General features: G+C 37.7%; 2 long non-coding RNA genes across 2 annotated transcripts; both read right to left on the bottom strand.

Annotated features, from left to right (window-relative positions):
- Positions 1-53,133: 53,133 nt before the first annotated feature.
- LOC148128153 (uncharacterized) lies at positions 53,134-117,153 on the bottom strand. The gene is made up of 5 exons (XR_015740931.1): positions 116,989-117,153; positions 116,406-116,552; positions 57,820-57,894; positions 57,193-57,298; positions 53,134-54,104 (listed from the first exon to the last, which is right to left on the bottom strand). It is a non-coding gene; the product is annotated as an uncharacterized LOC148128153 (long non-coding RNA).
- On the bottom strand, positions 106,200-107,669 carry LOC148128154 (uncharacterized). The gene is made up of 3 exons (XR_015740932.1): positions 107,561-107,669; positions 107,367-107,405; positions 106,200-106,227 (listed from the first exon to the last, which is right to left on the bottom strand). It is a non-coding gene; the product is annotated as an uncharacterized LOC148128154 (long non-coding RNA).
- Positions 117,154-144,179: the final 27,026 nt, after the last annotated feature.

The following is a 144,179-nucleotide window of genomic DNA, read 5'->3' as shown; positions in this document are numbered from 1 at the left end:
CCTTATTTATGTAACAATTTCATAGACAGTAGCCTCTAATGAGTAGAATGGCACAGAAGACTGTTAGATGGAAAGGCAAAACTAAACTAAAAAGGGCACAAGGGGTTAATGGGCCTTTTTCCATTCTAGCACTAATGTATAATTATTTCTAATAAGGAATGAGTGTATTGATTAGATTCATGCGCAACTGTGTTGGTACATGCAACCTGGCATATTCACAAAATAGTAATTGTGCATGCTTTACATTTCTTCACTCAATGATCCTAAGATAAATACTTTTCTTTCTTTAGCCAGAAGTAAAGCTCTTATTTGTTACCACGGGCTCTACTTTTTATGTCTGAGTGAGCTTTGATTTCATTAGTGTTATAGTTACATTTGGTTAGCTTCATAAAAGCATGCATACTGTAGGTGAATGAAGAGGTTGTGTTAAAATATGAGCTAGCATTTCAGTCCTTTTAATATTCTTTTTTTTTTAAAAAATTGGAAGATATTAATGCAAGGTGGGGAAATTCCTGTTAAACCTGAAAGGTGTATTCCAGGTACATGGGAAGTGGGATTAACAGAAATCCTAGCTGGCAAAGTCAGCCAGTTTGTTGCCTGCTATTTATAGTTCTATATGCATATAGGTATGATCGGTGGGCATCTCAACTTCTGTTCTCATAGGACCAGCTCGAGAAGAGAAGAGAAGAGAAGAACAGGAAGGGACCTTGGAGGTCTTCTAGTCCAACCCCCTGCTTAGGCAGGAAACCCTACACCACTTCAGACAAATCTCTTTTTAAAAACTTCCAGTATTGGAGAATTTACAACTTTTGGAGGCAATTGTTCTCTGATTAATTGTTCTAACTGTCAGGAAATTTCTCCTTAGTTCTAAGTCGCTTCTCTCCTTGATTAGTTTCCACCCATTGCTTCTTGTCCTGCCCTCAGGTGCTTTGGAGAATAGCTGGGGTAGAATAAACCATTGTCTTAAGCCTGGAGATAGTAGTGGTGTTTTCCTCTCTCTGACTGAGCTTAAATACTATACAGGCTTCTCTTCATTTTTTAAGGTAGTGGATGGCTATCAATGTAGTGAAAGGCCCCCTAGTTCAGGTAAGAAAAATGGAGGAGGAACTCTACACAAAGAAACAATAAGAGTTGGCTAGCCTAGTCAGCTATAGTGGGGGAAATGAGATATCATCCCATTTTATTTTGGATCTGACTGCAAGGAGAAATAGAGAAGGCATATATTGCTGCAGATTATTGTGATTCAGCTAGTGGGATAGCAAAAATCTGGTTCTTGGGGCTTTAGATCCTGGGATAAAGAACATAGTTTTTTAAGTCAAACAGACATGGATCAGTTAAAGGGCTTTCTGATGTTACCTACAAGCTTTTATATGAAGATTATAGTGAACTCTTAAGTTTACTACTTAATTAATCAATAAATTTGTGTTTATTTGTGTATAAGTCACTTTGCAATTTTTTGCAATGACGATGCAATGATGATAAAGTAGAAACCAGTAATAACTTCTATGATATCAAGGATGCAGCAGGACCATGAGAACTGGTCATCAAGAAAGTACTGACAATTGATTGCTCAGTGGAAGTCATACAGCTAAGTGAAGTGCAATTATAACAAGTACACAAACTAAATCTTCAGCTTTATAGTACAGAAAAATAGAGAGGTTTCAACAGCTGGACTGGTGCTGCTTCTTCAGGTTTTGATTCAGTTGTTTGGTATTTATGGTAGAAGACTTACATAACTATAGACACATAAATGTATGAATGTTTTGGTCTCTGATACAAGTGCTAATATATAGAGCCAAACATGGATATTTCTATAACCAGAAATTCAAAATATAGAAACCTTCCAAACATACTGACTCCATAGGATACTTAGTATCAAGGTGATGGACCACATAAGAGATAAAATCATCCATCAGGAATGATGGAGCCAATGAACAATAGCTGATGAAATCCAAAACAGGCAACTGTAGATCCCATCCCATATATATTATGACCCTCTTGAATAGGAGGGAGAATCAGGAAGAATGGGGGAAGGGTCATTAATTACAGCAAGTAAATTGCTTGCTTTTTAGATATTCATCAGTTTTGAGCTTTGGTAGGCTTGAGTGAAATAGGGGAAGCAGAATGTGTACCAGTGTAAGTTTGCCATAAGATTAGGTAAACATCAAGCCTATTCAGTGAATTAGAAATATGATTGACTTGGTATTATATTGTTCATGCTGTTTTTTATTCCATCTCTCCATTTTAGAAACATCATCAGGATCATATCCATTTAATGTTTGGAACACAGAACATTTAAATTATACCATCATTGTTTTATGTTTTACATTTCTAATCATTTTATCACATTAATTCTGCTACTATACACATACTGCACATAGGAAAATTTACAATAAGTATACCATGGCTATTGTCCATGGCTATTGAGGTAAATCAAAATAGCAAATATATATCATCATAAATAAATAGCATCTATTCAAGTTTGATGAAATGGTGGTTTCTGTCATTGATATCTCATTAATGTAATTTTGTATCTTTACTAATGGCACAGTTGAACATGCCTTATTAACCCATAACTCAATTATTATTTTATCTGGAGTTTCCCAATGTTGCTCAATTATTATTTTGGTGGCTGAAATTAAATAAACAAGTTCCTTATTTTTAAGTTTATGATCTGGTAAAGAAACACAGTAAGCCTTGCTGTGGGGAGCATCCAACTCTTTGATTAGTGATGATACGTATCTCCCAAAAAAATCTTACATCAAAAAGGTATCTCTGTATAACATAACCACTACAAAGGGAAAAAAAAATGACTCTGTTTTGATAATCTCTAAATGAATGAATAAATGGATTCTTTATTGGCTAAGTGTGATTAGACACACAAGGAATTTGTCTTGGTGCATATGCTTTCAGTGTACATAAAAAGAAAATATATATTCATCAGGAATCATAAGGTACAACACTTAATTAGTCATAGGGTACAAATAAGCAATCAAATCAGTCAATAAAAATTGTTAGGATATACAAACAACAAAGTTACAGCAATGCAGTTACAAGTGGGAGGGGATGGGTGATAGGAGTGATGAGAAGATTAATAGTAATAGTAATGCAGACTTAGTAAATAGTTGGACAGTGTTGAGGTAATTATTTGTTTAGCAGAGTGATGGAGTTCAGGGAAAAACTGTTCTTGTGTCTAGTTGTTCTGGTGTGCAGTGCTCTATAGTGTCATTTTGAGGGTAGGAATTGAAACAGTTTATGTCCGGGATGTAAGGGGTCTGTAAATATTTTCACAGTCCTCTTTCACTCGTGCAGTATACAGGTCCTCAATGGAAAGCAGGTTGGTAGTAATTGTTTTTTCTGCAGTCCTAATTATCCTCTGAAGTCTGTGTCTGTCCTGTTGGGTTGTAGAACCAAACCAGACAGTTATAGAAGTGCAGATGACAGACTCAATAATTCCTCTGTAGAACTGTATCAGCATCTTTGGGCAGTAAACCATTTAAAGAAATAATTTTGATATATATCATCTTCCACTGCACTCAAACTGAAGTGTAATGGACTGGCTTTTATAACTTCTGCCAGTTTGTATGGGATTACCAAGATCAGTTTCTTAAGCTTCCTTTAAACCATATGGTAGATCCCCTATTGTTGATTGCAGAAATAACCTATAATTTTTTTGAAATTATTCCTTTTGGTTGTTTTAAATAAAGAAGAATTAAATTTTTGAAATTGGCCTATGGCAGTGTTGCCGAATCTCTGATATTACAAGTCCATGAAAGTAATTTGGTACTAGAAGATCTGTGGTAACATCACCTATTTATTGTACAATGTGATCTTTATCACTATAAAATCTTTTTGTCTATAAAGATTACCAGTATATTTATTCAAATATTTTAGTTTAACTAAACCATAGGAGTCATCCTGATCAATATATGTTATTAGAGGCATTAAAGGGGAAGAAAGTATCTAGACTTCCAAATTTGAAACATAATTTTGGTAAAACATTTTCAACTATCTATTTTATTCTAAAAAAATTTTTGGGTTGAAAGAAACATTGGTTTATAAACTTATCTAGCTCTAACATAATTTCAATGTGAATTTACAGTTTAGAAGCGTTTCCCCTAATAAATGGAATCATATGCTCTAACTGTACTGTTTGATCTATTAACAAATTAGGAATGCCCCAGCTCCCTATGTCTATATAAAATCTTTTTATTCATTCTGAGTATTTAAAATTGGTTACGTAATCATAATTCTTGCACTTTTATTGAGATGCTAGGATGATCAGTTTCTAAAAACAAAGCAAGGTAGCTAAGATATTTTTATAATACCTTGGGGTAAACATGTTCTAGCTTGCTTGTAGATGTGCTAGTAAATAAATTCTCCTCATCACAGAAATTCAAACCTATTTTTATTTTATAAGTTATAAGGCCACATCAGAGACAGTGTAAAGTATGTAAGTGTGCAGACTTATCCTTTCTTGTTCCACCTATGATGTCAGCCTAAACCTTTTTTTCCTTAGTGGGACAATCTTTCATTCAAGCCATAGAAGTCCCTGAGAAAGTTTGCTTCATTTCTTTCTTTCTTTTTTTCCCTCCTCCTTTCCAAAACTGTCGAGTGAGCTCCTAAAACGTTATTGAAAGGGCATTTACGCAGCCTGACACATTCCATTTATTTCAATACAGTGACAATAAGAGAAGATCTAGTTAAAGATATTGCTAAAGGCTTATGGGATACTTAAAAAGAATTTTTTTTTAAAAAAAATGTAACGCATTACAATAGAATACTTTGTTTTTGTAAGAAGGGTGTTCTGTATTCGCCAAAAAAGCTGCTGACTTAATCATTAGTTATGATGAGAAGAGATTTAGTGGTCTCTTTCTTTACACTGTCAGTGAGAACAATGTTGCTGAAAAAAAGCCTGTGCTTCCCATTATAAATCACTATAAGCTCCATGAAAAATTTTCAACTACCCTGGGGTTTAAGTGAACCAATACTTGGTGGTGTAGACTCCCCAATTGAAGTTTGCTATGCAAAGCTGTATAAGATTTTTTTTAAGGAGATGCTATGTTATATTGCAGGACTCCTGAGCAAAATTTCCATTGTGTGGAGCACATTATGAATAACTAGGGTTTCATGTAGAAAAAGCAGCGCTCCTTAGCCTTCCATTTTAGTTTGTGGGAATTGTGTGTGTGTGTGTGTGTGTGTGTGTGTGTGTGTGTGATCTCTAAGATATACAAACTGTTTCTATATAAAATGGAAATAGATCTCCAGGTTTAGCTGCTGTCCTTTGAATGTTAAATTTCAAATTGAAACATTCAAATTCCATCGAAGATGAGAAGCAGATGTAAAAAAAAAAAGGCTGATAAACTTTTAGAAAAAAAATAGTGCTCAGTCATAAAAATGAAAACCATAGATCGAGCAAGCAGTGTCCATTTATGATATTTATATCTGCATTTTCATTCATGAATGATTTCAGTGCAAGCTGGAAGTACTTAACCCCACGGGATTATCAAATATATTATTTTACTGCATAGCTATTTGGTTTTATTCATGAATAGGCTTGTTTGGTTTTCTTAGCATCTGTTTTGGAATGACAGAACCTCATTCATTAAACTGTCAGCCCAAGTATGTTATTCACTATATTGTATTATCTTAAAAATTACTTGTGGTCTGTTATTTGTATGAAATTTTAAACTCCTAGGACAATTTCTTCAACTAATACACAAGCTCTTGCTGCCCTGACCTTTAACTGAGTGAAACAGTGCATCAGAGGGCAAAATTTTTTGAACAAAGATATCCCAAAAGAGCTAAATTACAGAATACATTCAAAATTCAGGACCCATGAGTCCAGAGGGAATGAAATTTGGAAAAGTTATGCCTGGTTCAATGCTGATGGGCTGCTGCTATGATCACATCATCTTCATTTTCAACATTCCATGACAATTTTCCAGTCACTCTCGCAATCCCTCACTCCCTCTCCCATCCAACAGCAACAGTACTTAGCTGTCTGTTAGAAGGGACAGGACAGGATAGGATGGGGTGGAAGAGAAGGAAAGGAGAGGAGAGGAAGGAGCAAGAAAGGGAGGAAGGGAGGGAGGAAGGGAGGAAGATTTGCGATGCTCCCTACCAGATTCCCAGTGGGGAAGCTGGCAGAAAGTCTGAAGTTGCTCCTGGTCCCACAACATTTTTGCCTGCCCTTGGTCATCCTGGTTCCCAGGTTAGGTATGGAAATATGTCTGTAACAATGCCCCATAGGGGCACTGGCTGTCTAGTACCTATTAACATGTACTGTGTAACGTTCATCAATACTCATACTCTGGCATTGCTTTGCTTCCTTTTGGAGCTAACAATTATTTTTTCATGAGTTTTATCCCATTACACCACGATCTTATTAGCAAATCAAGTACATCCTGTTCCGTTCTATGTGATTCTCTTCCCGTTATATAGCTTCAAATTTGCTTTGGAGGGCTGAAGAAATCTCTAAGAGTCTTCTGAGTTGATAGAAAAAGAGTAACGGAATCTTTAATTCAAAAAAGATTTTTCAGATATTTTCAAATTTAATATTCCTTGGGTGTGGAGAAGCTTCAGCATTTGTATTGAATCAATGCCAAATAACTTTGTTTCTTTCTGATGCCAGATGTATCAGTATAAGCCTGTCTTAGTAAGTTTTGAATAAGATATGAATTTCTAGTTGTAAGACAACCTTTGTGTATTGCATGTAAGGTAAATAGGTGCATTTTTCTTGCTATTTTAAGGTACAGTCGGTTTATCTGTGTGAGTCTGAGTGTGTGTGTGAATGTGTGTATGTGTGTTCACTTTCAAGTCAGTGTTCCTGGCAACTGCCTAGACCAGGGGTGTCAAACTCAAGGCCCACAGGCCAGATCTGGCCCACGGGGTTGCCCTGGAAACAGTGAAAGACTGGCCTGTGGTGCCTCTGCCAGCAAAAATGGGCTCCTGATCTCCATTTTCATCTGAGACAGTCTCCTGCAACAGTCTCTGTCAGAAAAAATGGAGCTCAGGAGGGCTGTGTGTGTCCCCCCCGAGCTCCGTTTTCACAGGCAGAGGGTTGCAGGAGGCCATCCCAGCCAGAAATGGAGATTGGGATCCCGTTTTCACTGGTAGAGCACTTGGGCCACCACAGTTGTTCCTGACATGAGTGATGTCAAGCTTGCCATGCCTACCCTGGCCCTCCGAGGTCAAACACAACCCTTTGCGGCCCTCAATGAAATAGAGTTTGATACTCGCGGCCTATTCTGCAGTTTTCTTGGCAAAGTTTCCAGACGTGGTTGCCATTGTCTCCTTCCCAGGACTGAGAAAAAAGTGACTGGTCTAAAACTAATTGTTAATTAATTGTTGTACCAAACTGGCTCACGAGTGTCTCAAAGTCAGGTATAGTGTATTTTTAAAATATGGAAATGAAATAGTTGAAGAAGATAAATCTGATCTTGGTAGATGAAGAAATAAAATCCGTGATGCAGTCAAACCCCGACATGGAATGGAATTTTTTTAATTATTTGTTTGTTTATTTATTTATTTATATTTGATTTGTCAATTGCTTACAAGATAATAGGTATAAGTATAAACATGAGTAAGAATTAAGGAAATAGGTACGAATAAATGGGGACAATAGGACAGGGACAGTAGGCACTATGGTGCATTCAGGACATGTGTTCTAGAATGGCCATCTTTCTCCAAGGCCATGATTCAATTGATAATGTCAATCTTGGGAGGCCTCTTTCTGTACCCGTTGTATTGAATCAACTATCCCAAAGCTGAACTTGAATTTTCTCCTATTCAACCCTGTAGAGTTGCTTCAGGATGATTGGAATTAGGGCTGGAGATATTCTGAAGACCGAAGGGTAAAATTGGACACAAGCAGGGTGCAAAATAAAGCTTCTTTGAACCTCCTAGAAGCCATTTTATCTTGTTAATTAAAGTCTACAGATGTCATTAAACTATGCAAAAGAGCATAAAGCAAGCCCTCCTTAAAGTAGTCCACTTCTCTGTTCCTAGATTTCCATAACAAGGGAAAGACTGCTGTGTAATTCCATCAGCTGAACATCTTGGGGGGAAGGGAATCCTCCAGCTGTATTTGACTTAGTCATTAGTTCAAACATCCCATTTATGTAACATCATTCCCTAGATCAACTGTAAAAGAGACACTGTTGATTTTGGCCGCAGGCTTTGGGGTGGACAGAGACTGCCACTTGATCTAAGCAGCTGCCTCCTTGCGCTTTCCTCTGACTTCATTGTCATGGACAGAAGCATGAATTCATAATGGATCCGCAACATGTGCACCAGTACATCAAAACAGGCATATGACTCACCCGATAACATCACTGTTTTTAAAAGCTATTCAGGGAAGAGAGAAGGGTTTCCCAAGAGATTTGGTTTAATTTTTGCAGGAAATGGGCGGAGAGAGGATGCCTCTTATACTGTATCCTCAGCTGAAAATCTGTCTGGAGGGAGGAGGGAAAAAAAAGAAAAAAGACCAGCCCTGAACAATGGTTGATCTGGAATGCTTGGTGTGAGCAAAGCAAGGACTGCTGTAGAGGAAGACGAATAGTAATGCTGCAACCCTACTCCATAGAAGAGCAGCTGTGTAGCAAGGCATATGAAAATCATTAGCTCCAAATGCAAAGTCCATATGGAGGTGTGTCTGTACAGAGTGAACAAATCTCTCAGAAGAGAGGGCCAATCCAGCCAGGAAGCCCACAAGAAGAACAGACATCCATTCAGGTGTCCCTCAAAGTGGCCTGGAGCTCCCCAATAACCAACAGATCTAGCTGACATTTACAACACAACCCTCCATGCATTATCAAATGCCCTTTTAAAGCAATCCAAGCTAGGGAGACGATCTCCATATGTTGTGGCAAGAGATTTCATAAAGTAATTATCTGTTTGGCAGAGAGGAATTTCCTTTCATCTTGTTCTGAATTCTAAAGTTGAGAAAGGAGAAGAAAAAACAACAAATCTTTGTCATATTCCTACTCCCACCTCAAATTATAGCGAGAGTTTCCCAAGACCCTGATCATTTTCATTGTCTTTTTATTTGGGGAGGAAAATAAGGGGAAAAATTGTGCCTCTGCCTACCACCATCCATCAGTATTCATCTAGCTAGGATCCTGTCAGTGTGTGACAGAGTTGACAGCTGTTTGGAAACAGAAACAATATTTGCTGTGTGAGCAAAAAGGAGACAGCAAGGAGCTCCTGGGTGTGGCTTAGCTCAACTGTTCTGTACTAAAACTGGTTGCTGCTGTGAAACTAAAACTGAAACTCCTCTCCTCTGCTTGTGTTTTGCATTTGGAACAGATTTCTTTTCAGGTGGGGAAAGGGAGTAGAATTCCTTAGCATCAGAGCATGTTAATAATAATATAGGAAATACGAATGCTCTGAAGGTCATTTTGAAAAATCCTTTGTTAGCGAGCAAGAGGAGCCAAGAGGAACATATGTGCCAAATTTCAAGTTTGTAGGTTTTACAATTCTGGAGATTTTGCGATGATGCGTGTGTAGTATTTAGCTATATATAGATTCTGTGTGATACAGGACTAGAACTAAACATTTTCTGCAAAAACTGGACTTGAAGGAATGATGAAGAATCTGTGGGGTAAGAAAAGATCACCATGACTGGGTTCCTACTTGAGTGCCCATGGTCAGCAGACCAGAGTGACTAGGCAGATTATTTGCTTGTTTTTCAATAAAATAACAAACTGCAATTTGAATTGAATTGGTAGGATTAAAAAATCAATTGTGATAAATTGTCTGCTAAATTAATCAACACTGATTTAAAAAGAGCAAACAATTCCAAGAATTTGCTGGACTTAATATTAATCCAGACAGATTTAGATTTTAAGAAGTAGCCAATATACAGCCATTGGTCCAATTAAAGAAACACAACTTGAAATTATGATAGCTGTTTTCTTTATCGATATTTTTTAGAATAGCCAGAATAGTATTTTGTTAAAAATAATATTTTTTTTCTCATCCCTCTTTTCAGTTTATTAATTTTCTTTGCATATATTTTCTCTAATTACACCTAATTCTAAAAAATATAATAGGCAAAATTACGATGGAGGTTTATGCATGAAATATTACTTGGATGCCTTTGAATGAAAGTAATTCATATGACTTGGAACTGAGAAGTTCCAAATTAGCATTGCATTACATTGTACACTAACCTCTTCCTGGATAACAGTTTGCCCCCAATGTTTCTACATTTTTCCATGACTTGATAAACCAGGTATTACCTATGTTAGATAATCATATGAATAGATATGAACAGTTATAGAGGAGGAGGAGGAGGAGGAGGGGGAGGAGGAGGAGAAGAAGAAGAAGAAGGAGAAGAAGGAGAAGAAGAATTTATATGCCATTTGACTTTCCATGATGCCATCTGATTGTCAATGACTTTGGGCAATTACAGATACAAAATATTAAAAGGCGGGCGGGGGGGGGGATGCAACCATAGACAAAAACAAAGAGTTAAGATGGGAAGTGTTTCAACAAAAATGTAGAGAAACAAAAGAAATAAAGCCACATAATCCAAAGGGGAGTTCATTCAATTTTGCCAAAGGCTTGGGTAAACATACCAGGCCTCTTTAAGGCCAAGACGGAGGCTGTTCAGATCTCAGAGGAAACTTCTAGAGGGCAGGAACTGCCACAAAGAAGGGGGCCTGATAGATGGCATTGTTTAATTGAAGAAACCTGAAGCATGCCAACTCTGCCAGATCAAATAAGTTGGGCAGATATTACAGGAGATAGGCAACCCCTCAAGTAACCACCCTTATGCCAACTAAGGCTTTATAGTAAGGACCAGCCCTTTGAATCATATCCAGAGCAAACTGGCCACCAGTGTACCTTACTTAATGGGCATCTGAAGGCATGTCCAACACTGTATTAGTTAGTATATACTGGGCCAGCTGAACCTTCTGGGTGATCTCCAGGAAAGTACCACACACAGGGTATTGCAGCAGTCAAGCTTTGACATGACCAGGGCATGATGAGGATAAGAATCTATATTGGCTGAATATTACAGTTAAAGAGATTAGAGATCTTTGTAGGATGGCTTCATTTTGTTTAGAGATACGTCTCAGATACCTTTCTAAGTGTGAATACCTTCAGATTTTGGAAGTGGGTCGGTATTGGAATGTTGGGCTGGAAACCATTTGTGCTTCATTAGAAGCACATGATGAAGCATAAATGAAACAACCTGGACCTACAAGGCCAGGACCACATTCCTTTTTCACTTGCAATCCTATGAACTGGAATAGGATTTGAATCAACTGTTGGTATTTGAGGCAACTGTGGCAAGGCTTCAAATGAATATATAAATACATGCACATATGTAGATATGCCATATCCAGATCTTTAATCCTGATTCCTACAGCAAGCTGAGTTCCCCAGATGCCAAAAAAAAAAAAAAAAAAACCGATAGCAAGGGAGGAAGTTTATTTTGTTGAGGAAATCCCTTAATGCTGTTGAAAATATGCTTGGAATGGTTAATTAGCATGCAGAGGTTTTTAAGGAAATGATATCTTGAAACCGGGCCATCAACTTTTTGCCAGGTTTTCCTTCGATTTATCTCTTATCTTCAGGAAACTCTCACAGCTTCTGAATTTGCTTTTGGCTGGAGTGAGTGAAGAGACAATGACTCACTTTTGGGCAAAGGTACAAGTGGTCTTTGGCTTCTGACTTTCCACATTAGTGCCTAGTGTACATTCTATTTTATACTTCAGACCATCCCTAGGATATGCAATGGGCTCTTCCACTAATGCAAAATGACAGTTCTTCCTTCAAAATAACACACACCTGAACTGGCACAACAGATAATGCCCCAAATACACTGGGGGGTCATACCATACCCATTTGCTGGGTTTCTGATGACCCAGGTAGGAGGCATGTGTAATATTAATAAAAATAAGGTAAAGGTAAAGGTTCCCCTCGCACATATGTGCTAGTTGTTTCCAGCTCTAGGGGGTGGTGCTCATCTCCGTTACAAAGCCAAAGAACCAGCACTGTCCGAAGAAGTCTCCGTGGTCATGTAGCCAGCATGACTAAATGCCGAAGGCCCACAGAACGCTGTTACCTTCCCACTAAAGTGGTCTCTATTTTTCTATGTGTGTTTTTACATGCTTTTGAACTGCTATGTTGGCAGAAGCTGGGACAAGTAACGGGAGCTCACTCCATTACGTGGTGCTAGGGATTCAAACTGCCGAACTGCGGACCTTCTGATTGACAAGCTCAGCATCTTAGCCACTGAGCCACCATGTATAAATAAATAAAATACTGTATTGTAAATGGGTAAGAAACTTTTGAAAGGATACAGAAGCAACTGATACTTTCTAAAGCTGTTTTCTGACCAAAAACATTCAAGGCTGCTACGACTAGTTCTGAGAAACTATTTTTGTTTGTGGTTAGACGCTTGAGATTCTTTGCTCTGTAGCTGTCAACAGGGCTTGGAAAACGAACTTCTTATTAGTGGCAAAAGAGGATTGCAAGCTGCACAGGAGTGATGCATCAGCTACAGTAACACCTTTTTGTGGCAATGAACTCAAGCAAATTTTCAGCTTTGATGTAGGTTTGAAAAGAGACTCAGTAGTGCCATCTTACACAGATTTACTTGAAGATAAGTTTCAGTATGTTCAACAGAATTTTATACTATGCTAACATCTCTTGCTTGGAAAGTTTGCCTTCCTATTTTTATTTCAAAAGTAAGAGTCTTGCATTCAGATTTCTCCAATAAATCTCCTCTGTGCTATTTGCTCTTCTGTGTAGTACCTCTAGGAGTGCACTGCAAAAATTACAGCTAAAAAATAATAGTTATAGCTAAAAAATGAAATGGAGCAAGAATAGACTGATTTAGCCTCAGGGGAAGAATAAAAAGAGAGGAAATGGACTATTCTCCGCATCTTTTGAGACACAGAGAAAAAGGAGGAAACATTCACAAAATTGACAAAAGTTGCCTTCATTAATAATGCCATATATTTGGCAAAAAACACATTTAGTTAGAACCATTACTAGGTTTTGTTCTTTTTGTTCCGGACTAGCAGGCTCGAAGCCTGCAAACCTGATTGACCCGCTGATAGCTGATCGTGATTGGTCGCCATAGACTGATGCGATTGGCCAGTAAACGGGCTGCCGCAATTGGCCCTGCCAAGAGCGGCAAACTCAAATCGCCTTCATTGGCTGCCTAGCCGCAGCCAGCCCTATATAAGGGGCTGCTGCGGCTGGGATTAGTTGCTCAGATCTGAAGTCACTAATAAAGAGCTGTTGTTGCTATCTGAGTCTTGCCTCCGTTCTTGAACCATCCTCCCAGATCTAACACTTTTCTTTTGCAATGTATATATTTATTAAATTTAACACTTTTTGTACCATTACTGTCTAATATTGCAGGTAGATGCCAGGAAAATCATTTCCTTATAACCATACAAGGAATCTGTGGCAGACAGACAGTAGAAAAAACAAAAATAAAGAAGATTCAGCTGTAAAAGGAAGGAAGACGGACTAAGAAGTCTTTGAGTGGATACTGCTAAAAGGAGAATGATCAAGGCACTGCTAATAGCAGAGCAATTGCGTATCAGCAGGCTCCCCCAAGCTTTATCTGGTATTGCTGTGAGCTCCATAGTTCCTGTATTTTTGTTGTTCCAATCCAGACTTATGAAGCTGCTAGTGGGCTGTACATACTGAAAATGGGTTGTGGTCTTCTAGGCACAGGCCTGGGAAAACCTAAAATTCTCAAATTCATTAACACGAGTAACAGAATGACAGAATTTGAAGGACCTTGGAGTAGTCCAACTTCCTGTTCAAGCAGGAGACTGTTCTGACCCAGGCTTCGTCCAAATTGAGGAAACACAGAGTGTAAAATCAAACCTTTTTTAATGCGACGCTCAGAGACACAATTCTCTGAGATAAGCTCATGCCTTTCAGGGTGTAGAAGGCTGCCAAGAAACAGAAGTCCACTTAATTAGAATATATACCGACAGAAGTTCCAGGAAAGACAAACTAGAGTTCACAAGGCTTCAATGAGGAATCAGAATCTAATGAACTTCTTTGCTTCCTGCAAAGAGCACGTCACTGAGGGCTGACTTTTATCCCTGATGGGAGGGGCAATCACCTTCCATCCTTACTCCCAAGTTGCCCCTGCTGCTTCAGCTGCTCTCCCCTTCTAGCAGCCCTGGGCACATGCACACTCGGAACAGGCTCCCCAGAGTCCTCTGCTTCATCTGTCAGACTCCAAAGGCTCCAAAGGAAGCACCCCACTCTCAGATGGTCCTGGCCCCATCCCTGCATCGGATGCAGGACCCTTGTCCAAGTCCTCGCCAGACTCCCTGACTGGTTCTCTTTTGTCCTCACTGTCCCATACCTCTGCCGTCTGCACCAGCTGCTGGCGAACCATAACAGAGACCTTATACCATACCAAACAAATGGTTGTCTAATCTCTTCCTAAAAATCTCCAGTGATAGAGCACCCACAACTTCTGTAGGCAAGTTACTCCACTTAATTGTTCTAACTGTCAGGAAATTTCTCCTTAGTTGTAGATTGGTCCTCTCTTTAATTAGTTTCCACCCATTGCTTCTTGTCCTGCCTTCAAGTGCTTTGGAGAATAGTTGACCCTCTTTTCTCTGTGGCTGCCCCTCAAATATTGAAATACTGCTATCATGTCACCCCTAGCCCTTCTTTATACTACACTAAACATACCCAATTCCTGCATACTTTCCTTGTGTTTTTACAAAGACTTAAATTAGAATCATAAGTGCTGCAATAGTCACAGGCCAAGACTTAAAAACCAAATTCAAAACCTCAATTCAATTTTCATAATCCCAGAAAATGCAACTTAAGAATATCTCCTAGTTGCATTATTTCCCTAGGCTGCATCTACTAGCTTACTATATCTTGTTTTTCTTTTTGTTCTTTTAACTCTTCCCATATTCCTAACAAATGTATGGAACAGGAATAAAACCAATATGTGAATAATCAAGGAATCTATTTACTGCTTTAGCCGGTCTCCCACAGTCTGTGCTGCATAATCAAAAAGTCCCATCCATATTAACACAGCTTTATGCAAGAAATCTGAAGTGACAAACCAAACAGCTTTGAGTGGTTACGTTCCCTCTCCTAATATCCCAAAGTGCTGCATGTCATTTAAAAGCTACTCTGGAAAGACAGGGAAAAGAGAGAGACAAAGAAGGAGAGGCTTTGAGGAGGCAGCCTGGCTCGGCTCTGGGGGTTTAAGCAGACTATTACAAGGTTTTTCCCCATCCAAAGAATATTGCAAAGGCAGTTTAGTGCTGGAGTTGCCAAGCCAAAAATATTGTCCCACTTACTGAAGGGGAAGACAGTTGTTCTTAGAAGCAATGCTGCAAAAGAAAAAAGAAAACAAGTTGACTTCTGAGTCATCAAGTTTGACAGCCTGTGTGTCCATCTCTTTCGGTAAAACATTCCATGGCTGTTTTAAGCTCACCAAATCCATTCCGTCCCCCCACCCCACCCCGCCGGCCCGCCCGCACATGACCCAGGATCACACAAGTTGACAGAAAAGAATCTCATTGCTTTCAGTGGGGTTTGGATCTGACCCAGAGAATTCTTAAACCTAGTAGTTTTAATTACTAACAATTCCCTTCCCTCACAGAAAAACCACAGAAACCAAACGTCTTTGCTTACACGCTGACTCCAAAGCAAATTGGGTGCTTTGGAGAGAAATTTAAAAACAAACAAGTAAGCAATCAGGATGTACACATTCTTGAAAATCAGCAGCATGGAAATCAGGCATAGAGAGCTGCTTTTTAAGTTGCTGATGAAGCTGGTGGCTTCATGGAGCTCGCCCTCTATAGTTCGACTGAAGTACTGCAGATGGGATCTACATAAAGGAGAGAAGCATTACAACTCAAATTCATAGGATTTATTTATGGAAACAGCAAGAGCACATGTGATTTGTGGGTACTATAGATCAGACAAACATACAAATCACACAAATATGGTTTCATTAGCCTCAAGGCCACAACTTTGAAGCTCTTTCTTACATTGATGCAACAATCCCTACAAAGTCAGAAATGAAGGCATTTAAGCATGTTAAGCGTGCTAATAATATATACACATTAAATTAAAAAGAACTGACTGCAAAACAAATATGCCATTACAGCTTAGCTGTGAAACAGAGTTATTTCACTCTAATCACTTAATTGGCAGCATTTTTCATTAGGATAGTAATATTTGATTTTATTACTGGTAAGTATCTAATATTTTTCAAGATTATATCAGGATAGCATAAACTAGGAAAGCCATTCCACTAAAAGCTGCCTGAATCCTGATTTTTTTTCCCTTTCTCTCTTCTCTATAGATCTTTCTTTCCTTTTTTCTTCTTCCTTTTTTCTTTTCTCTCTCCTTTGTCTGGCAGAATCCTTCTTTTATCTCTTTGCACAGCAGAGAGAGCGAGAGAGCTCTTGTTTGCTCACTGTCTTTCTCAATCTTTGCACAGCATAGAAGCCCTTGTGATCTCCTGGCCAGGCCTAGATCTTCTTTCACACTTTGGACAGCCCTAGACTCCTGGGCCATTCTATTTTTTTTTCCTGGCTAAGCCTCATCTCCTTGTTGCTACTGTCGGGAGGTCTGATGACATCTCAGAAGCAATCTCCATTGGAATTTCCAAGTGGATGTTTCCCCAGGAGCAGAACTCCTGAGCATGAGAGTGTTGAAGGCAAGTCCTGGCTGATGCCAGGAGACCCAGCTACTCTGATCGAGGTGAACAGCCAGGCTGTTCCTCCTTGAATGCCTTCTGTGATTGGCATTCAGCACACTCTCCTTGCTGGGTAGTTCCTTAGTTCCTGCTAAATAATAAACACCTGTTTTGATAGTCCCCTATCCTGCAGCCCAGAGAAAATTCTGAAAACAGACAATCTTTTTACAAACCAGGTGGCTCCATATTTGTTTGACAACTGTTTCGATATTTGTCAACAGTAACAAAAGAAAGCTGAATGGGCTTATAGTGTGAGAGAAAAATTTATTTTTCTTTGTGCTGTTTCTTTTACTCCAGAGAAGTGTTTCTCAAGCTTGGCAACATTAAGAAGGACTTTAGCTCCCAGAATTGACTGGCTGGAGAATTCCGGGGCTGAAGGCCATACATCTTACATTTGCCAAGTTTTGAGAAACACTGCTATAGAACACGCAGCCAATTTTAATAAAATCAATATCTCTCTTTCCAGGGATTACAGTATGAACCATCTGATATTTTGTAGATACGTTAGGATGTTCATCTGCAACAGTCACTTATATAATTATATATTTACACCTATAAGTGCTGGGACCATTCATTATTAGATTAAAAAACCACTGGTATAAAAAGAAGGAATAGAAACTTCAATGCCTTTGCAAGTTCTGATTGCAAGTCCACAAGATCTTGATCAGTAGTGGGTTTCCAAAATTTTTTCCTACCAGTTCTATGTGTGGTTCTAGGAACGCACGTGTGGCTAACGTGCACTTTGTGCATGCGTGCGGGGCTCAAAGACCGACCTTTGTCAATACTGGTGAGCTGAGCTGATTTTTAGCTCAGCTGGGGCGCAGCAATCTGATCTGCTGCACTAATCAGCTGAGCTAAAAAAACAAGGGAATCTAGGAGAGGTAAGGGTGGGGCGGTTCAGTGGGGCCAGCCAGAGGTGGTATTTGCTGGTTCTATGAATTAGTCAAAATTTCCACTACCGGTATGCCAGACACTTGCTGGTTCTATGAATTAGTCAGAATTTCCACTACCAGTATGCCAGACATGGTCTGAACCGGCTGAATACTGCCTCTGATCTTGATGAATTTCCAAATAATTACTTAGACAAATTCATGGAGAACCAGGGGTGGGATTCAAATTTTTTAACAACCGGTTCTGTAGGCATGGCTTAGGTGGTGGGTGTGGCTTGGTGGTCATGTGACTGGGAGGATATGGCTTGGTGGCCATGTTATTGGCTGGGTATGGCCAACTAAATATCACTCACATCGAGGTACGCATCTCCTCTCCTAGCCTCTCATGACTGTGGGGATGCTGCAACAGTCGTAAGTGTGAAAAATGGTCATAAGTCACTTTTTTCAGTGCCATTGTAACTTTGAATGGTCACTCCACATAAGCAAAGTACCAGCAAAGGAGTGGGGGGAAACTCCAGAGACGTTCCTGAGACAGGAAGAGAAGTCCTGCTAAGAATGTAATAAGGGTTAATGGAGAGGCAGTTTCTGTAAACAACACCAGAATGTTTCCTTCCTGCCTTCCTTACAGGATTAGGCCAGTAATTTATTCTAACAACCGGTTCTCTGAACTGCTTAAAATTTTAACAACCGGTTCTAGCAAATAGGGGCAAACTGGTAGAATTCCACCCCTGTGGAGAACTATCATGACTGAAGATAAAGTTTCAAAGTATTATTACAGAATGAGTTGCCTCTGTGCTCTAAAGAGGTATGGGGAAGTGGACCAAATTTTTACAAAATCCCAAATCATGTCACAAATAAAATATTTGAGAAACCCACAAGGAGAACACGGTCCCAATAATAGCTTTCCACTGATAGGGAGTGGGATACAATCTCAAATACTGAAAATAGGACATAATTCTTTTTCTCTTTTAATTATAAGAATACAACACAGTGCATTCATTCTGGCATTACAATTGTAATACATGTATAAATTTTACTTCATCATTTACAATCCTCTTATTTGATACATTGTTTACTTATTATTCTAATCATCTTAGCTACTTATATTCCAACCTAGGCAACCACTGATAGAATTTATTCCACGTTTCATAGTACCCAGATTCCCCCTTGTTTTTTTTAATGCTAGGTTAACCTGTTCAATTCTGCACAGGCCATAATTTTCCTTATTATCTCTGTTTCTGGCAGTATGCTTTCCTTCTTCCAGTATGAAATAATAAGACATAACTCTTTTTTTAATCAACATAACTCTTGATAACCTTATTGTGCCCAATTGGCTTAATTTGTTTAAAGTCATCTTGCTTGTACCCTTGGGAGTTATTTGGCTGGCCATTGAATAAAATGTGAGGCTGGACTAGGTGATCAATAGAGCTCCTTCTAATCTCTTGGAAAGAATTATTCTGTATGAATTCAATAGTCTTAGCTTTTCAAGATAGGCAATGTGTTTCTTTCTACAGTTCTTTCCATGTGACTCCTATGAATGCAAACTTGTGCTTTGGATAAGCGAACTCCCAAATAAGCAGTCAGAAAATTCACTGTGAGCCAGGCTGATCATTTCTGCAAAACTTGGGTGGAAGTTATGTAACAGAAGACTGTTTTTATGAGATATCCTGTTCTTGCTCTTTCCAGTATATCCGGAAGTATCACAAGAATATTTGATCCCATCATCACAAGTGCTCTGCTGTCTCAGTTGAATTATATTATCTCTGCTGCTTTTGAATTCTGCCAGGAACTGGAAAGCAACTGACTGATATGGGAAAAGATCATCAAATACTTCTGTAAACTTTGTCACTTAGGTATTTTTTTTAAAAAAATGTTGCTACTTTACTAACAGAACACTAACACAACTACTGTGGTTTAAAGCTAAAGGAAGTCACAAGTTCCTATGAAGAAGTAACTTCTGTTTCCAAAAAAACATTTTGCTGGTGTTGCTCGTTAACAAAAGAGGGCTAATTCAATCTATCACTGAGGCTGTAATCCTACATACTGTACAAACAAATGGAAATATGGTCCATTTCATACAATGGGCTTCTGAGTAAATGTATCAGATGCTGTTAAGTTCTTTTAAGCCTCAGTAGTTTTAATGGGTGACTTAAGCATGCATTTAAAAGTCTTTCCCACTAAATGCAATTCAGTTTAGAAGGCTTAACTTTGGTGGGAACATGTATTTATTTAAAACATTTTTAGGTTCCCTTTAAAGGCAAACCCTCCCCGAGTAAAATACAAACACATGTCTGTATTGAAAATTGAGCATATGTTAACTTTACTTTCACAGTTATATTTATGCATCGTGGCTGTTCACAGAGAGAACAATTAGTGCTCAGCGACATTGAATTATTTTTCTTTTCAAACACTAGTCTTGAATGTCCAAATTTTCAATTTTTCCTCCTTAATTTGCTGTCCATTCATTAAAAAATATTAAAAGACAAAAATGTATTTTATGTTAATTCAGAAAGAAAGAGAGAGAGAGAGAGAAAGAAAGATTATAGTATTATAATATTGTTTTGGAGCAAGGTCCTCTAGTGTCACCTAACTATCAGTTAGGCAATATAAAACTTGCCATCATAGAAGGTTATAAACCACTAATAAGGAAATAAGCCTTAGTATAGCTCTTTATATTGGGAAAGGAACCACTCTGAAATCCTGAATTCAGAGTAAATGCTAACCTAAATGGACCAGTATTGTGGCTCAGTAAAAACATCTCCTAAAGACAATCCTAGTTCTATTTTTAATGTAATAATGCTCCATTCAAACTGAGCATTATACTAATATATGTAACCACCGGTAGCTCCATTCAAACTGAGCATTATACTAGTATATGTAACCACCGGTAGCAACAAAAAGTAAAAACAAATGAGAAATAGCACAAAACAGTTTATTTGATTAAATAAAGGGAGCAATAAGATATAGTGAAATTTTTCTTGTATCGAAGGGTATGCAGCTCTCCTCTTGAAAGACTAGCATAGGACTAGCACCAACAATGTTATCTAATTTGGTTAATGAAGCATCTGCAAGAAAACAGCCAAGCTCAAAGAGCACCAAGGACCCCATAGCTCTCCTCTTGGAAATTACAATATGCCAACCTGAGTCTGTTTTGCCCCAGCCAGATCTTCACAGCCTCAGAGTAAAATCAAAGCTTCTATAGCATATCATACTCAGCCTGAGATAAAGATGAAAAGCTGGGTATAATCTGCATAATGAAAGTATCTGATCCCAAACCTATGGGTGACCTTTCTCAGAGACACTTCATGTTAAATCATATCAGGGAGAGGGAGGAACTCTGGAACACCATACCCTACTTTGTACAAGAGTCCAATCTCTCCTCCCCCAACAATATTAATTAGAACTACCTACTCAAGAAGGTAGTTCTAAAGGACATTATGTTTAATGGTATCAACTGCCATTGCCAAGCCTAACAGGATAACATCATCCCTGTTCACCACCAGCCATCCACAATGGTCAATCCAAGTCCTACATCAAGGCCTGAGCTCTTCTTTGGAATGGATCAAGGTAATTTTCTGCAACTGAATGCCAAACAACGGAATTCTTAGAAACATTAGGCCAAAGACTGATGGATAATTGTTTAGGAGAGCCACATTAGGAAGGTGGTTGAGAAGGGGGTATATTAGCATCTTGTTCATGGCTGAGACAATCAATCCTTACTCCAATTCCAGTATTTGAGGGGCTGCCACAAAGAAGAGGGGGTTTAAATTATTCTCCAAGGCACCAGAGGGCAGGACAAGAAACAACGGTTGGAAACTAATCAAAGAGAGAAGCAATCTGGAAATAAGGAGAAACTTCCAAACAGTGAAGACAATTAACCAGTGGAACAGCTTGCCTTCAGAAGTTGTGGGCGCTCCAGTTGTGGAGTTTTTAAGAAGAGACTAGACAGTCTCTTATCTGAAATGGCACAGTATGGGCTCTCCTGTTTGAGCAGGGGGCTGGACTAGAAGACCTCCAAGGTACCTTCCAGCTCTATTCTATTCTAATATTCACCACTTCTTCTTGTGGTTGCATTATGCCTTTCCTGGATCCAGATTTAACCAAGGAGAGGCAAAGATCATACAAAAGATTTGTGCTTAAAATCTAAATGTTGAAATTAGGTTGGGGATGGTAGCTCCATTAATACCTAGCTGCATACCAATTCAGACCATTGGTTTATCTAGTTCAATATTTTTCATATCCGGGATGCACAAGAATTGTCCTTTCAGGAATTATTGAAAATCAAATCCTATCATCCCCTAACTTGACTTAATTTTAGCTAGCAGCTGCTCTTCAGGGTTTCAGAGAGAGATTTTTTTATGAGTTTTGCCCAAAGATGCCAGGAATTGAACAAAGATCTTCTACATGGAGCACATGTGCTCTAGCACTAAGTTATGCCCTTCCCCAGAGTCATCTGCAGCAAACTATTTTTTCCATTCTTTCATACCAACATTTCAAAATGCTGCTGTCACTGTTCATCACAAGATCCAAGTTAACACTTTAAGGAGCTAGTTATTAGCTGGGGAAAAATAAATATTCTATAAACCTCTATTCTTGTTCCCTGTTTGTAAAAGCAGGAAAATGCTATCATCAGAACAAATGCTTCTTTCACTAGCTTTCTGGAAACATAAAGTTCATTTAAAGCCTAGGAGATTAAATTGTGTTCGTCTGGGAGACGGCATGTAGACAAAATCTGCTTCAAGAGTCAGAAGGCCCCTGAGTCAGAGGAAAGTTCAATTAATTTGTCAGAGAACTGAAAACAGATGATTTCAATCAGCACAAGAAATGACTTCATGGCAAGAACATACTGGTAAAGACAGAATTTGATTTCCAATATACAAACAAGTGGCCTCCTAGAATTAAAGGCTGCTTGAGCACTATTCCAAAAATCTTTCAAGGAATGGAGCTTTTTGATGTCTTGAGTAAATGAAGTCAGAATGTAAAGTTCAGAGTTTTGCTAAGCTACAATGGAAACCTTGATGAAAAGTGATAACAGACAGCCCCCTCCCCCTTCCCTCCCTCCACTTCCTCTTCTTTAAACAAAACAGTGCCATGCTGGCTTTCTTGAATGGACAGGTATCCCAGGGTCCTCATTGGCTAAATGTTTCCTGAGGCTCACCAATCAGAGGCTTTGAACTCACATACAAGATCTGTGTGAGGCCTCTGTCTGTGCGGTGAATGATTTCCCCCCACCCCCCAGCCTCCCGCCTAATACCTTCCCAAGTCTCTCTCTGCCTTCCTCCCCCTTTCTTAAATAGGAAATGATGTGATTTTTTTTTTTAACAGACCATATGAGAGTTTGGAATAATTGTATCATTCTTGAACTAGTGCTGTGGTTTGTTCCAAGAGCCCACAGGCTATTCTCCTTGGTTCTGTGTTGACTTTAAGGATCTTATGACAGAAAGAGAGGCTTGAACAGCTATAAATTCATTTCTTTACATGTTGCTCTGGCTTAAATTTCATTCAGTAAAACAACTGTAACCATCAAATATCTCACAGTGCAGCTAAGAGACAAAGAAAGGAAGGAAGGAAGGAAGGTTTTTCTAGGCGCTCTTTGACAGAAGCTATAGAAATGCTCTCAGCATACCAAATGAAATCTGCTTTAGAGATGTGGCTTTTTAAAAAAAGCAGAACAAAAACTTAGTAATCAAATTGCTTGCACAGCCAAAATAATTTTAATCATCTTTATTAATGTTATGACTTTTTAGAGAGGCAGGTCAGTAAAATATACTTAAGGAATTGAGAGAATCTAACAGGCTGCAATGATGAAGAAAAATTTATGTAATGTCAGTTCAAAAACTCCTTATAAACCACACAGAGGATGAAATGGAGGGAGTGGAAATGTCTTTTCATAGTTAGAGTTAAATAAGAACCAAACACAGGCTTACTGCTAAAGCTACCTGTTTGATCTTAACAAAAGAATAGTAGCTTTTGTCTGCTTTTGGGGTGGAAGGAGAGTTGTGTTTTAAAATATTCTTGCATTCTTTCATGCTTTTCTCGCCACTGAAACATGAAGCCAGTGATTGGAAATACAGTCTGGAAATGTAAGTCATTCAGAATTTTCAACCACTGTTATTCGCCAATATATAAAACTCAAAGAAGGAAATATGTGTAGCTCAGGGTTGAACAGTGAGACCTTTTGGTGCTCTTTGAGCTTGGCTGTTTTCTTGCAGATGTTTCATAAATCAAATTAGGTGAATAAAGCTTAGTATTATTGCCAAGAGCATGGAGAGATATTATTGATCCCTTACCAAGGTCCCACATCTCACCCAAGGATCACTGCTTGGTCCTCTTTGTCTTTTTTACTTTCATTCCTTTCGTCTGAGCATTTGAATCCTTCAGTCACATCTTCTCCCTTTTATATTTCAGATGAGCTGACATTGTGCAATGATAAGTTCATTGTAGAGCAGGGGTGTCAAACTCAAGACCTGTGGGCTGGATCCGACCTTAGATCTGGCCTGCGGGGCTGCCCTGGAAATAGAGAAGGACCGGCCTGCGGTGCCTTTGCCAGAGAAAATGGAGCTCGGGAGGGGCGTGTGTTCTGTTTTCACTGGCAGAAGATTGCAGGAGGCCGTCCCAGCTGAAAACAGAACTCAGGAGCCCATTTTCTCAGGTGCCCCCGACAGGAGTGACGTTGACTTGGCCATGCCCACCTTGGGCTCCCCCCCGCCCCTTAGGTCAAACACAACCCTGACGCGGCTTTCAATGAAATTGAGTTTGACTCCCCTCCCCGTTGTAGAGATGGTGACAAAGGTACAAGATTGCATAGATAACAGCCAATCATCACTGTGCGGTGCTGCTTTATAAAGCAAACTGACAGGCTTATTTTTCATTTCTTTTGACTGTAAGAAAAGAGGAGCTCTGTGACAGCAATCTCTGTTGCTTATCTTTATTTACACATGCCCTTCCTTTGCCTTTCCTAATTCAAACTTGATATTGGTATTTTAATGGGTGATTTGTTTAACAAAATATGCATTATTGCTAGGGAATCTTCATGATCTTTATTTTTGGGGAGTTTAGTTGGAAAATACATCACACATTTTTGATAAACTTATTAAGATTAATCCTCCAGAAGGATCTAATTAAATTGAATTTCAATTGCACTGTTCTTCAATTTAAATAAGTCTAAAGGGATGTTCAGTGGAGCCACCCTCTCTAACTCTACTTTTTCCACCAAGAAAAGATCCTGAAAACTCAGTGAAGGCACCATTACAGTATGCAGCAACTCTGCAAAAGGCAGATTCCATTTGTGGATCATGACAAAAGGTATTGAAAATAAAATTGTCGGTGTTGCAATGCCATTATACAAATAGGGCCAGATGTGGAAGAGTCTATGCCGTTTTATTCCTCAGATTGGAAAAAGGATTTAATAGAGCTGAAAAAAAGTGCAGAGGAGGATAACCAAAATTATCAGGGATCTTGGACACTTTTCTAAGAAGAAATGGCTAAGAAGAACATTTGGACTCTTCTGCTTGGAAGAACAGGTGAGTTGATTTTGGTGCATAAACTCATACATGGCATAGAGAACCTAGGCAGGCTTTTCTCCATCTTTCAAACAAGAGTCATCTAATGAAGTTAACTGGAATAAAATTTAGAACAGACAAAAGAAAGCACTACACTGCATTGCACAGCATATAATTAACATATGGAATTATTTATCATAAGATGGTGTGATGATTGCTCAGTTGGATGGTTTTAAAAGGGATTGCATATATTGAAGAAGTCTATCAAGGGATATAAGTCGTGAGGACTATGTGAAGGACAGCAACAGTAGTTCATAATCTCTTGCTTGCAGACAAATTAGAGTTATTTAGGTGGCCAGTACCAGAAATAAAAGGCTGAACCGAAAATCCTTGGCCTAATTGGAAGGTCAGTGTTTTTAATTCATAAAATAAGAACCACCCTTAAATAAATTCAGAAGCAGTTGTGTGTTTTAAGTGGGATAGGAAAGCACTACAAGTCTGCAGAGCCTCTGGATTAGAAATATAGTAGAATAGAATTGAAATTTAATCAAATTGAATAGAATCAAATAGAATAGGTTGGAAGGGACTTGGGGGTCATCTAATCAAATCCATTGTTCAAGCCGGACACCTTATACCATTTCAGACAGATGGCTGTCCAATCTCTTCTTAAAAACCTCCAGTGATGGAGCACACAGAACTTCTGAAGGAAAGCTGTTCCACTGATTACCTTGCTCTCACTGTCAGAAATGTTCTCCTTATTTCTGGGTTGGATCTCTCCTTCATAAGTTTTCATCCATTGTTTCTTGTCCTGCTTTCAGGTGCTTTGGAGAATGGATTGATTCTCTCTTCTTTGCGGCAGCCCCTTAAATATTGGATGACTGTTATCATGTCAGCTGTAGTTCTTTTTCATTAAACTAGACATACCCAGTTTCTGCAATCATTCTTCATATGTTTTAGCCTTCAGTCCCCTAATCATTCTTGTGGCTCTTCTCTGCACTCTTTATAGAGTCTCAATATCTTTTTTACACTATGACAGCCAAAACTGGAAGAAGTATACCAAGTGTGGTATTATCAAGGCATTATAAAGAGGTATTATCACTTTATGTGATCTTGATTCTACCCCTCCGTTAATGTAACCTAGGACTTTATATAGTATCTAATATTGATATAAAATTTGCAGACATTGGTGAATAACACTAAGAAGACTTCAACCAAAACCTACCTAGATTATTATAATAAAATTTCTAAACACATAAAATACTGGAATATTTCTTCTACTGCATGTACTCCCAAACCTTGTCATATATTCATATATTCATATCCATAATTGCTATTCCTATTGGGGGAAAGAACATTTTGCAGGATATAGAAAAGGCATAAGAAAGAGTAATCTTAATATAGTAAAGGCAAAAAAGAACAAGAAAATGCAGTATAATTAAATCTAAATTACAATAACACATATTACGATCTTTTGAAGTTTAGACCACCTTATATATTGAATTTCTTACGTCTTTTCTTGAGACTTTCATAAACTGCCAGTCATGGCTTTCCCTGCCTTTCCCTTCTTCTCAACTCTTTTACTCTTCCGTCATATATTTGTTTTGTGATTTGATCTACATTCACTTTGTTAAGACCAGCCATCACAAATATTTTTTTTGTACTGGTCATTCACTTTTTCATTTAGCCTACCTTTGTTCAACATGTATTCATTCTTGGCTATATTCAGGTTTTATCAAACACAATTCTAAAGTAATCAGTTTCCACTACTTTCTACTACTGTAATACTCCTCCTGAGATATGCACTGCTCACTTTCATATACTGTAAAATACTGGGAAAAAGTATGCTTTCATATGCTGCCATTTTTTGTTTCTTTTCATGAACTTTTGTGTTTCACAACAGTTTACATATCACCTATTACTTTTCTAATAGTATTCATATTCTCCATTTTTTCCATCAACTGCAAACCTTCTGCTAAGAAACACAAATTCTACCACATGGTTTAGTTTTTTTCTCCTGTATTGTATCCTGCAATCATTTATTTTCCCTCTCAAATACATAAACCTGGCAACTGATACATTATTTTTCAGATTTATTCTTTTTTCCCCATACCTTCTATCTACACACATACACACACACACACACACACACACACACACACACACATATCATCTGGATTCTCAACCAACAATTTGGCATCATCTACTGTGCATACAAAAATATTAACATATTCACATTACCAACCAATGCATAACTAATATTGCCACAAGTATTCCTTGTAGATTTGTCTATAAATACATTAAACAAAAAATGTACTAATTATTCAATGTTATACCATTCACTAAAATTTTCAACATTTCTGGTTGATTACATTCAGCAAGCAACTTCAATTCCATATTCCCAGGAACATTCTTATCTAGATTTCTCTAGATCAACCCCGCCTCCCCCCCCCAAAAAAACCTCTCAGAAAAACCAGAAAGTCCAGTTGCCTCTTGAAAATGCATCTTTGGATATCCTGTTCTGTGTATCTGAAATAAGTTGGGAAAGGATGTGTCTTTCAACATGGGAAAAAAAACTGCAAAATCCCCAATATTCTGAGAAATTACACAAACTATAACTTCCAAAAGCTGCAATTATATTTAGTCTCCCTCCCATCCTTACATGTTTCATATAATTTCAGAGAAAGCTACAATGCAGGCACATGTTCCATGTTATACAAGTTGAATAGTGTAACATATAGAATATTATACTCCATATAACAGCATGAATATGTAGGTGCTTTATTCTATAGATTCCAGGCTTGCTTCTCTCAATCTCATGGAAAAGATTCACCCCTGGCAGGAATTCAGGCGTACATGCATCTTGTCTTTCAATTCCAGCTGAGATGGCCTCCAAGTTTGGCCACAATTCCCAGTTAAGTTTTCATGCCCTACCTGGGGAGGGGGTGGGTTTGTGTAACAGGGGCCAGAAGACCATCAAACCCATCCCTGTGGGAGCTCAGATTCCAAAGAATTAGAGCACCCAAGAAGCCCTTTCAAGAACTTTAAAAGCCAAATAAGCCAACTTGCCCATGGCTTAGCTATTAAGCTGTCTATCGGGTATAGTATTACATTACACAGATGAAGCTCTTTCCTGTTGCTGCCTTTGCAGTCAAGTCCCACTTCGTCCCCTTACACACAGGACCAGATTCAAAACTCAACTATTCCAATAAAACACTAGGACACTTCCTTGGGAAGCACTGAATTGATTTTGGAATTAGAAGGGTTGATCTTCTAAAACAAAAAATATGTTTATGGCATAAATAGAATAGAATAGAATAGAATAGAATAGAATATTGAATTGAATTGAATTGAATTGAATTGAACTGAATTGAATAGAATTCTTTATTGGCCAAGTGTGATTGGACACATAAGGAATTTGTCTTGGTGCAAATGCTCTCAGTGTGCATAAAAGAAAAGATACATATTAGGCATACATACAGCTCCTCTCCCCTCCCATATTTATAGCAGTGCACATCTATTTCAGTGCACAGAGTATGATAACATAGTAATAAAAATAAGGAAGAATGATAAAGTTGCTTTTCTTCCAAAGTTTAGTGTGCACATTCTTCTTTTCAAAAGCTTAAATAGGATAGGTTGCTTTGCCCTCCTTATTTACAACGATTTTTAAAAAAAATGTTCTGAGTCATTTTTATAAACTTTGTTAGGGGCTGTCCATAAAGATGGTTGGTGATTGAGTCAGTGAAGGAATCAAATGAAGAGTCATTTAAACTGAAAAATCCTTTACAATTCCATTTCCCTTACTTTTATATAAAAACCCTGCTAACAGGATGGAAGAAGACCTAGCAAAAGTTTCTTTCATGATAGAGAATGGGCATGAAAGTAATTTGTGTTTTCTATATGGTCATTAAAGCAGTGGTGCCCAACCTTTCTGGCTTGGCGGCCTGGCCAAGGGTGGGGGAAGGAGAAGAGGGGATGGTTCCGTGCAAATAGTAGACACACATGCAAGTGCATACAGCTCCATTTGCAGAAGCGGAGGAAACATATGCCCACCACTCCTACAAATGGAGCTTCGCAGGTGAGTGTGCGCATGCCTGCCGCTTGCATGGCCCAGTTCCGAAAGAAGTTGGGGACCTTTGCGCTAAAGGATGTAGTATTTTTAAATGGACTTCAAAACTCAAAAACAGCGAGCCTGAGAGCAGACTTCTTGAATTATAATTTTTTTTAAAAAAATGAAGACACATTCTACAGGGTTCATTCCATAATTGATGAAATAGAAGTCCATGGATCAGTGAAAATAAAGCAAAACAACATTAAAACCCGCATGTATTCTCCAAGTTATAAAATAAGGACCAGCAGAATCCTGGTCTTTAATGAAATGTCAGAATTGTTCATAGGATTCCCTCTTCCATTATTTAGAGGGTTTCAAGAAAAATACAGGTGGTCCTATGACCACAACTGACCCCAACATTTCTGTGGCTAAATGAGACACATATTGCCCCATTTTACAATTTTTCCTCCCATAGTTGCTAAGTGAATTCTTGCAGTTATTAAGTGAGTCACATGGATCTTAAGTGAACCTGGCTTCCCCATTGGCTTTTCTTGTCAGAAGGTCACAAAAGGTGATCCCTGGATAGTGCATAAATTGTCATAAATATGAACCAGTTGCCAAGCATCTGAATTTTGATCATGTGACCATGGGTGTGCTGGAACGGTCATAAATATGAAAAATGTTCATGTTTTTCAGTGCCTTTTTAACTGCGAACGGTCACAAAATGCACTGTTGTAAGTCAAGGAGTACCTGTACTCTTTCTAGGCTGTTCAGGGATGAAGCAATTTTCAGCTTAACTATAGATCTGCCATTTCAAATCTCCAGCAGAGGAAAAGCTGCATCAGCTTTGCAGATCATAATATCATGTATAACGACAGTTTTGTATTAAATGCTAGTTTTATACAAGCAGAGAGGAAACAACTGCTACAAAGAATGTATTCCATATGCTCTTTTTATGTTGGGCATTTTCCATTATGCAGTTAGATTGACAACACCAAGTTATGCCCTCTGTGTATTTAAAAAGAGGAAATTAGGAAGCAAAATTAAGGAAGGGGATTTGGCTTGGCTTGGCTCATTTCTTATGCATGCTGTTAAGCACAATATTTTTTTTTCCTTTCCCATTCCTAGCCTTTATATTCCACACTGCATTTAACATTTGGTATCAACACTCATCCCGCGCTTTCCGTCTGTCCCTCTTTGTCTCCCATTTGTATTACTTTCCCAGATACTTGAGAAGGGAGTTGATACTTTTTTACCAACAACAACCAGGCTGCCATTCCATTTGCTGCTTAGAATTTGGTTTACAATCTGGTTTTACAATGTCCTCCAGAAGAATGGGAAAGTATGCATTAATTCTATTCTCCTTATTTCAAAAGTGTTCAGTTTGCACTGGAAATATTTGGCAATTGGGTGGGTTCTAGGAGTTATGCGTGATTTTTAAAAAATGCCTTTTCTTGTTTAAGCTGGGTTTAGAACTTTAAATGCAAGGACAATATTTAATTGTTTTGACATCTGATTTCAAATATAATTTTTCTAGACTGAAGATGGCTAGATTCAAAGGCAAAATGTGTTCCTTTTTTCTCTATGCCATTTACTTTTCCTTCTTCCTTCCTGCCAATCCTTTACTGCCATGCCTTGCGAGGAAGATAAAACTTCCTTGCCCCAAATTGGCTGCATGAAACATATAATCTTATTCACAGTGGCCTGAGTGTGTTTTTCTTTCCCCCATTTTTAAATTAAAAATAGTCAAGGCAAACTTGATGAGAAGAAACCTTCTTGATCCCGGCTGAAAACATCTTGTTCAGCTTAACAGTAGTATACCTTACATTTCTATTCTTATTTCTTTATTGGAATTGTTTTCTCCAACAGTGAAGAGAGGGCACAAATTTTGCCACTGTAGTGGAGAAGTGCATTCTACCAACACTGTGGTTGAAGTTAATCTCAGTGTGGGGGGTGAGGGAGAACATGGATGCCGTCACATCTAAAAATCCAATGGTGAGTTCTTTGATTCATGAGTTGGATTTGGAAGTTTTTATACCTCCAAATATCTACAGTCTTAATAAAGTATAAAAGAGAAACAATCAATGGAATGGTTTAATTCCTTGCAAATAAAGGGAGTGGGGCGGGGTAAGAAATTGAGTTTGATTAGTCCTGAAGAATAAATAAAGGACTGAAATCAAAGCATGGACAAGTGAAAGAAGAAACAACTTGCAGACATATGTCTAGAGAGATGTTATTAGAGCATAAAAACAAATGGACTTCTCTTTTCCTCTCTTAAGAGGAAGGATATTCACTTTAAATGTGGTTCTTTATTGATAAGATGCCAGCCATAGTGTTACACTTAGATTGTGCCAATGAAATATCTGGTTTAATTATGCAATGTTTGCAGAGAAAAAAGAATCCATAAAGACAAAATGGGTAAAAAAGACAAAATGGGTAATGAAATAAATCTAAGCCACAAAAAATTACTGAATTTGTAATTAACTCCCATTAATATTGTGACTGAACATGGTAGTGAAGAAGTTAATATTAATGGAACACTTCTAGGGACAAAGTATATTTTCTATTAGGTATACTGGAGAAGGAGGGGAGGAGAGGGAAGGGGAGGGGGAGAAGGAGAAGGAGGAAAAGAAGACATAGATGCTTCCTATCCAAATGACCACATTAATTGCACCTCTTTTCAGCCAAATCCTGTCCCCTTTAATATAAAATTCTTGGAATTGCAAATAACAATTAAACAGATTTTCAATAAGAACCATTATGGAGCTTCAATCTATGTCAGACTATCTGTTTATATTTTCCCTTATATTGCTATTATAATCATGCCATTCTAAAAGTTTGTAACGTCTACTTTGTATCTGGGTCAAAATGTTCTTTAAGGTTAGGCTAACTCACCCACAGATTCAGTGATGTCTAGGCTGACCTTCAGTCCTCCTTAAGAAAGGAATGTCTTCTTACTCTATTTGAAGTGCTGATAGTGGAATGTTTTCTGTTTTAAAAAAAGTATTCAAATCAAGTCTACCTTAGAGATTTAGGACCATAAGAATGGAGAAAAGAAGTCTCACTGTTATCCATCATTACTGGATGGCAAATTGAGCAGACACACCAATCATTTTCATTCTCTGATGAGATACTTTATATTTATTCTTGCTAAACTAATTCTTTTCAAATGTTCAGCTCAACTTTAATTTATAACTACAGTATATTGTACAGACAAATTAGCATATGCACATGCCACAGAAATTATGGGGTTCTTGGGCTTCCCGAGGTTTTTTTGTGCAGACATTTCATTATCCAGCTAGATAATGTCATCAGATAAAATACCTTCAGAGAGCACCAGAATTCAACTGTTCAAATAGTCAACACTCCAGAAGATAGGTTCAAGATACAGAAGGATCTGACAGACTTGAACACTCAATGGTTCTACATTTAGGCAAGACAGATATAGAATAGTTAGTCCCTGGCTCACTAGTAGTAACTGCGAGAGGAATCTTGGAGTCCTAATGGACAACAGCCAGCAGTGTGCTGCAGCTGCCAAAAAAGTCAACACAATCCTAGGCTGCATTAACAGAGGGACAGAATGACATGAACTGTTAGTACCACTTTATGGTGCCTTTGTAAGACCACACTTGGAATATTGCATTGTTTTGGTTGCCACAATATAAAAATACAGTATATTGAGATTCTAGAAAGAGTGCAGAGAAGAGCAACAAAGATGATTACAGACTGGAGGCTAAAACTTATAAAGAAATATTGCAGTCATTTGATATGTCTAGTTTAATGAAAAGAAGGATTGGGGTGACACAATAGCAGTGTTCCAATATCTAAGGAACTGCTACAAAGAAGAAAGGATGAGTCTATTCTCCAAAGCACCCGAGGGCAGGACAAGAAGCAATGAATGGAGATTAATCAAGGAGAGTACCAACCTAGAACTAAGGAGAAATTTGCTGATAGTTAAAACAATTAACCAGTGAGATGATCGGGACTTGAGTGAATAGTGAAACCACGTCAAAACTTACAAGCAGATCTTTTTGTTTGTTCTTTGATCATTTCCAAGAGGTGGTATGAGTTTTGTACATGTGAAGCTGCTGCTTCAGCATGGGGCTGTAGCTGCTTTGCTAGGTATTTGGCTAGGTTTTGTAGTGGTGCTCCTCTGGAGCTGACTATGGGTCTGAGAGTTATGCCTTCTTTGTGTATTTTTGGGAGGTCATATAGTTTGGGGCATCTGGAAGATTTTTCCTTTGGGCTGATCATCTGTTGGATTTCTTTGCTCATGTGGCTGGTTATAATTTTTTTCTTGGTTATTTTTTCCAGATATATGGTTGGGTCCGTGTTTATGGGTTTGTATGTGGAGTCTTGGAGTAGGTCTGTCAATTTTGTTTCATAGTCTTTTCTATCCATTACTACTGTGGCATTACCTTTATCTGCTGGAAGTATGATTATGCTGCTTGTTGTCCCGATAAAAGAAACTCTCGAAATCATCAAAAATAAATACCAACTACCCAAACACCTCATGGAACTAACAGAACACTGCTTAATCAACACATATTTCATATACAAAGGACAAAGATACAAGCAAATTGAAGGAGCCCCTATGGGATCACCACTGTCACCCGTCATTGCAAACCTGTTCATGGAAGAATTTGAATCCAAAGCCCTAGCCAATGCTACCCACAAACCCAAACTATGGCTAAGATACATCAATGACACATTTGTTATTTGGCCCCATGGAAAAGAAAACCTAAACAATTTCCTAACACACTAAACAGCACACACCCCAAAATCAAATTCACCATGGAAATGGAAACAAACAAACAACCACCATTCCTAGATGTACTAATCTACAAAAAAACAGATGGCACACTAGACACACCATATACCAGAAGAAAACACACACCAACCACTACCTCAACGCCCAATCCCACCACCACCCAGCACAGATAAACTCCATGGCTAAAACACTAATCACCAGAAACAAACACCTGGCAGACAAGACACACATAAAGACTGAACTATGCACCCTGACTAAAGTACTGACAGCCAACGGCTTCCACAAAAGCAAATTCACTGGCTTGATCCACAAAAACATACTGAGACATAATGGAGACCTAGAAGATAAACAGACCTATGGAACAGCTGTCCTGCCCTACATAAGAGGTACTACAGACAAAATCAGTAAGATACTACACAGGCATCACATCAAGACTGCCTTCAAAACAGACAGAAAATTAGCAGCCATCCTAAGAAACCCCAAAGATAAAACTGACCTGGAAAACCAAGGCATATATGAAGTCCCCTGTGCATCATGCCCTGCCACATACATTGGACAGACCAATAGAAGAATAAGTACCCACCTAGATGAACACAAAAATGCATTAAAAAAGCTGGAACACACTTCCTCACTAGTCCAACACATGAATGCCACAGGTCATAGCATCGACTTCAATGGCACCAAAACCCTAGCCACTATAAAAAACCCCAGCTACAGAATTATCAGAGAAGCCATAGAGATTGAAAAAAGACCTGAAAGGATGAATAGAAGAGATGACTCCACCAGACTGTCAATTATCTGGAAGCCTGCACTCTCAAACAAAAAAAAAATCTCCACACCACTAGCCAGGCAAACACTTGGGCACAAACAGACTCCTCCTGATACCTCCAGCTCAAACACACCCCAACCAGGCACCCAGATGAAATCTAGCTTCCAAATAAATGATAGCCGTCCATTTACCTGGAGCCAAGCTGCACTAAAAGCCTCCAATACAGGAACACAATGTTGCCAGACAATCAAGACAAAAAAAGCCACAAAACAGACAGAAGATATTAGAAACACCAATCAAGCAGAACACAGTAAACTCCAAGACCAATAAACACAGACAAAGACTCCCAACTAATCAGGATGAAGAAAAAACCATTTTGGCACAGCTTAGGCTAGCACCAAATTTAAAACAGAAACGGCTGTGAAAGTCTGACTCACAGATGAACTCTATACAGAAGCCTGATGATGGCAGATGAGATTCTGCCGAAACGTTGCTACAACTTTAAACGCACAACTATAATGACATGGGAAAATACCCGAATAAAGCTGAATACCATACATATAAATACACGTGAAAACTTAAGAAAACATATACCTATATCTATACATATACATATACATATACATACACACACACACACACACACACACACACACACATATCTATCTATCTATCTATCTATCTATCTATCTATCTATCTATCTATCTATCTATATATATATCTATCTATATCTATATCTATATCTATCTATCTATCTATCTATCTATCTATCTATCTATCTATCTATCTATCTATCTATCTATCTATCTATATATCTATATATCTATCTATATATATATAGCACAAGTCAAAAAGAGGTCTGAAAATATTTACAGATCCCTCACCTCACATCCAGGACATCAACTGTTTCAACTGCTTCCCTCAAAATGACACTATGGAGCACTGCATACCAGAACAATTAGACACAAGAACAGTTTTTCTTTCAAAAGCCATCACTCTGCTAAACAAATAATTCCCTCAACACTGTTCAACTATTACAAGTAGTAATAGTTGAACACTATTATTACTGCGCTACTATTAGTGTTAATCTTCTCATCACTCCTTATCTCCCATCCCCTTCCACTTGTGAGTGTAGGACTGTAACTTTGTTGCTTGTATCCTTACAATTTATATTGACTGTTTCCTAGTATGATTTGATTGTTGACTGTACCCTATGACTTTCATTAAGTGTTGTACATTATGATTCTTGATTCTTAACGAATATATCTTTTCTTTATGTATACTGAGAGTATTTAGACAAATTCCTTGGGTGTCCAATCACACTTGGCCAATAAAGTATTCTATTCTATTCTATTCTATTCTATTCTATTCTATTCTATTCTATTCTATTCTATTCTATTCTATTCTATTCTAAAGATGCCTAAATAAAAGTAGAGAAGTAATAGAACTTATAAAATTAACAACATGTGGGAAGTTTATAGCATACTACTTGATGGTCTCCAAATGAAATAGCTAAAAATTATGAGATAGATTCACTTAGAAAATGTTAGAGTGGCTCTTGTTATGACCAAAATAAAAGCTTGTCTCACAACCAGGAATGAAACATATATTCTACTCATGACAAGGAAATAAATATCCATAGGTCTCAGTAGGGGTCAGTATTATGGATCAAATGCACAAAATTTCAATTTGGCGATATCAGTCTGTGTTGGTTGTTATCTTGTATTTTTGTAAAATACTCCAAATTTCATAATTTTCAAGGAAAGTTAACTTTGATTTTCATATCACGGAGAAAGAATATAATGAGAGTAACTGGCTCTTTTCTTTCCCTTTAAACAATTTCCATAACATTATCAATTTATACTTGATCTGATCTAAACTAAGTCTTGTGAAGATACTAAGAGATTTGTTTGTGTTTCCCATTTAATTATTTTTCCATCTTACTTTAGACTAAAAAGGGCTGTTTTCTACTTCCTGTATGACTAGAAACTGGAGTTTTTGGAAATGGATGGTGGTTCCCAAATCTTGCCTTAAGGAGAAGGGATACAAAGAATATAAAATAAGGGAACCTATAAGGGAGGATTATGATTGAGATGAGATTTAACTGCTTTAATCTGCTATGGCCAAGTAAGGGAGAAGGCTACTATTGTGCCAGATTATTCACAATAGAATAACTAAACACCCAAGTAAACATGATTTACTGTTTGACCTCTAAATGCTGTTCAGTATTTATCTGAAGCTGTTAAGGGATGTCATCAGGAGAGCTGGAATGAAGAGTTATCAATATGCTGATGCTCTCACTGTTCAGTTTGATTGTTTATGTCAGTGACGGACAAGAGGGATTCAGATCTACTGAAAAATCTGAACATAGTTAAACCTGTACCTATGGAAGGCAATTGCAAAGAATGGCACTAATGGACTCATTCTTACTCCTCCTGTATGAATTGACTGTTGGATTTCACAATGGTTTCGTGAGACTCATCTCTCATCCTAGCCTCCTTCCCAGGATTATTAGAAGGTATCAAGGAAAAGGAAGAGGAGGACAATTAGTACATTGAGTCTCTCACAAGAAAGACAGGACATATATGTGACAAATAAAACATATGCATTTAAGGTGCTATAATGCTTCATTAGAAGCACTTTCTGTACAAGATATGATCAGCCCACTGTCTCATTACAAAGAGTAAATCATGTATTGCTGGATGAAAAAGGCACTACAAATCATTCAATCTTTCATTTGCAGCTCTCATTTAACTGATCAAGAATGGAAATATGTGAAAAGCGCTTCCCTCCAGCCTTTTCTTTGTTTACCTTTCATGCTTCCCTTTGCCACTTCTGGGTGTTTTGTTTTTAAACTTCAAGAGCTTTCAAACTCTTTTAAATTCAGACGCAAAGCTCCATTCCTCTTCAACCCAGCTCCTTGCACTATTTCAGCAGTTAATTAACTATGAATGCTTTCCTTTGGAGACTGGGTGAAGGGAAGGATAAAAGATGAAGAAGGCTGAGGAGAGACATAACAAGGACGGGGAGGGGGCAGAGTGGGTGGCTTATCAAATTCCACAAATACCAGACACAGAGAGGTGTTGATTTGTTGCTGGGAAAACCCTGTTTGTTTGCAGAGCTTAATCACCTGGTGTCTATTTGTTGTTTGAGGAATATGGGGACAATGAGAAAATTTGCTGGCAGCTGTAGTGAAATAGAATACAGTCAAAATTGCAAGGGAGACACGTTACATCAATAAGACATGTAAATTGGAATATTGGTAGTAACTGGTGATTCTGATGGCCTGGTAAATCAAGTTTATAAAATGCCACATAACCTAAACAAACACATCAGCATTATTGATATTTATGAACACTACATCAGGGTTGATAAAATGTTTATGCAGTTCTTTATACTCATGAATAATTTAGAAGTGTAGATTTTAGATGTATTTGTTCCCTTTTTATCCTTTTTCTAGGGAAAATGGTTCATATCACACTTTGAAAGTGTTGATCTAATTTGCAAAGTACAAAAATGTCATATTTAGTGATTTACCATTCAACCCAACAATTAATTTTTCTGTAAGTACTTTAGAATTATTTTCAGTTTAACATGCTTTTTCTGCTTTTGTTCCTATGGTTATTTACTTATTATTATAGGTTTTGCTCTTATGGCTCTTTACTCATAATAACAAAGAAGAGATTAGTAGCACAAGTAGAAAGCTTTTGATCCAAAGTGGTTATATATTTTTGAATATAACCCATCTTCCACACTTCTAGATGCAATAAAAGAAACAAAAGGGAAATATCAAATATTTCGGTAAATATGGAATGCAGCTCTTCAGAAGACTTAGCCTGTTTATAAAAACTACATTCTTTAAATAAACTATTTCATGAAGTTATTATCCATATCCTTTCTAACATAAAAGAAGTGTAGCGGCTGAAAGGAGAATTCCTTTGCTGGGATGACTGAAGTCATGTTTTTGGAAACACGAGCTTAATGGTAAAATATATATTTTCCATAAAGGAAGTTCCACGTTTAGTTTTTAGCATCTTACAGGACCAAATTGAGTTTAAGTCAGAATAGTTCCCCAAAATGCTAAAAACAGTGTTGTCTGCAGAAAACTACTGGCCAGACTTTACTTGTCGCTTTTATACAGAACAAAAGATAGGAAATGTTGGTGGTTTGAATCTTCTCCAAAGGAGCTGAATATCACTTACAAAAACCAACCATGATTCTAGGAAAAGGTGCCTTGCTGTGGGAAAATAATTTTCACAGGATCAAAAAGTTTGAAATAACAGACAACTTCTGCTGAATCATTCTTGCAGGAAATGTAGAAACTTTTAGAGAATACCTTGTTTTGATATTTCCCCTCGCTTTCTAGAAATATTACAGCCAGGGAGAAACCAGCCCATCCATAATCAGAATGAGCCATAATCAGAATGAGCTAACCATTGCACAAGTTCACCTCTTCATTCTCTCAATCTCTTTTCTTCTGGTATTTTGCTTTTAAATTTATAAAAACTGAGGACAGAAGGATTATTTTCTTGTCTTTCTAAGCCATTGGATACCCTTTTCTATCTACAAAATAGGGTAAAGCTGCTTTAAATAAATTAAACAAAGAAATGAAGATGCTTCCTAACTACAGACATGTGACAGAATTTCCACATCATTCTCAAACTCTGTTTCTTATTTGATATATTTTGGAAGCACATTGGAATTCTTTTGAGCACTCCATTAGAACTGACACAAGCCATTTTGGAGACTGAGGAATCCAGCCACTGGCTCCCAGTAATCCTTGCTACATCTGGCAGAATGCTGGTTACAACTTTCCCATTGTATGTTACAAAAGAGATAACCTATCACTTTCCATTATTTTTTTCCTAGGGAATCAGATTAATGGGCTTAATGAAACTAGGAAGATTGGTATTCAAACCTTGCTTAAGCACAATGGTTATCACTGAGCTCTCAACTCCTAAAAGTTTGTTAGGATAATTAATAGGGAAGCAAGACACTATGAGCTTTATGGAGTAAAACAATTAATAGAATAAAATTAAATAAACAGCATTCCACAAAATATCTGACTTCTGTTTTTAACCTCTCCCTTAAGATAATTTGAAGCAAAAATTTAGACTAGTTATGATTCTGCATTATTGCTTTTTATTCTTTGGGGGCTTGGAAAATCTATACTGTATGTAAAAAATGTTTTAGCACATTTTCATTGATAGCTGCATTCAGAGTAATATCAGACTGTGACCAGGACTGAATTATCTATCTCATTCAATTTGAAACAAAATGGTGCTTTATTTTTCTGCCAGTATCATATTTGCGTTTGTACATTGTAGGCAGTTACTTTTACTGAAAAAGTAGAAAATGAAGTACTGGTGTTTATGTAACATAGCCACATAATATAATTCAAGACAGTTTAGCATTTTAATAATCATACAGAAGTTTTCTAACACTTGACATTATATAGTCACAATGTACCATTTGTATACTGTAAAAAATTATTAGCATACCTGGGGTTTCTTCAATACAGAAAGCATTAGATCTAATCTGATTTCTCCAATAATTCTGGGGAATACCAGTTTAGATCTTGGAAAACCACTGGACATGTTAGAGAATTGAGACTTAAATGGATCCAAGTTTGATTCTGAATAAAACAAATCCTAAATAGATGGCTATGTACATAGAATTGCAGAGTGAATCCCATATCTCTTTGTCCAGAATTATTTAAAGGAAAGCAAGTCTATTTAAGACATCAGCTCTAAGATTTATATAATGTTGCTATTTCATTTTATCTGGATTATGTATTTTAAAGCAACTTTTTGTTTATTTCTACATAAATGTAGAGATAAGTAATGTAAATCAATTAGGATAAGGAATCCTAAATACTACACATTATTTATTTATTTATTTATTTGTCAAAAGCTTACAATATAACAGAAACAAGAATAAACATAAGTTTAAATACAAGAAATAGGAACTAATAATTGGGGACAATAGGACATTATAATGAACAGGAAGCAGTAAGTGTATCATCTGAGGACTAAGGTATGTATGATTTAACTATATGTATGTAAGTATGCATGCATGTATGTATGTATGTATATAAAATTCAATCATAGAGGCTTTTGAACGAGTTCAGGATTGTAAACACAGATAAATGACCACCCCATCCCTTTCCATAGTTCTGCAACATGCTACATGCCAAAATGTCTTCCCAAATTTGTTTATCTTTAGACAGGCGGAAAGCTTCCACTGAAGTCAAATTTAAATAGTATAAAATAGATATAAATACTTAATATTTTTAACATCTCCTTCAGGGGAGACTGAGAATTAGAGTTGGGGTAAAGAGGGATGTGGTGGCTCAGTGGCTAAGATGCCGAGCTTGTTGATTAGCAGTTCGGTGGTTCAAATCCCTAGCGCCGTGTAACGGAATGAGCTTCCGTTACTTGTCCCAGCTTCTGCCAACCTAGCAGTTCGAAAACATGTAAAATGCAGATAGAAAAATAGGGACCACTTTGATGGGAAGGTAACAGTGTTCCATGCGCCTTTGGCATTTAGTCATGCCGGCCATAAGACCATGGAGATGTCTTCGGACAGTGCTGGCTCTTCAACTTTATAATGGAGATGAGCACCGCCCCCTAGAGCCAGAAACAACTAGCACATATGCCAGGGGAACCTTTACCTTTAAATACGGAGAAGTTTTACAAGGCTATTATTCAGAAATCAGAAAGAAAGAAAGAAAAGTTCTGTGAAATTCAGAATCTTCATCCTGTTTTGTTTTTCAACAGAAATTTTTGGTCCAGAAAAAAGAGCAATATACTTATGTAGCATTTTATCATCTCAGAAATCCCCTTAATCATAATTTTGTACACCAAATTAAATGAACATGGAAAACCTTCTCTAGATAACCCTGTAAGTGTGAATTCTTAAATTACTAAGATCTCTTGCATAGAGTTTGACTCTGATAGATAAACACCAAACAGAGAACGGGCACTACAGATATCACTGATTCAGATTTCAAGGCTGGAGGCATAGAACGGGGTTTCCTCTCTGAATGAACTGACACTACAGATAACCCCCAAGCATATCCATCTCCAACTGCCAACACAAGACAAATTACCTTCTCTTCAGGATACTCTCTTTCACTGATTACCTACTGCTCAAATTAAAAGCCATCTAACTTCTGAGAGGGCCTTTGTTTGTTAGATTCCTCTGGATTGTGCAAAAATAATAGAAGAAAGAGAAAAGTCTTTTGTATGTTTGTAGTTTGGAGAACACGATGGATTAAACTCACCTAGTGACTGGGCTGAAACTGACCAGTGCTTAGTTTAATTATATCATTCTCTCATCATTCTTAGCAAACCATAGTGCAGATTGCGTGCAGATTGGGGCAGGGGTGACAAAGCCCCATATTCTGAAGAATACTTTGCACAAAGTAACACTGCAAGACCTTTAAAAGATGCTAGTTATATGGCATCTGAACCAGAGCATTTTTTTTCTTAAAAACGGATACGTTAACAAAACAGTAAACATTTTGTACTACCAGAAATCCATGCACTTAGGTGACCATTAAAAAACATCAACGCAATTTTTCATTAAAAGAGCTAGACATGCTTGTATAGTTAAGCTATACTCACGATAAAAAAAACACAAAGCCTGAAAAACTCAATCTATATACTTAAGTTATATTTGTTCTGTTAAAGCAGAATGAACATGTGAAAAAATAGAGTAAGAAGGTGGAATAGAGCCCCATTCCTCCTATTATCCTTTTTACACACTACCTGTCGAGGACCAGCTTCTACATCAGGGAGTCTTTCTATCTATGGAGACTCCACAGAACTTACAACAAAGTTTACCAGATTCTAAAGTGCTCAGATTCAAGTAGTTTCCATTATGTGTATGTTCACAGCAAGTGAAGAGTGAAGAGTGATCTTCCCCTCCCCACAACTCTTGTTCACAGGCTTCTTCTGCTTTAAAAGAAGTGGAAATAAACCCTAAATAATGCTACCATGCTCCTTATTTCTCACGTAAATTTGTCTGCATTTCTTTAAATTATAGAGTAATCTTCTTTCAGATTATCAGGAAAGAAATATGGTATGCTAAATTGTTCTATTCATTCTTTTGTACTGGAATCAGCAAGTGTTGCCAGCTTATCCCATTGCTATTTTTGCAAATGGATCCCCACGTGTTTTGAATACGTTTTAGAAACTTCCAAAAGTTCTTGGTTTGGACTGGATTTCTTGGTTTGGACTGGATGCTCACATAGGCACCACAGTGAAATTTCCCACAGCACAGGAGGAGGAGGAGGAGGAGGAGGAGGAGGAGGGAAATGCACTAGATCTTTGATTTGCATGTAATCAGTGCTTTTGCCACAGTGTAGGCTACATGAAAATAAATCATGAGAGATCAGCTGACCCCCATATTGACTTAAAAGCAGGTGTTGGCCTTCAGTAACAACCTAAGTGGAAATTGGGGGGGGGGGAATTCATCTGAAAGGGACAAACAACTTTGTTCCTTCATGCCATAGCCTTAAAAAAATAAAAAGGAAGTGTTTGACATTCCAAAGCAGGTTGGGTTAATCAGTAATGTACCTGATTAATCTCTTAGGGCTGCACTCCACAACAAAGCTTCTGTTATTGTTCAGATCTCTAGAATGGGTTGGTAGAAAGATAGAAGAAAAGGCTTAGGGGCTTCACTAAAGGATGCTACAGTAGAGAGAAACTGATGGGGTGATAATACAGGAGTGGTGAAATATGGTGCAGAGACTTCTACTTATCACGATGACCCTTCATTTAATGCGGAAATGGCCTTTGCTCAGATTGGGATGCTCTGGATACAATAGCCACCTTGTTATTAAAGATTAAGAGCAAATGAACTATCACTCAGGCATGAAACAAGCGGTGGGGCATCTTTAACCGTAGTGACAAATTCCAGAAGAGCAGCAGTCTGTAGAAGAAGCGAGAAGACAAAAAGGGCAGTGGCACCTTCGCAGCTAAGTGCTTTATTGTGGCAAGCCTTTGCATTGTAGCGCCAGCTCTCCGCGGCAGTAAATCAGCCGGATTCTAAGAGCCAATTTGCATTTTATTTTAAATGGGCTGTTTCAGAAGTGCAAATCACTTGTACTTTTGAATCTCCACCATTAAAGAAATGTAAAGGGAGGGGAGATCTAGGGCTTTTGTATATGCTGCATGTGGCATGCACCTGTGGCCTTCCTTGTGATATTCAATGGCTTTTATATATAAGATAAACTGAAAATGGGTTACGACAAAAGTTTATAAAATTGGACAGCCACATACATCTTTGTGGGCATAGATTATTCACTGCTGGTGCTTTCAGTGTTTTCACACAATGTATTCAGGAGTAAAATTCCATATAACTTGGAATTTCATGTTGCCTGATTCAAATTAATCAGTTATTACTTTTGCAATGAATTTAGGTAATAGTAATAATCCATACATCTTTATTATCTGTATAGATGGGTATCACTGTCTTAGTTATAAACCCATGCAGTTTAACACATTTTATTTGGAATGTTTTCCCAATAATTTACAAAAGATTAGTTTCAGAAATGGAGGCGGTCCTGTGAATTAGAAATCAATGTTATTTGATTTTTCTTCATAAATACTTCCAGTTGTCTGTTTGAGGTAGATCCCTATAAATGTGGGTTTTAATAATTATATTCTCTAGGGAATCTCTGGTGATTGAAATTCTGTGCAGACAAAAAGTATGATTATCTTTCTAAAAGTTATCTTTTTCCCCTGACATAGCTTGACAGTTAACTATAAAATAAATGCATATTTGTAAGTGTAGATGTGCCATGAATTAACTATGGGATATGGATACCCAGAAATCAGAACCTGTGTTTAAGGATGGGAAGGGAAAAGTCCAAGTTCCCACAAACAGCTCTCAAAAATAATGAGACCATGGGCCTTTTATTTTTCTTGCTATCTTTATATACGCCTATGTATAAATGTAGATTTATGCAGGGACAGTCAAAAGTAACCAAAAATCAAATACAGAATTTGGAATCAGTGCATCATCTTGTAAGAAACTCTTTTAAAACCTGATGAATTAAACATTCCAGGCAATTTCCCTTGATCACAACAAAGAAGAAAGTTATAATTCTTCCCTGGGGGTTTGGGGACCCTTAGCTGTTTCTCCCTTTCTAGCTCCCTCCGCAGGCTTCTGATTACCCTGAAATCTGTCTGGGACTATGAATGGAACAACCCAAACATGCTGTGACTTCAGATTACTCAGGAGGAATAACTGATAGACCTGGGTGGTATTTCCGTTTCTCCTGAAGGTCAGAATGGCTTATATGTGCCTTGAGACAGAAAAAGAATTGGGTTTATTTCCCTATATTGCAAAAACGGCCCTTCTATGAATGCTCAGTGTTGATTCTAAACATAAGAAGAAGATGAAAGAGAACAGGAGGAATCCAGTAAAGCAATAAATAGACAAATGTACTAATTCTACTAATGTTGTTATTTTTAATGACCAATAAATATTTCTACAATATGAATTTAGCCAGAGCACTACTTAGCCATGGAACAAACATTTTCTGGTAACTGTTTTAACAGGCCATGGCTTAAAAATATTGCTTTTGACTCATCCTCAAGCCACATGGAGATGGGTAAATATCATCCTTAATTATCTCTTTTCCGCCCAAAGAGATATTTGCTATGGACTGCATCAATGATATGCAATCTGCCCAACTTCTATTTAGGCTGCTGTGAGCAGTCCCTCTCCTTTCAGGCACTGAGCAATGCCTTCAAGAGCCATTTTGACTTGAGTTCTAGATGGCATTTGGCACCTAGCTGAGAAAAAAAGCCTGGCCAAGGCTTTTGAAATAACACCAGACTCCCTGTATTTTAAATATAGGCTTAGTTGTGTCACCAAGCAGAAAATTATTGGTTGGCCACTATTTTTGCTAAACAGTTTTGCATGGCATTATTTTTCCCCTATTGTTCTTATTATAGAGTGTGTGTGACACATCATTTTGCTTACTCCATAGGCTACTTCAGGTGGACAGACAAGTACATTATGTCTTGCAATACTAGCTAAGGACACATCTTGCTCATTAATGATCTTCATCTCCCCCTACACACCTGTTAGGCCAAATTACAGGTTTTAACTTCAGAGGAGGGGTAGGGGGTAAAATGGGAAGAAGCATCAATGAATCAAAGCATCAAATGCCCTGACTTGTCAAGTGGACTATTTCTAAGAACGAGATGTTTTTTTTTCCTGCCATTAGGCGGAAAAGGAAATAAAGTCAAAGGAATTTACCAGCTGATTTCCTTAGCTTACCTCACATTACAAAAGGCCCATTCCCTGGCCTTGTTACTGAAGCTCAGTAGGCTTCAGTCACGGGGGAAGCAAGTTTCTACAGTATCAAACTGCATTAATACAGTTACTTATGCCTAATGTCAGGTCTCTGTTCATCTTTTACTATGGGGTGTTATTGCTATTATATATTATAATTAAGTTATCATAACTTAAGACTGTTTTGCACTTATTATTAATAAAATTATTTCCTAAAATATTTCAAAATATTGTAGCTTTACTTAAAACCAGCATATTAACTCAACAGCAATTGTGTCATGACAGCAATCTTTTCCCTATAAAAAACTTCTAAGTCAAGTCTTTTCTGCACATTTTCTATTTAGTTTAGGAGCTTTTCAGAAGTTGGTACTGAAATACCAATGTAGAAATACGTATATTGAACTATTAAAAATGTGTACTCCATTTCCCCTCCATGCTTACGGAATGTTAAAACGTAATACATAGATTATAATTACTCCTGACATACATACATACATACATACATACATACATACATACATACACCCGTACCCATGAAAATCTACAAAAACATCCATCATCTATCTATCTATCTATCTATCTATCTATCTATCTATCTATCTATCTATCTATCTAATGTTTTCGCAGGTATTTATATGTATGGTATTTAGGTTTCTTCGGGTATTTTCCCACATCTTAATATTTGTGCATTTATTATAGCAGAATCTCATCTGCCATCCTCAGGCTTGTGTATTGGGTTCTTTTTAATCTTGTGTGTCAGGCTTAGCAGCCTTTTGTGGGGGGGGGTGGGGGTTGAATTTGGTGCTGGCTTTCTGCTTTATTTGAATGGTTTTTTTCCTCATCTTGATTGGCTGGGAGTCTAGGTCTGATTTTATTGGTCTTCAAGTTGCTGTGTTCTTGATTGGTTGGCAACATTGTGCTTTGTGCATTGGGGCTTCTTAGTGCAGCTTGGTTTCTTGTGAATGGCCGATAATTATTTATTAGGAAGGTAGGTTTTATTTGGGTAGCTGGCTGGGGTGTGTTTGGGCTGGAGGTATGGGGGGGTTTGTTTGTGTCCAGGTGCTTGTCTGGATTGTGGTATAGAGATTTTTTTGTTTGTGAGTGCAGGCTTCCAGATGATTGATAGTCTGGTGGAGTCATCTCTTCTATTCATACTATTAGGTCTTTTATCAATTTCTATGGCTTCTCTGATAATTCTGTAGCTGGGGTTTTCTATAGTAGCTAGGGTTTTGGTACCATTCAAGTCAGTGCTATGACCTGTGGCTTTCATATGTTGGACTAGTGAGGAAGTGTGTTCCAGCTTTTTTATTGCATTCTTGTGTTCTTCAAGGCGGGTACTTATCCTTCTGTTGGCTTGTACTATATATGTGGCAGGGCATGGTACTTCATATGTAGCTACTATAGAAAACCCCAGTATTAACACGATACTTTTCATACTTGAACTATTGACCTATAAAGATGAAATATTTTTGTTTATTAACAGTAGCACTGTGAATTAATATCACTAATATGATAAATAATTGTCAAATATTATGTGTATCTATGGCATTTATGGTACTGCCAAGAAAGTGATGTTGAAAGATATTGACATAATTTCTTCTACAGAAACTTTTGCAAAACTTTTTAATATTTTGTATTTTGTAAATGTTTTTAATATCTCGAATTTAAATAAAAAAATTTTTTAAATAAAAAAAAGAAGTTGGTATTGAAACAGAATGATGTTTCTCTCCATGGTTTACACCTTATGTGAAACTGCTGTAGGTGTATGATTGAACCAGTATAACCACCATTTCGGTGAGTGTGCGGGCACAGGGGGTTTGCTACTGACCTTCTCCTGCAATCCTGCACTCTCCCGGTGTGTTCAACAGCTGATGTGCGGCAATCTGCTGTGCCACGTGAAGTAGCTGAGCTTGAAAACCAGGAAATAAAGCAGGGGTGGAATTCAAATTTTTAACAACTGGTTCTGTGGATGTGGCTTAATTGGTGGGTGTGGCTTGGTGGTCATGTGACTGGCTGGGTGTGGCCAACTCAATATCACTCACATCGAGGCACCCGTCTCCTTGCCTGGCCTCTCATGACTGTGGGGATGCTGCAACAGTCATAAGTGTGAAAAACAGTCATAAGATACTTTTTCAGTGCCATTGTAATTTTGAATGGTCACTCCACACAAGCAAAGTACCAGCAAAGGAGGGGAAAAAAACTCCAGAGATGTTCCTGAGACAGGAAGTCTAGTCCTGCCAAGAATGTAATAAGGGTCAACAGAGAGGCAGTTTCTGTAAGCAACACCAGAATGTTTCCTTCCTGCCTTCCTTACAGGATTAGGCCAGTCATTTCTTCTAACAACTAGTTCTCCGAACTGCTTAGAATGTTAATAACTGGTTCTAGCGAATAGGTGCAAACCTGTAGAATCCTACCCCTGAAATGAAGGTCAGAATAGGTGGGCAGGCGGACCCAGCAGCTGATCATCGGAGCAAACCGGTTCATTCACAGATGCTCCTTGGAGCTATCAGTTCAGCTGAACTGGGCTGAACAAGTAGAATACCACTACTGAACTGCTGGCATAATTGGAGATCAGATCCAACTAGCTGAACCAATTAATTATGATTATAAAAATGTGGTACTTCTGAATTCTGGTTTCCAGTTGTCTAGTAAGGATAGTTTTCATAAGTGTCCATTCAGGGATGTTTTCCATGGGGCATGCCACAAAGTGTACAAACACAACAAAGTTATTCAGAAAGCTGGAGGGAGAAGAAAGATACTTTCCATTTCTTTTTGTCAAGAACGTTTAGTTCTTGAACTCCCTAACCTTTTGCCTTTCAGAAGTATTTTGCAGCACCTTGTAACAATTAGGCTGGCAAAGCAAAAAGTTGAAAGAACAACAATCTAATCCTTTCTAGGGTGCATATCTGTCTCATGCAAGCCTGCTCCTGGAAGAGTGGAGCGATGCCTTCCATTGGAATCTGTTTCAAGGTAAAATGAGTGCGGCTGATTTTGAACATGCTGCTCCTGAGGCCTGACTTAGGCTCCAGACCTTGTGCAGCCTAGCACTGGAAGAGATTAAATATCAACCCAGGTCATGTTCTCATAGCCCAGGCGCAAGTGCCAACATTCTTCCAATTATTCAAGGCCAAAGAGAGAGCAACCTGCCTTGACAGAATTGTGACACAGCTTGATTAGATTGAGCTTAGATGCCTGCCGAAACGGATACCCTGGTATTTAACTCAGATGGGGGGACAGGAATGGTTAGCTTTGTTTAAAAGGAATGGAGGGGAGGGGGAAGTGGAGGAGAGGACAGGCAGATTTTGTTTTCAAGGAATGCAGGGGAAAAGGAATGCAGCTGTTCACACATGCAATTGTAGATGTGTGATTAAAAAAATAAGGAGGACAATTTTGTAACTGGTATAGTCCAGCTTTTAAAGTGACATTAAAGAGTGCAAGATATTATTGCATAAAGGTGTACATAAACACGGTCAGCATCATTCAATCAAAGGGACTTTAGAAATGCAAAATAGTTTGAAGTATTCACCAGCTGGAGCAAGTTTCTCACAATATCTTTACTAGATCTTATTCAGAGAGAGAGGGGGGGCGCGAAAATGTGTGAATCTGTTTAGCATGTGGGTTTGCTTCTTTGTTACCTTTCTATGTACCATCCTGCAATAACCACAGATTTTTGTCAGCTCGAAATGCTGTGGCTTTAACATATTATCACATTGTATTTTCTTGAGCAACCAAACATAGTTATTAAAAAAGAATGCAGGATGTTCAGGAACTGTAGCTTGAACCCATGGCAGTCCTGCCTCCAGTTCAATTCAATATTTATAAGACAATATTGGATGGGGTCATTATGAATTTTAGGATAAGTTGTCACCAATATATTGATGATACCCAGCTATGTTTCCTGTTACATTTGTATTAGGAGAGGTGCATTTGAATACAGAGATGATTGGATGAGAGACAATAATTGAACCTGAATCATGTAAGATGGTAACGTGCAAGTGAATTGCTTCTCAACCTGGGAATTAGAGTAACTGCTTCGTGTGGGAATTGGAATAGAGGGTTTATAGATTCTTGAAAGTTCACTCCTGATGCATGGGTGAACAAACTATGAATCTTGAAGATAGAATTTTTGAATCAATTTAGAAAGATGTGCTTCTGGAGGAAAGTTTGGATATGAATCCAATGAATAATAAATTCCATAAAAATAATTACACTAGTTTTGTAGTTTTGTATAAGTAAACTGCTCTATCATTCCAAAAACGAAGTCTGATGATAGGATGCAAGTAAGGTGAATTTCCAAATAAATAATTCATGTGCTAAATGGAACATTCTTTTTTTTAAAAAATATAATTCCAATTCTATTTTCTTTTTGTGCCTGATTTCATAGCACTGCAGACTGTTTTCAAATCGAGTTTTGTTTCTATATTTGAGAACGCTGTAACCTTTTGATAACATGATTATTTTTATAATTGTTTTCAATTTCAGCAGTAGCTTCTGTTTGGGGGGTTATGTGTGATCAAACAATTCATGTCATATATTCTAATGTTATGATATGCAAAGCTGAAAATGTCAATACAAATGCTGTATTCAGTACGAAATCCAATATAATAATGTTACATCGTCTACATTATGTATCATTCCCTTTGTCAAGGAAAGTCTTTTGTCTTCCCTCCCTCTCTGCTTCCCTCCCTCCCTCTCTTCTCCCACCCCTGCATCTAAATAGCATTTGAATGTATGTGCCTAGTTAAGTGGTGTAGGAAAAGGACAGGCAAATCTGGCCTCTTTATAATGAGACCCAACATGTCCTTTCCTGAATTCTTAATCTGCTTTATTCACTGAGCTGTAATTAGCATTCCTGGACAACAGCCCCTCCTCATCTTAATTTACAAGATGGGCTCTTCTATTTAGAGCTGTCAATACTATGTTATGTTCATTCATTATCCAGTATCTTTCTATGGCTAAAGAACCTTCCCTGTACTTGCTAAGCACAGCCCCTTTATTATTGCTCTTAGCATTTCCTATTAAGGCAGTCATTTCCTAATCCAGTGATTGATCCGTGAGATCATTTTAACATCCCAACATTTAGTTCAAAGCCATTGGTCCATTTGTCTTTCCGAACCACCCAGATCATCTTAGGAACCCCTGCATACCAAAATATCTATACATTGAAAAGCAGAAGACCTGTAACACTCAAGGCATTCTGCAAAAGTTCCAATGTTATCCCTTAAATGAAAACATGAAAGAAGTAGTAGTTGACAAACACAGGGGGATGGTGAAGTTGATGACATTTGAACCCGCATTCTCCAAACTCTGTGAAAATAGAGGGATTGCACAAAGCATATGGAAACATCACACTGCCTGTCATCATTACACTACTAGCAGATAAGAATCCATACCATGGTGTCAAAATAGAGCAGTCCAATCATTTCTGTGAACTGTAATGTCTTTTCACCAGTACTGCAATCTAAGTGAGCATCTTACTACATGGAAAACTTTTATTGACCTTGTGATCTATCTACACGATTTTTGTTTCTCACACATTCTAACTCTTGGTAAAGATTTAAGGTCTAATCAAGGGACTTCTTTACATTTACCATTTGGTATTCTGGTCAGCGGCATTAGTACTGAGTTGAAATTTGTAACAGAAAAGTATTTCCTTTAAACAACCGAGTTGCATGGCTAGGTTACCCCATTCATTGTGGGGAATTTGCATTTTTCAGCATTCAGAGTACGCAATCGCCTGCTGCGATTTCCAGCCTCCTTCCAATAGGACTGCGACATTCTTCAATGGAAGTAAACATAATTCACAGGAATTTTGAAGGGGCTATACGTATGTGATATCATAATGATGGCAACTACTTGGTTTCATCATCTGTTTACACCATTTTGGAATAATCCTTGTCCATTGGTGACAGTGCTGCCTGCAAGCTAGGTTACCCCCTTTTCTTTCAAATAGGTAGAAATAAGATGTATAGCATCATTATTGTTGCATGAGATGTATGTGGAGAATTCTCCTTCCCCCCATGCATTCACTTCATCTCAGAAAAAAAAAATAGTGAAAGCCAAGCACATGGAATATCTCATTCAGAAGCAGAGAATTTGGCAGCTTCAAAAGGGTTGTTCTGACCTTCAGCATCTTTAAACTTTTGAAACCGACATTGCCAGATTTCAAGAGGATTTTCAGTGAAATATGTCTTATCCTGAAAAAAATATCCCTCTCCCCAGTGTCAGGCTGTATGGAATGTGAAATGATCCAAGCTTGCAGCTGGAAGCAGCAAAGACCTGCACCTCAAATTCACTGCTGTCATGGAGGCAGTGCATCAATTTACCAGACAGAAGGTTCATTTTCATGGTCCACTATGCCCTGAAGCTGGCTGTGAAAAGAGCAGCCAGGATAACAATCCATTTTCTCGACTTCATTCAAGTGGAAGAGCCCATAAGTCTTGACATTCTGCCCCCCAGCAATCTAAGGTCTTCTCCCTGCCCTACCCTTGTTCCGCATCTACTAGGCTCACATTTAACAAAGCTCAGGGTTTTTTAATGAATGAGACAAAAAAAAGAGTATCCCTTCCTATATTCTTCACTGCAGCCTTAGATTCCTTTAGAGAAACATAAGAGTAAAATATGGAAATGTCTAATGCATCACTGCAATTTGTATGTGTCTTGATTTAAATATATGCCAATATTTGTTAAAATCAAAAGTGGGTTTTAAAAATAAGCAGGTAGCACACAATCTTAGTGAGTCACTCAAATGCTCCAAATAGCAAGGCTATTGTGGATCTGCGTTAATACGCTGTATCGACAAACATACCATTTTACATTGTGCTCATTTAACTCCATGAATATAACATTTAATTTACCATAAAGTGATTCTTTGTCAGGGCCCTTTATAATCAATGATTTGTAACCAAAGGCCAAACTGGCTAAGTTACAGTCCAAGATGAGAAGTCTGATTTGCACATAGAAGTCCAGAATTCTAGTCATGTATAAATGTACATTCCTGATATATTTTATATAAATGCCCGAGGGATCAGTTAGCTTTGCCTAAACAAAAGTGAGCTGATTTGAATGGCATGATGTGAACCAAATAGAAGAAAAGGCAGCATAGACATGATATGGCTGATTGAAAACCATTTCATTTTATGGCCCAAACATTTCCAGAATTCTATCAAGAAAATAAATCCAATTGAGATTTGATGTCACAGTTAATTACTGTTTATAGTCCAGTATTTTAAGGTTTCAATATAGATTTGGTTATCTGAAGCAACATAGCTTCCATATGTATCTGTCCCATATAATGCAAACTGTTTCCTAGGTAAGGAACCATAGTCCGTAGACATAGACTTTTAGAGTAGCCCCATATCTACATAGCTGGCAAATAAATTTAATAATAACAATCTGCTAGAAGCTACAGTGCTGTCACATGTATGATTTCATCAGGCAATGAAAAATTGTGAAATTCTGTACTCATTAAATATCAATTAAATTAATTTTAATTTAAGAAGTCTTTAGTCACTTTTCTCTATTCACTTGAGCAGAAATCAAACCAACAAATATGTAACAATCTAGAAAGGAGTTTGAAATAAAAAAAAAATGAATTGAGAAACAATCAAAACAAGGACAATAGTCAATATTCAATAAAAAATATCATGGAATAAATCATATCAATGCAATTTATATGTGTAGAAACCTAGATTATTTTTGGTGAACCAATCTTTGGAAAGTAACAGTCAAGCAACCAAGTAATAAAAACAGAAAGCAGTCAAGTAACGGAAGCAAATGCTTCTCAAACACTTTTCTATTAAATCGAAGAGTTTAGATGGACTAAAGACTCAATATAGCTCTTTAATCTTTTATGGACCCTGAAGTGTGAAACCCATCATGCACCAATTATGGACATAAAATTTATAAAATCAGTAGAAAAAAGGAATAGATTCAAAACTACAAGTTGGAGTCAAAATGTCTGCCTTTCTGGAAGACCACAACTTATACAAAACCCTGCTGAATTCTCACTGATTCCTTCTTGTTCTGCAGCCCTCTTGACCATTTTATTTCAGACATCTCCTTGAGAAGATTTTCAGCTCCATCTAGAATTACAAAGAGATGAAAAATCAGTAAAGATTGCCTCCCTTCTGAGTCCATTAGGGCTTCTGTGTATGAAAAAAGGTCCCAGTTCCAATACAGAACAATTAGCCAGGCTAAATAGCAGTAATTCTTCTCCTAAAATATATATTATCATCTCTGTAAGAATAATATATTTTAATATTAATTAGTTTACATTTTTATATGATAACATATTTGCCAAGAATGCCTCTTGGAAAATGAACAAAACACAAATATTTGAAGAAAGAAATATATAGATCATACTTGTCAAAATTCTTCTTGTTAGATAACTTCAAGAAGCCCAAGAATAGTAGTTGCCTTGTTAAAATTAAGTACCAGTCAGAATCAAAACAAATAACTGCACCCTGGGCATGTCACTCCATAGGCACAGCTCCTCTTTAATAAGCTGTCGATAATGCTATAAAAGACTATTAGCGGATGTAATGCCATGAGAAGGCTAGCCAAAATCTATGGGCCTTACATGTGATAAATGACTTTCTGTGTCCAATATCAAGAAAATCAAGAAAAAGTTTTAGCATCTGTTTAATTTGCACTAACATGTTCTGTATTTTTGTACAAATCCTAGCTTGCAGTGCATAACCTAAAGACATGGCATCTATGTGCCAATAATCAAGATTTAAATGATATGAGTCATGTTTCAGTGCCTTAAAACTAGGTGAAGGGATAAATGTATTTACAGAATAACAGAGTTAGAAGAGACCTTGGAGGTCTTGTAATCCAATCCCCTGATCAAGCATGAAAGCATTTCAGGTAAATGGTTGTCCAATATCTTCTTAAAAACCTCCACTCTTGGAGCATCCACAACTTCTGGAAACAAGTGATTCCAACTCACAGCATTATACTATTTTACCCAGTAAGATACATGATAAGCATTAGCTGTGCCCATGACTGAGAATGTAGTTATGATTAGGGTAGTGAAAATGAGTGAAACTCACAGTCACAGATTCAATGTACAACTGGTTCTTTACTCCTTGAAAAAAAATCTGTCTAGTAATATTACAGGAATGTGTTGCTACTGTACAGAATTAAACATCTACTCCTGATCCAACCCAAAAAGAAAGCTCTATGAGATCATGTTATCTTCATTAAAACCATGTGATGACTGCAGGAATGGGAACAATGTTACTAATTTCTAAATTTTATGCCCTGCATATGGTCATAATAATCTCAGGTAGCCATAAGACAGGAGCAAATATCCTGAGGGTAGCAGTTTTATTTGGAACTGGCATTCTTTTTTCTTTATTCTGGAGATCTCCAATTATGTGAGGTCCAGATGGTGAAGCAAGGGTCACCCTGACCATTCCTGAGACCAAGAATAACATTACAAGACAATCAAATACACTAGCCAACTCCAGTGACTGAAGACATCCTCTGGAGTCAGGAAGGGCTATGAATGGGGAGGAGAGTGTGACAAAGCTGGATTGCTGGTCTATGAAGGGAGCAAAAAGCCATGGAAATTGCGGGATCAGGAGCTGACAGATAGTCAGAGTTATTTGTGGGCAGACTATAGAATAACCTGCAGGAATATGACTCTTGAAGAATTTTTCTCAGCCTCTGTGACTTTAAGAGCCATGGATTTCAATTCCCTAGTCATCACTCTGTCTGAGGAAATCTGGGATTTGAAGTCCTTACATTTTATAGTTGTTGAGGTTGAGAAACACTACTCTAGAGATGGTGAATTTGTGAGGCTCACCTGACAGAAGGCCACACAGGTTGTTTTGCCAACAGAACACGGACATGCGGAAGCATACTACAGCAGCACCAAGGCCCGGGCAGAAACTATACAGAGGGAGAAAGCAGTTGCATGGACCTGGTACCTGGTTCATGAGGGGAATTGGGAGACCAATCTACTAGACTCCCTGCCTGTCATCTCACATTGCATTCTGAGTGGTCACCTATTCCCTCAAAATCAGCTGTCTGGCTGATTTGAGGCTCCCTTTTGCTCAGCATGTCCCCACCACCATTTAGGAGTTCCTGGCCATTCTATTGTAATGTATGCCTTATTCCATGGGTCTTCAGCCTTGACAACTTAAGATTTGTGGACTTCAACTCCCAGAATTCCTCAGTCAGCTTTGCTGACTGGGGAATTCTGGGAGTTGAAGTCCACAAGTCTTAAAGTTGCCAAGATTGGATACCCTTGCCTTATTCTACATATACATATTGCTTCCAACATATTCATAGGTGAGTCCTGTGAAAAGGCCAGAGAAAATTTTGGAAAGGGAGGGGAAATCCCACTCATTTTGGCATTAATTTCATCATTACATTTTTAACAACATTTAACAAAAAAATGTGCGGCTTGAAATCTGTAAAAGAGGGCAATAGAAAGATGCGTTCTAAATCATGTGTGGATCTGAAAAGTTCCATCAATGTCAACTGAATATACATGTCACTTGTCATCATTCATGAGAACCAGTTAGCTCGCTCATAATCATATTATAGAAGCAAATTTTTAAAAATCATATTCAAAAAATTTCCAGTTCGAATTTTACTTTCTGTTTTGTTATTTCCTCTATCCAAATTCTAATTTTTCTATAAGGTATGCTAGAACCAAATATGAAAAAGAAGTACCAATATTTGATTTTGCATATTATAACAGCAGCTAGAATAAGTTTTACTCAGAATTGGAAATTGGCTATAACCCCTTCAGAAAACATGATAATTAATAAGATTCATGAATGTGCCAAAATGGATAGATTAACTAAATTGCTAAAAGATAATCAAGACAGTGAATATTACAAAACAAGGGATATCTGGTACAATTGGATAAAGAAAAGGTGATATCTGATGATTTGATAACATTTTGAAAAGAAGGGTGACGTGTAAATAAATGTAAATAAACTATATGTATGAATATATAGACTTTAAAAGGACAAAGGAGTTACTATGACAATGTATAGTAACACGGTATTAGAAGAAAGTACAAGTGTATCTATTGCTCAAACAATGCTGTAAAATGTATATGTGTGTGTGTGTGTGAATCTATCTATCTATCTATCTATCTATCTATCTATCTATCTATCTATCTATTCTTAAGTTTTCGCGGGTACTTACATGTATGGTATTCAGCTTTGTGCGGGTATTTTCCCACGTCATTATAGTTGTGCTTTTAAAGTTGTAGCAACGTTTCAGCAGCATCTCATCTGCCATCATCAAGCTTCTGTATTGTGTGTATATATATATATATATATATATATATATATATATATATATATATATATATATATATATATATATAACATAAACATTATATAATGTTTTTAATTTTACAAATGTTGAATAAATATATTTTTTTAAAAATCACATTCAATTACTTCAGATTTAACAAAACCAACCCAAAAGGCAAGAATGTGAATCACAGAGAGGCAACAGCAGAATAAGCAGAGCATCAGAAGGAACAAAAATAATACCAAACACAAGAGAAGAGGGGGGAAATGAGTACACTGTAGTATTTACATTGACATTATAGAAAGCAAAACCACCATGAGTATTCTGTGAAATGATTCCTGAATGCCAGGAAGAAAGAAATATTTATAATTGTGATAAGATCTCTTTTTGGATAAATTACTGCTCATGTAAAAGTAAGCAAGCATTCTTACATAGTAGTGGTTTTGCAGCTAAATAAATCAGAACAATTTTAAATACATAAGGCCACTTTGGTTTCCACAATCTATGGCTTACCCTATCAGAATGTGAAACTCAGTGGGAAAAGACAGGAAACAAAAGTTCAGCAAGATCAGCAAATATCCCGGGACCCTAAGTATGAAAATCAAAAGAAAAATAAAATAAAACAAGTCATCTGATGGGTTAATGAATGTAAGAAACTAGCATAAATCATCGCTAGTGAAAATACAATGTCAAATATCTGCTGACTGTTTTTGGAGAGTTAGTCTAATTTTGTCACTGGTGACAAAGATGTTGTTGCTTTTCTTTTCAATTAGACATCTTTCAATTTTTCTGCATTCTCCCAGGCTTCCTGAACCACCAGGATGTCTTGCCTTGAGATTTACTTCAACTAGGGAAGCCAAGGAGTCTGGTGCTCATCAGCAACACAATAGGACAATGAATGAAGACGTTAGACTTTCACGCAGCCCTTGGCCTTCATAGAATTAATGAAAGTGCTAGAACACCACACAAGAATTCTAGTCATATATTTTTCTTCTTTTTGGAAGGAGGGAAAGAGTATTTTAATTAATTATTTTTCATTACACTTAATTTAACAGTAAAAGAAAAAAACTGTGTTTTTTTTTCAGAACAGAACTTTTACGAAGAAGACTCAAATGATGACTCTGCAGTAATTCATCCACTGTCATTTTTCCTTGCCAGCAGCAAAACAGAGTTGCATGGAGAAAATGTGATTTTAATGCAGGTGCAAGGACTGAAGAGGAGGACTAAGATGGAATGGGCTACTCCCCGTAGGAGTTGTAACAAAACACACAATATTGAACATTCCAGAATCCTCCCATTCTGCTTGAAAGTATGAAAACGAAGAGGAAGGGATGTATACAGGTTTTTTTTTTTTTAATTCTCAATTTGCAACTTTTTCCCAATTTTCTAATTCCTAATTGTAACCGAGGAGATAAAATGTCTTCTTCTCAGTACATATTTTCTCACATGCTGATAAAATGGAGAGTAACTTTTCTTCTTCAGTATGAGAGAAAGAGGGAGAGAATCGCCAGGAAAACTGGAGAGGCTTCTAGTATACTGTTCATGCATCTATTTTGAACTTTTATGAACAAGGATTTCCATTCTGATTCTGACCCTTGGGTAATTTTCAAACAGGAAACCCCTGGGAAAAAAAAATTAAGCTTTTAAAAATGTTTTCTCAAAAGGGGTCCATACAGTAACTTGTGAGGATTAGGTCCATCAGACTTTAATTTACTTTCTTTAAGTACATATTGAACAAGCTCTTTCTCTCTCTCTCTCTCTGCCCTCCCCCACAAAAAGCAATTATAACTTCAAAGTCAGGACCCTAAAGAAAAGGAAGTTGTAATACCTCCCGCTACTTAGAAAAATCTTAAGATTTTACTACATTTAAAAAGAAAATACGGCTTGCTGCTACAGTCAAATGTGAATTTCTATATTTTCAGCTTTTGGGGGCGGTGGGGGGGGGAAATAGACTTGACTCCTTGAGACAGGGGAAGGGCTCCTACACATTGTCCCTTCGTTACTCTTTTTGATCCTGTTCAAAAATGTTACCCAGTGCAGCTCCCTGCATCAAAGGAGCGCTTGTACTGGGATCTGTTTCAACCCTGAGGCAATGAGGCCAAAAGACCCTTCTCATAAATTCTCATTCAAAAGTTTTTAGTTATCAAGAGGAAGTTTCCAATTGCTCCCTCACATGTGGGAAAATATGTAAGCTACTGAGAGGACCTTTGTCTGGGACTTTAATGGGGGTAATTTGCAAAGGGGGAGTGCTAAAGTTCTCATGTGCAGTGCACACAGACAGTAAGCAGGCACCTCCTTGGTATTTAATGAAGTTCCGTGAATCATCAGCCATATAATACCCATCAGGTTCTATAAATCACCTGCAATATTTTAGGCCAGTAAGTTGAACAGCACAGTGGCAAAGAGAAACACCTACAGGAACTTGAAGGGAGGGAATGGAAAGATAAAAAGAAAAGAGCACCCCACATTCATCTTCAGCTGCCCTGGCAATCTGGAAATTAAATCCTGTTGTTTTAACCAGCTTGCTTTACAGAAAAGGTAGGCCATAAAACAAACATAGTGTTAGCTTGCTTCTCCCCCACCCTCCCCATCTCAAAAAGTGAGAGTGCTTTCTTGGAAATGTCTGATTCTGAAATAGAACTGCTTATACATGCACACAATCACATGCACAACACATACACACACACACACACACAAACACTAGGATTCCAAGGCCAGAACAAGTAGTTTCTTGCAGGATCCACTTAGACCAAAAAAGTAAACAATAGGACTTGAAAAACATTATATAAGTAATATAAATTTACTCTATACTCTTTAAAGTTGCATTTAGGGAAATGTAAACAAATAAATACCAAACTGGATTTACTAGTTTAATTTTAAATGACAATTTAAAAAAAAATCAGTCAAGGTTTACAATTATCCAATGAACATTGTGGACTAATAGATAGATAGATAAAGATAGATAGATAGATAGATAGATAGATAGATAGATAGATAGATAGATAGATAGATAGATAGATAGATAGATAGATAGATATAGAATAGAGCTGGAAGGGCTCTTGAAGGTCTTCAAGTCCAACCTCCTGCTTAAGCAGGAGACCCTATAACATTTCAGACAAGTGGTTGTCCAGTCTCTTCTTAAATGCCTTCTGTGGTGAAGCACCCACAATGTCTGAAGGCAAGCTGTTCCAATGGATAATTGCTTGAAGTTGAGTAACTCAGCTTTGACTTCAGATGAAATGAATTTAATGGATGGTTTTGACTAAGTCACTATCTCTTCTCAGTGAAGCAGTGTTACTAATAACATCCCATATTAATGTTAAAATTAAGGAGATAGATATTCTAACACATCCCATTGATGATGGGCACTGAAATGAAGGCAAAGAAATTGTTTTATCCAATGCCTTCTTAGGGTGAAAAAAGAAAAACAGTTTGTAGAGAGGGGTCTTTCTTCTAATTTCTTGCTTATTTCTCTGTGTTGAAATCAACTTTCAAGATGGAATATCTCTTATTTTAAGAATTAGAAGGTTGGGTTTTAGGCCTAGGAGGATTTATGCAACTTCCCTGAATCTTAAAGTACTGACAAGTGTTTAATTTTGCCAGATGTAGTAATAAACCATTTCACAATTTTCTAATTGCATAGTGAAGATACAGTTATCAGAAAGATTCATAATGAATAAAAAGACTTATGGTATAGCAATAGCACTTAGACTTATATACTGCTTCATGGTGCTTTACATCATTCTCTAAGCAGTTTACAATGTCAGCATATTGCCTCCAACAATCTGGATTCTCATTTTATCAATCTTGGAAGTATGGAAGGCTGAGTCAACCTTAAGCCAGTCATGATTGAACTGTTGGCAGTTGGCAGAATTAGCCTGCAATGCTGCATTCTAACCACTGTGCTACCCTGATATGGTGCATAGTAAGACAGAATTTGAAGTACAGTTGTGTACCAATGATAAATACGTAATTGCTAAAGTGTATACATTTTTACTGAAATGTGAAACAGAAGAAAAATAGGTTAAAGAATGTATGATAAAATGGGCTAAGGTCTTTGGTTATAACTTACACATGGATCAACAGGAAAATACATGGTTAAAAGGGTTGAGCTTTAAATAATATTATCATCTTAGATAATTTTTATAAAATGATGTATTGTCAGTACATGACACCAGAGAAATTATCTAGAATATATAAAGACGTTTCAGAGTATGTTGGAAATGTAAACCACATGAAGGGACATTTTATCATGCTTGGTGGACATGTAAAAAAGCTTTAAAAACTGATTCAAATACATAGATTAATGCAGAGGATTTAAAATGATTTAAAATTCAATTAGAGCCAGAACTTTTGTTTTTAAGATTGATGGATAAATAATTAGAAAATAGCCATAGAAGACTTCCGGTTTGAAGGGCTTCAGCAACAGACAGAAATCCGCGATCGTGCATGGTTTCTGTCTGGGCTCGCCGCTGGAATGCCCCGAGCTGGCTGGTTTCAGGGCTAAGCCACCCAGTAGAGGTGGTGAAGAGGGGGGAGACTGCCAGCAGGGTTGAGGAGAGCTGCATCTCTCCTCCTCAGCTGGCCATTACTCCCTTTCCCAAAGGCGGTTGCAGCGGTGGTCAGAAATGGCCACCCAAAGGAGAACTCGACCAGAAAAGAACGTGCAGGAGGAAGATAAGAAGAGAAAGTTTTGGCTGACTGGGTTAAATTGTAAAAGCAGCAACCAAGGTACCCTGGAATTTAAACTTACAAAAAATAACATCGCTCCCAAAGAAGAGTCGGAAGCAGCAAAGGAAAGTGAAAAGGGAAAGGTTTGGTTTTTTTTTTTCCTTCCCTCTCCTTCCCTATACTGACAACTAAGAGACTTAAATAAGAAATTGGAAAAATCTGCTTTGACATTAATAGGCAATTAAGCTGAAAATAAAACAAAATGCCAAAGGGATAATAAAGATTTCTGGACATTAACAACTTTCTTTTTCATAAGCAGGAAGGGAGAGAAAAAGAATAAGGACAGGATCTGGAAGAGGGAGAAGACTGCCTGGAATTAAAAAGAATTTAAAGTAAAACTTCAACAAGACTTCTAAAAGATACATTTTAACTGAAACTTTGCAACTAAATAGTAACCCCAGGAAGAGAAAGTGAAAAAAAAGAGCAAAAAAGAAACAGCTTGTGTGTATTTGGAACATTTGGTGATTTTTGGATTTTTGGTTATTATATTTGAATGACTAAAATCAATCGGGTGGTTGTTTAAAAATTTATACAATGGCACCACTTCTGGATGAATTGAAAATGGAACTTAAAAAGTACAAAGAAGATGCACAAGAAGGGAAGGGTTCTTTTTGCTTCGTTTTTCAATTCTTAGAAATGGAGATTTGGAACTATGAGAAACAACAAGAAAAGACTGCAAAACAAGAAGACTGGGACAAAAAAGAAGCCATCTTTAATGAACAAGTAATTCTATGTGGGGAAGAGAAAGGAAAGGGGGGAAAGAGAATGGAGAATTTAAGACTTAAAAAAACAACCAAAGAAAAGAAAAATAATTAAAAAAATAAGTATATTACTGGAAAGCAACAGAAAAGGGGAATACAGAAGAGAGAAATAGAGGTAAAAAGACAAGGGGGTAAAAAGGGGAGAGAGAAGAGAAGGAAGAAGGAAAGAAAAAGAAGTTACAAAGGACTGGAGCAAGATATCGAGAAACAGGACCTTTTTAGAGATGATGGGTGAAAATCTAACTGAAAAAGGGATTCTGTAAAGGTACATAAGATTGTATTGTTATATTAGTAATAGAAATAACTTTAGAAAATTGGAAACAACGTATGATTAAAATGAGGGATAAAATAGTTAGTGTATGTTAGTGAAATGTTTGTGAATAAAATAAGTGAAATAAAATAAATGAGAAAATTGAATTAGGAAGGAACGGGAACATTTTAATTAGTCAATATTTTATAAAATATAAGTGAAGGGGGGAATTAACTATGGAAAGTTTATAATTGTTTCCATAGAAGTATGATATTTAATTGAAAAGTAATGTTAAAGATCTTAAGACTTTAATGAATATTAATATTAATGATAGAATTGAATTGGAATGGAATGTTGTTTTAATTATATACATTTATAATTTTTTTCTTTTTTTTAAGAATACAGTGTGTATTTTAAGAATGTACCAAGCAGAATCCAAATGGAAGTTATGTATTATATTGAATGTTACAACTTTAGGGAAAAGATATAAAGGCGTCATACTCCAATCAGTAACTACAGGAGAAATTTTGTTTAATGAGAAGAGATAATAGATAATTGAAACAGGACAGAGAAAAAATATAAATACAATGATCTGAATTGAGATGAGATAATTAAAATAAAATTGAGAAAATTAAAAGAGGGGAGAAGCTATGCAGAAAATATAAAATAGTAATAAGATATGGAATAGAATATAAAAATGAGCATGAACCTGAATTTGTGTCTGTACGAAGAAATGTAACCCGGGATTATGCTGCTTTCAAAAAAGATATTTTATTTGTATTTTTTTTCTCTTTGTGAAAACTCAAATAAAATTTACAAAAAAAGAAAAAGAAAATAGCCATAGAAGATTATTTCAATATCAGATTATTGCAGCAAGATTATTATATGGAAAGATTTGGCATTATCCACCCTGGATGAATGGTTGGTGAAATTGATAGAATTTGCTGTGATGAACAAATTGACTTTTTGATTAAAGAAAGTTATCACTGACATTCATCAATTATTGGAAACCCCTTATGAACTTTTTACATGAGAAGGAAAATGACTTTGTGATTTATGGCTTTAATGGTTTGAAAGAATAGATTATAGAAAGAAGGGAATTGTAATGATATTAGAGAGTAGTTTATCATGGTAGAACTGTATGTACAGCTGGCAAGAGGAGTATCAGAAGCCATTTTTATATATTTCTCTTCTTAAAATTTTCTTTATCTTCTTTTCTTTCTTTTTTGCCAAACACACACACACACACACACACACACACACAGAGAGAGAGAGAGAGAGAGAGAGAGAGAGAGAGAGAGAGAGAGATGTTTGTATATGTGTTTCTTATAATCTATGTAAAATATCTTTGTGTCCCTGTGATATCATATTGAATTTGTTCCTAGCCTAAGTCAGGAGACTGGCTTAATTTAACCCTGGTAATAATTTTATCTCTTTTCCTGACACCATCCAAGGGCAGCTTAAAGATATATAAAATCTTCATATTTATCACCTGTTACATTGGAAGAGAGCCACAAGACTGCATTGACTTGAGTTAGAGACAAAAGAGTTAGGATAAACAGTGGAGACCATAACATTTATGTCTGGTATAGTTTTCTGCTGATTTAAGGAAGGAAGTGAGCTCCTCAATTCAGCAGTGAGAAAAGGCCATACATATATAAAATTCTTATTTCAAAGGCTTAGAATAGAATCTCCCATTCAGGATGTATATATATATACACACCGCGAGACACATATACTTATATATGCATCCTAGGAATGAATGAATGAATGAATGAATGAATATATATATACATACCTCAGAACCTCAGAAAACATATATATATCTATATATATATATCATTCAGCTTTGTTCGGGTATTTTCCCACGTCATTGTAGTTGTGCTTTTAAAGTTGTAGCGATGTTTCTGCAGAATCTCATCTGCCATCATCAGGCTTCTGTATCGTGTCCATCTGTGAGTCAGGCTTTTATAGTGGTTTCAGATTTAAATTTGGGGCAGCCTATTGCTGTGCCAGAATGGTTTTTTTCGTCATCCTGATTGGTTGGGAATCTTGGTCTGTGTTTATTGACCTTGGAGTTTGCTGTGTTCTGCTTGATTGGTGTTTCTAATATCTTCTGTCTGTTTTGAGGCTCTTTTTGTATCTTGATTGGCTGGCAACATTGTGTTCCTTTATTGGAGGCCTTTTGTGCAGCTTGGCTCCAGGTAAATGGACAGCTATCATTTGTTAGGAAGCTAGGTTTCATCTGGGTGCCTGGTTGGTGTGTGTTTGAGCCGGAGGTATCAGGGGGGATCTGTTTGTGCCCAGGTGTTTGCCTGGCTAGTGCTGTGGAGATTTGTTTGTTTGTGAGTGCAGGCTTCCAAATGATTGACAGTCTGGTGGAATCATCTCTTCTATTCATGCTTTCTGGTCTTTTTTCAATCTCTATGGCTTTTCTGATGATTCTGTAGCTGGGGTTTTCTATAGTGGCTAGGGCTTTGGTGCCATTGAAGTTGATGCTGTGACCTGTGGCTTCCATGTGTTGGACTAGTGAGGAAGTGTGTTCCAGCTTTTTGACTGCATTTTTGTGTTCATCCAGGCAGGTACTTATTCTTCTATTGGTCTGTCCAATGTATGTGGCCAGGCATGATACACAGGGGACTTCATATATGCCTTGGTTTTCCAGGTCAATTTTATCTTTGGGGTTTCTAAGGATGGATGCTATTTTTCTGTCTGTTTTGAAGGCAGTCTTGATGTGATGTCTGTGTAGTATCTTACTGATTTTGTCTGTAGTACCTCTTATGTAGGGCAGGACAGCTGTTCCATAGGTCTGTTCATCTTCTGGGTCTCCATTATGTCTCAGTGTGTTTTTGTGGATCAAGCCAGTGATTTTGCTGCCCCAAATTTAAAACTGAAACAACTGTGGGGGCCTGACTCACAGACGGACACAATACAGAAGCCTGATGATGGCAGATGAGATTCTGCCAAAACATTGCTACAACTTTAAAAGCACAACTACAATGATATGGGAAAATACCTGAACAAAGCTGAATACCATACATGTAAGTACCCGCAAAAACTTAAGAAAACAAATATATATTCTCATAAGAACTCAATCAAAAAAGAAGACCTGACCTCTTTCCTGGTCCAACACCTCAAAGCCACAGGGCATGAGATTGACTTTAAAAATACCAGAACTATCGCCAAAACTGAACACTTCAACAACAGAATAATCAGAGAAGCCATAGATATAGAAAAATGCCCACACAGCATGAATAAACGAGATGACACCTCCCGCCTACCAGCCATTTGGAAACCCGCCCTCATGAACAGACGAGTACCTAACATGAAGAATGACACCAGACTCACACCCACGAGGGCCACACAAGATGCTACCACCACACTTCCACGTAGAAAGCAGACTCACACCCACACAGAAGATGAGACATGACCACGGACCAGAAGCCGTACTGCAGCTGCATCACTACCCGCTTCAAACCCCTCCGAGCCACACATGAAGCGAACTGACACCCACCATGAAGATGCAGCATGACCACGAACAAGAAGCCAAACAGCAGGATCACAGCTCACCAGCTCAAATCCCGCAGCAACTAAGACTAACCTGAGCACAACCAAGCCCCCACCTGAACAGAACACACCTCCAGCCAATCAGAACACGGCCAATCCCACAACCAATCAGAACACAGCCAACCCCCGTACCAATGAGAACACACCCCTACCCAATCAGAACACAGCCAAGCCCCCACCCAATCAAGTCACACACCCACTAGCAGTTAAAAGGAAGAAGCAGCTGCAAGCTCACATTACTCTGAGAAGCACAGAGCCGAAGACACAAGCGTGAAGATGATGAATGAGACTTCATCGAAATGTTGCCTAGATACTTCCAATCTTACGCGGGAGAAAACCCAAACAACCAAAGATCCACATACAAATACCCACGAGAACCTTCAAAAGGATTCAACTTTGCTGTCGCTCCCAAACACATCCCCACAGAAACCATCATATGTGGAGTTGAAACCAGCCTGACCAAAACCAACCCTGATGATGCTAACAAAATCAGACTCAAAATCACCAACATCCTCTGCACTAGCAAACCACCCAAAAGCAACTTATCCAAAGAAGAACAAACTGCACTACTTAACCTGAAAGAAGACACCAGCATAATAATCCTACCAGCAGACAAGGGCAATGCGACAGTGGTTATGAACACATCTGACTACCAAACCAAGCTAACCAACCTACTCCAAGACCCCACATACAAACCCCTAAAGACAGACCCCACTACCTACCTAGAAAAAACTACCAAATCCAAAATAAAAGCCTCCCCATCAGTGAAGAAATCCAGCAACGAATCATACCCAGAGAAAAATCATCCAGATGCCCCAAGCTTTATGGTCTCCCCAAAATACACAAAGAAGGAACCCCACTCAGACCAATAGTCAGCTCCATAGGCTCACCTCTACAAAACCTAGCCAAATTTCTCGCCAAACAACTACAACCTTATGCAGAATCCATCAACTCACACGTAAGAAACTCATTCCAGTTCATCGAGATCATAAAGAAACAAAACTTACAACCCAGCGACCTACTAGTAAGCTTCGATGTCATATCCTCTTCACCCAAGTGCCAATAAAAGAAGCCTTGACAGCCATCCAAAACAAATACAACCCCCAAGCACATCCTAGATCTAACCAACCACTGCCTATCCAATACATACTTCACCTACAATGGACAAAAATACAAACAAATAGAAGGAGCACCCATGGGATCACCCCTCTCACCTGTCATCGCTAACCTCTACATGGAACACTTTGAAACACAAGCTCTAGAAAAATACGACCACAAACCCAAACTCTGGCTCAGATACGTAGATGACACCTTCATAATCTGGCCACATGGGAAAGAAAAACTGAACAACTTCCTCACACACCTCAACAGCCTACACCCCAAAATACAATTCACCATGGAAACAGAAGCCAACAACCAACTTCCTTCCTAGATGTCTTGGTATACAAAAGATCCAATGGCTCCCTAGGACACACCATCTACCAGAAGAAAACACACACTAACCGCTATCTACATGCACTCTCACACCACCACCCAGCACAGATCAATTCCGTAGCCAAGACACTCATCTCCAGAACAAAATGCTTAGCTGATGAACAACACCAAAAAACGAACTACACACTCTCACCAACGTACTTACAGCCAATGGATTCCAAAGAAAGAAGATTACCCACCTAATCCAAAAAGAAACCCCAACCAAAATCCAAGACAGAGAACAAGAAAGCAGCAAAGCCCTCCTCCCATATATAAAAGGCACTACAGACAAAATCAGCAAGATCCTCCAAAAACACAACATCAAAACAGCATTCTGCACAAACAGAAAAATATCCACCATCCTAAGAAACCCCAAAGACAAAATCGAATTAGAAAACCAAGGGTATACGAAATCCCCTGCACTGCCTGCCCTACCACATACATTGGACAAACTAACAGAAGAATAAATGCACGCATTGAAGAACATAAGAACTCAATCAAAAAGAAGAAACGACCTCTTCCTGGTCCAACACCTCAAAGCCACAGGACATGAAATTGATTTTAAAAACACCAGAACTATCGCAAAACCGAACACTTCAACAGCAGAATAATCAGAGAAGCCATAGAGATGAAAACGCCCACACAGCATGAACAAGCGAGATGACACTTCCGCCTTCCAGCCATTTGGAAACCCGCCCTCATGAACAGGCAGTACCTAACATGAAGAAGGACACCAGACCCACACCCATGAGAGCCACACAAGATGCCACCACCACACTTCCATGTAGAAAACAGACTCTCACCCACTCAGAAGATGAGACACGACCATGGACCAGAAGCTGCACTACAGCTGCATCACTACCCACTTCAAACCCCTCCGAGCCATACATGAAGCAAACCGACACCCACTATGAAGATGCAACAGGACCACGAACTAGAAGCCAAACAGCAAGATCACAACTCACCAGCTCAAATCCCCCAGCAACTAAGACTAACCGGAGCACAGCCAAGCCCCACCTGAACAGAACACGCCTCCAACCAATCAGAACACGGCTAACCCCCAACCAATCAGAACACAACCAAACCCCCTACCAATGAGAACACACCCCACCCAATCAGAACACAGCCAAGCCCCACCCAATCAAGTCCCACCCCACTGGCAGTTAAAAGGAGGAAGCAGCTGCAATCTCACATTACTCTGAAAAGCACAGAGCCGGAGACAGAAGCCTGAAGATGATGAATGAGACTTCATCGAAAGCGTTGCCTAGATACTTGAATCTTACGCGGGAGAAAACCGAACAACCAAAGATCCACAATATATATATATATATATATATATATATTTGTTTTCGTAGATTTTCATGGGTGCAGGTATGTAGGTCTAGGTCCAGCATACATTTCTCTGTTATTAACACATAAATTAAACAAGATAAGGCTGCCTATCCATCCAAACCAATAATACCAATCAAACCAAGAGCTGTGGTGGTGCAGTGGTTAGAATGCAGTACTGCAGGCTACTTTTGATTGCCAGCTGCCAGCAGTTCGATTCTCACCGCCTCAAGATTGACTCAGCTTTCATTAATTTTTTATTCGTTTTTAAAACGAACATAGACAAACAAAACAAAAACATCAAGCCATCTTCCCTATATATACATACAGTGTACCAGTTGGTTTACAAATTGTTTTGTGCTTCCATTTCATAGTCTTCAATTACAATTACATTGTATATATTCTCATATTTTCAATCAAGTATTAAATACATTAGCATCATTGTTAATCATTTGACTATACTTTTATTCATTCATATTTTATGAAATAATAATATTTAACTTAAATTGTTTCATGACAGTTCATATTATCATCTCAAATCTATCCTACAATCATTTTGTAGATATAATAAGAAAAGAATACCCCTTTATATATTTATTATGTTCTAAGAAATTACATATTTCATTACCATGTTTATTGTCTAGAAAAGAATAGAATAGATCCCAAATTTTATAAAATTGTTTATCATCTTGTTCTCTGATTTCAAATGTCAATCTACTCATTTCAGCACATTCCAATATTTTCCTAATGATTTCCTCCGGTGATGGTATTTAATTAAATTAAATTTAAAATTTAAATTTTTTTAAAAAAAATAAAAAAAAGATTGACTCAGCTTTCCATCCTTCCGAAGTTGAGAAAATGAAGATCCAGATTGTTGGGGGCAATATGCTGACTCTGTGTTGTTGCTATTGCTATATTTTAAAAAGAAATTTTTTTGGATATATAATATCAAATACTTCTCTAGAAAAAACCCAACCAACTAAGTGAGAGACTAGAAGATTAATCAGGCACCAAACTACAAGAATCTTTTATACCATTGTTAAGCACATTCCATTCCCAGGCAATTCTCCTGGAATGATTTTCCCCTCAAAAGCCTTTTTTTCCTTCTTCCTGTTTTCTGACAGTACCTTTGGTGATCATAATTTCCATGTACTAAAAATGAAAATAGTTTTTCTATTATATAATTTTTCCTGATATGAATTGTTTCAAAGTCTAGTTGCCGAGAAGTGTAAAGGGATAGAAATTGCAGGGGGGGGGAGGGGGGGGAATTGGAATAGGAGGCAGTCTAAAACTTTTATTTCAAATACTCAGGATCAAAAATATAATCCTGTATCCAAGTTGGTATCAGTGCAAAGGTTCTTTTTCCCCTCTCTTGAAGTTTTCAAGCTAGGATTTTTGTAGTTGAAGCTGGGCAGGATGCACAACATATCAGGGGTACTATAGTCAGAACTATGATCCGATTCATTGATTGGACATGGATATTGCTAACTTTAAATGAATAACTCATGATGAGGCTTTTGACCTTTGTAGACTTGTGAACCCTCTGCAACTTTCTCCTGTATTGGAGCCTTCAGCAAAGAGAGTTTTTATTGGACCCTAATTTTAATGTATTTTCAGGCATAGAATAAGCCTTAATTCTTGCCCTCTGAAAAATGTTTATCCTGGATTTCTGCAGCTGATTTTAGCTTCTATGCTCACAATTTTGCTAATGCCTCCTTGCGTCTTTACATATTTTAACTTTTTGCAGAGTGTACTGACAGTTGTAAAAAACAAATCATATATAAAAAAATAAATAAATAAAAGTTACCTAACTGGTTCTGGCAACAATCATGATTCTGTCATATACTGATTGAATCTGGTTGTTACACAGGGTTTATGCAACTTGGCAGTTTTTACCAAGAGGAATCCCCATTAGGAAAAGCTTCCTTGGTTTTCCATCATAAGAGCACATCCCAGGAACCGGATCTGCTATTTGAATGCCTTCTACTCAGTTATGGGAATCATGGTATCTTCTGCTATTTGTGATGCCACCACATAATTCAAGTGGGAAGGAAGTTGTGTCCAGAATCATATTTAAAAAGAGAAGTTATCAGAAAAAAAGGACCATATAATAGCAAGTTAATAGATCACCTTTCCTGAGAAGATTTTTAGCTGTTACTTGTAATAAATAAAAAATTGTCTTTGAGAATTTTTTTTTTCATGTCTGCCCATAGTTTTCCACAGAATCAGGCAATGGGTAGGATAAGATCTATACTTTTTTTCTATTTTAAATAGGTAAGTATAAATAATACCAAAACTGAGAAGAATGCAAGGTGCATTTCATATTACCTAGGCAGCAGGTGAATTCTTGTGGAATACAATCCAAAAGACGTGTTTTCCAGAGGAAATGAGCTAAGACAAATCAGACTAGTTTGAAGACAAGATTAGCAGGGATAATTTTTTTCCCTGGTGATCACAAAGGTGCTGAGGGGAAATAACTTTAATTCTCTTTCTGTATCCCAGGGAACAAGAAAACATTTTACATCCACTAGAACGGCCAGGAATTTAGAAAGGCCTTGTGGCATAATGAAAAGTGAGAGAAGCTAAAAGGACAGGGCTGGCAATTGTGCTGCTAATAAATGAAGTTTCACAAGTGAGGCCCAAGCTCAGGGGAAGGAAACTAAGGCAGGACTTGAGAAGGATATTTTAGCAGTTGTTCATTCCCATTTTAACATTATAAATGGAAGGCCACAGTTTAAATGACCTTGGGATATTCTTTTTTTTTTTAACCATTTGTATTAATCGGATCAGACATGCAAGAATTATTTGTAATCACAGTGCAATCTTCTCTTGTGGTTAGCATAACGTACCTGGATAGAGAAGAGAACTAAAAAGGAAATGGTAGCAGAAGCAGTTGCTTTCACAACAGCTGGAAACAACAGGCAGCTGATCTAATGGAACAATAGGCAGTTTTCATTGTTTATATAAAGCAGTTGTTTCTCAATTGAATTCTCTCCAGAAGTGTGGGAATGATCGTCCATATATCTGAAGGACCTTGGCTTGGGGAAAAAATGGTATAGGTTCAATGGAAAAAGAATAAGGCAAATGTACTATAAAAATATTAATAATGTGAAGTTGTATAAGAATACCCTGCCCATGTTCTCATACGACTTATGTTATTGACACCTTTATGGCACATTTACCTTATACCTCTTTGCCCATGAACCATTACCATCATTTTTTTCAGTGAAAACTATGAAATTCCCATACTTAAGTGGTTCTTTGCTTTGTTCTACCAATTTGGTTGACTGGTTCCTTTTTTCTCTCGGAGGCACCCAGAGATCAGAGTCTTCCATCGAGATGATGAAAGCAACGTTGCATTGTTGTGACACAACCTCTGTCCTATTCATACATTTGTGCCACATCAAGGTACATGTATAAAAGGGACAAGCTTGTGTCACAATAGCACAATGCAACTTTTGTCATTTGCCTACCCGCCACCCCCCCAACCAACCCTCCAGATGCTTCTGCCTCCTCTTTTCCTGCTAGACAAAAATTTTAGTCAATTGGAAAAAACTTTTGAGGCAATTAAAAGTGGAAAATTATAGGGTTATTTTAATCTAGAATGTAACATAACATAAAAAGTAATAAAACATGGAATCAGTCACAATATCATAGTCAAATAACAACAATGGCAGAAGAAAACAAACATTGAAAAAATTGAAATAGTTTTAAATAACTAAGAAGATGCATAATCAAAAAGTAGGGCGTTTTTTTTCTTTTTAATTGTTATAGAAGTCTAATTTTCACCTGCTTTATTCTTGCCTAGACACAGTTTCGTAATTCTGGGAGTTTAATTGTAGTTTCTAGATTGCCATAATTTGTTCATCCTTAGTACAGGCAAAGAAAATGTCATTTGCACTTGTAATGAATCATAGCATTCCCAAAATATGGAAGCGTCTCAGAAAATGGTTGCTGGGAACCCTGGAAAACCCTGGAAAAAAATGAAGTAAAAAGTATATAGTGGTCCTCTATAGTAATCAGGGAATGTCTAAGAAATTCTAACTTATTCTCAGTAATATGATATAGATACCGACCTCCTTTTGGTTAATTCTCTTTGATTTGGAGAAATCCACAAATTCAGTACTGGCATTACTTTTGATTAGCTGCAACAAATTTTACAAGATTTGACCAACAGGTATGAGAAAATAAGACTGAAGCATGAACTTGAATTTCCCTCAATGTTTTCTCTTACCATAATAAGGGTTGAAGTTGAGATCACATCCCTTGAATCTCTGGATTGTTGTATTATATTGTATTGTTCTTCCTAAGCCAAAAAAAATAGTTCTTTGTCTGCCAGGTCAACGAGTTTTGCTTAGGACCAGATAAGATGTTAAATGTATTTTTGATTGAAATATACAAACTGAGTATCTGGATATGTGGCAAGTGGACATGGATCAAAGGAAGCAGCTTTACAACTATAAAGAGGGAATATACTTTCATTGACTGAAATATATTCTTTCTTTGAAACTAGAGCTATCTTTCATAGGAAGGATTTGTCACAGGTCTGCTTGAAGTAAAGAAGAATTAAATATCCTTTTTGTATTTGAACTGAACCAATGCGATATTTAAAAATCCTGTACAATGTAACACTCTGTGCCAAGAACACCAGAACTTTCATTATCCCTGTATGTCATAGATCACCCATACTGAATTACCTCACAAATTTAAAAACAAATAAGTAAATAAATAAGCAGATATATAAATATTTTAAATCGCTAAAATTGGTCAAGAAAGCTACACTTCTGATATTAGATCTGCAACTTATTATTGTTTTTCATCTTTAAACATTAAAAAGAAAAGCCAGTCTGTTACATTAATTACAATTGGTACAAAAGGCAACAGTCTGTATGCTAAATAATGCCAGACATCGGGATGTACAGTATTACAGCTATGTGCAGGCCCTGTATTAACTGCCCATAAATTCCAGGTATTATTTAAAGTGGTGGCTTTAACTTATATAACTTATAAAGCCATATATGGTTTAGTGCCAAGAATCTCTTGGACTACTTACTTTAACCAATATGTGTGTCTGTCTGTCTGTCTGTGTATGTAATTTATTAACTATGCAACTTCAACAGATTTCGGTATGATTCATCCAGTACAAACAACTTGGAAAACTTTGTTGGTCATTCCCCAGTAATCATCAAATTGAGTAGTAGATGAAATTGGAGGCTAGTAGGAGATGCTTCTCTATTCTGACCCCTGTAGAAGAGTCTTCCATGGAAGACCAAGCTTACCTTGACTCTATTGATCTCCTAGAAGCTGTTCAAAATAGGAATTAGTATATTGTTTTAAATCAATGATAAATGTTATTTTATATTTCAGCTTATATTTTCTGTCATATTATCATAGCTTGAACATTTCATTTTTGATAAATGGCTGAGAGTCATAAAATTGTGGCAGTGTAAAGTTCTATTTACAGACCCCTCACATCCCGGACATAAACTGTTTCAACTCCTTCCCTCAAAACGACGCTATAGAGCACTGCACACCAGAACAACTAGACACAAGAACAGTTTTTTCCCAAAAGCCATCACTCTGCTAAACAAATAATTCCCTCAACACTGTTCAACTATTTACATAGTGTACACTACTATTACTGTTAATCTCACCACTCCTTATCACCCATCCCCTCCCACTTGACTGTTTCCTAATATAATTTGATTGTTGATTGTACCCTATGACTATCATTAAGTGTTGTACGTTATGATTCTTGATTCTTAATGAATGTACCTTTTCTTTATGTATACTGAGAGTATTTACACCAAGACAAATTCCTTGTGTGTGCAATCACACTTGGCCAATAAAGTATTCTATTCTTCTATTCTAATAAATATGTATGTGTATGTATATTTATGTTTGTGTTAATGTATTAAGCTTCATACAAAAAAGGTTACTCTCATTCAAAATATTTCCACATTTCTATTTTCGTGGCCATCCAACATGTTAAGCTCCTGAATTACTCATTAGAAGTAAAACTTTCCACAGGACATACTTTCAATCTATGCATATTCAAGTTTGCCAGTTAGAAATATAAATCATCCTAGATTACCCTATATCCTGCTTGGATTTAAGATTTGAGATAGAGTTATACATGCTTTCTTAAATGGGCCAATCAATGAGATTCTATTCTGTGTAATTATATCTCTGTACATAGTTCATAGTGAAACTCACACATTTCTCTTTCTTCTTATTTTCTCATCAAACATTTCCCAGACATCTGATTTTCTTACCTTTAACCCTGAGTAGAGTTAGAATTGTGGCACATGCAATTCACTGCAATTTATATAGTGAACTTAAATGGATGGAATATTTGTCTTCAATTTTCCCTGGCATGTTATCACTGCAACAATTGTTGACAAGATTTTGTCAGCTCTGAAAACCCTTGCTTCTGTGAATGGAGTTTGCCTCTAACAGGAGCTGCTAATTGTTTAGTCTGAGGCTCTTCTTAGACATTTGCTCTGTTCTATTAAGGGCAGGTTTCTGTAAAAATAAATGAAGTTTGTAGCCCTTTTCTTTGTGGGATAGCCTTTCCAATCCCTATACAAATTCAGGTTCTGTTGTCCTGTTAAGCTAGCCATGCAGAAAACTGTTTCCAGCCAAAGAATAGGAGTAGCCAACGTATGAACTCTATACCTCAATGAGGTGTTAACATCAAAGCTTCCTTGGTCCATTTAAATGCTAACATTATTAGGCAAGGAAGTCTAAGAAACAAGCACTCAGTGGGAGTCAAAGAACATGTTGTAAAAAGAGTTTTCTTTATGCTCATCACACTCCAATTCACTTAGGATGAGTTCTTGTTCTTTGCCTTCCAGTTTCCTAATTAAGTCTTCTTTCGCTTTCTACAGTGTTTAGGCTGGAGGGTGTCTTTTTCCATATTCCATTAGCTTTTTCTTTTCCCATCCTTTCTCCACCAACTTTTCTCTGCTATTAAGCATAGTGATGGAGCTGAGCTCCAACCCAATTGATGCAACCAGTACCTTTTCTACTATGAATGGCTAAAGAAGGCCATTCTGATATTTAAAGGCATTGAACCACTCCTCATGCTTACCAAGGAGGTATGCTGCCACTTTCAACTCCCTCCATCATTATTCAGACAAGCATTCACACAGGGTTTAACTAACGCCATAATGTTTTATGAGTTTTGAAGACCACAAAACGTACAATGCAGAGTGATTATGGTTAACATACATCCAAATTTAAACATCTGTTTAAATGTGTAAAACAGAGATTTTAGTAATATAAATAGAATTAGCACTATTTCCAAAAACAATTTATATAATATGCACATGCCTAATTCCATTTATGGTACCAATGCCATTCCAGTCACTCCTATCCATATGCTAGCCGTCATTCTCACAGAATTCAAAACATTTAGTAAAACAGACCTTACCTTTTACCTTTCTTAAGCTACATGCGACAATCCATTTTTCAATATTTCTTCTCAGTATATCTATTCCAAGCATGAAGCTAAAGTTCTTGAAGTCTCATTTTTTTTAAAAACAACAACAACAACAACAACAACAACAACAACAACAACAACATTACATTGTCTATTCTTCAGTTTTGGGGCAGTACTATATGAGGGTCAGTGGTGGGATTCAAAATTTTTTAGTACCGGTTCTGTGGGCGTGGCTTGGTGGGCGTGGCACGGCTCAGTGGGCATGGCTCAGTGGGCATGGTAGGGGAAGAATACTGTAAAATCTCCATTCCCTCCCCATTCCTGGGGGAAGGTTACTGCAAAATCCCCATTCCCTCTCACCCCACTAACCTGCTTTCCAGCTCCATTCTCCTGTGCAGGGCAACAAAAGAAGACCCAGCTGATCAGCTAGGACTCGGGAGGCAGAGAATAGATGGGGCGGGGCCAGTCAGAGGTGGCATTTACTGGTTCTCCAAACCACTCAAAATTTCCACTACTGGTTCTCCAGAACTGGTTAGAACTGGCTGAATACTACCTCTGATGAGGGTCCTGCAAAATTTGATGTTAACTGTTGAAGTCCAGATAGCAAAGCATGGAAACACTTCTCCAAAGCTGTACCCCTATCCTTTTTGTACTTCATTTGTTGAAGATGTCTATCTTTTTAGACAACAACATTACTTCCTGATTATTTGTATGTGGATCAGTATGACCAAAAAGAAATGCAAAATCTAACCAAGACCCGAAAGGAAGCCTGAACTAAGGAAAACCATAGAATTCACCCTAACTATTGGATGTCATATCTGTGTTATATTTCTGAAGGAAGAAAGTCCAACCACAGGTAACCTACATTCCTTAGGCATACACACCCAGCAATATATATTTGTATTTTCCACACATATCTCCTAACCAAAGCAACCAGTTTTTACTTGTTTAATTAACACTGAAGAGGAACTGTCAGTCCTTTCAGACATGCCAAAGCCTAGGGTGGGTTCTCTCTGATTCATAAGGTTCATGGTTCAAAAAAGCCAGAGAGGGTTCAATGTCAGGAATGTCATGCAAAGGCGGGGTTGGTAGGATTGGAGAGAAGAGAGGGACAGGGAGGTGAAGGGAAGAGAGGAAGAGGAAGATGATGATCCAGAAATCCAAGGAAAATCTGGTATCTTCACATTTGTTCAGACAAATATTCTTTTTTTATAAAACAAGTGAATTCCCCTTTTCTCCTTCTGCTCCTAAAGTAGCAAAGCTTCCCCCCAGCCCCATCCATCTTTATTGTGAAGTGAGACACATCTACTTGACTCAGTTGTCACAGTCTCACAATAGTTTTCCTAGGTCGGCAGTCCAACTGGTATTTTGTAGGGCTTAACAGATTTGGGTCTATGATTTGGTCACTGACAGTGGATCATGGGTGTCATTAAAACTAAGGGTGCCAGATTTTCAAAATCCCAATCTGCTGTGGTTGTTATAGATTTAATACAAATACAACTACATGATCCATTAGACAAGTCATCTGTTTGGAAAAGGTAATGCCTAATGTGAGAGCTATATGTGTGCACTGCAGTATATACTAAGCAACGCTTAGCAGTAATGAACTTTTTAACAATGAACAAACACAAGTAAAGGACTTTGCAGTCTCTATTCAGGAATAGTCATCAAGAGTTCATTTACCTACTTGTCACCCATTTGATGTTCTCTATTGCCATTTTTTTTTCTCTACAGAGAAAAGACTGGAGCATTTCTATATTACACATTATTTTATAAAAACGTATAGTTAGAAATTAGAAACAAATTAACCTTGTTAACCAGTCATTGTGTCCATTTGTTAAGTATTGACTCGTGGCCTCCAGTTAAAGTAATGCTCTGAATTTTAGGGAAGATTCTTTTTCTTGCCTCCTACCTCAACTTTTCCAACCAAAATTCCCAGGGATTGGATGTTATTCTTTCCCTCCCTGCGTATACTCAGATCAACCTCTCCCATCCTCCCACATGCACATGTATGGGAAATTCTTTATTGAAGAAATAAAATCAAGACCCAATCATGGATTTGCTGAATAATATGCCAATTGGTCTGTCATCTGCACTGAAAGGGCCTTTAGGATACAAAAGAGGTTGGTGAAAGAGAGCGTTACCTAAGTTAAAAGAAGGTGAGAAATGATGCTGGCTGATCTAGACCAGACTATCACAAACCAAAGATCTAACAGGGAAAGATTTCATGTTAAGGAGAGTTGTGCCATGTTATTTCACTCTATAATTTTTTTTAATGGAAATCCTTTTTGGGAAGGAAGTAGCGGTCAGTAACGGACCCATATTATATTGATAGAAAACATCACAGGTAAAACTTGCATCATTTCTAGTCAAATGTTCCCCCTTTCATCAACAATATTGTAGGCAATCTTTCTGCATGTCTGCTGTTACATGCTTTTGAATGTTGGTAATCTTGCAAACAAAAAACTATAATGTGTTAGGCAATGTTCCACTTTAGTAAAGCAACTCACACCGAACCTTCTTTAACTTCTTAAAGCATGGTTGTGTGGTGTCTAAGGAAGGACTTATTAGAATTAAAACTTCAATCAAAGATATGGTCCATTCTGTCTCCTGAATAGTTATTTTTGAATAGTCCAATGATATTTAGAAGGGGAAGATGCAGTGGGAGAATCCAACACGTTTTCTGCTCAGTGTACATTGTTTCTAAAGGCTCTGCAAAAAGCTTGAAACAATTTCCACTGCTAAATGTAAACAAGGCTTACAGATAGCTCTGTGATGTTGGTATGTAAAGACCAAATGAGATCCGTTTACACAAATAAAATGAATATTTAAATAAAAAGCAGCCACCATAAAAAAGGGAGTTTCATTTTAATTTTTCTGGCTGTTTTGGTTAATGCAACATCGTGTATTTCTGCCAACAAAGGCAGTTTCTGATCAAACCGCTCCATGATTTGCCTTGGAGATTCTGCAGGCAGGGTGGTCCTCCTTTAGGGATTGGATGAGGAGGGGCAAGTTCAGTTAACATTACACATCTTTCATATATGCAAGCTGGTAAATGGAGGGCTGTTCAGCTGTGCAGTTTGTCACCTAAAATTGAGCTGAAAGGATTTTATATACATAGAAAAAGACCTAGCTCTATACAGTTCCTTTTTGTTCTCTTCTTCTTCTACAATAAACCAAATAATATTTTATAGATGAAACAAAGCTCCTAGCCTCACAGAGATGATAAACAGCTGGCTGGAAGGAAAATTTTCTTTTTACATAGCAAATTATGTTCATACAATGCCAGAATTTAAACACGTGGTGATATATCTTGCACATCATCCACAATAATTACTTCATGCAAAATAAAGTAGCCACATTTTACTAATTACATATTATTTCATATGTTTGAGGGGAAATCTCTTTCTTATTAACCATGATGATGGGATTAAGGGACACAAATGATGATGGGATTAAGGGACACAATTGTCCAGATTTATCTAACAATAAACCTTCATATTAGACCCCCTTTTTTTAGATTGAGAAAAAAAGCATGGATATTCCCTCATCAAAGGAAATGAAAAATAGACCACAGGAGATCCTCAAAAAGGAAGAACATGAATCTGGTGCTTGGGAAAAATGGACAATTCCAAGAGTTTCTAATCATCTTTAACAGATATTACCCTCAAAATCACAGATACTTCAATTGGTTTTGTTTATCAGGGGCGGGTGGTTTGTGGTGCTGTTTTCCTGCTACATTTTAGCCCAATTTTAGATCTGGAAATTGCTTTCAGTAAGTGAAAATGACTACCTGCTATTCTTTTATTCTCGGTTATGTCTCTCAAGGATCTAGAAATCATCACTCTCATAGGAGTTTCCTGATGCATATGATGGTTATGTGTCCCTATTGTTCAGCAGGTAACCCATTTACAGATGATCTAACCCAGTGTTTTTCAAACCCCTGCAATTTTAAAATGTGTGAACTTTAATGCCTCAATTTCCCCAGCCAGCATGCAAAGCAAAGACCTAAGCATATTAGCCTGGAAATTCCAAGAGTTGGAAGTCCACACATCTTAAAACTGTTGAATTGAGAAATACTGGTCTAATACCAAATATCTTCTAATAGAAACTGCCTTCTGTTCGCAGAACTACCCATTTGGGTAGACAAAGAAACATATAAGCAGATGCACACACACAAAAAGATAGAAACAATTCAAAGAGTTATCTTATTCCAGCATTCTCTTCCTACAGTGATCCATCAGATAGAACAGTGGTTCTTAACCTTTTTGAAAGAATCGCACCCGTTAGCCATTGAGAAAGATATCATCGCCCCCCCCTCCACCAAAATAACCTCTCAATCATAACACAGGGAAATAATTCTTCAATTTATGCAAAGACATTTGTCATCAGGACATATCGATGCAAATAATTTATTTCCAGTCTTTTCCCCATATCTCAACTGTGTGAAAAATTCTGATGCCACCCATCACTTTACTCCCAAACTTCATGATACATGTATTTCATTATTATCTTATTTATTCAAGACACTTAAATGCAATGACCACTGAAAACAAAATTCAATTGCAAGAAAATGAAATGCCTGAAAAAAACAGTAACATTTAATGTAAATGTTAAGTGAATTTTAAGACGCAAAAAGAAATATAAAAAGGGCATAAGAACAAACTGCAATGCAGGAACTAAGAATTTCAAGACAAAAACTCTGAAACTAAATTAAGATTTGAAGAAAATATATATTCATGCACACTGTAAAAAGGGTTTAAAAGACACAAAGAAAATTTTTACAGAAGGAAAGCAACAAAAATCAGAGTGACAAATTTAATGCCTAAACTGAAGAAAAATATATATATCTACACAAAAAGTTTACACGAAGAGCCCCCCCAAAATTGAAACCATAAAACCGAGAAACCAAAATATAATATCGAACTGGAGTGCACGCTAAAAAGTACAATACAAAGAGACACACAAAATGTTTTACAGAGCACAACAAGAATTCGAAAACGAAGCCGAAAACTCAAACTGGAACATGAAATACAATGTAAGCAAATACAACAATAAGAGCTGAGACAATTATTAATGAAGAAAATGTATGTACACAAAAAGCAAAAAAAGAACATCAATGGCTGCCTTGTGCCTGGTGAGCTGATGCCAATTTCTTGATGTCTGGAAACATTTTTGTTAATCTCATTCTTAAATCGCCACGCTCAGTGATCTTCAACATGTTCAGAAAGGATCTGTTGGATGGTGATGAAGCCCCTCTCCACTAAGTAAGTGGAAGGAAAGGCTAAAAGAAGCAACTTAACTTCCTCCCACAATATTGGGTAAGTGTTCTTCATTTTCATCCAAAAAGCTTCGTAGTCATAACTCTGAAAATGTGATTGGGCTTTACAGTTGTATTTCAGATCTGTCAGAGGCTCTTGCAGTTTGGGATGAGGTTGTGCAAAGTCTGCCGTGAAAGGATTTAGCACCCAAGTGGTCACTTCTAGATTTATCAGATCATAGAATCTGATTTCCATATCTTCTTTTAGTTGCTTCAAGCGGCAGCAAAAAACGTCCAAATTTTCTGCTTGGAGTTGACGTTCATTACCAAGGCTTGGGAACTGATACAGCTCCTGGCGACTCATATTGCTTGCAAGGAGGTCCAATTTGGAAATAAATGAGCAGTTTACTCCTTTGGCCTTAAGAAAATTGATTTTATCTCCTTGCAGCTTTACATTCACTTCATTCAGCTTCATTCAGCTTGTCAAAAACATCAGCGAGATAAGCTACAAACAGATGCCAAAGTTTCCAACTGCTTAGACGTGGATCAATGGATTCAAGAAATTCGACAACTATGTCAAAAAATTCATGGAATCACCACAAACACTTTTCTTTTGAAAGCCACCTTACTTTGGTGTGCAAAAGGAGACGTTCAAACTCCTCGTCATTTTCTTCACAAAGCTTGTGAAAAAGTCGGTTGTTCAAGGCATTCAACTTATTTTTATTCACAGCATTAATGACATAACGTATAGACTCATGTAAATGGCCACTCAAATTTTTTGAGACAAGGTGCTCTCTATGCAATGGTCAGTCATAACTCCAGGTATAACTGATTTTAGATGAGGTTGAAATCCGTGATATCGTCCAACTCTGTCGGTTGCACATGCCACAACATTTGTCAAAGGGATGTTTTTCTCATTAAAAAACTCTTCAACCTTTTTAAATATCGAAGAACCTTTTGTGTCAGTGGCTAAATTTCGAGCAAATAACAGTTCTTCCCTGATCTCTTCATTTCCGTTGATGAAACGGACATAAGACAATAACAAGGCTTCATTTTCACAAATTGTTGACTGATCAATCTGCATCACGAATTCTGGACTTTTCACGGTGTCAATAAGCCTTTCTTCCACATCAGCAGCCATTTCATCAATGCTTTTTGATACAGTGTCATTGCTCAAAGGAATCAATTGTGTGACAGTGCTTGCACTGGGCCCCAACATGGTGGCAACAATCTGTTTCACTGCTGGTAAAATCAGAGTTTCTCCGATAGTATGAGGTTTGCCACATTTTGCTATCAACAAAGATACTTTATAGGAACAAATGAGCCCCTTGTTGGCATTGAGTGATGATTTTCCAAATAACTTCTCAACAGTGCTGTGACCCTCAAACTTGGCCTTTAAGGATTGGAAAAATGATACCAGTTTGTTGGCTTTATCCGAATGAATTCTTACCAAATGGTCTTTCAGTTGGGAAGGCTTCATTGCTTCATTTGAAAATGTTTTCTCACAAAGAAGACAAAACGGAAGCTGTACGTTGGAAGGAGATGGAATGAATCCCAATTTTAGGTATTCTGTCGAATATTGGCGATACTTCCTCTGCTCGGCCATGTTGAGAGGTCTTCAAAATGAAAGGCACTAACTGCAAATTAAATTTTTGACTGCACTGGAACACTGTAAAACACATGTGGATGTCGATGAACCTAGTTTCAACAGTTACGTTGACATAACAGGGGACAGCCACTCAGCATGCTATGTTTCAAAAGAAGTGCTCACTCCTGCATCACTGCCCATTCTGGCCAATGGCGCACCACTGTATGGGTAGAGTGATAGAGGCTGCTGTGCAACGCGCATGAAGATGAGCAATGCATATTCACATATGTATGGCCTTCTGTACGGAAGCTAGCTGGAGGAACATTTTAAAACACAGTTCAATCCACTAATAGCAAGCAATCTGATGTTTTTGTATGACAGATATATAGCGGTTCACTGTATCTCAAAAGTGTCCCCAAAACTTCTCTCTCCATCACTCCCATATCGCCCCTCTTCCGTTCCTTCGCCCCCGCATTGCCTGTTTTCGTTCCATCGCCCCCCTGAAAAATGAAATCACCCTCTGGGGGGCAATATTGCCCAGGTTAAGATGGAAATGGAACACATTCATTTGGATTCACTGGAGTAAATTTATTTAATAATTGCAAACTGTTTAATATGTGAAATGTAATATTATAGCTCAGTGTAATATTGAATTAGAACTAAATATACGCTTGTGGTTCTTGGGAAGGGAAAATGGATATTTTTACTATAGAGCCCTCAAACCTGTTCAGAAAACAGGAAATATATACACCTAAATCCATAAGAGAATGAGCATTCCTAATTTTTTAATGAAATGCTTCTGCTAAATTTAATGCCATAATCCTGCTTGTTTTCTGAGGGTCCCTCAAGTAAATAACATCCTGTTTATTTTTTCTTCTTCTGAAAGTTACAGAGTGTTTTTCAACAGTTCATTAATGTATCTCTCTTTAGAATTATAAATGTATAGCCTTTATTGTATTTCCAATAAAGAATGCTCATCAGGATTATCTATCAAAATGGGTCAAATGATTTGTGCATAGATGTCCATAGGAGAGCTAAACAAAAATCAAGATGGCAGCCATAGAGCTGTGCAGTTGAAGCCCCACTCCTTTTTTACTGGTGCTGCACCAGAGGTAGTATTCAGCAGGTTCTGACCAGTTCTGAAGAACCGGCAGCGGAAATTTTGAGTAGTTCGGAGAACGGGCAAATACCAGCTTTGACTGGCCCCACCCCATCTTTTCTCTGCCTCCCGAGTCCTAGCTGATCAGCTGGGTCTTCTTTTGTTGCCCTGCACAGGAGAACGGAGCTGGAAAGCAGGTTAGTGGGGTGGAAGGGAATGGGAATTTAGCAGTAACCTCCCCCCAGGAGTGGGGAGGGAATGGAGATTTAACAGTATCCTTCCCCTGCCACCAAGCCATGCCCACCAAGCCACACCACGCCCACCAAGCCACACCCACAGAACCAGTAATAAAATTTTTTGAATCCTACCACTGTGCTGCACAGATCACAGATAAAAAGGTAGCAAGGCTTTGACTACAGGGTTGGGATCACCAACTTGATCTTTTCTGACTGTCCTCCCATGTATGTTCCTGTACCCCTTTTCTCTTCCATTTTATATGGTATGTAGTTTTTAAAACCAAATGAGGAATCCATTCCTATGTATCAGTACATGACCTAATTTTCAGAATGTTTGATTCATAACATAGTTGTATGTTTGCTTAATTATGTTTGAATAAGACATAACTGGACGGTTTATACATCACACAGAGCTATAAGTTATGATTGCAAACCATAATAACTAAATTCACACACCACTATTAGTTCACACATCACCACCACCATCCCCATTTCTTTTATGACCTAGAGCAGTAAATTTGTATCCAGTATTTCTGGTACTGTATCTTACCTGCCTACTTTGAGAAAGTAGCGTTAATTCAGTGGGCTCTACTCACTGAAACCTTGCTCTTTCAACGTGTTTGCTCATATCCACCAACCAATGTATTCCCCCTTCCCTGATAAATGATCTTCCATCAGCATTAACCAACAGAATAAGGCTAGGCTGATTCTACAGATGAATGCATCCAGCCTTGTTTTCTTTTTTGGGGTGCCGAGGTTTAATTATGTATATCCATGCCTGAGTTTGACTGTCTTGGGCATGTTGCTATTGATCAGTTTGGCAATCTCATAAGCAAGCTGGATAAAAATCTCCAAGTCCTGTCATTTTACACAAGAATTGTCACAATTAAACTCTGCAGCAGATTGGCACCCAGTTATATAGAAAAGGAAATGTTTTTTAATTTACATGGCAGCTGTTCTTTTTTTTTTTTAACAGAGCTCAGGCTCTAAAATAATTGCACCAGTATAGTACTCACCTTGTAGCTTTGAGAAATTACTCAAATACCTCCTTTCAAACTATCAGGTGATTTAGAAACCTGACATGTTGGAAGCTGCAACTTTCCTTAAAAGGCAAAGCAAAAGAATTCCTAATGATAATGTTTGGAGAGCACTCATTCCAAAAGAATTACTTTATTTTTTTCATTACACCTAGTATTAATAACTGTTATTCTGAATAAATATTGCAGATCTAGAGGCCAATTATGACAGGGTGTGCTCTTATATCAATCACATCTGTTGCTTTGAAATACAAACATATTTCAATGTAACCATGCCTAACATATATAAGTACTGAAGGAAAATGCTGAACACCAACTCTCTGGAGTTTTGTGTATCCATAATATGGCAGGACATCACTAAGAGAAAACCCAAGGATCCTCATTATTTTTTTAAAATAGGTTTCATTTGGGTTTTACAAGTTTAGATGTAAATTCACTGCCTTTATTTCCTTTCCAGCTTTCTTCAAGGGCAGCTATTTAGAAAGGGAAAACTTCCTTCTTTTAAGACTGATAGGACTCTAATGAATAATGAATGACTTGGCGCCACCATTAGATTTCCTAGAATGTCCAGAGTCCTGCTTTAAATGGCTCCCCCTAGTGGGTGGTAATAGAGGTATCATTTATCATTTAATGGAGTCAGCATGGTTTTCCATTAATCAAAAACATGAGTCAAGGATCAGGGCAAATTTTAATAGTTTGCAATGATATTTAATAAATACCATCATAGAGAATTTAAGAATAGTACATCCAGATCAGGCCAAGGCCTATCATAATTCAGGGTTTAATTTCTTGCTATGAATTTTCAAGTTGGGAAAAGTTGAGGGTAGGTTTTTTTTGTGTGTCTTTGCTTGTTTTTATCTGCACTAAGTTTATTTTAAGACAATGCAACAGTTTCATGTTTTCTTGCCTCCAAATGGTGGAAATCTGCTGCTGATTTTCAGCAGCTGCAATCCAGCAACTTGGCAAAGTGACTGTAGGAAATCTGGGGAGGAGTCAGAAAAAGGGAATTGTTGAGGCTGATTAATGCTGGTGAAATCCAAAGTATTTTCAATGGTCATTTCCTGGTGGCAACATCTGCAGGAGTCAGGGTTTTATAGACCATTAAGATGATATCATTTAGAATCATAGAAGGGACCTTTGAGGTCTTCTAGTCTAACCCCTGCCCAAGGCAGGATTTCCTATACTATCCCAGACAAATGAATGTTCAATCTTTTCTTGAAAACCTCCAGTTATAGAGCACCCAAAACACCAGGAGACAAGCTCTTCCATTGGTTAATTGTTCTGTCAGGAAATTTCTACTTAGTCCCAGGCTTTTAATGAGCTTCCACCCATTGCTTCTTGTCCTGCTCTGTGGTGCTTTGGGGAATAGGTCAACCCTGTGACTGCCCCTCAAGTACTGGAAGACAGCTATCAAATCAATATGTCAAATATATATATATATATATATATATATATATATATATATATATATATATATATATATATATATATATATATATATATATATATTTGTTTTCTGAGGTTCTGGGTATTATATGTGGATCTTGTTTTGGTTTTCCCGTAGATTGAGTACGGCACGTTGATGAAGTTCATTCATCATCTTCAGCTCGCTCTGTGCTTTTCAGAGTAATGTGAGTGCAGCTGCTCCTCCTTTAACTGCCAGGGTGGACTTGATTGGTGGCTTGTGTTCTGATTGGGTGGGTGTTTCTCTGATATGGCCGATCTTAGGGGATTTGAGCTGGTGGTGTGATCTTGCTTTTGGTTCGTGGTCGTATTAGAGGGTGGTCTTCATATGGTCGGATGTAGTGCGCTTCTGGTCCATATCGTGTCCACTTCGGAGAGCTCCACAGAATGCATCATGGAACGCCTCTGAACAGGTCACTGCATATACCAACATCAGAGAAACGACTTCACATCAGAAGATGAGACACGACTGGGACCAGGCTGCAACGCACACTACCCCAACCCTCCAGCCATGAAGCAAACCCACACCCACTAAAGCAACAGACCATACTAGAAGCCAAACAGCAAGATCACAACTCACCAGCTCAAATCCCCAGCACTAAGATTAACCGGAGCACAGCCAAGCCCCACCTGAACAGAACACGCCCAACCAATCAGAACACGCTAACCCCAACCAATCAGAACACAACCAAACCCCTACCAATGAGAACACACCCACCCAATCAGAACACAGCCAAGCCCCCACCCATCAGTCCCACCCCACTGGCAGTTAAAGGAGGAAGCAGCTGCAATCTCACATTACTCTGAAAGCACAGAGCCGAGCCAGAAGCCTGAAGATGATGAATGAGACTTCATATGAAGATAATCAGCAAAGATCCAATATATATATATATATATATATATATAAACCGACTATGAAGATGCAGCAGGACCACGAACTAGAAGCCAAACAGCAAGATCACAACTCACCATCTCAAATCCCCCAGCAACTAAGACTAACCGGAGCACAACCAAGCCCCCCACCTGAACAAAACACACCTCCAACCAATCAGAACACGGCTAACCCCCAACCAATCAGAACACAACCAAACCCCCTACCAATGAGAACACACCCCCACCCAATCAGAACACAGCCAAGCCCCCACCCAATCAAGTCCCAACCCCACTGGCAGTTAAAAGGAGGAAGCAGCTGCAATCTCACATTACTCTGAGAAGCACAGAGCCGGAGACAGAAGCCTGAAGATGATGAATGAGACTTCATCGAAACGTTGCCTAGATACTTCCAATCTTACGCGGGAGAAAACCCGAACAACCAAAGATCCATATATATATATATATATATATATATATATATATATATATATATATATATATATATCTCCACGTATTTAAACCAGCTGAATCAATATTGATTCATATACAATTTCAGAAATTGGGCAACCATTTGTCTAAAATGGCATAAGGTTACCTGCCTGAGCAGTGGGTTGATCTAGATGATCTCCGAGGTCTCTTCTCTTATTCTGTTAATATGACACACTCTCTCTCTCACACACACACACTAATAAATGTGATTAAAAGTAAGCCTAAAAGTAAGAATAAATATACAAACGCATATCCACAGATTAGTTTACAGTCTCAGACACAGAAATGGGGATGATGTGATGAAAGCTTAAAAAAAAACATACTTAAATCAAGGGCTTGGGAAGTGGTCATTCCATGAGGTCAATTTCATATGAGACTCTGTGACAGCTGGAGAAAATTAACCAAAATATCTACATTCCAGAGACTTTTAAAAGGGGGGGAGGGAGAATCAGGGTCTCAAATGTCTTATGGAAACAACTTGAATGGTTGGGACAGAAGAAGGATTTTCAAGTATACTAAGCCAGTAGCTCTGGTTTCAGACCAAATCAAAGAATTTTTGGGCCCCCTCCCACAAAGCAGCTGGGTGCTAAATACTATGTCTCGTTCAAATATATGTATGTATGTATGTATGTATGTATGTACGTACGTACGTATGTATGTATGTATGTATGTATGTCTATATAAACGTTTAATTCAGATGTATTTAATTTTCTTATATCTACAACAGTGTTGAAGTTTTTTCATACAATTTATAGGACTGCAATGGAAAAACAAGTCCTATGGGCACTATTAGTTTTATACTTCAAGCATGTTTTCCTTAATAATCAAAGACCTCAAGAAAAGTATTAGCAAATAGTGTGCTTTTTGTACTGATCGATCAAAAAATGTGGGTATCAGGAGCAGGTTCCACAACATAAAATCATGGAACTGGGAAGATCGCCTAGTTTAGAGCTGTCAAACTCTCAGCCGGATGTGTCATGTGCTGGCCACGCCCACACCTGGTTTAGCGAAGGGGGAAAAAGTCCCGCTACGTCACGTGATGTCACTGTGACACCAGCATGAGTTTGATACCCCTGATCTAGTTCAACATATTCAGCCCAAGATAATTGACTTAACAATATAAGATCATAGATGTGATTAACCAATCCCTAACAATAACCTACCACACCTGTCATTGCTAAGATACAGACTGTAATATAGCTATAATAACTATAATTCATATTTTTACAATATTATATGAATGGTTTTTTTGTAAAACTTCATTTGAGGTCAACAAAAATGCACCTATAATAGTGACAATAATGTTAAAATCATCACAGATCCTGAGAGTTTCTATTCATTTGGCTATAGGGGGTACAGGCCTCCAATTAATTTTTGCAAAAAATCCCTGAATATTTCACCATGTTTCTTCCTTTTTGGATTTGGTCCTTGACATGCTTTGTGGAACTTGGCTGCTGCATTCTTCTGTAACATTATTTTATCTTTAAATCATTATCAGTATCATTTTAGCCATTGTCCCATCCACTGCAGAATGAAGGCCTCTTCCACATGTTTCCAACCAATACGGCCCTGAGCTTTCCTTTTGCCAATTGGGCCTGCAATACTCGCTGATGTTGATCCATCTTGTTTTAGGTCTTTTTCTTGGATGCTTTTTATCAAGTGAAATCCATTCTACGGCTTTTATCTTTAAATGTGCTGATACAATTCTTGTACATTGGGACAGCAGCATCATTTCCTTTTTAAGCCAACTCTCAGTGTTCTCCATCACATGAAGTGTAATAGGCAAACTCTTGGTGGACCTCTGATTGACAAGCATACTGAAAATAACAGTTGCTGCCACAGTTGGGTGGAAGAGTGTGATTGCAGTTATTATTTGTTATTATTTATTATTATTTAGTGCATGATGAGAACATGACAGAAGAGAAGTAAACATATACACACAAACCACATAATTTTGTACAAAATGTCTATGGGGGTATGGCAGTGACCTCATAACTGGATGTCCAATTCAGCTATCCAGGAGATTGCTTTTGGTGTTGCTTCATGAAGATCTTCTAAGGAACCAGAGAATGTATGTCATGGGCAATCTTGCACAATATGCTTAATAGCTTGCATATCAGCGCCATCACTGCAACAAGGAGAATTTTTTCATCCCCACTGATACAGATCAGAGATACTTCCTCCAGTATCACACCTAATTCTGTTAAATTTAGATCAGACAGAGTGAGGCAGGTCAAAACCAGGTGGTTTGGTAGGTGGAATCTCCCTTTGGTAGAGGCCACAAGAAGCTATCTTGGACCATTTCTCCCACCAGGCATTTTTGGGGTTAAATTGGCTAGATGTTAAATGAATAGCTGTTTTCCATGCTGGCCTATGGGATTTCAATCTGATTGTAGTGCAAAAAATTCCTAACAACTATAGATCTATTAGCTTAATATATATTGTAGCTAGATGAATATATGTCAGGTTTCTCCATAGAATTGAGAAAGTTGGATGATAGAGTTAGGTGATAGAAAATTGTGTTCTAGAAGAATGGCAATGTGATTGAAGACAACATCATTCAATTATCATCAGCTGTATTAGTTTTGTTCTGAATCAACTAATTCCTAAATATATTAACAATGGGAAACAATTATTCCCTGCTTTTATAGACCTCGATGCAGCACTAATATACTAGAGGAATTTTGAGGAAACTGACCACTCAAAAAGGTAGCCCAAATTACTTGCACTGATCAAAGCTTCTATAGAAACCCATGTCTGAGAGTGTAGTTTGGCACCAAAAGAGCTATGACAAGTAGGATTAATACAAATAAAGGCAGGGGTGCATATTTCCATGGATATTAATCAATCTATATATCAAAGATATACCAGGACTGATTAAAGATCTGTATGCTAAAGGTAGTTAACATGCATTTTAATACTTCGCTTTATGCTGATGACATAATTTTGTTAACATATTCTCAAGTTCGACTGTGTTGCTTGTTAAGTAGATTTGGCTTCTATTGTCGTGGTAATAGTCTGATTAATATGCTTAAGTCAAAGGTTCCAGTTTTTAGAAAAAGACATAACAAACACAGATAGTTTTCAGATGGTGAGCCAATAGAGCAAGGTATCACCTTTCCATACTTGGGGGGTACTGTTTTCTGAATCTGGGCAAGGCTCCCTCAAGAGTGATGGCACATATGAATTGGCTGTTTGTGAATCAATGCCACCTGGAGCCTCAACTCCAATTATCAAGCTGTACAAGTTATAGCAACACTGGATTTCTTATATGGGTCTGAAATATGGAGCTTGACGCATTTATTTACTATCCATCCCACTGAAGGCAACTCTGTGCAGCGCACAATAATAGATAAAAACAGAAAATACAAAAACAGCACTGCAAATAAAAAAAAGTCATAGTAACAAATATCATTAAAAATGCTCCCTGTCAACAATAAAGCCTTTAGACAAGTCTTGTTGTCTAGATCGGGGTTCCCCATCTTCGGTCCAGGGCCTGGTACCCAGCCATGGCCTGTTGTGCACCGGACCACACAAGCAGCAAGCAAGGGTGCAAATGCGCAAAGTTGCATTTGTGCAAGTGGTGCACACACATGCAAAAACCCCTCCATCCCACTTCCACTGCCACCATCACTGGTCTGCAAAGCTGGAAAGGTTAGGGACCATTGGGTTAGATTGTTGACAGTTCTTATGGTACGCCTATGTACTATGTATCACTTTAACACAATCCTGTAAATTGGAGAGTATGGGTATGGGTAAAAGAACTCTAGATGCTTTATTTAGTGCTGAGTTGGGAATAAGTATACTTCGTACTTATTCAAAATTAGGGCATATAATTATTGGTAGAAAATTACTTCTGTGGAAATTAACAGGTTCCCAAGGTTATACTTGATAGGACATGCTAAACTTCAACTGAGATTCTTCTTGCAACTTGCAAATTTGGAGTTGTGGGCAACCTGTCTTTTGTTTAGCAATACCTGGATAACAAATTAAGAAAATGGTTACCCAGAGATCTCAGTCAGAAACTCTAAGACAGTGGCCCCCAACCTTTTGAGCACTAGGGACCTGTTCCATGGAGAGAGGTTTTTCTATGGACCAGAAGGGGAGTGATTTCACATGGTGCCTGAATTCCGCAGATGGGGCTTAACTTGTTTTTTTTAATCAAGTTTTTTTTATTTCAATCTACATACACAATACATTAACAGTGTGGCATCGATATATCATACAATCATAGTCCTTCATTGTTTATTGTCAATATTTCAATACTATCTTAATGCCAGCCACCATATCAGTTAAACACACCTAGTAATTTCATTATTCAATTTCCTCTCCAATTCGTTTTTGTTGTTTTTTTTAATGAAAAAATTCTCATTTGTCAAGCAGTATGATTCCAGGTTTCACATCTCAATATAAACATGACCATAGTTACCTATTCATTTTATTTATTCAATTTCATATGAAATTATCCTTATTAGTATTAAATATTAAACTTATCCAATCCCAATGCATCTTATAACTTGTTTCATTTTTCTTAGGATATTCTCATAACTTATTTTACAATGTTATCTAAGAGTTCTATGTTCATTTCCCATATTACCTTTTTCTGTCACATTTGCAATTTTATCAATCCTTATTTTATTAATTCAAAATTGTCCCCTCTGGTTAATAATTTGAGCTAGCCACCTTCATTCTACCTTATTACCAATCTCCCTATTTACTATATATCACAAATATATATATGTGTGTGTGTGTGTGTGTTCTTAAGTTTTCGCGGGTACTTACATGTGTGGTATTAAGCTTTGTTTGGGTATTTTCCCATGTCATTATAGTAGTGCTTTTAAAGTTGTAGCAACGTTTCGGCAGAATCTCATCTGCCATCATCAGGCTTCTGTACTGTGTTCGTCACAGATGAGAGGAACAGCCTGAGATTAATCAGGAGGAAGGCATATCGGAACAGCCACTGACAGGGAGTAAAGGGGAAGAGTGTTGGCTCGATCCTAAGCAGCGTCGTAGGGAGAAACGTGAGCAGCAACGTAGTAGGCGTGGGAGGGTCAGAGAGTGAGCTGAGTCATTGAGCCACACCCCACAGGGGATAAAAGTGGGTGTGTTTTCTCCTGAAACTTTGTATGGGACAAAGGTTAACCTTACTTCAGATTTTCTTTGTGGACTGCCTTGTGATTTTCTGTGAGTAAAATTTTATTTGTTAACAGTTTGGACTTGGCAGGCAGGACGTGGTGGAATGCCAAGAATATTATCAGTTCCAAAGAATTAACTCTGTGAAGTCCAAGCCATCTTGCCTGCCTGTGTTTGTGTGCATGTATACTCTTTCATCTTTTCGGAAAGAGAAAAGGGGAGACAGAATATATATATATATATGGAGAAGAAAAAGAAGAAACGACCTCTTCCCTGGTCCAAGACCTCAAAGCCACAGGACATGAAATTGATTTTAAAAATACCAGAACTATCGCCAAAACCGAACACTTCAACAGCAGAATAATCAGAGAAGCCATAGAGATAGAAAAATGCCCACACAGCATGAACAAACGAGATGACACCTCCCGCCTTCCAGCCATTTGGAAACCCGCCCTCATGAACAGATGAGTACCTAACATGAAGAAGGACACCGGACCCACACCCATGAGAGCCACACAAGATGCCACCACCACACTTCCATGTAGAAAACAGATTCCCACCCATTCAGAAAATGAGAAAAGCGACCATGGACCAGAAGCTGCACTGCAGCTGCATCACTACCCACTTCAAACCCCTCTGAGCCATACATGAAGCAAACCGACACCCACTATGAAGATGCAGCAGGACCACGAACTAGAAGCCAAACAGCAAGATCACAACTCTCCAGCTCAAATCCCCAGCAACTAAGACTAACCTGAGCACAACCAAGCCCCCACCTGAACAGAACACGCTCCAACCAATCAGAACACGGCTAACCCCAACCAATCAGAACACAGCCAAACCCCTACCAATGAGAACACCCCCACCCAATCAGAACACAGCCAAGCCCCCACCCAATCAAGTCCCACCCCACTGGCAGTTAAAGGAGGAAGCAGCTGCAATCTCCATTACTCTGAGAAGCACAGAGCCGGAGACAGAAGCCTGAAGATGATGAATGAGACTTCATCGAACGTTGCCTAGATACTTGAATCTTACGCTGGAGAAAACCCGAACAACCAAAGACATATATATATATATATATATATATATATATATATATATATATATATATATATATATATATATATATATATATATATATAATTCCGCATTACATTTTCTCAATCACCTATAAGTCATCTATACATTACAAAAGTATTAATCCAATCAATTAATTATAGCAACTGATATTAATCTTTCAATAATGGTTCTCATTTCATTTCCCCCCCTTTTCTTATACATTGCTAATCATCAATTAATATATAATATTCCTATTATAAGTTCCCAATTCCATATTTATTTCATTAGGTTCCATGTCTAATGTAGTGATGATTATTTAATAAAAAAAGAGAAGAAAAGGACACTAAAAATCCCCCATATCAGTTACATACTTACCTATTTTCAGTACTTATTCTTATATATCACAACATATTACCTTGCAGAATCTCCTTCCCTGTCTTTATTTTCATCCATTATCTCTCGCTCTTTTAACAATGTAATTTGTTTTCATCCTTGTTTGCTTCCTGTTTCTCTTTATTTTCTGGTCCTTTCTCTTAATTCCCTTTTCCCCCATTCTTATTCCCCTCCATTCCTCATTCCAATTATTAAGTTTATCTCCCTCCCTCTTTCAATTATTCTTTTGTACTTCCCTTTTCTGATTTTAGCCTCTCCTTTTCTTCATTTTCCAAACCATTCTCTCTTTTGTTGTCACATCAGACCACACATTTTAAATTTTAACTCCTCCTCCACCCCTTAGATAATTGTTGCTCCCTTTGTTCTTCAAAGCTGGCTTCTTCTTTGTTAAACTCCTCCCCCTCTGGTTTACTTTGTTCTTCTACAAGCTGAGTCACCATTTCTAATTTCTGTAATATGTAATTGCACATTTCAAGTTTTAATTTTCATCATTTCTCTTATATCTTGCAAGTCCAATCTTATTTCAACAAATAAGTCCTCCATTATATCTTTTTCTTTTTTCCTTTTCTTTCCTCTTCTTTAATAGATGTATTCCTCTTCCTTAGTGGATAAGTTTATTTTCAACAATCAATGTCCTTAAGTCTTTGTTCCAGGTCTTCTAATTGGTCCTTTTCCAACTGTTTCCCACAGTCACTGGGTGGTTCTATGACAATATTTTCAAATATCTTCCCCTTTGTCATATTCTGATTTCCCTTTACAGGATTTTTATTTTACTATAATGGAGTTTCTTTTACTTTTTTTAAGTTCCAAAGTCCAATTTCTTAGAAAGACCAAGCACTTTTAAAGAGTCACTGAAATTTTTCCTGTACCATCAGGTGGCGCTCCTGAATCTTTTCCACAATCCAGTCTTTCCTTAAATTTAACTTTCTTTGTTAAATATAGTACTTTTATTAAGTTTGCTAATTTCAATCATTAGCTATTATTATTTCTTTTCTTTTCAACACACTCAGTTTCAGCATTTTGTTATGCCCTTTAAGTGCCAATAGTCCAATAGTTGTCCAGTTTAATTTCTAAACCTTTGTTGTGCTCAAATATTTTCCTTTAAATTTTCTCCTCCCATTTAATCCAATACAATAATTCAAACCAATTTTATAAAATCTAATTTCCATCTCACTTTCTCTGGTCACCGCTTCACTTTCGCACACACTTTCCTCCAAAATAGTCCTTTATTTTTTAATACCGGGGTACCTCAAAATCCATGTATTTTGCCTGGTTCACACTCTGCTTGCTGCTTCTCTGCTCCAGCACAGTCTTAGTTTCCCGGACTTTTTGTCGTCTTCATGATGGCCATTTTAGGACCACTGCTGCAGCTTGCCTTTGGGAGGGGTTTTTCCTGTCAGGGAGGGGAGTTGTGGCTCTCCTTAACCCTCTAGGAGATTTCCCCCTTCTTCACCATCCCTCCAGGGTAGTTCTGGTCCCAAATGAGACTTTCCAGCAAGTGAGCTCGGGGTGAAACCATGCACAATCGCAGATTATGCTCCACCTCCAACAATGAACAAACCAGAAGTCCCGGGGCTTAACTTGTTTGTGTGGCGTGGTTTCTGGCATGCTATGGACTGGGCTGGTCCATAGACCAGAGCTATACCTGCTCTAAGAAGTATAGCTACTCCCAGTAAGAGTGGTATTTTGACATGGATGAGCCATTACAAATGTACTTTTTAGATTAAAGTATTAACTACCCAAATGCCCATGTATCTTAAGAGGGTATAAAATGTGAAGAACTAGATACAATAATAAATTTTGGAAGGATTAATCAAATCTCTTATCATGAACATAGATATAGATCTCTTTTTCCCCCTTTTGTCATGACAACAAATTTAGCAGTATTTTTCTTCCTTTTTCTACTGCTTTTGGTACTAAAATCAGCTTCACTGAAATGAAAGCATCAGGGGGAATGTATAACCACTTTGCAAAAGGAAAAGGCCTTTGTCTCTTTAAAATCAATATCTAGCACATTTTTTCTAGCATGCCAAAAACCTGGAATGATCAAAACAGCGCATTTCCAGCATAGCTTCTTCAGAGTTCTTGAAAGTCCAAAAACTACCTCCCACTTCTGCAATGCTTTCTACCTTGCTTTCAGGCAGATTTCAGAAGGGGAGATGGAATCCTCTAGTGAACTATTGCTAGGAGTTAATCATTGCTAAAATCTTTGTGAATCAAAAGTCTGTTTGTCGTACCTGCAGAGCAGAAAAGACAAAAATCTCCAACACAATAAACTTATAAATAAAAGCAAGGACTATTGCATTGTGTTTTCATTGGGATCATCTCTCTGGGATAGAGTTTATTCCATTCAGAATTAGTAAACTCCTTTTAGCATACTTCTGCACTTCCTGTTTTGCTTTACAATTGGGCCTAAAAGCAGACAGGCCAAAATAACTTGAGAAGGCATGTTCTCATGAGAATTTTTAGCTCAATTTTTATTACTCATAACAAGTCAAGGAGATCAGATTAGCCCTGACAAGCTGAAGAATATCAGGTTGACCAGCAAACACATTGGTTCTGTTGAGATTCCTAATCATGAAAGGTCCAAACCTCTATGCCAGAACATGCCCTTTTGATGTAAAAGGTCCTAAGTTCAATCCTCATTATTTTCCAATTCAAAATGGAAAGATGAGACCCTGGAGGACTTCTGCCAGTCACGATAGATTGGGCAGGACAGACAAAATGCCAGAATTTATATTAATACAACTTTCTTCATGGAAAAAGCTTGTTTCAGGATTAAGAATGGGTGACAATCATGTTGATTGTAATGTTGACATTCTCCAGTAGATTTTAAATTTTCTATCAAAGAAAGTAGGGTATAAGATGTTCTACATTTGAGATCTGGAAGTTTAAAATGTATGCAGTGGACTACAGGAAGAGTTAATATATTCCTGATGTCAATATTATTATATTAAATTTCAAAACAATGCAAAGAAATAGATTGAATCCATGAAATAGTATTAAGTTTCCAAGCAGAATTTGCAATCCTTGTTCATTAATATCTATCTGGGAATATTTCAGCATTGAAGAAGTTTTCTTTGATATGGTAAAAAAAATGAGTTAGAAATCCTAGTAGATTTTCTATAAATAGTCTAGAGGTTTCTCAGTAGTATAGTGAACATTATTTTCCTTACTCACTGTTTTTTATAACGTAACACAACGGCTGATATATTGTGGCATTGTAATTACAAGAAATCATCTGAAAGCTCTTGCACAAGAATTCATAAAACCACACAAATGCATTTTCTCTCTGCTTATGTTCTTTGGATTAAATCCATAGTTATTTTTGCTACAATCAGAAAATCCTTAGCAAGTTCCAAGTTACATTCATAGAGCACTTTAAATATCCCTCTAAGTCATAGCATGTGATCAACTGGATATTTATATCAGTTGTTTCTTCACCATTCTCAGAACCAGTTCCCAAAATGACTTATTGTGGGGAAGGTTCTGATTGTGTAGTAATAATTTTCCTTTATATAAATTAAGAATCCAGTTGCATTGCAGTGTATTGCAGTTTTATATGCAATCCTATAAATGTTCAGTGAGATAAGCTTTTAAATATGCATCCAAGAACTGTTTTATCTAGCAATAATGTCAAAGTGTGCCTGCTCTTTGGCATAGCAGCTTCCACAGACAGATTAGATTCCTTCCTCTTTATGCTTTTCTGTACATTCACATAACATTTGCTTTGAAGAGTTGGAACAGAGGTGGTATTCAGCAGGTTCTGACCAGTTCTGGAGAACTAATAGGGGAAATGTTGAGTAGTTCAGAGAACCGGCAAAAACCACCTCTGACTGGCCCCGCTCCCATCTATTCTCTGCCTCCCGAGTCCTAGCTGATCAGCTGTGTTTTCTTTTGTTGTCCTGCAGCAAAGAATGGATCTGGAAAGCAGGTTAGTGGGGTAGGGTGGGGAGGGAATGGGATTTTGCAGTAACCTTTCCCCAAGAGTGTGGAGGGAATGGAGATTTTGCTGTATCCTTCCCCTGCCATGCCCACCACACCCACAGAACTTGTAGTAAAAAATTTTGAAGTTGGAAGATCCTCCAAAGCAGATGGGGAGGAATATGAGCACCAGAGAAAATGTCATGTTGGTGGAAGTTCTTAATATGCCATTTTCTATAGACCTCTGTTGAATTAAGTTATGCAGAGGTCAGTGACAAGCATGCAGCCCTTGACTCCACAAGTGTAAGATAAAAGGTAAGAATCAACAGAACCAAGAATTTGATTCTCATTTCATGTGACATATAATCCAATGGTCTAATACAGGTAGTCCTCAACTTATGACTGAAAGTTCCAGTGGACCTCTTTGGGGAGTACTTATGGTCCAGAGTCAAAGTTCTGATAGTCAGACAGCCAGGGGTTGGATTCTACCAGTTTGGACCGGTTCTATAGATTTGGTTGTTATGATTCTGCACAGTTCAGAGAAACAGAAAATCATGTCCTGGCTGGCCCCGCCCCTCTCCACCCACCCTTCCCCTCCCTGCCCAGTCAGTCCTTATTGCGCCTGAGCAATATTGTGTGCATGCCCAACATTGCATGCATGCCCAACATCGCTGACTGCGTTCTTCCCCGCCCAGTCACTCCTCAAGGTATTTCTTTTTTTCCCCTCTGACGATCAGCTGTTCCTATGATCAGCTGTGCTGGGATTCCCCTCACTTATTTACTGTTTCACCCAGGAGGCTTCGCTGAGGCCCAGGAAGGCAAAAAAATGGAGGGGGCGCAGCCCTCCCCCATTTTTTGCCTTCCTGGGCCTCAGGGGAGCCTTCTGGGAGCAAAAACAGTCCCCCAGGAGGTTTCCCTGAGGCCCAGAAGGCCCCAAAAGCCCCCAAAATGGGGAAGATGCTGCCCCACAGAAAGAAGAAACTTCGCCCCTCTAGCCCCCCCTCACCTAGCAATGCCAACCTAGCCACGCCCAAAGAACCGGTTGTTACAAAATTTGAATCCCACCCCTGCAGACAGCTCTCACAGTCAGGTGACCACACTTTGGGTCCTTGGTATTTCTTGCATGCAATTTTTTTTCCACTGGAAACTGTAATTTGGTACAAAACTTTTTTCTCTCTAGAATACACATTTTTTGCTAGATATTTTTCATAATGTTTGCATTTTCACCATATTTTCAGAGCTGTGAACCACATTCTGGAAACCGTCAGGTTTGGCTTTCTCAAATTCAGCAATATATTATGAAGGACTGAACCAATGTTATATTTCTTGTGTAAAAATGGTCATGTGACAAATTTACCAACCATCCTTAGAGATCTATCGGTGAGGATTCCATACATGAAAGCCATCATAAAAAAATTCTTTGCCATTCCCTCTTTATTACAGGTACTCCTCGACTTACAGTAGTTTGCTAAGTGACCATTTGAAGTTATAACAGCACTGAAAAAGTGACTTTTCGCCATTTGTCAAACTTATGACTGCTGCAGCATCCCCATGGTCACGTGATCAAAATTAACACGCTTGACAATTGATGCATATTTAAATTGGTTGCCATGTCCTGGGGTCATATGATCACCTTTTGTGACCTTCGAACAAGAAAAGTAACTGTGGAAACCAGATTCACTTAACAATCATGTTACTACCTTAACAACTGCAGTGATTCACTTAGCAATTATGGCCAGAAAGGTTGTAAAATGAGGCAAAACTCACTTAACAACTGTCTAACTTAGCAACAGAAATTTTGGGCTCAATTGTGGTCAAAAGATGAGGATTCCCTGTATTTGGTTTATGGAATGTATCGTTCTACTCACAACTATAATCATAACTGACTGAAAACAGGACAAAGAGTGAAATAATATTATCATGCCCTGACTTTTAAATAGCAAGGTAAAGGGGGAAAAACATATAATAATGTTTTCTACAATATTGGTGCTGTAGAGTGGTATTTGCTTTTTTGTTTGTTTTTATCTTTTGGGTTTTTTGTTTGTTTGTTTCACCATTAAATAAAAAAATAGCTGAGTTGCAATTACTCTATTAGCAGGTTCCTCTAAGCTTAGTACCTCAGTCTCCCCAACGGGGTTGGTGTCCTTGGGCTATAATTGATACTGAGAGAATAACTTCACTACATACAGTACATTGCAAGAATATCCAGCCTATATTTTTGTCCAAATTGCTGCTGAATTATCATTTCTAAATAAAAATAAAAAGAGATTATTTCACAGGGCAGCATGTTAAATACTTGAACTGGAAGGGATGGTAAAGGAGTAAACAAAGAAGAATATGTTGGTTTCGGGACCTCAGAAATTTAGGACTGATAAAAGGAAGTGTTTCTTTACACCGTGTGTAATTAAACTGCATAATTCACTTCCACCTGATATGGCGATAGCCTCCAATTTAGATAGTTTTCAAAGGAGGACAGGGCAAATGTTTGGGGGATTGGGTTGTCAATAGCTATAAGTCTTGATTGCTGTAAACTATCTCCAGAGTCAAAGGCAGCCTGTCCTAAATACCAGTTGCTAGGGAGCAATAGTCGAAAAAGCCCTCATATCCTACTTTCCCAGTTTCCCAGATGCCTCTATTGGCCACAGCATAATACAGAAGGCTGGGCCAGATGGGTTTTTGGCCTGACCCTTCAGGTTTTATGTTCTTAAATTCCATGGACCTATCTCAGCCGGAGAAGAAGGCAAAAGTTCAGCATCAGGAGAGAAACAATAAAGCAAAGAATTTGTGACACACACAGCAAATTCAACCAAATCACTTGATAAGCAGTTTTTTACATAGGATTTATGTAAAATTTATGTATTTCTCAGTTGAAAGCCTAACTGAGGATGATAGACTTTACAGTCTATCGTTGTCGAGGGGATCCGATCGGCTACCACAAAATTAAAAAAAAAAACGCATTGACCCAAAATTTAGTATTGCCATGCTCTTCTTTCTTAGTTACGGAAGAATCCTACTAGTTACAGAAAGCCTGCAGACCATGTTCCACAACTGTAACTGGACGGCAGGAGAACTCTCTTTTTAAAATCCATCTTCGTTTGCTTGTTACTGATGCATCCAGGGTGAATGTTTGTTTGTTTTAAATATAAACCAACAGATTCTACACTGCAATTGGCAATTTTTCTCTACAGTGAGAAATTTCGCTATGTACGCTTTTGGCTATGCCTCCTGGACAAGGGAAGATCTATTATAATTACTCAAAGCAGTTAGCTGGGGTTTGGATTAAATACTTCTTATAAAGCTGGAATTATTCTGTAAAGCAGAGGTCTCCAAACTTGGCAACTTTAAGACTCATGGACTTCAACTCCCAGAATTCTCCAGCCAGCTATGTTTTCTGGGAGTTGAAGTCCACAAGTCTTAAAGCTGCCAAGTTTGGGGACCTGTGCTGTAAAGGGATGGAAAGCAATATTTCTGTAACTACTATATTCTGAGTAGCATCCGACCCTTCAATATTTTATCGTGATTCCTTTGCTTTATTTTTATTTTTTTAGACTTTAGTTTTATTTGCCTCTCTTCCCGCCCCCACCAAAAAAATCAGCATCATAGGGTGACCTTTTTTTCAAAGGGCAGTTTTTTCACTCCATCTCTCCTCTAAAGATAGTGACATTAGTTTTGTAAATTAATAAACAGGCGGGCATCTGAGGACTGCATGAAGCCTCCATCACCCTTCATTGTGCTTTCTCTTCTGACCTCACTTTCCAGTGCAGGGCCCTCATCTTGACAACAATGCCCTGAAAGCCTGTGTGGCACTTTGGGATCACACTTGAAAAGGTCTTTGGCTGAGGCTGGCTTTCAAGCTGGGGGGACAATTGGCAAGAGGCCTGTGGCTATTCATGCAGAACCGGCAGTGAAAAATGCCTGAAGTCAGTTTCAGGGGTGGGCGATGCCCCCCAAAAAGAAAGCCCACATAACACGAATGGCTGCTGCTAGGCGACTCAACCCAAAGGCATGTCACTAGCAGGCTTCCATGCGCCAACATCAATGGGCTCATCCTTTCCCTATTAGGGGCCTAAACTGATGGAGAAACATGAGAAGGGACTAAGAGCAGGAAAAGGAAATAATGCAAGGGTACATTGTGGTCAAGGCAGATATTGTTGCATCAGACAGCCTGGTAGGCTGAAATAAAGTCACTGGCATCTGGGACTTTCTTGTCCTGTGCATGACTGGTGCCTATCGTTGAAGAACAAGAAGAAGAAGAGGAAGAAGAAGAAGAAGAACAGAGCAATAAAGATATTCAGAAAATTTCTGTGTGCATCTCTGGTAAGCACGAAAGGGGTGGGATTTACTATATCTAACACGTATCACAGTGGCTTGTGAGACTGAATTCATTTATTCTGAGCCAGTGTGATTCAAACTTGGGGAAACAAAGTTTTTGTTGTTGCTGCTGCTACTTCTTTAGTCACTGTTGCTTCCTTGACCCTCTTTGGCCCCACAGGTAGATGCCACATTCGGTTGAGTTCAAAGTGAAATATTTAAAGCCTGCCAGAGCTGCCAAGTTATTTTGTTGCTTCCCTAACCCAACAAATATTTTTGACACATACCACAGAAAATCTCACAAGCACCTTTTCCCCTCCTTGGCTCTAAAAATAAAGTTTATCAGAATAATAAATAATGATTTTGAACACATGTCGGTGTTTAAAATTTGCTGTTTAAGACAACTGCCTCATTTTTAACTCTTGATAGCTTTACTGCTGAAAATTAGTATATCTGTCCTTAGTCATTTGTATACAGTACAAAAATGTATAAAATTAGGCTAATTGGTAGGCATGAAGGCAACCTTTGATTATGGAACTCCCTCTTAATTCTTCCTCATTCTGTTTCTAGAGAGGAAAGGAGTCATTTTTGTTCAGCAAATGTTTTCATATCCAAGCAATTTATTAGCTGGTTTTACATTTTCATTTGAAGCATTTTTGGGTTGCTCCATTTTATCCCTTGTCACGACACAGACTTTTAAATACCTTATTTGTATATGTCCTCGATGGCTTTATGAATAAAAAATGACTGATATATATATTTTGTCAGTTAATTGATTCATTTATCTATGTAAATAGTAGCATGTAATCTAGACTGGGCAGGTGGTTCAAGGAATGTTGTGTTGGGGCGGGAGAGAGAGTGGGGATTTCTCCTCACACAAGAAATTAGACCACAATAAGAGCTGAGCACCACTGCCCATATCCAAGGTGAAAAGAAAAGCCTCAACTCTTATTGTGATGGCCTCCATTGAATAAGATTTCTGCCTTCTCTGACCGAGAAAAAAATGGGACAAGCAGCAGGAACAGTGGCAGGCATCAATCTGGTAGGAAAATGTTGTCGATTTTTGAATCTCTAGAATTGGCCTTTGCCTTGATGTGGATAAAATTATGCCGTTCAGATCTTAGTTTTATCAGGGTGGATTGGCATCATTTATACTGAAAAATGTATTTGACAAATACCATCAGTGAGTAGCATGCCACAAGAGTCATCAATTGGTAAATTGTCATCCATCCTCAGCATCATTCTCTCATGCAAAAAATGAGTTTGGGTGCAAAGATGGCTAGTTATGGAGACAGAAGGAAACCTTTTTTTCTTAATGAGGCAGGTTGCCTTAGTTGCAATGGATCAAAGTGGATTAAAATATCACCAGAAGAACAGTGAAGTCTAACACATCTGAAAGGCATCCGTTTTGGAAAATCTGACCTAACACCAAAATAACAATAGGACATTAACATTTCCTTCAGAAGAAAACTTATTACACTGACACTTTCTACAGACCAGGAAGACAGGATGTTCCTTGTACTTATAGGAAGCAGAAGTGCTTCAAGTGACAGAAATATATTCAAAATCAATAGTTAATGAACACTGTAACCATCCCTCATATATTTACCAGCTGTTTTAGAATTTAGTACCTGTTTCCATAGAGGCTTAAACAACGCACCATCCAAATCAATGCCCACGCATATTAAAACACCTACTTTGGCATGATTGTTGTTTTCAACAGAGATATTCTTTGGTTTAGAATGAACAAACTCTTTCTAAATTACTTTAAAGGTTATTATCCTTTAAAGTAATTTCACAAAGTGATTTGTTTTCAGTAGGATTGTTTATTATATGCAGGGTTGAGAACTATGAAAATTTATCCAACACTTCCTCCCAAACTGTCTGCTCCTTAATCTCTAAAACAGACCAGAGACAAGCATCATATTATTTTACTTCTCCCGTGCACTAGGTTCTTACAAAGCTTTGCTTAAATATACAAAAGCATGATTATAAGGGTGTTACTGTTTACTATCTCAGTTATGCCTGTGGTAGTGTGTGAGTTTGTGAGGGATATAAGATGGGCTTACGATCAAAGAGCAATTTTCTAGCCACAGAGGAAGCATTTTACTAATCATATCAGGAGCAAATGAATGAAAATCAGGTGAATAAGAATCATTTTATACAAGAATGCCTCTTCATTATATTTTTAGGTGTCTGTTTAAGTTTTGTGGTGCTTTTAAAAAAAATGCAAACCATATTGTTAGTTGAAACTATTATCTCTGAATCCAACAAGCTAATTTAGGAGACACAAGTTGTGCAGCACAGCCTGAAACCTCTGTGTCTAGCTGTTCCTGGCTTTTCTCAGAATCTTCCAACTGAAATATCCTTTGGCTGTTGGTAGAACTGGCTTGCCTTTGTGATATTGTGTCTACTAATTCAATGTACTTTTCCACATGGACTCACCTTGAAATGAGCTTTGCTCAGAATAAATAGTCATTGGGAAGCCATAAGCTATTCTCTGTAGAAAGGTAAGGGTTGTAGTCAGTTCTGGTTCTACCCCATTCCCTTATATATCACACAGGGATTAATATGCAGGTTTCATAACTGCACGATAGTTCTCACTTTATTTTGGTTTTTGGCCTGTCTTAACCTTCATGCAATTTTGTAAGAACTTATCCCTCCTATCTTTAGAATCTGCAGGCATTTTTTTTAAGAAAAGAAAAGAAATGATCCATTAAAAGTTACATTTTTCTCCCTTTTGCCATAATTTTTATAAATGTTACATTTGCTTCTTTATCCTGCCCCCTCCCTTTTAGGTTAATTAAAGCTGCAGCTCCATAGGATAAACAAATTTACAATTTCCCCATAGGATAAACAGTTTATTATTACATAACATTCCCATTTACTATCCTATGAAGGATTGGAAACATCTAATACTACTAATACTACTAGTAGCACCCACCCCACCCCACCCCACCCCAAAAAAGATAGAGAATGGGAAAGAAAGTTGTGATCAAATATTTTAAGAACCTATTTATCCAGATAAATATAGCATTGTTGCACAAGAGTAAATGTCACTCAAAGAAGGACTTCTCAGTAGGTGTACATTAGGATGATACTGTTACATCACATTAAAATAAATGGTTCACAGATGTTGTGTACAAAAATAGCCAACCCAGCTTAAAATTCATTCAGCAAGTCAAATATTCCAGAAGTAGGAATCAGGAACTGTACTCCTTCCTCCTTGCATATGCAACACTGACCAAATGACTTCCTTTCTTGCACAACAAAAATTTCATAAAGGAAGGAGGAGATTAAGTGACTAGGTATAATATACATACAATTCACAAGTAGGAACAGTATATGTTCCTAACTTACTTAAGAAAGTACAGGATGACTCAACTATTATTAAATATGTATATCTGAGCCTTATTCTTTAGTAATAATTTTGATCCTGCAAAGATATCATCACTAGCTTAAAGAATCTATCTTGTAGTTTATTTATTGATCCATTTTGTATGCCCCCCACATCTCAGACTTGGTGGCAAATGGAATTAAAATAGAATAAATACCAATAACAAACACTATAAAGATTAAAATAAAGGCAACCATGAAACAGAAACCCAAGTCATTCACACAGCCAAGAAGTACACACACCTGGGCTCTAGGCCTGGGCACAGGATCAGTTGCATTATCCTGGAAATAAATGGAAATTCCCAATTGATAAGCTTAAAATAAAATAAAAAGTCTGCAGTGCCAAGTCTCATGTAACTTGCTGTTTCTGGTCATTACAAACACATTTTTTTTTAAAAAAAGCAGCACATTGCAGTGGATGCCACTTGTTCTCTTACCTTACCACCCACCAGTTATCCTGTTCCCTAGAACTGAAGCAAGACCAGGACATTATAAGAGAAATGAAAATGTACACCACAAGATACGAAACCATTAGTCAGCACTTGTGTTCTGTTTAAAAATCCACAAGCAGGGACTAATTCTCATTTGGAAAACAAATATTGACACGGCCGTTGCACTCCAGTTCCCACATTTCAAAAGGCTTGCCTGAAATCTAAAGGGAAACTGTGTAATAGTTTGTGTTGTTCTGGCTAGTGATGGGGAAGAAGAAATGCCCACAAAAGCACTATTCAGCCTCATGCGTGGAGGCTTCCTCACTGCACACTATGCTGCCTGTGTGGACATCAGGGGGTGAGCTAAGCTGGTGTGCATGGCAGTGCGAAGCAACTTAAAACAGCTTCACTCCTGGCTCAGGCATTTATTCAGGCTTTGAATGCTTATGACTGAACTGTGCCAAAGTGTAATGATAGTCACATGGTAAGAGAAAGTGACAAGCTGGATTTTTCATTCATTAGTTCATCCCCTCACTTATTCACTCAATTTGTGATGCCAAATCGGCTTTGCAGACTTTGACTCTAGTAGTGGAACAACCTACTCTGAAGATATTCCTTGGCTGGAAAAAGCTCCACATTGGTGCCTCCAAATGAAAGATGGAGACGGTCTGATTTCTTCCATCCAGATGTTTCCTCGGAAGCTCCAGCAGAAGGTTCTTCAGCACACATAAACAAAAAAAGTCCCTAGAAATGCCTTGACATTACTCAACTACCATAAGCCCCTAGACCAGAGGTGATATTCAGCAGGTCCTGACCAGTTCTGGAGAACCGGTAGCGGAAATTTTGAGTAGTTTGGAGAACCAGCAAATACCACCTCTGACTGGAGATTTTACAGTCTCCTTCCCCTGCCACGCCGACCAAGCCACGCCCATAGAACCAGAAGTAAAGAAAATTGAATTCTACCACTGGCCTAGACAATTTTGGCTGTTTCTCTACAAACTATTCCTTTTAGGTATGTCATAGCCCTTTAAGGTAGTCCTCGACTTACAACAGTTCATTTGGGGAATGTTCGAAGTTACAATAGCACTGAAAAAGTGACTTATGACCCCTTTTCACACTTATGACCATTGCAGCATCCTCATGGTCATGAGATTTATATTTGGATGTGACTCATATTTACAACAGTTGCAGTGTCGTGTGGTGATGTGATCCCTTTTTGCAACCTTCTGACAAGCAAAGTCAATGAGGAAGCTAGATTCACTTAACAACCGTGTTACTAACTTAACAACAGCAATGATTCACTTAACAACTGTGGCAAGAAAGGTTGTAAAATGGGGCAAAACTCACTTAACAACTGTCTCATTTAGCAATGGAAATTTTGGGATCAGTTATGGTCGTAAATTAAGGACTACTGAATAGAACACTGTGAGTATGATTTTTTTTTGTCTGTTACAGAAATAATTGATCTGAGGACCAACTAAGAACTAACTAAAAACTAACTTATTTTATTTAGCTAGAAACATCATTTGATTTCCAAAACACTCAGGAAAAGATGTATAATTTTATTGAGCAACAAATATTACTCAAGTCACAAGTATATTTTCCTGCACTTTGCTTTGATATAAGAACTGAGTCCAGTGATTTTGTAAGATTTCTCACATCTACTTACAAGTAGTGTAGTAATCAAGCAGTACAAGATTACAAGCATGCTTACCCAACTGATCATAAAAATAACTGAATGCACTACAAAGTAGATCTCTAAAAACATATTATTAAAAACAAAATATGAAAAAGGAGTGAAGCCCATCATTTCATGTTTTGTCCCTGAAAAGCATCTGAGTCAGATATAATGCTAGTCTGGATGGACTTAGATCTGATCCAATAAAAGGTGTCTATTTTAGGGGTCTATATTTAGGTATGCTTAAAACAAGCTATTAACATCATTCGGTCCATAGAAAGTAACCACATTTATCCATAGGTCTACTAGTTCCTCCCCTAAGTAACACCTATGCTTTGCACGGTCCTCCTCAGTCCTCCATTTAAGCCAGCCAGTGAGGGAATAGTATAAGCTAGGACCAACTGATACTCTCATTCCTTGTTTTCTCTCCTCACAATTTCTTGATATGATGAAGAAAAAATATTGAACTCCCCCCCTCATTTTTTTTAAAGGAATCACTATACAGAGGGAGGGACAAATCTGTTGCTTGAAGAATGGTGGAGAATGGTGGGAAAGAAGAAGGAGGCAGCCACAGGATCTGGGAGGTGAGACTAAGTGGGAATTCTTGCCAATGGACAATTGGCCACCTCACAGTTCCAAAGGAAGCTTTGCAAAACTGCCTTCACAGCATCTCTTATGGAGCAGGAGCCAAGCTATAATTAATTGGCTTAGCTTCCCAAGGCTGACACAAACTCCAAGATGATAGGAATGGGGATACCAGAGGAAGAGAAGTCCTGACCTTAGGTTGGTGTTGGACTTGTATAAGGAAGAGGTCCAAATGTGAATTCAACCCTTGGCCTTTGTATTGAACTATACTGCTCCATTGTACTAAATGTTCTCAGTAGTATTTAGCGCAAAGATTTTTTTTTCACTTTATAGACACTGAAGCACTAATGCACTCTTTTTTACACTTGAAACAACTTTCCTATAGTCGTTGATTTAAACTTGCTCCCACTCACAACCAAGTGTGGTCTTAGCACACACTATGGAATGACTTTAATCAAAGCTACTCTAGGAATTCTGGAATATTGTTGATAATATTTTGCCAAAATTTTACTCCCTCAACTTCCTTTGGTTGGATACCAGACAAGAGTGGGAGGGTGAGTTAATTTTTAAGCAAAAATAAAAAACCCTTCAAATTGCTTCAAAAGAAAATGATTTCTGCAATATTAAGGATTTGTATCCAGAAAATGCAATGTTGGCATAAAATAGAATTCAGTCAAATAAACTGAGAAAAAACAGAAGAATCTTGCCACTATTATCTACATTTTATAAATCAGTATTTGTAGGATAAGTTAAATGCATCCGAATCATGCTGATAGGCAGTTTCTCTAATTTCTTAACAATAAAAATGTTCTTATAATGGTCCATCTTGTTCATTTGGCTGTAAAATAATTTACAACAAACTAATTCTTTCAGAGACATTAGTTTATTTGTTTATTAAATGCATACTGCCACCCATCTCACTATTCACTACTCTGGGTAGTTTACTAAGATAAAAACCCAGAAAGCAATACAAAATCAACCAAAATAATCATAAAAATGATTAAATACATTGAAAACAATAAAACTATTAAAATCATTAAAATCATAATCCATGGCAGAATCCCATTTTATTAAAAGTACAATCACTTAGCAGGATTTCCATTCATGTCGTCAGATCCGCAGACCAGATGAAAAAGCCAGGTCTTCAAATCTTTTGGAAGGAAAATAAGATTTTGGCCAATCTCACCTCGGAGGGATAATGTTCCAAAGGGTGGGCACTACAGCAGAAATGTCTCTCTTTCTGGGTTCCATCAGATGGTACTTTTTGTAAACAGTACCTGCAACATGCCGTTTCTGTCAGATTTGATTTATTTTACTTATTTAGTACATGGCAATATTACATTAGCCAGGAAACCACAATGCTAATATATAAATTTCTGACCATCTACATGAGGCTCTGGCTTGTCTTCTTCCAAAGTGGCACCTATTTATCTACTTGCATATAACATGCTTTCAAATTAGGCAGAAGCTGAGGTAAGTGTAGGGAGCTCACCCTGTGACACGGTGTTAGGATTCGAACTTCTGGAGCAAAAATCATCTCCAGCATCATTAAGCCACTGAGCCACCACACCTCTTATCAAATCTCATGGGATGGGTAAATATGACTGAGGTGAGGCAGTCCCTTCAGTCCAATGCCATGTTTGACTTTATAGATCATCATAGGTAATTGTGTAATCCAACTGAATTACAACCTCACTGTCCAGGTTAGAAAGACTTAGATCATATAATGTACCAACCTAAAGTAGCAACCTAAAAAATAAACATTTTAATGCTCATTTATGCTTATTTTTAGATATTTGTAAAATAAAATTGAAGGGAGCTTGGTAATACAAATGTCTTAAGACTATTTAGCAAGACTATTGATAAAATATTGTTTAATTCATTGAAAAGGCTTTCATGAGAGGCTTTTGCTGTTGTATTTGAAACAACAGTTCTTTCTATTATAAATAATGGAGTATACAGTAGTATTCAAATGTTGTTAAGTAGGGCTATATATTTTAATATTGTACTTGATCAATGCTTTAATGAAAATTTAAGTCAAGTTGCTCGTCACAAGTGCTTCATGAAACAACATGGTGCCCTTGCTTCTATGAGCAAAACAATCACATCAATTTGCTTCACTTTCCTATATAAAAGTTAAGGTTGGAATGTGTGTATCTTCTACTATACCAGGAAGAGTTGGAAAGCAATGCCCCCTTTTCTTTCTTTTTCTCTTCCCCCTTGTATCTCACACCCATTTTTCCTCTCTCAATTTCCTACTTTCTTTTCTTCTTTGTATTTTATGTAATAAAATAAATAAATATGAATCTGCTTCACTTTCCTTCTCAGCCCTCTCCAGCCTCATCTTCGGTCTTCTCCTGCATGGAAATGCTGGAAGAAGTCCCTGTTCATCACATAAGCTTCTTTCAACATTTTAATTCAGCTCCTAAAAGTCCTTTTCAGTTTTTGCAAGCGCCAGAAGAAGGTAAGGGGAAGATGCAATGCAATGCAAAACACTTCGTGGAGGTATATCAAAGCTATCTGATGATCAATGCCTTTGATTGGTGAGCTCTCCTGAATCTAAGAAATCAATGCACTGGTCTCACTTGAAACCAAATTGATATGTGTGGCCATGTCTATTGCAACATATTCAGGACAGAGAGGTTTCCCATCAATAATGAAATCTCTAATCCTTGAAACTCTATCTTGCAGTCTTTGAATTGATTCTACTGAACCATGACTCTAAAGCCTTTGTTACCAAGGGGAGGAATCAAGGACCAGACATTGTTGCCATGAATTCCAAAACTTCTAAAGAAAGTTTTCAGATATAGATAATTAAGTAATTAACTAATTTCTTAATAATAGGTATTATCTTAACAGCCTGAAGGTCCAGTACTGTTTCTACTTGTATCCATGTAGTGTCCATGTGCTCTATCCATGATCTATGTAGTAGTGTTTATAAATGAAGATATCGTTTTCTGTATAGAAACTAAATAACAGACAGAAGGATTGAAGTGCTTAAAACAAGAATAGAATTTGAGGAAGAATAGTCATTTTGTGTATTTATATATGGCATGATTTTTCTACTGCCTCGTTCAAAACACCTCTAGGAGACTTATACCATAACTTCAAAAAATCATAATGACAATACAACAACAGCAGCAGCAGCAGCAGCAACAACAACAACAACAACAACAACAACAACAATAATAATAATAATACCTCTGTGGCACAGTGGTTAGAGTGCAGTACTGCAAGCTACTTCTGCAGCCAGCTGCCTAGTTTGGCAGTTCAAATCCCTCCAGGCTCAAGGTTGACTCAGCCTTCCATCCTTCCAAGATGGGTAAAATGAGGACCCAGATTGTTGGGGGCAAAATGCTGACTCTGAAAACCACTTAGAGAGGGCTGTAAAGCATTATAAGTCTAAGTGCTATTGCTGTAAAAGTACAAAAATATAATGTAAAACAATATCACCCTCCTTATTAATGGCAACTGGAGCAGATTGATAAGGTCCAAAGGCCCTGCGGAATTGAATAATTAATTCCTTTTTTAAATGGGTGAAGGTTATTTCACTGGATAGGAGCAGCTACTGGGAAGGCTTGGGATCCATTAAAATCTGCAAGGTGATTAGTCAATCCTCTTGGGTTGAAGGCAAAGGATAAATGATTCCACTTAAGGGCAAAACCAAGTTGTTGGAGCCAAGTCATAGAGAACTATGTAGAGTAAAACTAACAATGCAGACAATGCGGTGCTCACAGGACTAGTGCCTTGTTAATATGATGGCGGTTTCCTGCCAACACATGGGCAGTTTTCTATATCAACTGCTGGGGTACCCGAGTGATTTTCAAACACAGCCCAATATAGAGCATGTTGTAGCTCTATATCAATATCAAAATAATGAGAGCAGGAGTCACCATGGCCAATGATTCCTGTTCTAAATAGGGCCACAATTGATTCACAAATTGAAGCTGGGCAAAAGACTACCTGGACATTTATCTTCTTAAAGATAAATAACAGTCAGTCCAGAGAACCTTCAAATTGCATGATTTCATACACAAAACCAAAGGATAACTTTTCTCATTAGTTTCATACCTAAACTCTGTGATACTCCACCAATACCTGGCCAATAGTTTAAATTCTCATATTCCAGTGTATCCAACAGGAAAGTATGTGTAGACTGGTATCATCCACCCCAAATCATGCAGACTGCCTAGAAGGATACCGTACCTGATGGTATCAATTGTCACCAGAGTCATCCTCAGAAGTCTCTTACAGTATACCATAAAAACATTCAATTCTATCAGATAACACTCCCAATAAAAACTTTATTAGAATAGAACGCAAAGCTCAGCCAATAATCATTACTTAATCGTTAAATGTATATGCCAAAATAATAGGAGACCATCACACTCAATTGTCTAATTATTTCAAAAGGTCTATAGGCAAAGATCTATAGAATAGCATGCATTGGATAAATCTTCTATAAGGCTCATTCTAGAAGGAGTCATCACTTTTTCAAATAAAGTATAATGCTCAGAATTTTTGCATTCTTATGAAGCGGGCATGGAAGAAAGGAGATCATAAAGCAAGGTGAAGCTTCTTTCCTTTCTTCAGTCTCCTGGACTTCAGATGATATTCTGTTGAGATGGAAACCTTCTGGATGAGTCCTGCTAAGCATGAGCATGGACAGTTTAATTGTTTCTCTCTTCCTCAGGATCCTTTTGCTGAGAACCCAGGTTTCTTTTTTTTTTTAAACAAATTTTATTCAGTTTTTCACATTAAAAACAAAAATCTCTTTTTAGTGGACAACATATTTCCGGGTCATCACCTTTACATACAAATATGACAACAATTATACATTCATATATGCATTCTTAATTCTATTATTACCTTTTCCATTCCAAATTTTCAGTAAGGAGAGAAACAAACACATTAATTCTACCCTCTTTCATTAATCTCAACAAAACATCTTTTTGTTTCATTTCAATTATTTCAAATATGATCCTTTAATATTTATTTTAAAAATAAAGATAAACAATATGTGTTTGCCTAATAATAATAATGATAACAATAAAAAAGGTTACCAATATCTCTCCTTGCTTTTAATAGTCTATATTAACTTATTAATTTAGTTGGTTCTTTAGTCTGTCATATTCCCTTTCCATTACACATTCTTTTTATAAATTCTAGATTAATACAAATTTTAACACTAAAGAAACAAAAAAACAAGTATAGGTTTCCCCCCTTTTACTGCTTTGAGTGTGACACCTCAATGATTAAAATATACCTTTATTCCCTCATCTTGATTCCCAATAAACCATTATTTTTAAGAAGTTACAATAATAATCATTACATCTTTTCATTTGGATTCTGCAGCATATTTTCCCTCCTTGATTTTTAATAAAAGTTATCAGTGAAATATTCTTATTACCCCTTGTCACCCTGCTGAATCCTCTTTTTAATTCATCAACCATTATCTCTGAAAAAAAATATTATTTTTAACATTTTACTATTTCCGTATTTGTTTATTTCATGCATCTGTTTCTTACTGCTTCTCCTCCCACTCTTTTCTCCATAACTTTCTCATTCCAGTTTATATCCCTCTCTTTCTTAATATCTTCCTTTCCCCTTTTCTGCTGGGTCTTTCTGCCTTTCCTGACTTCACAGGTATTCCCCCTTTCGATTGCCTTCTTAAATCTCAACTTTTTAACCTTCCTTCTTTCCCCACTTCTTTGTAGTGTTCTTTGTGTTAATTGTCTATTTAAAATGTCTTCTCCTTGAGTCAACTCCTCCTCCTCTGAAGCTCTTTCTTCTTGTTCTTCAATCGCCATTTCCATTTTGTCTAACACAGAGCAAAGTGATTCACCTCTTTCCTGTAGTAATTCTCTCATATTTTTAAGTTCCATTTTTAATTTCCAAAGAGATATCATCATTACACACTCTTGTATTTTATGATCGTTAAAGTCCACACACCAAAAAACTTTTACTTTCCTTCTTTCTTCTTTCAATTTTCTAAAGTTCTCAGTTATTCCAGCTGATGGTCTATACCAAAAACATCAATCAATCCCACAGTCAGTCTTTCCTTGCTTTTTTTATTTATTCTGGTTCTGCTTTCACTTTCTAAGATTCTTACTTTGTTTCAATATTTCTTTAATATCCACACAATATCCACACAAGTTCATTCAGAAACAGGATGCTTTCCCTTTTGTTTGAGCTCAAGTTTTTTGTCAAAAGGTGGCACTCTCCATTATATAAAATCTTCACCTTTTTCCCGTATTTTTTTGTTTAGGGTTTTTCGAACCTCAATATTCCAGCACAGTCCAGTCTCCAATTTGTAAACTTTATTATTATTATTATTATTATTATTATTATTATTATTATTATTATTATTATTATTATTATTATTATTTTGACAATCTTAAGTACAGCTTTATTTTATGCCTGTTTATTGCCAAAATATTTTAGTCCAATTTAGTTAAATCTTTAGTTCCGGCTTCTTCCTTTCCCAGTTCAAAGCCCCGCTTAGCTGTCAAAAATATTTTCTTATTTTTATCCTGTCCCTTTGTATTTTCGCCACTCACTTTTCTTTTCTTAAAAATTCCATGTTACCTTAATCCCGAGGTACTTTTGTATAGTTGTATTGCCCAGTGGTCCCAGTTCAGATGTTATCCACCTCTTTCTTCCCTCCTGCACAAAGCTTAATCCAGCTGAGTCCTCCTCTTCGGGATGGCCATTTTAAATCACCGCTGCAGTTGTCTTCGGGGGGAAAAAGACCAAGCTCAGGAGGGGAGATGCAGCTCCCCTCAACCTGGCTTGTGACTTCCCCTTACTCTGCCGCCCTTCCAAGGTAGCTTCAGCCCCTAATCGTAATGATCGGGGCTCTCCAACGAAAGAGCACAGACCATAGCCGCAGAGAGTCGCGATCTACGGTCCGTCAGCGAGGAGGCTCCCGAATCTCTCAGAATCCAGGTTTCTAGGGCAAATCCCTTTTCCCCATATCGGGTACAGTTGCCATGTATGGCTTGTTCAGTCTTCTGTGACCAGGTACCCATCACATGTTTAGGTTACTATCTCAAAGTTCTCAGATGGCATGCCTCAATAGATCTCAAAGACACGATAATTAAGACTGTCTGAGAAAGGTAGAAGAATTAGGCGAAGGGTCAGCTGTATATAGGAATGCTCTCATACTTACCACAAGGCATCTCAGTCACTCTTCAAGGCAATGAGCAAGCCACATACTACCACATTCCCAGGCTTTGGAAAGCAAAACAAACAAGGCCTCAAAGCTCTGGAAGAAGCTCAGACCCATAAAGTCCAGACTCAATCAAACAGAGCACAGAGCAAACACAGTCCAAAGGCAGTGGAAAGCAAATGCAGGCAAATAAACTCCAGACCTTATGAAACAGAGCACAGATAGACACACTTCCAAGCACAAGTAGAAAAGCAAACAGACACAAATAGAGTCTAAACTTAATGAAGCAGATAACTGAAACAGTAGCCGTCTCATTCTCTCTCCAAGTTAAATCAAAGCAACTGACCTCCAATTCCTCGAAGCTGTATAGAAAGAAGGAAAATTTGAATGTTTTGGCTTGGGGAAGATCTTGTGTCATGTATCTGCTCTGCTTCATGAGCAGAGAAGTAATTTTAATACTTTTCCACGATCCTCAAAGTCATGTATGTTTTCAAGTAACATTTTCTAATGATGTCCATGGAAGATGGAGAGAAAAGTAGGAACAAAATAATCTTTATATTAATATTCCCATCCTTAATATGTAAATGCATATCTACATATTAGGAAGATATCTACATATCTTCCAAGGTGACTGGAAGATCTGCAAAAACATGAGAGGCTATTAACTTTATTTCAGATAGTCATAAAAATCTTTGCTTCCTATGGGATATTACTGATGATGGAAATGTGGGTTATGGGCCCAATAACAGAAATAAATCAATATTATTTTATCTGTGTGTTCTTTATATTTAAAACAAACACAAATCCAATTTTCATTTAATTTCAAAGGAGACATATTGTACTTTTTTCCCAAATATTTTCAACTATAACATTAAAGAATATCTTGCTATGAATATGTTGGCATTTAGCACCTGGTTTCAGTGCTGGAAAATCTATGAGCATTATATCTAGTGAAATGTGTGCAATTATATTGAAGTGCAAATTGAGGGTTGGAACATTTTTGGGGGGCTCTGTGGTAAGCACTTGATCTTAAACTTATTTCAAAAAGATATTGTATGATAAAGTGGCCATTTAAATAAAATATATTTAGAAATGCATGCTTTGTGAAAATGTATCATTTTTCCACACAGATTTTTTTAAAAAAATCTAATGTATTGGGAAGGACGTACTGCTGAACAGTCTGACTACTGGAACAGTCATCTCAACTATTGTAATATCCACACCAGCTCTTCCACAATCTAATCTGCAAATTCCTGTGAAAATATTCCCTTGTCCACAACAACTTTTAAAAAGTGAAATTATAGGCAGAGAGTGGTGGTTCCTGGGCATTTAATTACTTCATGCTTGTACATTCTGTATACCCTTGATTTGCAGTGTGTTCCCAAGTTATTTTTTGTTCTCAGATGTAGATTTTTATTTTTGCCTTCCAGCCTACACACTGCATAAAGTTTGGTAAGAGCTAGAGCCAGAAAAAATACTGGTGGTTTTTATTTATGCCAGCTTTACCCAGCTTTACCCTGCTAGTTTAATATTAGTTCTGAGGTTTTCTCTCATAACCATTTTTTTCAGTTTTTTACTAAATTCATAATTGCTTAGTTGCTCTGTAAATAGATGTTCTAACTTAATGAGGAATCTTCTTGGCTAGTTCTCTGTTAAATAGAAAGATTATGGAAGTTTGGGACTTCTAAAAGCAGAACGTGTTCTCCTGCATGTTTTCTCTATATACCTTATTTTTAAAAATGCTAATAAGAATCCCTAATCACTCATTTGATTAGGTAAGTCTTGACTTCTTGCAAAAATAAAATGTTTCCAAATAAAAGCGACAAACATTGAGTATGGTTGAAAAAGAAGCCTCTTTCACCAGCAAAGGAAACTTACAAAATATTTTAGATAAGATTTTGGTCCAGCATATATATGTTCAATGTGATCATCTGATGAAGCTTGGAGAAATATTTTCAGTTGTGGGAAGTCAGAAAATGTCTAACTCCTTTCAGAATTCCACCCTGCTTGAAATACTTTTAGAGGGATGCCAATGAGCAATTAACCTGAGATCACCTTTATATTCTTTTTGTTAACAAGTGAAGACTGATGTACCCACACACGCATTGAAATTATTGTATGGTTCAATATTTCAGATGCAATAGTTTTGTGTCAGTTATTTAATTTACGGTACACAGAAAGATGGAGGCAGAGGGAGAGGGAGGGAGAGAGAGAGTCATCCATCCTTCACAAGGGCACTGAGTGTTAGCCCTTTGAGGTAGACCAGGTAAGAAGCATAACAATGAATACTAGCTGTGTTTTTTATTGTAAGGTTACATTAACAGAATCTTGCAAGTTAGAAAGTTCCTCTTCTATTCCTTATTTTAAGTCTCCCCCAAAGTAGGAAGTGTCTCTTCTGAGATGTTTCCCCCACTCCTCCTCCCTTGGACTGAAATTTCATTTATCAGACTGTTGCCTAGCTTTTCTTTCTGTCTCCTGAGGTCATTCCCACATATCATTACATTCAGGCTCTGCTGCTTGTCAGCTAGCATCCTATAAACAATGATCCTGCTGTAGATTTTTTTGATGGCAAAAGGAGCTGACCCTGCTTTTCAGAATATCTGAGAATTTTTCACATATTATGCCAAATTCATAGTTGTTTAAATATGGTTTATTAAGAAATAGTTCCAATAGTTCATTGGATTCATGTATTGCATTATGTCATAATTCCCAGTGGCTGGAGTTTAGAAAGTACACTGACCAAACACCAAATAATTAATTAATCTATACCTCTCCCCTTCCCACATACATTATAAGTATGTGAAGTCATGATGACTATGGTATAAGAATATGAATCTGTAACAATGTGTGTATGCTTACATGTATGTGGGATGTCAGATCCATTAGCCTGACAAACTATGCAATCTTCAGCACTAGCTGGAAGCAACTTTTAGACTGTTGGGATTGTATACATAACCTTTTATGTATTAACCAACCACAACGTATAACTTTCCCCCTAGCTAAAAACAGGCACACAACTTCTCTCTTTAAGGGGTAACCCTGTCCCTAATTCATTTTGTCTAGAAAAACAGCCACATCATTGAGGGACCAATACAATTATGCTTGATAGTTAAGATAGGATTCACCTCTATAGTCCGATGATTTAGAGACTGAGCCTGGAGCAAAGATTTCCCAATTCATATTCTTTCAATGTGTCACCTTTGTCTTGTTTTGCTTACCTTTTAAAGATCGCTATGATTAGAAAGATAAGAGTTAGCCCAGGAGCAGCTTCGAAGATCTACCTGGATACAATTCCTAGTGCCCTCTAGCTCTGCCTTCTATGATCCTTCCTGTATTTTGCCTGTTTCCACACTGCTGATTCCACCCACCCACACTCCTTCTCCAGTGATTCCGGAAAGGCTGCTTTGAACTTCTTACCATTGAGAGGAAAGGGAGCAATGGCCTTGAACAAATGATGAACAGCTCGAACAAACAATGACCCGTTGCATTTGCGTAAGTGCCTTCTCTGCAAAGGTCTCAAGCACTTCACAGACTTTTAAAGCCTCACAACATGCTTGTGAAGAAAATCAGGCTTAAGCGGGCCTCTAGCATTCTTTGGATAAAAGCGTTTATTCAAATTAAATGAATAATAATCGTGTGCCCATGACCTTCAATGACACCTGCATTCCTCAGACACAACAAAACTGTCAACCTGGTGGTGGCAAGTGGGTGGCTGGGGGGAGAACCCAGAAGCTCATGAAAGCTGGTGGGATGATGTTTTTTTTTTAACAGCTACAGGCTGGCTATCAGTTTCTGCAAGATCTGGAACCTGCAAACTCCGAAATGTAAAACGTACTATCTATATCTGGAATCTCTTCTCCTCATTCTTGCTTTGAAAAATCACTGGTCAATTCAATTAAATTTGTGGGTTTTAGCTTATGAAATGGGTTTTTTTTCCCCTCAACCACCCAAAGGTTTTGAAAATGGGTGGCATTCAGATAAAAGTATACAAGCAAGCAAATAAATGTGTTTATTTTCAAGGAATCTGGAAAGCTTTATGGTATGGAATTCCTAGGCACAAAAGTAGCATAGGTATTGGCAAACAATACTGCAGATTAATCTTCATCCTTTGTTACATGCAGTAATTAACTGCAACGACCTAAAATTCCATACATATCTAAGTATTTAGAGAAGATGTCAAGCTATTAATTATGGAGCAGCGGTATTTTGAAAAAAACCTCATTATAACATGTTTTATGTGATTCCTGGTTTTATCCCAGAAGACCACATGTTTCATAAATATATCTCACTATCATAAATATATCTCCTGCACTTTCTATACATGACAGCAGCATTCTGGAACTATCCATTTTGTTTGTTACTTTTCCCAAGCTTTCCAAGGTTTTTTTGAATCAGTATAGGACTTTCAGTGAAATTAAAAAGGAGCTACCCTGATATTTGTAATTTCTTGTCAGGATAAAGTGGATTCACAATGACTATTTCCCACAGTAATCACAACAATTGAAACCTGGAGTGAGTTGACTAAGACGTCTCCCCCCCGCTCCTCAGTCTTTTGATGGTACCAGTCTCATCCATGCTATTAAATTGCTGACCATTTATCACTCTTCTGTGTACTCCCAAGTCTTCTACTCAGAAGTCCTACTTGCCTCTTCATAGAACACATTACTTGGTTCTCTACCCTGCTTTCCATAGCAAGTAACCTGACACAAACATATTTCTTTATCTTAAACCACCATTCCTCATTCACAATTCTGCTGGCTCTCAGTTCTTTCAACTTCTTCATATATATATATATATTCTCCCTGCAGACATTCCACCATCTCCTTATGTTCCCCCTATGCATCTAGTAAGTTGCCATAGTCTCCGTAATGTCTAATCCTCTAACACTGGGAAAGCATTGTATGGCAGCACTAATGCAAGGATGAATTCTGGAATGCGGAGCCTGAAGAGAGGCTTATAGAATAAGAAAGAAAAGGGGAAGGGGGAAGGAAGAGGAAAAAAGGAATCGAGAAGAGAAAGAAGTCAAAACCACACATGGGACATAAGGGGAAAAAGGGATTAGGTGACAATATCCAACTGCACTGAAGGGTCAGGAGAATTAAGCTTCAGAGCAGCTTGTTCAATGTGGGCTGGGATAAAAAGATTCAGATATGAATGGAGGTGGTTCAAGTGCAGGACTATGGAATGCAAGAGGACTCTGCTACACAACGTTTAAGGGAACTGTGCATTACTTTCATGTGACAAATAAAGTGTATTGTTTGCCTGGCAAAGACTCGGGCGTCATCTGTTACTTTTATAAGACTGTCACGGTAGAACGAAAATGAAAGAAATGGAGAAAATTGGGATGTGTTCCAATGGACCTCACAATTACAAACGATTTTTTCCAAAGGAAAAAAAATCTCATAAACAATCACTACAATCAGTAACATTTAGTCACTAGCAGGGTACCCATGCTTCGCTACAAAATTATGTGATCGGGCAAGTTTTGGGGAGGAAAATAAGGGGAAAAATTGTGCCTCTGCCTACCAGCATCCATCTGGTAGTTTTCATCTGGATAGTATCCTGTCAGGGTGTGACAGAGTTCAGGGCTGTTTGGAAACTTAAACAGTATTTGCTGTGTGAGCAAGAAGGAGACAGCAAGAAGCCTGGGCGTGGCTTAGCTGAACTGAAGTTGGAAGACAGTTTTTTTCAGGTGGGGAGGGGGAGTAGAACTCCAGCATCAGAGACAGAGGTGGTATTCAGCAGGTTCTGACCAGTTCTGGAGAACCAGAGCAGAAATTTTGAGTAGTTTGGAGAACCGGCAAATACCACCTCTGACTGGAGATTTTACAGTATGAGGGAATGGGATTTTGAAGTAACTTTCCCCCAGGAGTGGGGAGGGAATGAGGATTTTGCAGTATCCTTCCTCTGCCATGCCCACCAAGCCACACCCACAGAATCGTAGTAAAAAAATTGAATCCCACTACTGATCAGAGCCAGTGGTGGGATTCAAATTTTTTTACTACCAGTTCTCTGGGCATGACTTGGTGGACATGGCAGGGGAAGGATACTGCAAAATCCTCATTCCCTCCCCACTCCTGGGGGAAAGTTACTGCAAAATCCTCATTCCCTCCCCACCCCACTCACCTGCTTTCCAGCTCCCTTCTCCTGTGCAGGGCAATAAAAGAAGACCCAGCCGATCAGATGGGACTTGGGAGGCAGAGAATAGATATGGGCGGGGCCAGTCAGAGGTGGCATACCAAACTACTCAAAATTTCTGCTACCAGTTCTCCAGAACTGGTCAGAACCTGCTGAATACCACCTCTGATCAGAGCATGTTAATAATAATAGAGGAAATACTAATGCTCTGATTATCATTTAGAAAAATCATTTCATAATGAGCACCTAGAAGCCAAGAGGAACATAAGTGCCAAATTTCAAGTTTGTAGGCTTAACAGTTCTGGAGATTTCATGATGTTGTGTGAGTGATATTTCACACACACACACACACACACATAAGAGAGATTAGAGCTTTCTGGGATGTCTGTTGAAATTAATATACATTTAAAGAGATGATGTTACTGATAATGTTACCTGGATTGGGTAAGAAAACCCCTGTAAGAAAACAACCAAGCTCAGAGAGCACCAAAGACCCCACATATAAAGAGGCTGGCCATATGAGTAGACTTCACTCCAAACAACTTGATTTCAATAGACTTAGATTGCTCACTAGTAGTTGAGAACACGGACATACCAGAGGTCAGGATTTGAAGCAGATCATTCAGAATCATTATGTTTTTTTTCCCACCATGAAACTCTATTGTCTCCATCAACCAAGGTAGTCCTCGGCATAGGACCAGAGTTCAGCCCAGGATTTATGTCGCTAAGTGAGAAATTTGTTAAGTGCACTTGGCCCCATTTTATGACTTTACTTGCCACGTCTGCTAAGTCAGGGGTCTCCAACCTTGGCAACTTTAAGACTTGTGGACTTCAACTCCCAGAACTCTGGGAGTTGAAGTCCACAAGTCTTAAAGTTGCCAAGGTTGGAGACCCCTGTGTTAAGTGATTCACTGCGGTTTGTAAAATTAGTAACAGGGTTTTGGGGTGAACCTGGCTTCCCCATTGACTTTGCTTGGTCAGAAGGTCCCAAAAGATGACACTCCATGACACTGCAACGGTCATCAATACGAACTCGTTGCCAAGCATGAGAATTCTGATCACCTGGCCGGGAGGATGCTGCAATGGTGGTTGTAAGTGTGAAAAAAGTGATCTTTTTTTTTAGTGCCATTGTAACTTCAAACGGTCGCTAAATGAACTGTTGTAAGTCAAGGACTACCTGTATCGGCACATGTAGTGATCCAGTCCAAACTGTGAAAACTGGACTCCGTTTCTAAACTCTCAAGGCCTCTAACCTGTTTTTAATAAAAAGCGTACAATCAAATATGACATCTGGAGAGGGCTGTCTGCATAGTCTCACGGCAATACTTTGAAAGTCACTTGAAAATTTGTTCCCAACACAAAATGTAAGGCTCCTTTAAACTATGACCTTGGGAAGGGTTAGGATTTGACTGGACTTAAGTTGGCAGCGAGCTAGGCTTTTTGTTTTCTAAAGCATTGTTATTGTTAGAGATGTCAAATTGATGGCAATTTGACCTTTGTCTATGTTTAATTTAATTTGATTTAAGTAGTTAATGTGATGCTTTATTGTTTTTCAGGGTTAGAATGAAGAATCACGGGAATTGTTTTATGCTTTCTCACTTGAGGCTAATCAAATTTCAAAATATAACATCCTGAAAGTCTTCCATGTGCTTTGCATCAGCATGCACAAACATACATATATGTATATATATCTTTTCTCTTTCTCTCTGTGTCTCTCTCTTTCTCTCTGTGTCTCTATCTCTCTTTCTCTCTCTTTCTCTCTGCCTCTCTGCCTCTCCATTTTGGTTTCTCTGAGACACATTATGTGGGAAAGAAAAACAGAGAAAAGGTGGAATATATTTCCTATTCTTCTCCAGTGGTGACAGTTATGGTTTGACCCAAGAGCTGACCTGGAAGCTGGGGCAGAACTCAAAAAGACAACAGTGTCTTTAGAAATATGTATCTTGTCACAATGGTTCTGGGGGACAGCCCTATCCTTCCTTTGATATGCAACAATGCAGTTTTCAACAGTTGCATTCCTTTAGACGCTGGAGTCTAAACACTTTGGAAAAGTTTGATAAAATTATATTCAAAGCAACAGTCCTTCCTGTTTAATCTATATCCTAAGAAACTGATGGATCTTTCTGGTTTTCCTGTATGTGCTTTTGAATTAGCTTCTTTGCTGTGAGCTGAATTTCTAAAAATAAAAATCCAGCTCAGAAATAATTAGTAAAAAAATAAAATAAATAGAAACCAGCAATTGTAATGAAATGAAAGAAATGAAATTAAAGAAAAAGAAAGAGAGCAAGACAGAGGGAGAGAGGGAGAGAAAAAGAGAGAGAGAGAGAAAGGGAGAGAAAGGAGAAAGAAAGAGGGAGGGAGGGAGAGAGGAAGAAAGAAAGAGAGAGAGAGAGAAAGAGAAAGAGAAAGAGAGAGGGGGGATACAGGGAGGGAGAAAAAAATCCTAAACAATATGTTATAATGAACCCATTGAACAAATGCATACTATTTCTTTCCAGCTTCACCAACTTTGCTTTCTGTGAGGATATCACAATGGATCGTAATATAATATAATGCTATAATTCTATGCTGAAATTTTCATAAAACCAACCAATTATAAGAACATGATATTATTACTAATTTCAGTAGAAAAAAAACTGCTTTTAATCCAGATGAATGGCCAGAATGAATGGAAGAAGGAAGAATAGACAGTCTAGATCAAGTCATCTTGAAAATTCATCTTTAGATGGGCTGAATTCATATTAATTCATGACTTTTGGAATGTTCTCCCAGTATTATATCCAAATCACTATTCTTTTTCCCACCCTCATTGCATAATTAGTTTATCAAAGTCTTTATCTGTGTTATTCCTTTTTGTGTTGTTTTTTAAAATAATTGGATATATTCCCTTGAAGAAAGATTTATCTAGGGGTATGAGAGATGATAACGACACCACTAGTTTGAAAAGTGATTTATCTCCATACCAGTTACTGGAGGACAAAGAGGGTAGAGGGCTTGTTGTGTTGATTTCTTTTGGTCTGACAACACAAGAATTGTGATTGTGTATCCACAACTATCCTAATCTATTCACAATTAAGCTATAAATTAGTGTAGTGTATTGTGGGAGGAAGACATTTCCCTTATCTTATGATGAGCTTTTACTCATCCCTCTTTATAGGAGAAATGTATGGCGTGAAGAAAGGGAAGCATTAACATTTTTAACCAAAGTGTTTTTAACCAAAGTGTTTTAAAAAATGGCACTTTTTGAACATGCAACCTGTCTCAGCTTTTTTCAAAATGAAGCATCTTTGCAGCAATCCCTAAGAAATACTCTGTTGATTAAAAAAAAAAAAAGGTTTGACCTCTTTTTGTACACTGCTTTTACCTTTCCTTAAAAACTGTACACAGTTAGACCATTAAAAAAACTGCACATGACTCACTCTCCCAATGTGGCATCTTCATCATCAGATGTCTTGGGGTGAGGGGGGGAAAGAAAAAACAAAGGTATAAGTACAGATTTGAAGAAACATGGCTCAAAAGCAGTAACTGTGAGAGGGACCTTTTACGTAAATATGAGCCAGCAGTGTGCGGCAGCAGCCAAAAAAGCTAATGCAATCCTTGGTTGTATAAACAGAGGATAGAATCAAAATCACGTGATGTATTATTACTGCATTATAAATCCTTAGTAAAACCACACCTGGAATACTGCATCCAGTTTTGGTCACCACATTACAAAAATAGATGTTGAGATTTTGGAAAAAGTGCAAAGAAGAGCAACTAAGATATTATTAAAGGCCTAGAGACAAAGCATATGAAGAACGGTTGCAGAAATTGGCTATGGCCAATCTTAGAGAAAAGAAGGAGTAGTAATGACATGACAGCAGTATTCCAGTATTTGAAGGGCTGCCACAAAGAAGAATGAGTCAACTTATTTTTGAAAGCACCAGAAGGCAAGACAAGAAACAATGGATGGAAACTAATCAAGGAGAGAAGCCACCTGGATTTAAGGAGAAACTTTCTAACAGTGAGAACAATAAACCAGCTTGCCTTCAGAAGTTGTAGGTGCTTCATCACTGGAGATTTTTAAGAAATGATTGGACAGTCACCTATTTAAAATAGTATAGGGTCTCCTGCTTGAGCAGGGGGGTGGACTAGAAGACCTCCAAGGTCCCTTCCAGCTATATCCTGACTGAGGCTAATGTACTGAGAGGCATATAATTTAAATCGCAAAGATAACATGTGAATGCGATTCATTTTTCATTTATTTATTTGGGGAGAGAAGAGGAGGGAGGAGAGGAGAGAGGAGAGGAGAGTTTTGGTATCTTGTGAGTTCTAGGTTAAAGCAAGTGCATTTTCATCAATGTGGGCAAAAGGCTTAGAACTGACCATCCCTTAGAGAATTAAGTAATTATTTTGATAATATTTTCAGAATGTAATGTCATTTCAGTTAAAATCATGATGTTTTTTTTTAAAATACCAACTGCAGAGTCCAGTATGTCCTGAAAATATATTTTGAAAATTTCCTCTATCCTGCTGAAGTCTAGTAATTTAGATTTTACATAAATAAGTGATTTCTGCCCCCTTCCCCCTGAATGTTATTTAACTGGGCCTAGTCCAGGCAACCTGCAGTGATCTTGGAATCCCCAATCCCCCCTTTCCTGTTTTCCTCAAACTGTACTCTGGCACTCCTATTTTTAAGGATAAGAAAGAAAATCAGATATGTATACTTTAATTTAGGCTTAGCATTCAACCATCTGTTGAAAACATGAAAATAATCCCTGAAATTTCAGTCCAACTCACTTCAATGATGTCATCATCTGACCATCCTGTGACTGTCCATCACACCCACCATTTTTAAACGAATTACCTCATGACTGAGCACTTTAGTGTCTTAATAAAAAAACATAACTCCATTTCTACCTAAGCTACTCACCCCTCTCTAAATCTAGGAAAATGGATTAAAAGAAAAAAAAAGAAAACTAAAGAAGTTTTTCCAGAGCAAATGTCTCCTTCTGTTGCGCTATCAACAATTCAACTCTGCATTTTTACAAGGAAGCTATTTTTAATTCAGTCTTGTTCATTGTATTCATTACAGAAGATCACAGTATGATGTTTTTGTCACAAATATGTCGGTATGTCATAGTTTTATGCTTATCCTTTGTAACTGATAGGATCTCTTCCTTGTGAAGACGCCCAACAAAAAACTTTTCACCATTTCCTCTCCAGCTTGCAAAAAGGCAAGAATAACTTTCATTTTCAGCAAAACAGTTCAGACTGAAAATGCCAGTTGCAGATTTAGAATGGATTGGCATCAGCAAAGTATCCTAGAAGTTTTCTCCAAGAATTCGGGCTTCAGCATACATGCTACAGAGTGCAATTAACCCCCCCCCCCACACACACACACATACAAAGGAGACATCTGACAAGGATGTTATTAGTTATTAGATGACCTCTGTGGATCAAGTTCCTCTGGACTGAATAAATTCTCAAATTTGTATGATCTCAGTGGTCTGGATGATTTCTGAAGGTTTGCCAGGTTTACAAAACAGGGAAAAATGATTTTTCTAGTTGAAAAATAATTTCAACTAGAAAAATTAGTTGGGTAAGAACTGCAGAAGCCAAAAGCCAATTACTAATTCAAATGTGTCATTTCATAAATAGACTAGACCAATGGTTCTTATTTATATATTTATTTAAGAATCTTAAATAAAGTATCTTTCTATTTGCAATACTATACATAAAATATAGTATATGTAAAATTACAAAACATGTTTAACCCAAGTACTCTGAATTTATTTAACACATTTACAGCTTTCATTCAAGTTTCCCAGAATTTATCTTCATTTTTTTATATGTATAATCAAAAGTAGTATAGAAAAAAGATTCCATTCTTTGCAACATACAACATTCTAAAGATGAGACCACTGATTTATTAATTCTATGTATCTTAAGAATTATTCCTCCCCCACCCCCAAATTCTTACAGTACATTTAAAATTAAGATAATTCCCATCAGAAGGAACATTCCAATAGAAGAGAATATATGTAGTTCAGGATTGAACTGTGGAGTTCTTGGTGATCTTTGAGCTTGGTTGTTTGCTTGCAGATGTTTCATTACCCAAGTGGGTAACATCATCAGTGATAGTAAATGAAGAGTTTGCTTTGCTCACTATTTATATACAGTAGCTTGCCTTGCTAGTTATTCTGGGGAAATAGTTTTCACTTGGTAGTTTCTTGATTAGGATATTGTTTTCTGCTTCATTGTTTGTCTTGTGTTAATCCCTGATTATCTGGTTGTTAGTTTCTGGAGAATATGTGTTCTGGCATTTTTGTTTCCTTCCATCTTTAATGCCTCTTTTGAATGATGTGTAAATGTGAATTATTTCTATGTGTCTTTTTTGAAAAGTGTGTAAATGAGGCTTATTTCTATGTAGTTTATTTCCATTCTATTGATGGCTAATTTGTCTGAATGTCAACTTTCCTAACATTTTAGGATTCAAGATTTTATTGCAGTTTCCAGTTGAAACTATGGTTGAGTCTCGCTATATGTTGTGATATGAAGTTTTCATAGTGTTTTCTGACTGCTGTTTGGTCTCAAATCAGGTCTTCTGCCTACAGTCCTTATCTTATATGTTATATATGACCCTGTTTTTTCTTCTTCCTGGGCCATTGAATCTTTTACTTTATTTAAGATGTTTTGGAAGATCTGAGTTGTTTTGTGTGCTATTGTAATACCATGTGATTGAAAATAGTCTGTTGGTTGTCTCTGTGATGTTTCTGATGTATGATAGTGTTATTCTTTTTATTGTTTGCTTGTTCCATAGTGGGTTAAGTGGTCAAGTATTTTTTGGTTACATTGAGTAGGTATCTATTATGTTGGAAGATGGATAGGCTGCCTGTTTCCTTCTTTTGGTGTTCTGAGTTGCTACAGTGTATTTGTACTCATCTGAATAATATTCTTACACAGTTCCTCTTGTGGGAGGTTGTTACTTTGGTAATAAAACACTTCATTTGTGTAGGTTGTTTTTCAGCAGTTTTGCATTTCTAAACTACCATTGTTTCCTCTGATGGTGATGATATCCAGGAAGCATAATGTGTTGTTGCTGTCTTCTTTTCTTGTGAATGATTTTCTTTTGAAGATATTGTTGATTGGAATGTATTCTAAAACAGCTTTTTAGAAGCACATGGTACTTAAGTAACATTTTATTCATAAAAATAAATTGCCTAGCATATCCAAAAGATCCTTCATAGTTTTGTTGCTATAATATAACACCCTACTGGTCAGAAAGTGGGATGTATCAAGAGAACGGGTTGAGAATGGCCAAGTATTTGAAAGCTTGTTATCTTGGAACTTATCATATAAAGACGCACAAAATAATGTATAACTACTCTTCATATATACAGAGAAATGAATTCCAAATGCCAGACATGCTATTATGTTGGTAAAATTTTCCATGGAAATTCCATCTACTCTGCTAGGTACCTGGGCAAAACATTTTGGCTTTCTGGCTGAGCATTCCAAGAGCTTATCTCCAAAGAAATACCTGGGATCGGATCAAGCATTGTTTCCACTCCCTTTTTGCATCACTGATGGTGCATAAAGAAAACTCCCTTATTTCACATCCCATTCTTCAATGACCCACACAACAGAATTGACAGGTTTGGAGAAGGGAAGTTTAATAAAAGATAGAAACAAAGGTAAATTAATTTTGTAGAAATGCATTGTTGTTGTTGTTGTTGTTGTTGAAAAAAAGCTCTCACTTTGTTCCGAGACAAGAAGAGCTGAAACAGCCTATGTTGTTTTAAGGTTATAATAGCTGCAATTTAAAGTGGGAACCAAATACATTGAGCCTATATAAGTCAGAGCTTGAGTTTGCTTTGAAGAGATGTTTTGTGTCATAGAGGCTATATGATTCTTGTCCTGGAAAAGGCATAATGTAACTGATTTCCTGTCCAAAATATTATGTGTCTCAGTGTTATATGAATGACAGATAAGCCTACAAGCAGTAAGGTAGATTTTCAACAAGACAATAAAGAGGTACACAACTCACCTCAGGGAAGTACAGTAATTCAGGTGATCATGGATTGCTACATGCCTATAGTAGGGTCCCATCAACTTTGTCTGTAGCACTAGCTGAAGTACTTCCAGGATGGACTGGAAGCATTTCAGCCCAGACAAAGAGCTTCCAGGCTGAAAGATAGGTTTCAATGCATACCCCAGGCTGGTAGAGAGGCTCCAAGACATGCTGAGGTCATTTCAGCTTGGTAATTCTGATTCCTATGGTAAGGAAGTTTTCTATCCTGTATAGCCATTTTCACTGCGGGACAATGCAAGTTGTACAGTAGAACACTGGTTGGAGGTTCAAAGCAGAATGATGAAAAGCAACATGGTCACTTTGGTTTGCTGTTAAAAGCAAGTGTTCCCATGTCATCCATGGGGGTGACAAGGAAGGGACCAAGTGTTGCAAACAGCATCATGGCATTGTGATGCAAAGACTGCCCCTTTTCTATGTGCAATTTTGTATGCACAACCAAAATGGGAAGAGGCTTTGGTGCAATGCTGCAACTTCACTTTTATTATTTGTCAAACAGTAAGAGTTTGCAAATGCCACTGACAGCTTATCAGTCTAGTATTGGAAACTTACGGTCCTAACATGTTTGAAGAAGATCAACCAAAGACCAGTGTAGCTTGCTGAAGCCAGTAGCAAGCTCACATTGATATTATGCAGAAGAACTTGTCAGATTTTCATTTGAAAGAATGAGATCTGAGTCTATGGAAAGACATTTATTACTGCAACCCTTGTTCCTGGCTTTATTTTAGTATTCTGAAAAAATCTCCATACTTGCCAAACTCTGGCTTAATTTAGCCACAGAATGTTAAAGGGCCAGATGGAATGTACAGTAAATATGTATCAAAAATACCTAAAATTTGTTCAGAAACCTACAGCCCATTATAATGATGCAGAAGACAAGCAGCTTTGTTTTATTACTCATAAAGAGATTTCTGAGAGAATGAAAAGTGGTGGAGAACAGTTAAGATGGAAATTGAACTTGCTCAGAATTTTATCCATAGAAGAAATAATGAGCTGCTAACAGTTTCAGGTGAAGCAAAAAGGTGATAGCTTGGTTAGAGCAGCCTTCCTCAAAATGCAGGAATTATAAGTATTGTGGTCCAGCATCTGGTGGACTTCCCAGAATGGGGAAGGTGAGCATATATTATAAACCCTGGAGAAATTGTCCTAATTCCCCAGTAAGTTAATGAAGATGACAGCATTGGAAGAACCAAATTGTTCTGACTGGTCTCTTCTCTCTGCCCCAGTCCAAACTCATCAAGATCAACTTTAAAATCCCAGGGACAAATTTGGCAACATGCTCCTCAGCATAGCCCAGTGTCAGAGATGGGCTAACTGTCTGGGGTTATATCAGATCTTCTTGGGTCCTACTTGTGAGAATGAAACAAGCTCTAGATCTTGATTCTAACAAGAGAGGGAATGGGAGAGAAATCTAGCTCACGAAACTGCTTCGTTGGATTTGAGCCATTGCCAAAACAATCTTCTTCATTTTTTTGCTTTTCCTCATTTAGAAAAGAGGGTAAACAAATGTGTCAAATGATAATTACTGGGGTACAGGAGGTGATAATTACTGGGGGACAGTTATCAGATTCTGAAGCATGCTGAGCTTCTTAATTTGCCCATCCCTATTTTCATTCAACCAAACCTTTATTCTTGAGCAAGACTGTAACGATTCAATGACTTCGGCAAGCAACCTTATTTGACAATTAAGAGTACAAAGACACAGGAGGTGTATTTCACAGTCTAAGTGCCAAATGTAGATTATTTTCAGGACAATGCTTTCCTTCCCTCTGTGAATGAGATGATCAAATTCTGGCAGAACCTATGAAATTGGTTCTGAGAGTTGCCTTGAATGAAAAGATAAGTGGCATATAAATTTGAAAAATAATCACCTTGAGACAAGATAGGTGGCAAATAAATAATGTATATGTATGTGTGTGTGTGTGTGTGTGTGTGTGTGTGTGTGTGTATGTATGGTATTCAGCTTTGTTTGGGTATTTTACCACGTCATTATAGTTGTGCTTTTAAAGTTGTAGCAACATTTCGGCAGAATCTCATCTGTCATCATCAGGCTTCTGTATAGTGTTCATCTGTGAGTCAGGCTTTCACAGCCGTTTCTGTTCTAAATTTGGGGCTAGCCTACTGCTGTATTAGAATGGTTTTTTCTTCATCCTGATTGGTTGGGAGTCTTGGTCTGTGTTTATTAGTCTTGGAGTTGACTGTGTTCTGCTTCATTGGTGTTTCTAATATCTTCTGTCTGTTTTGTAGTGTTTTTTTATCTTGATTGGCTGGCAACATTGTGTTTCTGTATTGGAGGCTTTTAGTGTGGCTTGGCTTCAAGTAAACGGACAGCTATCATTTATTAGGAAGCTAGGTTTCATTTGGGTGCCTGGTTGGGGTATGTTTGAGCTGGAGGTATCAGAGAGTGGTCTGTTTGTGCCCAGGTGTTTGCTTGGCTTGTGGTGTGGAGATTTTTCTTGTTTGTGAGTGCAGGCTTTCAGATAATTGACAGTCTGGTGGAGTCATCTCTTCTATTCATGCTTTAAAGTCTTTTTTCAACCTCTATGGCTTCTCTGATAATTGGGGTTTTCTAACATGGCTAGGGTTTTGGTGCCATTAAAGTTGATGCTATGATCTGTGGCTTTCATGTGTTGGACTAGTGAGGAAATGTGTTCCAGCTTTTTGACTGCATTTTTGTGTTCATCCAAGTGGGTACTTATTCTTCTATTGGTCTGTCTGATGTATGTGGCAGGCATGATGCGCAGGGGACTTCATATATGCCTTGCTTTTCCAGGTCAATATCTTTGGGGTTTCTTAGGATGGCTGCTATATTTCTGTCTGTTTAAAATACTACACAGGCATCACATTAAGACTGCTTTCAAAACAGACAGAAAAATAGCAGCCATCCTAAGAAACCCCAAAGATAAAATTGACCTGGAAAATGTTGCCAGCCAATCAAGACAAAAAAAAGCTACAAAACAGACAGAAGATATTAGAAACACCAATGAAGCAGAACACAGCAAACTCCAAGACCAATAAACACAGACCAAGACTCCCAACCAATCAGGATGAAGAAAAAACCATTCTAACACAGCAGTAGGCTAGTACCAAATTTAAAACAGAAATGGCTGTGAAAGCCTGACTCACAGACGAACACAATACAGAAGCCTGATGATGGCAGATGAGATTATGTGTGTGTGTGTGTGTGTGTGTGTGTGTGTGTGTGTGTGTGTTTTCTTATATTTTCGTAGGTATTTGTATGTATGGTATTTAGGTTTCTTTGGGTATTTTCCCATGTCTTAATATTTGTGCGACGTTTCAGCAGAATCTCATCTGCCATCCTCAGGCTTGTGTATTGGGTTCTTTTAAATGTTGCTATAATAAAAGCACAAATATAAGATTTGGAGGATCTTGCTGATTTTCAAAAACACAACATTAAAACAGCATTCTGCACAAACAGAAAAATATCCACCATCCTAAGAAACCCCAAAGACAAAATCGAATTGGAAAACCAAGGAGTATACGAAATCCCCTGCACTGCCTGTCCTACCACATACATTGGACAAACTAACAGAAGAATAAGTGCACGCATTGAAGAACATAAAAACTCAATCAAAAAAGAAGAAACGACCTCTTCCCTGGTCCAACACCTCAAAGCCACAGGACATGAAATTGACTTTAAAAATACCAGAACTATCGCCAAAACCGAACACTTCAACAGCAGAATAATCAGAGAAGCCATAGAGATAGAAAAACGCCCACACAGCATGAACAAACGAGATGACACCTCCCGCCTTCCAGCCATTTGAAACCCGCCTCGTGAACAGACGAGTACCTAACATGAAGAATGACACCAGACCCACACCCATGAGAGCCACACAAGATGCCACCACCACACTTCCATGTAGAAAACAGACTCACGCCCACTCAGAAGATGAGACACGACCATGGACCAGAAGTTGCACTGCAGCTGCATCACTACCCACTTCAAACCCCTCCGAGCCATACATGAAGCAAACCGACACCCACTATGAAGATGTAGCACAACCACGAACTCGAAGCCAAACAGCAAGATCACAGCTCACCAACTCAAATCCCCCAGCAACTAAGACTAACCTGAGCATAACCAAGCCCCACCTAAACAGAACACGCTCCAACCAATCAGAACACGGCCAACCCCCAACCAATCAGAACACAGCCAAACCCCTACCAATGAGAACACACCCCACCCAATCAGAACAGAGCCAAGCCCCCACCCAATCAAGTCCCACCCCCACTAGCAGTTAAAAGGAAGAAGCAGTTGCAATCTCACATCACTCTGAGAAGCAAGAGCCGAAGACAGAAGCCTGAAGATGATGAATGAGACTTCATCGAAACGTTGCCTAGATACTTCGAATCTTACGCGGGAGAAAACCCGAACAACCAAAGATCCACATACAAATACCCGCGAGAACCTCAGAAAACAAATATATATATATATATATATATATATGTGTGTGTGTGTGTGTGTGTGTGTGTGTGTATTTGTTTTCTTAACTTTTCGCTGGTACTTACATGTATGGTATTCAGCTTTGTTTGGGTATTTTCCCACGTCATTATAGTTCTGCTTTTAAAGTTGTAGCAAAGTTAAAGTTTTAGTTGCTGTGCCAGAATGGTTTTTTCTTCATCCTGATTGGTTGGGAGTCCCCTGTGTCCCCTGTACATCATGCCCTGCCACATACATTGGATAGACCAATAGAAGAATAAGTACCCGCCTGGATGAACACAAAAATGCAGTAAAAAAGCTGGAACACACTTGCTCACTAGTCCAACACATGAAAGCCACAGGTCAGGCATCAACTTCAATGGCACCAAAACCCTAGACATGTTAGAAAACCGCAGCCACAGAATTATCAGAGAAGCCATAGAGATTGAAAAAAACCCTGAAAGCATGAATAGAAGAGATGATTCCACAAGACTGTCAATTATTTGGAAGCCTGCACTCACAAACAAAAAAGCCTCCACGCCACAAGCCAGGCAAACACCTGGGCACAAACAGGCCACCCCCCTGATACCTCCAGCTCAAACACACCCCAACCAGGCACCCAGATGAAACCTAGCTTCCTAATAAATGATAGCCATCCATTTACTTGAAGCCAAGCTGCACTAAAAGCCTCCAATACAGGAACACAATGTTGCCAGCCAATCAAGACAAAAAAAACTACAAAACAGACAGAAGATATTACAAACACCAATGAAGCAGAACACAGCAAACTCCAAGACCAATAAACACAGACCAAGACTCCCAACCAATCAGGATGAAGAAAAAAACATTCTGTCACAGCAGTAGGCTAGCCCCAAATTTAAAACAGAATCGGCTGTGAAAGTCTGACTCGCAGATGAACACAATACAGAAGCCTGATGATGGCAGATGGGATTCTGCCGAAACATTGCTACAACTTTAAAAGCACAACTATAATGATGTGGGAAAATACTCAAACAAAGCTGAATACCATACATACATACATACATACATACATACATACATACATACATACATACATTGTGTGTGTGTATGTGCGTGTGCCTGTGTATACTTTTCTTTTGCCTCTGTGAAAGACTGTAAATCAATATTCAGTCAGGTCCATATTCTACTGAAAGACATGGATCTCTGGGTTCTATCCCAGAAGAGCAACCAATGAGTTGTGAGCATTCAGGAATCATGGACGCCAGGGTATTTTGTTCATAGCTCCCCTTGCATTTAGCATTCAAGAAGCAAAACAAAACAGTTCAGGGTCAGTTGTGTCAGGCTGCCCTTAAGAACAGTGGTTCTTTTGAACACTTTTCCTTCTGCTTGCGGCAAAGGTTAAAGAGTAGGAAATGCCTGTTTTGTTTGACCTTGTGGTCACAGAAACTGACAGGAATCACATTTAAGGCTCAAATGTGCAGTTATTTTTAGTTTTTGTTACTATTCTGAAAGCTGCAAAATTAGCAGAATCTAGGTAAGTAGGGACATCTCTTCCTTCCTCCTCCTCCTCCTCCTCCTCCTCCTCCTCCTCCTGCTGTTATATCAGCATCATGACCATACTTTATACTTTCCCTCCAAAAAGCTGCATAACCTCCAGCCCACTTACATAAGTGATTAACAAATTTTTATTTTCCTGAATAACTCTCTGGCGAGGATGCATACAACTTTTCTGACTCTTGGCTTCCTATTTCCTAAGGTTGCATCCTGTCTGGAAAATAACATAGAAAAGGAAAACAGTTTATATCTTGCTTGCTTTTTCATCATAATAGATCATTTAAAAGTGTTTTTTTTCCCCTTCTTTTTCCATGCCATCTAACTGAAGCACGTGTGTTATTATTGACTGTAATTCATTTCCACAGGAATGGCGGGATATGTTACATCAAAGTAAACTTAGCAGTAGTAATTAAACTTAAAATATATTGCAAAATTTCAGGATTACACCACTAAACTTCTTTGTCTTATACCTCTGGTGAAAAGATTCATAATAAAGGTGCCAAAACATGATTATAGTTTTTGTATCAGGACAGATACTTTGGAACCCTATAATAACAAGAAACATTACATTATATAAGGGAATGTATTTCACCTTAGCTATAACCTTCTGGAAAATTAAGCAGAGATTGAGAAAGGAAAAGACAACCATAAGGAAAAATACAATTTTGGGTTTTTTTAGGTGATTTATTTTTCAAGAAAACATAATGTCAAATATAGCACATTTTATTCAGCTCAAATATCCAAAGCAACCAGCAATCTGAGAATAAATGGGACTTAGGTCTATCTTTTAATTTTTACTTGAAGCAACAACATGCCTCTTAGTTGTCTTCATTATGTGCAATTTTATTTTTATTTTGTCCAATAGATGGCAGTCATATACATTCAGGCATAATTTTTAAAGTAAAAAGTTTGGAGCATTAGCTAGAAGCAACAAGAGAGTCTAAAACAGAAAAGAAAAAAACCAACATCTGACCCAACAGGGATGGTCCTACAAAGAATCAAAGATGGATGACATATAAACAAAGACAAAAACACTCTTCTTTGAAGCCTTTTGAGGTGGTCCTTTTTTTCTGCATGGGGTGCCTAGAGAATAATTTTTGTATGCCAGTTTAGCATTATGCCACCATATTCATAGATCTGCTGTAACCATAGATCTGCTTTTATTTATATTAGTTAGAAAAAGACTTTCCTCGGCACCATCTTTTCTTCAGTAGCCTCTCAGAAGGGATTTTATTTCTAAATTATTATCAAGTACTTTTCTTAAATTCTGCTTGTAATGGCATTTAAGGGCTTCATTTTTTCCATTCAATCTGACCATTCTAAGAAGAGGGCAATACCTGAATGCAATGGGAGAAGAACTTGGGAACAGGCAGAACACTTAATAAATGATGGGCCAATGTCAGGGCAGAAAACAGACATTCCCTTTCTTGAGATAAGAAGTAGCCCAAATCTATTCTAATTACATTTTACTCTCCATAAGAGAACTGTGAACTAACCTTGGGAACACATCTTAAGACAAGCAGGTGATCTCAAGATGCACCACAAAGTAGCATTTCATATCATTTTACAGCAACCATCGAACCCTGAACAACCAAAAAACAAACTAGACATTATGGAAAGTTTACATGGACATTAGAGGATAAGATTAAAAGCAGTATTGGGTGTTTCAAATCCATATAAATTTATTCTCTAGATCTAGAAAAAAATAATAATCTCAGAACCTACCCCCCAAAAATCTTAGAACATATAAAAAGAACAGAAAATAAATGTATCAACATTATTGATTTATTTTTTAAATGTTTTGATAAGGGACCTTTGATGTAATCCCACTTTTTTTAGAAGGAGAGTTTACAGTTAAGTTTTTGCTAATACATATTCCTATGAAAGCAGCCTGTATTAAGAGCTGTGGTGGCACAGTAGTTCCTGGAGTTCAATCCTGACTGACTCAAGGTTGACTCAGCCTTCCATCCTTCTGAGGCTGATAAAATGAAGACCCAGATTGTTGGGGACAATATGCTGAATTATAAACCACTCAGAGGGTGCTGAAAAGTACTATGGAGCAGTGTATCAGTCAAAGTATTAGTGCTAGTGCTATTGTTATGTTGAGGGCTCTATGAATGAAGCCACCTGTCAAAACATCAAATCCTAGGCATGATTAGGGTTGAACAATTGAAGCAATTTATGTGTGCAGCATTCTCTTTGAATTTATTTTTCTGAGCTAGTTAACAATCTCAAACTCATGGATTTCTTCACTATCAATTTTTCTACAATCCTGGTGATTTCCCCTTTATTATAAGTATTTGTCACTATTTTCACTTTTTCAGGATGAATAGCATTCTGCATCTTTTTTCACAGAAGAGAAAATATCCACTATTAGTCATAGATATGCTGAACACATAATGTAATGGAAGGAGGGTATGGTCCATTGATATGGACCTATAGCTCTAGGAATCTTGGCAAGGACAAGCTTGTTATCATATAGATTGTGCTAAAATTAGCTGGTATTAAGCCAAAGATATGTGAACAAAGTTGTAAAAACAAGTAGTGCTAAAAATGGCAACATGTAGATCGAAAGGCAGAACATTTGGGTGTGAATGTAAATGTTAGTTTTTGAATATCTGTATCTGTTAATGTATAATGTGCAAACTAAGTTATCTAGGTATAACTTTGAAAATGTTATGGGTGTGGAATGGAGTATTTTGATTCTTTTTAAATGGATCTAATTAATACATACTGCTATGTTAAGGAATAAATGGCATGACTGAAATAGCTAAAAAGAAACATAGTTCAAAATAATACAGGATCACATAATCATTAGGATTTAAAATAAAGTAGTAACAAAGGTCAAGTATATGTTTACTGGAGTCATATATTCTTTTTTATCTTTTCATAGGTTTCTAGGGTCATGTACAAGATATCACAGGAAGTTGGTGTTTAAAGAAAGGCTACAAAATTCTACAAAAATCACACTGAATAAATCTAGTCGAAAGGAAATATATCACATGTGAGATAGGCAGCTATATAAATTTAATAAACAAATAAATGATATAATGTGACTTGGGTTGCAAATCATGCATTCTTAAAACTAATCTGGTTATCTATTCCAGTACAAAAAATCCATTCTTATTGCAAAGTTCTCAAAATACAATGTGAAAAATGAATGAGGCAGCAAAACATAGGGAGCCAGTGAAAGTGATATTTATTAGCTATAGCAAATAACATGTCTGAATAATGCTGTAAGTCACCCAGCCACAGTTGTCTTAAGAAAAAGCAATAGTAAACAAGCTTGTTAGGAATCTTTTACAAAACAATCAAGTGGAATCTCAATCAAAGGAATTCCATCATGTGATATGTTCATTTCAACTTAGGGTAAAGGCAAAGCAGTCTGGAATTATAATTCAATCAGGCACAGAATTATAAATATTAAAGTCACAATTATTTTTAAGGGGATTTAGTCTTGGTTTGACTTTTAGCAGGTTAGGTAGAGCTTGTATTTTTGTCTTTATTTTGTTTGTTTCTATATTTACAAGAAAGGAATACATTAAAATTGCCCTTTTTCTATTCTCAAATATATAATCCTCCAAAAATTATTTAAAACTATCCTTTGAATTGCTAAAAATTATCCCTTCAAAATCTGACATTTTACATATGTCAGATAACTAACAGATATTTCTATAATTTCTATAATTTGTATCAGCATCATTATTTAAATCTCTATTTACATACTCTTTCACTGTGTGTGTATGTGGTTAGTGTCCCATCAAGTCATTTTTGACTCCTAATGATCATCTAGATAGATTTTCTCTGTGATGAACTATCTCGGGGCTGTCAAACTCCCAGCCCACAGGCTGGACGCGTCATGTGCTGGCCACACCCACACCTGGTTTAACGAAGGGGGGAAATGTCCTGATACATCACGTGATGCCACTGCGATGACATGAGTTCAACATCACCCAATATCAACTTTGATTCAATCCCCACTAAGTCTGTCCATCTTAATCGTGGGCATTTTTTCCCTCTTTCAATTACGCAGGATTGATGATTCCACTTTCTGTCTTTGAATTAAGAACCACCTATATTCCCTTCAAAAGAATTACTACTGATGGGAATGACAGCATCCTTGAAGACTGATCAACCACAACCGTGTTCTTGTGCAATTCAGCTGTGAGACTTACTGCGACACATAGCCACAGCAGAGCCGTGGGAAAGTATTTATTTTACCTGTAGGTATAATTATAAGCAATAAAAAAAACCAGTTCAGATCTTGCCAGGAAGGATGCTAATATCTAAAAAGACTGAAAAACTCTGAATTCCATTACCTGAACAAACAAGTTAGCTTAACAGAAGAAAAAAGTAAATGAAACAGCACTGCCAAAACTGTGAGATTGCGATCCATCAACAGCTGGATTGTACTTTCATTTTTACCTTTGATATTGATGCTTTGACTTTTGAATATAGTTCACAACAAAGCCAAATTTAAAGGGTGGGGCTCAAAATAATGAATCTTTTCCAATCTAAAGTGCCCTCCTGCCTCTTTTTCAGGTCTTGGAAGCCTTTCCTCCATTTGGCAATTGAAAACAATTTCTCTCAGTTGCTTTTTTAAGACTGTATTTCATCCTCTGGCATCTCCTTGACTGCAGAGAACTGATTAATATAACAAGGTGTCTTTTGAAAGCAAATATGTGTTATAGACATCCCAGGGCTAGGCTATCTTTCTGAAATTCAGCTTAGTTTCCCTTGCTGAAGGACAGAATGAATAATCTACACAACTATAACATAGCTTGAATGCCCTCATCTTGAAAGCACTTAAAGACAAGTAATCTGATTGAAACAAATTCTCTTCCTCCCTCCCTCTCTCTCTCTCTCCCCACAATTGAAGCAAATTCTGTGTGTGTGTGTGTGTGTGTGTGTGTGCGCGCGCGCGCGCGCGCATGTGTGTGTGTCTTAGAATAAGGCTTGCAATTTTAGTTATGGTACATTTCTCAAATTGCCAGGTGTCTGTTTACATTCCAAGTGTTCTTCTTAGGAAATGCAAGCATAACATGTTTTTGTTTTGAGATTTCTAAGGCTTCCTTGTTCCTTATGCAAGATAAATGACACAAATTTTCTTTGGATATATTTTGTAACTTTGATCTAAATCCCTCCATAAAAAATAATAATAATAAAACTCACAGGGAAAGCCTTGGGGAAGTTTGATATCATATCTTCCTTAAGTGAAAAAGAACACCCATGCTTTTCATTTGATTTTATCGTTATGCATGATAGAACATTCACTGGAATTTAGCTGAAATGTTCTCTTCTTCTTTCATACAGGAGTTAGTCAAGATTCAGGATTATGTTGTACAGCGATGGTTAAGATACTACTCTACATCCTGAAAATGAAGTCACAGAAACAGATGTTTCTGATATTGTTACTGATGTTGATTACTGTGTATGTCAGAGATTGCCAAACATTCAAAGCACCCTCATTGTCACAAAGATTTGATGTCACAAGTGGATATCAACAAATCCATCTTTACAAATAGATGTTGTAAAATTTTAAAATATCACAGCACCCCTCTGAGTTCAATGTGTACCCTGGGGTGCCATAACATACAGTTTGGGAACCAAATGCATGCATCACATTAATTGTATTCCAACCTAATCCAAATATTTGTTCTGCAAATATTGGAAAAATATATAGAATGCTACATCATGTTTGTATATCAAACTAAAAAGAGAGAGCATCAAAGAATACTGTTGTTATTTGTGATTCAAAGGACAAAGGTCATTAGAGCTAACTTAGAATAGTAAGGTAGTGGTGGCTTTGACATCCTGGCTACAAGATTCCTTGGAGGAACAGAGAACTTGGTGGATAGGGGCAGCAGGAGCAACCAGCAAGATGGTGGTAAGTTGGAGAATTGGCTTGCACCAGCAGCTACAGTTTAATCAGCCACAAGCACAGTGAGGTAGGGTTTTGTCTGTGTGTGTGTTATGTTGTGTTGATGGAGGGGGGTGAGTAGTAGGGTAAAGTAGGGGATGTAAAGCCAATACCAATTCCCAGCTCCATTTGCTCAACTGCTAGTTCTGGTGACTATGAACTGGTTGTTGTATCTTAATGCTACATTGACCTGTAAAAAATATCAATCCATCTTTGACAGTCATGGATAAGAGGCCCAACTCATCCTATATCAATGAAGCCTGTTTGGCATGAAAGGCTGGCTTCTCCTCTTGAAAAAAAGTGCCCTCTTGTGTTTTGGAACTAGCACCATTGTGAGATCAGGCCAAGTCTGGCCATCACATTTGTCAGTCTTTTCAGGGCCCTAATATGGGCATAACTAAATGTGGGACCATCTTTGTGAGATTGGACTTTAGGGATTAGTTAAGATTGCTGCTTGTTTACCTTCCTCTCTGCAGTGTAGCAATGTTTCTGCCTGAGTAACTTTACTCGTGGCCAAGTTGGTAGTAGAGCTCCTCAGGCTTGTGGTTTTGGGGAATTTCAACCTGTCTTCTTAGGGTCTGGGGTCAGAGACAACTCAGGAATTCATGGCTATCATACATTTGGTTCACTTTATTCAGGGCCAATTCCGAGGGATGTCACACATTAAACCTGGATTTTGTTTCAGGATAGTAGTGTGTTGATTTACAGTTGGAGGATGTTGATACTGGTCCCTTGTCATACCAAACTCTATCCTGTTCCTGGCAGTAACCACAATATGAAGGGCAACAGCTAGGCAAGGGTATAATATCAACTTCAAACTGTTCCCTCCATCAAGCCACCATCTCTATGAGAGCCAGCCCAGCACTATTTATAAGCTGAGTCAAAAACAGCTGCTCAACAGCACTGATGAATCTGTAAAAGCAAGAAAATGCTATCTGCCATCACACTGTTTGGCTATCACCCAGAGATACATAGATGGGGCTCCATTCTTTCCCATTCCCCAAACCCCAAAATCTTCAACATTAGACTGTCTACTATTGACCCCCCTTTCCTAAGAGGTCTGTAGGGGGCATGCATAAGTG

Source organism: Pseudonaja textilis, chromosome 1 (assembly GCF_049901715.1).
Source record: "Pseudonaja textilis isolate UNSWEBS1 chromosome 1, rPseTex1.2, whole genome shotgun sequence".
NCBI lineage: Eukaryota > Metazoa > Chordata > Lepidosauria > Squamata > Elapidae > Pseudonaja > Pseudonaja textilis.
The sequence above is the reverse complement of the archived record's forward strand: the minus strand, read 5'-3'. Positions and strand labels throughout refer to the sequence as shown.